This window comes from Nyctereutes procyonoides, unplaced genomic scaffold (assembly GCF_905146905.1).
Source record: "Nyctereutes procyonoides isolate TBG_1078 unplaced genomic scaffold, NYPRO_anot_genome, whole genome shotgun sequence".
In the NCBI taxonomy this organism is placed as follows: Eukaryota; Metazoa; Chordata; class Mammalia; order Carnivora; family Canidae; genus Nyctereutes; species Nyctereutes procyonoides.
Window position 1 is genome coordinate 13,692,006 of NW_026575041.1, and position 144,179 is coordinate 13,836,184.

Below are 144,179 nucleotides of genomic sequence, written 5' to 3' on the forward strand. Positions count from 1 at the left end.
AAAAAAATCAATAAAACCAAAAGCTGGCTTGAAGGGTTAATTAAAGTTGATAACCCCTAATAAGACCAATCAAAAAAGAAAGCAAAAAAAAATGAAAAAGGGAAAATCACTACATATTTGACTAACATTATGAAAAATATCATAAAAGGAAATTAAAGGGAAAAACTTTCTCAATAAAGTCAACAACTTTGATTAAATGGGAACATTTCCTGAAAAACAAGGAAATAAAAATTCTGAATAGTCCTCAATCTATAAAAAGAAGATCTAACCTATACTTAAAATTTCCCCACAAGGAAAATTTCAGACCTAGATGGCTTGCTTTACTGGTGAATTTCTCCAAAGATTTCAAAAATATATAGTAGCAAACATAAACTCAGAGAGTAGAGAAAAAAAGAAATGCAAATCATTCTGTGAGGCCAATATAATCCTACACCCAAACCTGGCAGGTCATTACAAGAGAAGAGAATTGCAGGCCAATATCTCTCATGAATATAGATGCAGAATCCCTCACAAAATATTAGCTTATTGCATCCAGTATTACATGTTTCATGAATAAAGAATGAAAGGTTGGTTTAACATTCAGAAATCAGAGTGGAAACAAACAGAACCAGTGGATTAAATCACTGTGAATATCCTGCCTATGGTATTATACTATAATTTTGAAAAATGGTACTCTTGAGGGAAATTGGATAAAGAGTACATACAATCTGTTCATAGTATCTTGTACAATTGCATATGAATTTATATCTCAAAACTTAAAATCAAAAGTATAATGAATGGAACATTGGTAACTCATATGATCATCTCAATAGGTGCAGCATTTGATAAAATTCAGTACTGTGATAAAAATTCATAAATGTGTGATAAAGCTCTTAGCAAACAAGGAATAGCATTAAATACTATAGCTAACACTGCACTTAATAGTGAAATATTAACATTTTCCCATGTGTCCCAACAAGACACATATGTTCACTACATTTTTTTAATGGAATTTTTTTAATCCCTTTTAAATCCTTTTAAAAATCCCTTTAAAAAGACCTAGGGATCTCCTACTACCATGCTTCTATTCAACTGTGTTTAATGGACCTTGAGGTTGTAGCCAGTTCAATAAAGGCAAGAAAAATAAATTCAAAGCCTAGAGATTTTTTTATTTTTTTATTATTATTTATTTATGATAGTCATACAGAGAGAGAGAGAGAGGCAGAGACATAGGCAGAGGGAGAAGCAGGCTCCATGCACTGGGAGCCTGACGTGGGATTCGATCCCAGGTCTCCAGGATCGCGCCCTGGGCCAAAGGCAGGCGCCAAACCGCCGCGCCACCCAGAGATCCCAAAGTCTAGAGATTTTAAAGGAAGAAGCAAACTCAATTACTTATAGATGTCAAGTTTCTGTATATAGATAATCCAAAATAAATCTACAAACTACTAGAATTTATGAGTGAATTTAGCAAAAGTTACAGAGTACAGATCAATAAAGAGCCATTGTATTTCTTTATACTAGCAGCAAACAATTCTGAAAGATTTAAATCACTTAAAAAAATAAATCACTTATAATAACTTCAAAATTGGGGCAGCCTGGGTGGCTCAGCAGTTTAGCGCCACCTTCAGCCCAGGGTGTGATCCTTGAGACCCGGGATCAAGTCCCATGTCAGACTCCCTGCATAGAGCCTGCTTCTCCCTCTCCCTGTGTCTCTGCCTCTCTCTCTCTCTCTGTGTCTCTCATGAATAAATAAAATCTTTAAAAAAACAAAGCAACAAAACTTGAAAATCAAGAAATTTAGCTAATGAAATATGAGCAAGACTTCTATGTTGAGGACTGCAGAACATTGTTAAGAGAAATTAAAGAAGACCTAAATAAATGGGGAATGGAGACATATACCATCATCATGGATTGGAAGAGTCAAAATACTTAAGATGTGAGTTTTTCCTATATCTGTATATTCAGTGCAATCTCAATAAAAATCACATCAGGCTTTTGTTCATAGAAATAATGTCTAATATTATTATGGAAATCTATAACCTGGGCAAAAAACCTATGATAGCCAAGACAATCTTGAAGAAAAACAACAGAATTAGAGAGCTTATTACCAAATTGCAAGACTTTTAACAGTTCAGTAATTAAGACAGTGTGGTTTTGGCCCAAGGATAGAGAAAAAGTCCAATGGAAAAGAATAGAGTCCAGAAACCAACCCACAAAATCACGTGATTTCTGACAAACATGATATTATAACTTGGGAGGGGGGAGTTTTTATCATTTAAAAAAAATGATTCTGAGTCAACTATATATCTACACTCGGGAAAAAATGAACCTTGACACCTACATCATACCATACACAAAAATCAATTCCAAGGGGATCAGAGACCTAAATATAGTAAAACAATAAAGCTTCAAGTAGGAAATAGAATGTCTTTGTGTTCCCCTTTACATACCCAAAAGATCCTCAAAGCCTATGCTTGAATTAACATCCACATCTGGTAGGTAGGTAAGTGTGGATTTGGCTGTGCTCTGCATGCCCCCTCCCCCCAAATCTACTACTTCCTGTGACACCTATCTCCATGGAGAGGGGGTGGAAATGCCATAAAAATCACTGATCATAAACTGATAAATTGAATTTCATGAAAACTACAGTCTCTTTTCATTAAAAGACACCATAAGAGTCAAAAAGTAGGGCCACATACTGGGAGAATATATTTTCTACACATAGATCTAACAAATATCTAAAATATATAAATAACTTTTACAAATCAATAGGAAAAAAAGACAACCATTTTAGGGAAAAGTGGGCAAAAGATTTGAATTACCACTATGTAAAAGAGTACATCCTAGCGACTAATGAGCATAAAAAGAAGATTGGTATTATTACTCATCAGAGAAAGGCAAATTAAAACCATGAGATACAAGTATACATGCATCAGAATGGCTAAAATTAAAAGTTAAGGACTGCAAATATTGACAAGGATATGGAACAACTTGAACTCTCATATAATTGTTGGTGGGATCATAATTTGGCATATAAGCACTGGAATATGATAGTATTTAGTAAAGCTGAATATGATCCAGCAGTTACACTCTTGGCTTAATATGGAATAAAAATGAGTGCTTACGTTTACCGGAAGACATGATAACAATGTTCCTAACAGCTTTACTGATAGTAGTAAAAAATTTGAAACAACCCTAATGACTGTCAGTAATAGAATGTGTAAATAGTCTATTGACAGTCATTCAACGGAATACTATACAGCAATGAAAAAGAACAACCGTGTCAGATATAGCTACATAGATCAATCTTCTACACATAAGATTGAAAGAAGGCTGATACAAAATAGCACATATGATTCCACTTACACAAAACAGGACAGGCATACTAACCTTAACAACAGAAGTCAGACTAGTATAGTGATTACTTTTGTAGTAGGGAATGACTAAGATGGTACATGAAGGAGTTTTCTAATCATCTTGATCTGAGTGGCAGTTAACATGGATGGTTCACTTTATAAACATTAAGCAGGACACTTAAGATCTGTAAACTTGACTGATATAATCTATACTTAAATATGTTACTCTCCAAAACGTCCCCCAAATACTATCTTCCAATCAATTCCATAAAGTGACAGCATGGAAAAGCCATGTTTATGTCTTGCACCATGAATGACAAGAGTGTTTCCCAATGGGAAGGCACAATACTGTTGGGGTATCTTTCAGAGGTCAACAAAACAGAAATGTCCTAGGAAAAGTTAGTGACAACATGGAGTGAATCTGCCAATTTTCTTTTCTAAGAAAGAGGTAAACATTTTATAGATAAAATTTATCTTTACTTTTGCAGATAGGAAAAAAAAACAAAAACAAAACAAAACAAAACAAAAAAAACAACTTACTGCCTTTCCACTGGGACAAATCAAAGAGCTTCCAGTAAACTACCAAAGAGAGGCCACGTGACAGCCCACTGGTTTCAGCAGGTCAGCAGAAATTGACATTGCTTTTCTCTCACTCTTGAAAAGTTCAGGCCATGAGATTATGAAAATAAGCCAGGCATAACATGGTAGGATTCCAGCATTAATTTGTTAGTTGTGGCAGTTTTACTTCACAATGTGAATTTGAATCGGAAGAAAATATCAAATGGCTAAAAGTCTTATTTGCTGCCAAAAAGATGTCAGAGTAGAAAAGTCATTCTTTGGAAAAGGAAAGGGAAGAATGTTCTTTCCTTCTGTTAATATCATTTCTTGTGTTTAGAATTTGCAGAATGGCACTATCTCTTAAGAAATCTGCAAGGTTTTTTTTATATATATACCAAATTCTAAACAGTGTAGTGTGGAAGCTTTGTGAGATGACATTACAAAGCAAATCTCAATAAACTGCTGTACCACTGTGACCTTCCTATCAGTGCCACTCACTCAAGAAACTGTTGATCAAACAAGTCCTTCTAGACAGGCACTGTGCGTAAGGCAGTAGGGAGGCACAATCAAACTGCCTCTTTCTTCAAGACGCTAATGGCCCAGTAAGGGAACCCAATGGGTCAGGGAGGCCTCCCTGGGCTGGTGTGAAAATTGCTTTCCCTCTTCATACCAGCACCAAAGGAGGAAGCAAGAAAGGGGAGAGAAGGCAGGACAAGATACTCTAGGCATGGTAGGTGACTGTATTTAACCTGAAATATTCTATTTTTAGCAACTTTAGTAATAAATTTAGAAAAGAAATTTAAGATGAGTTTAGGAGGATTTTATGTAGTGGTTTCAGTTTTCAAAATAGCCAAACATTTGAGTTTTTTATGTTGCCCTTTAAGATTTGGGGAGGCGGAAGGGTAGAGACAGAGTGTCAGCAGCTTTAGCCTCAGGCTGGGAAATTGCTTATTTTGGGCCAGGAATTAGATTTGGAGAAATTAAGGAGATGTAAAGAGATAAGGTAAAGTATGGGAAAACACATTTTGTGGAATCAGGCTGGCTACCTCGAATCTTGGCCACTTAACCTCTCTGAAGCCTGGTTACCGCTTCGATATCACATGGACCTAATTCTCATACTGCAGAATTATTTTAAGGATTAAAATAAGGACATGTAACCTGCACATACTAGACATTAAATACATGGCAGTTGAAATAACGACTGGCATTTGACAATAGTCTCTGGCAGTAAGGCCCTAGGCGTCTGGTTGTCTTGGCAGTACCTTTACGTGAAGGTATAGAGAGCGCCTGTCCCACTGGTCACATGCTGTGAGGCGCTGCCCAGATGGCTCTATGAAGGGCTTCATTCTGTCCTGAGCTGGCTGGGGAGAGGCACTGAGCTGCCGCCTGGCCTGGGGGCTCCAAGACGCCATTCCCAGGACCTGCTGATCTCCATCCGGCTGTAGGGACCAGTAGTAAACCCACTTCCAGTATTCTTATGAGCGTGGGGGAGCCAGGCTGGGCGCTGTGGGTCAGTGGTAACATTTTTGTTTCTTTCTGAGTCCCAGAGCCAGACACTAGAGTGATTCAGGGAACAGGGAGGACAGGGGATTTTTGTGGCAATAAAGAGCTGTTTGTTAGAGGCTTGCTTGATCCTTCCTTATTTTACTAGAGCTCAACACAACAGTTCTCTGTATTTTTCTTGGAATAAAACTGGCTCTTGCATTAAATGCAAGGAAATGTGCCCTCAAGCAGCAGAGGCTTTCTAAATGTTAGTGACTTTAACTAGATTAAGTATTTCCATTTCCTATTCCTGTGACTTTATGAGGCTTCAGTTCCCAGAAAGGCTGCTTTTTTTTTTTTCACTATGACTCTTTCGGCTGGTTATGTTTTAAGTCATTCTGTTCTTATGATCTGAGTAAGTGCTAAAAACCTTCAAGATGCTTTGAAAGATTTTTCACGTAGTAATGTTTTCAGGTTTCCAGCAGAGTCCATGAGTCTGAAAGGGACTGCAGATTCAGATACCCTCACAGACACTTGGTAAAAGGTTTTGTCAGCATTTCCTTCCTCAAGCTGGATGCTCAACTCACTGACCTCTTGCCTCCTTGGGTTTGGGCCATCTTTTTGTATAGTCTCAGCTATAAAAATATGCTAGGCCTTGCAACATTTCCCTCCTAAGAGGAATGAAAATGAACTATGCTGGATTCCCTCTCTGTATGACTGAGGTCAGTGAGGCATTTTTACCTTAAAGCCCTCAGACACCAAATCAGAGGGAAGGCTTGCTCTGGCCTCATTTGAGCTTCTGGCCAAGTGTGCAGTTCACTTCAGATCTTTGATGTCCTTTGACTGTTAGAGTTCATTTTTGCATCAGTTATTTTCTCCTAGCCACTTAAAAAGTGACTTCTGTGCTATTTACATAAAACTGTCAATGTGGAATACTGTTGGGCCTAACATCTGGCAGGAAGGTATACATTTCCAACATGTCTTCTAACACATACTGAGCACTTAGCAGTTTGGTTCTTTTTTATTTTTAAGCACTTGGCACATTTTGTATTGAATTTCTTTGAAGTATTTCAATTCTATGAGTATAAACTATAATTCTTTTTTTAGTATATCTCAGATCTCAACTTACAATATGTGACATGGGAAGGTTTTAGTCATTGATCAGAAAAAGGCTCAAGAAATTAGCAATTCCTTTAACAAAAATTGTATGACTGTGACAATGCCTGCCAGAGTTCGTTCAAATCTCTTTTCCCTCTTTCACTCTAATGCATTGATTTAGCTATTTTAGCTGAGTACATGATCACCTTAATTAAAGACTGCTTCCCACCTTCCCTTGCAACCCACATGACCAAGTTCTGGCCAATTTAACATGAGAAGTTGTGCACAATTTCTGTGTCATGTCTTCCTCTCCCTTTCTCCCCACTTCCTCCATCCTGCTGCAGTGGATTAGGAGCTGGAAGGAGCACCGGAAGGACTATGGAACAGCAAGACACCTATACTTGGAAACAGACACCTACAAGTCTCGTGAGCAAAGCTGCTACGCCAGCTCAGGCTTTTATGTGACAGAGAAAATAAACTTGTTTGAATCATTGTTAGTGTGGATTTTGTTATACACAAGCCAAATCTAATGCTAATACAGAGACAAACATGAATATTTATCTCACAGGAAGTCAGTGTTTCCAATAGTAAAACGCAGTCTCTGAGACAGTAAACAAAACTTTGGTATTTATTCTCTGTTAAAAGAAAAAAAGGAGGGGGTGCTCAAATGACTTTAGAAAGTATTCTGCTGGGGTGTCTGGGTCTCTCAGTGTTTGAATGTTTGCCTTTTGCATGGGTGTGATCCCAGGGTCATGAGATTGAGTCCTGGAGCAGGGTCTCCGCAGGGAGCCCACTTCTCCCTATGCTTGTGTCTCTGCCTCTCTCATGAATAAATAAAATGTTAAAAAAAAAAGTATTCTGCTTTATCTGAGTGCATCTAAAGCTGCTGACCTAAGTATACTTAAATGTGTGGGGTTGGCTGTTTTCAAAAATGTGTCACAGCAGACCCTAGAATTACTGCAGCTGCCTTAGAATCAAGGACTCCTGCTTGTGTGAGGACGTGTGGAGTTGGAGGTTCAGGGTTTTGCTTGGGAATCAGCTCGTGCGACCTCCAGCAGAGCACTGGGCTGACAAAGTACAATGTGAACAGGGCAGGGTGAACAGTCCCAAAGACTGACATTTTAAAAGCCTCTTTAGTAACACTAACAATAGCAAACACTTAAATGTGCTTATTATATGCACTTTACGTATGTTAACCTAGTTGATCCTTCTATAATCCTATGTGATGGGTCTACAATTATTCTCACTTTACAGATAAGGAACAGGCAGAGGGAAATTTAGTTAATTTCCCAAAGTCCCCCAGCCAGGAACAGGGTTGGGATTTAAACACAGATTTTTACCTCCAGAATCTAGGCTCTTGGCCAGTTATTCTGTATCCCAGTAAGTGTACTGAGACTTTGTCACGTTAGGATGTTCTAAATACTTCCATTTATTGATTCGTTAGTTACAACAGTCCTATGAGGTAGGCATCATTATGCCATTTTACAGATGAAGAAATTGAGGCGCAGGCACAGTATATAAGTAGTCCAAACAGGGTTTAATCCTAGCATGGCTGCAGAGTCCACTGTTACCACTATGCTGCACTGTCTCATCTAGCAGCAGGGAGGGGCATCACTCCTTGTAGGTAGGAAGGCTCTCAGAAGGGAACGATGCTCTCCAAAGACAAATACCATGCAAACTGTCCTCTGTGTGTGTTCATACGCTAGGCTCTCCCTGTGTTCTTTCTTCACTTATCCATCTCTCTCCAGTCCTAACCACTCAGAATTTCCCTTTCTCCTGCTGATTTTGCAGCCTAGCTCAATGTTACTTAATTTCCTTAACTTCTACTCTAAGTAATTAACATTACTAGGGCATTCTTTTTCATCTTTGAGATATAATTGACAAAATCTAAAGCTATTTAAAGTATACGATGTGATCTGACACACACACACACACACACACACATATATATATAACCATATACATATATAGTGCGTGTGTGTGTGTGTGTGTGTGTGTGTGTGTGTGTGAAGGGATTCCTCTCAAAGTTTTACACACATCCATCACGTCACATATTTACCTTTTTGGAGGTGGCAGGACATTTATGTCCTATTCCCTTAGCAAATTTTGATTATATGAGACAGTTTAATCAACTAAGTCACCATGCTACCCATTAGATCCTCAGACCTTATTCTTCTCATAACTTAAACTTTGCACCTTTTTACCAACCTGTCCTTATTTCCCTCACCTTCCAATTTTCTACTGTTTTCCATTGTTTCTATTATTTTGACTTTTTCCCCTTTTTCGGTTTTGTTTTAAAGAATCCACACGTAGGTGAGACTATGCAGTATTAGTCTGGCTTAATTCACTTAGCATCCATGTTGTCATAAATGACGGAATTATTTTCAACTTTAAGAATAAGTAATATTCCACTGTGTATATATAATTTCTAAATCAATTCATCTGCTGATAGACACTTAGGTTGTTTCCATTCCTTGGCTATAGTGAATAATGCTGTAGTGAGCATGAGAATAAGGTTATTGCTTCAGGATAATGGTTTTGTTCTTTGCAGGTATCTACTCATAAGTGGGATTGCTGGATCCCAGGATAGTTCTATTTTTAATTTCTTGAGAAAACTCCATTGTTTTCCATAGTGACTGAACTAGTTTACATTCCCACTGACAGCACACAAGGGTTCCCTCCTTCTCCACATCCTTACCAGGATATGCCCCAGGAGTCATCATTGAACTTTCCCTTACTTCAGTTATTTATACAGTTGTTTCTTTGGTAATCTCATCACTTACGATACGCATTCTTCCACATATTTTCCATGCTTTAATTTCTTCAGATGTCCAGAAGTGGGATTACAGAGCTAAGTATAAAAGTATTTCTGTGATTCAATGAACAGAGGTGCTAGTTTTCCCTACCCAGAGTGACAGTACTCAGAGGCTCAATAGGTTAAAAAAAAAATGTAGAGGAAAGGGGGCAGGTAACTCGAGAATTTTATCAGGAGACAGTAAAGAGAGAAAGTTAGTTTGAGTCGAAGTTTCAAGAATGGAGGGGTGAGAAAGGTCAGAATTGTTCTAGGCCCTGACTACATGGTGAGCACTGAGCCACAGACATACACGGAAGGGTCCCAGCAAAGTGCAGGGTTGAGGGGGTGGGGCTGCAGCCAACCAGACACACGGAACCCCCATGTGATGGATTCCCCACGTCCTTCACGGAAACTACATTTGGGAAGAAAATTATCAAGTGGGGAAACTTTGTGAACCATGTATATTAAGGCTTGCAATCAAGAAGATAGCTCTGAGAAGCTCCTTGATAAATGTGAAACTAAAAATGTCTCATGGGTCCTCTAGTTCCTCTTAACACAGGACAAGGAAACTAGAGCTCCACTTACCTCCCAAATCTTCTATAACAGAACTCATGTTGAGGAATGTAAAGCCCTCTTCTCTGTTGGGTGACTGGTAGAGAATTTTGTTCTTCTAAGCACCTTGGACCAGTATTTCTCCTGTCTTCAGTGGAAATGCCCTCTCTCCACCTCATCACCAGCCAACCCTCCCGAGGGAGAAAACATCTTTCTACTTTTCGTTGGCCTGGGAATTGGCAGAGCCTGGTTAGTGTTGACTGGCTTTAATCTGGAATGATTGCAATAGAGATCTGCACTGAGTCTCTAATCGTCTATTATCTACTGATGTAAACTGACCCACATTGTTTCAAGATAGTCTCAAGGTATGGCATCCTGCTAATCTGACCTCTTCTTCAATACAAGCAATTCCTGATTTTAAACTTATGTGTTATGCAACAACTCAAGGCAAGTTCCCTGGAAAAGACCTCATCCCCAGGTTATTTCTGCGGGTAAATTTCCTAAAAGTTAATTACTGGATCAGCAGTAAAACTCTTAAGACTTCTGACATCCCTAAGCTAACGTCCATCCAAAAAAGCTGTACTAGCTTATATTCACGTCAGCTGTAAGTTAGCAATCAAACCCCATGCACTCCTGTCTGTGCTGTTATATACATCAATTCTTTTTGATAGGTAACCAACACGGCATCCTCCTATAGCAGCCTGCAGCTAAGCGGTTATGAGCAGAACTATACCCAGACCACCAAGGCTCAGGATTATAGCTCACTTAGTTGATAAAGCTCACACAGTGAGGTACTCTCTCCAGGCTTCAGTCTCATCTATAAAATAGATAAAACAAAAGTTATATGGCACAAAAGTGCCCTCTCCATAGATTTGATTAAATGAATACATACAAAAGCACTCAAAATGTCCTTACACTTGGAAAGTACTATTGTTCCCATTTTAATTTTCTAGTTACTACTATTCATTTTTTTCATTGACCATCAGTTCTTCCTTAACTGCCTTTACCATATCCTTTCCCTCCTGTTATTTTCCTGATAGTCACATATATTCTTCACCTTTCTAATTCCTTACATTGACACTCTTCAACCCATTTGGAATTTATATTGGTATATGTTGGAGGGAATTGTCACCCTTCCCCAGATACACGGTGCCAGTAAAAACCACTTATTAAATAATCCATCTTATCTTTACTCTCCTGAAATGCCATCTCTATCACATAAACACCTGTTATTTTAAGCTCTTTAAATGCAGGAGAAAAACCCTAGAATGTGCCCTAGAATTCAACTTTCATATAACTAGAGTTGGTGCAGACCCCAGAAGTGAAGGGCTCAGTCCTACAAGATTGCCCAAATTTCCCCAATGCCCCAGATGCCAATTTCAAGTCCAGGTTGTCACCCGCACTTCTTATTCACTAGCTATAAATGGGGGTTCCTGTGGGTTTGATAATTTGAATGGCTCACAGAACTCAGGGAAACCTCAAATGTTTGCCAGTATTATTTGGAAACTCCCCAGATCCCTTAATATTTGTATTTTTTATGGAGGCTTCATCACTCCATAGGCATGTTCAATCATTAACTCAAGTCTCCAGTCCCTCTCTCTATCCTGAAGGATGTGGTCAGGCTAAACTGCTAAGCTTCTAATGACACGTTGGTCTTTCTGGTGACCAGCTCTCATCCAGGAGCCATCCAGGAGATCACGAGAGCTGCCGCATTAAAACAAAAGATACCTCTGTCACCCAGGAAATTCCAAGAGATTTAGTAATTTTATCAGGAATCGGGGTCAAAGAACAAAGATGTTCCTAGTGCTCTTAAGAAATTAGAAGGGTCTCAGGAGCTCTGAGCCAGGAACAGGGGACAGAAACTTTCATATATTTTCTATCATTTCATATTATCCTACCGTATTCTTGCTTTTAGGCCAGCATGACGCCAGTTTAACCTCTGTAAGAAGTGTACTGTCATTCTTTCATTTCTACTTTGGACCCACATATGAAATGAATTCTGTCCATCATAAATTACTAAGTTCTGCAAATCAGCATAGTAGTTATAAAAGATTAGCTCCCAGCAATAGGTATTCTGAACACCATACAATGGGCACAGCCATCCTTTTCTCTCTGATGTCTTTCCCTTTGTATTGTACTCCCTCTGCCTGCCTCAACATGCCTCCTCCAGGTCTTTTGAGCCTCCTTCAATGTCATTACTTGGAAGCAAAAAGCTTTTCAGTTTCCACCCTTCTTCAGGACAAAAATGACCAGAAGTTAAGATTTCATTTTGTGCCTTTTAAGATAGCCACTAAACTAGCTGGCAGTCCCAGTGTGGTATGCCTGATGCTTCCATGTAAAGTGCTCCTGAAAGGCTAAGGAAATCAACTGTTAAGTTCTGCACATTAGTTCAGACAGCCTGGAGTCCAAGTGTATGGTGGGGAGTGGGGACTGTCTACTTCTCTGTTGATATTTTCTGCCCTATGGTCCCAGTCAAGGGTCAAGGGGATGATACTGGGAGTACAGTGCAGCTGCCAAGTGCCCAGGCCCAAGGAAGACAGGAAAGGACCTGACTAGAATACTCAGACAGGGTTAGGGTTAGCTCCCTGGGTTATTCTCACACAGCAATTTTTATTTCAAAACCAACCTTAGTATTATTTTTGGGAGCAGCTAAAGGAAGAGCTATTTTAAATAAGAACTGATTAGAAAACGGAACTTCTATAAAACTTTCCTCTCCCTTTCCTCTCCTCGCTGTCTGCCTCCGAGTGTACTCTACTACTATTCTGCCTGAAGACTGTCATACCTGCCCCATCCCCCAATACCACAGAGAAAACCTGACACAACTTTTAACAACGTGGCTCATTTCATCCAGAAAACTATACATGCACACGACATCAGTAACAAATGGGACATTTACTAAGTGTTTACATCAAAATTAGACAGAAATACTAGTAGACTTAGAAAACATTTGATTGGTGACACACAAAAATGGAAGATGATACTGCAGGCTTTCCATTCCGAGCCTATTCAGACAGCAGAATTCCTGGCCAGTCAGACCCCTGGAAGGTAGCAAATATGGCTGAACAAAACTCAGCTATTTGCAGCGGTCACTGACAGAAGCCGTGAAGCCATCTTTTCTGTAGGGTAGGAGTATATTCATCTGGCTGAGTGCTGTGGCCTCTCCAGATAGTCTGTGACCCAGCCTCTGCCCAACACACAGAAGCCACACTTATCCTGAATGTAGAGATGTTTTTCTCTCCATTGAGTATTAAATAAGCATTCCCATCAGTACTCTGAACTCTCAGAATTTGGAAACATGTTTGTTGATGATGATGAACAAGAAAAGAGCCTTGAAATTATTTTAGTTCAAGGAGAAACTTATCCCATAAAAGCCTCTTTTCCAGGGGTGTTTTGTTTGTGGAGAAAAAACTCCTAGTCTAACGTAAGGCCTCCTCTTAAATATGGACTCTCAAGCCACTGGTTAAGAAAAGGGTATTTTTAAGAAAATGTTCAATGATGATAGTAAGATATTAAGTCAAAAGCAAAAAACTAAGTTTGAAAACGATTTGGGACGAGTATAGCTGCCTTCTGCAGCTAATCATCTTATGTCTCTCTGCAACCGCTGCCAACTTGGTAGTTAAGTATTAAGATGGTGTGTGTATGTACAGGTTTATAACCTAATATATTAAGCATTCAACAGCTAATTTACCTCACTGGTTATACTGTGATTAAAGTTAATATGATCATGTGTTTTGTATTTTTTCCTTGCCCATGATTGTCTGGGCATCAGAAAGGGAAGCAGGAAATGTACTTCATGGAAGAAGACCATACAGAAATGAAAAGTGGTCACCAGTCTACAATGCAGAGGGACAGAATTCCCTTTTCAGTTCATACATTGGAATAAACAACAGCAGGTCATAAAAAAGACAATGGGCCAGAAACCAAACACCTGACTCCCCTGTTAGCTTATCGACTTGAGCAAGTTCTTTTCCAGTTCTGGATTCTAATCTACAAAATGAGTAAAATGTAGGTATCACCTACCCAATAATTCTCAAAGTTGTTCCAACAACAGGATGACAATACTTCTAAAGTACCTTCACAAACATACAAAATAATAATAATGTAATTATAAAAGGAATAAACCATAGACCTGCCATTGAAGATCTGTTCAAACATGAGACCAATCAAAATCTGTGATAACATTAGGAAGTTAACTACAAAAGTACAATTTCCCAGTTTATATGAAAAGGGTTTAGAAAGAGTGCAACTTAGAAACTAATAAAATTAACATAGTATATCGGATAAAGATGATTTCTTCCAATCATGCAGACGCTTATCGATGCCATCTTTAATCCCTCCATCATGTACTCTGAATCCTACTTACTACTATGAAACATGATACAGTAAGAGATGTCTCTGGCATCAATATGCCAAATACAAAGCATTTTCTCCCTTAAACTTACCTGACCGAAGGTATCTGATCAAAAGACAAAAATAAACAATTTTAATTAAGTAGTTTAGTTTATCAATGAGAGTCTAGAAGGTAACAAAATGTACAAAGATAAATCTTTTAGGAAATTAAAACAAATAAAATTTACATTTTATTAAATCAGCAAATATAATCACCTGGGTGTATTTTTATTAGCAAAAAATAATGATACTGATGATAAAGAAAAAGGGAGTAAGAAAACAAAATGCACCTCAGACCAGAATACCATAACAAAAGTTTTGTGGAAGCTGCATTTTATTTGAAAATCCACCCATTTTTGCTAACATACATTTTAATATTGTAAACAAAAATAGAATCTGCAGAGACAATGCAACAAGTATGCTTAAACTCATGTACAGAATTGCTTTCCTACAACGAACTGTCCTTCTTAAGGCCCCTCTCAACCAAAACGTTAAGATGTATTTACACAAAGCACCGATCAACAGTGCAGTTTAATTCTTCGTTAACTAAACTCTTGGCTAGACATTAACTTTAAAGATACTATTTCCCCTTATTTAAAAGGTACATGATCATAACATGGCATGAGCCAAATAAAAAGTTTCAAGGATTTGGTTCCCTTCCCTCCCCCCATAACACCTCCTAGAGTTTTACTGAAAAGAAGGAAAGTCTTGAAGTGAAAGCAATTCCTCACATTCATTTTGGAAAGGCCCTAATGTCAAATGGAAAATAATGACATGCCAAGCACAAAGCAGTAAAGTTCCTTCCCAATGCACTAATGCTGAATTTAAAATGTAGTGCTTTTCCTAGTCAGTGAACTGTTCCCTTGCAAAATCCTAGGCACAGAATTGACTATAAGGATTAATGCATTTATAATGCTTCCCTAAATCCCATAGAGACTGAGAATTCTTAAGCGATTCAGACCTATGGACTTGCCTTAAAATATTTAGTGCTCTGTATGTCAGCTGAAAAGCATTCTGAATCAGATTCGCTCTTAATGGATAAAAATCAAACATACTGTATACATCCATACTCATTTTCATAAGGAGGTCTGATACAATATTAATGTTACGTAAATTGATAATCATAAATAAATACAAATACTTAAGGAATGTCTACTGCAAACTGAATATATAATTTTTTTAAAAGAAAAGTTAATTTTAGTTGTTTCTGTATCTGTGAGGACTGGAGAAAAGAAAAATACTGCATAATTAAGAATTATGATTTTGATCCCCTTAAAAGAGTCCTGTTGCATTACAGTAAAGGACACAGCTCTTCTCTCCAGGCAGCTTTTCCAAATACAAATTTCACACTTTCCAAATAAGGGCTTTTCTTGGTAGGTTACTGATTATGGGTATTAATAAGAGTTTAAAGAACTGAAGGGTTAGTCACCAAAAAGACAGATCTTAGTCTGAAATCATGGCAATTCTTGGCTTTATAAACTGTATTGATACGTTCTCCTATAGACTAGTCCCAATTTCCTTCATGGGCCTTCACTGGGTTACTGTAGCATTCTAATGGAAGAAGAGAGTTTAAGAGACAGCAGTTTGGATTTTGCTGGAAGTAAGTATTTGCTGCTTGAGCACTCGTCTTTTTGGAATAATTCCATTCTCTTCCATCTAGTTACATAAACTGTATCTGGAAAAAAAAAAAAAAAAGGAACGTAAGTTCATTCACAAATAAAAATGCTTTGTGGCTTTTCCCATTCAACTGGCCCAGAAATGTTTACTGCATGTTTATCACAACCCTGATTACAAAATTAAGTCAGTATTATCAGCTCACCATGTGCCAGACCTCAATATTTGAAGCCTAGTTAGAGGGACTTCCAAATATATCTTTCTAATTACTAAAAACCAAGAGACAGGGGAAGAAAGAAAATGAACAATTTTTCAATGAGAAGTTCAGAACATCTCTTCATGAACACAAATATTCCGTGTGAAAATTTCATTTAGAAAAGCACAATTTAAAAAAAAAAAAGAAAAAAAAAACGAGGAAAGCACAATTTGACTTATTTCCAATGATATCATAAAATTAGAGATAATTAAGGGAAGAGTAATATACTTACTAAATCATTTCTTTACTAATATAAATAAAAATCTGAAAGATCTACAATGGAATAGTTTTCAATAGGGCATCACTGTTTGCTCAGATACTTCACTCAGGATATCCCTGAAACTGTTCATCCAAAGACATTACTTAAGTAGAAGTGCTAATAAACCTGTCACATCCGAAGAGTACAAACTCTCAAAGATTTAGAAGTTCTATCTACCCTGGGGGGTAGAGCACCAAGAAGAACAAATCTCACTGCCTTCCAGCAAAGAGAGGCAGTACAGATCAAACACAGAATCCTTCTATCAAAAAGGGCAAAAAAGTATTCGCTAGTCCTTAACTTTAAAAAAAAAAAAAAAAAAAGTCTGTTAGGGGAAAATGTTACAATTTTTAAATGAAAAGGCACATATGAATACGACACTTTAAAGAAACTGTTAAAATGAATTCTTCACAACTAATGTTCAGGGGCATTATGTTCAAACTAGAGATGCGCCTAGTCAAGCTCTAATCCAACATGTAGAATTGTGTTGTTCTTTGTACATCTTGTAAGACTGACAAAAACATCCAGTTTTTAAGGGTAGTATCTGATCCCACCCATCTGCTGTGAGCAGTGGATGCTTATATGTAAACATGAGAGATGGTTCTTTGATTTCACACCTAATTATGTTAAAGATATTTTCCAAAGTTGTTTGTCCTTACAGCCTATTTTGATCTATTTTTATTCTTCACCTAAAGAATAGAGGAGAAGGAGGAAGAGTGAGAACCTAGAGTCCTTTAAAGAAACAAAGGAGAAGAGTGAACTGTGTTTAATATTTGATAAAATTTTAAAGTATTTAAGTCCCCATCTCCCCCAACAAGCAGCAATACCTAAAGTGATTTATAAGAAATCCTCCAAAGAGAGCTCTGCAAAAGGGTCCTTTCCTGAAGCTCTGTGAGGACTGTGACTGGAGGGGCTGGATGCTGCCGACAGCTGGGGGAAAAGAAGACAGAGAGAGGGAAAGAAAAAAAGATCTCTGAATGACAGAACATGAAAGCAGAAAATGTAATGAAAGAAGAAGTGGTTTTTGTTTTGTCATCTTTAATAAATATAAAGGCAGCTTTTGTAGAAAATGGAATTATTAAAACAAAAGTTTCAATCACATGTCAATTTAAAGTGTATCCAATGGCATGTGTTTTTCAGAAAACAAATTGTTTCTGAAATTCCAAAGGAATAAAATCTTTTACTCAAAAAGGTTGATACAAGCTGACCCACACTGAAGACTTCTATTGTGGATGGAGGGGAAGAGGGAAAGAAAGTGCATAATTGTGATTTTTTTTTTCTTTATAATTGAGGAAAGATGGCTTCCTGTGTCCAAAGAGCTGTATAGACTCTGACCTCCGTCCAGACCCAACACATCCACCTGTAATATTCTTTCCTTCCTTCCTCGTAAGAGGTCTTGTCTTCTGCTCACGTAAGAGTCTTGTCTTCTGCTCACACTTCTTCCACATGGAATTGTCTCCTGCCTGTTTCTCTGGACACACTGTGGCTGAGGCATATACTCTGGGAGGTGAAAGTGACTTTAGAGGTCCCCTGAATATAGGGAATACTCAAGATCATTGATTCTCTTTTCTACCGGATTACATTTGCTTGATTCTTGGAATTACATGCTATCATTTAATCTGAATATACAGTGAGGCAAATAGTTTATTAAACTCAAAAATGTATCTTTAAGAATTTCCTCAAAGAATGACAGTTCCTGAAGAACGATGTTCACTGATGTTCATTTTCATATGCGTATCTCCTTCATCAAAACTACTTTGAATATTTCAAACCAAACACAAATCCTTTTCATTTGAAACAAACTTTTAATTTCTTTTCTCTCCCCTGCATAAGATTGCAGAGGCATGCAAGCACAGGGCTATTATGAAATGAGTTGTCCTTTTAGGGAAATTCAATTGATTAAATCAAAGTTGACAAAATGGGAATAGTTTCAATTCTTATTTCCAACATTCAAATCCTGTAATGGATTTCAAGCCTCATAATCTGTCTTTGGTGGTTCAAAGTGATTTCATTTCTACCTTTTTTTTTTTTTAAAGTACTGCAGAGAATGAATAGCCAGCCAGTGACGTTAAACAAATACTACATCACAAATATATGTAATTTGTTGTGGATGACAAAATCAACTGAAAGGTTTAGAAATCATCTTCAGTTATTTTAGTGGTTGAGACATTTTCCTATTCCATACCTTGTTCTCAGAAATAAAAATCCAAAGACAACGGAAAGAAACAATGCAAAGGACGATGCACTTACACAGGCAGCTCCAGATGGGAGGATGGAGCAGCAGTCTGGGTTTGGGGATTCAAATAACAGCCAGGCAGAGAGAGATTAAGGTGAAACTTAACTGGAAAGATGTCTCCTCCTCACTTCAGAATCAACCATGGATGAGCATTCAGAAACAGAATGATTTTAAGTAAAGTGATCAACAGTCAGAAAGTTGGAGGAAGTCTAGGATTAACTGTGTTTCTCTCCAAAACAGTATTTTTTCTCTTTCACTTGAAGTTCAAACACAAACACTGAAAATCCCTTATTGTGGATAGACTGCATCCAAAATCTCAAGTCTCCTATGAAAGGCCCATACTAAAATGTCTTAAAGTCCCATGTTTTCATAATGACAGCAGTCTGAAGACCCAAGAGTCCCAGAGGAAAATGCACGAAGAGTATGTCAAAGGAAACACTTCTATTCTCAAAGTGTGAGAGCATACTGCTAGAGAGAAGTCCTACAGACTTACAAATAATGTTAAAGAGGATCAATTTCCTTGGGAAGAAAAAAAGTGCCAGTTTCAAATACTTCCACTCTCTTAAAATTGGTAAAATCCACATACGTTTTACATTTATAAATATGTAGCCAAATTAAAACATGAAAACAAGACCTAATATCCTTATAATAATACTCATCAATACTCATATCAAGCACATGAAACCATGGCCCAGACTGGCTTAGCTGACTGCAGAGTGCTAAAGGCAGGGCCATGAAGCAGTCCTGGACCACTTATACCCACTTCTTCCCTGGCACCTGTACCAAAGCATAGGCACACCATGCACTGGTGAGAAAGGAGTCAGCTCTGAGAATAAAGACAAAGAAAAGGAAACATGCTGCAATAGCCCAATTACTGCTCAAGGAAAGTAGGAAGAACAAAAAGATCATGAAGGAGCAACAGGATCCTGGTGGGTGAGAAGCAGCAAGACTGGAAGAGTCTACAAAAGTCACTTGCAAGTAGAAGAGCTGACCCTCTACTTATCATTCTGTGAGTAAATTAGAGACAATGTAGGGCTGCTAGTACTGGGTCTGTGTGACCCCCTTAAAAAAAAATCCTACTATAAATATGCCATCACAAAAAGACGCAAAACATGGCAGGGGGCAAGGAGGGGGTTGGATTGGTGGGCCTGGGTGTCGGTTAAGCATCCAATTCTTGATATCTGCTCAGGTCTTGATCTCAAGGTGGTGAGTTCAAGCTCCGCATTGGGCTCCCACACTGGGCATGGAGCCTATTTAAAACAAAACCAAAAAAACCCCAGGAGTACTGCGTAGGTCCATCAGTTGAGCCTTGAACTTGATTTCAGCTCAGGTCATTATCTCAGGGTCATGGGATTGAGCCCTGTGCTCAGTGCAGAGTTTGCTGAGGATTCTCTTGCTCTTCTACCCTCTCAGTCTCTCCTCTCACTCGAGCTCTTCCCCACCCCATAAACAAATAATAAAATCTTTAAAAACAAAACAAAAAATGCCCTTTTACCCATTTATTTCAAATATTCTCTATACAAATGCCCACAGAATTAAAAAAAAAATTAGCACAGTTATTGTTCAAATTAAACTGACCTACAGCACAAGTGAATATGCTTTTTAAAGACAGTAGTCAGTTTTACTCTAAGTCTAATACAGACATACTTAGTATTACTTTCTCACTTTATAGGAAAATAAAATATTGAGAAACAGTAGGAAAAGATCAACATATAAATAGAAATACTAAGATTTATAAGTAACTGATGATGGTAACTCTTAGCTGAAATTCCTCCATTCTTTCTCTCCACTCTAATCTTAGGGAAAAAAAATGCTGAAAAATGTCAAGAGAAAGATTTTTTTTGGTGGTAGCATATGTTTAATATACAGAAATCATAAGCTAACTTTAATAAGAGGCAAATATATTTAAAAGAAATTTTAAACAAATAATTCTACTGCTACACCAAATGTTATAAAATAAAAATGGTTTATTCCTTCATTAGACTCCTGTTCAGCACTAAAGAAAGAAAATTTCAGGTCAGAACAAGGAAATAAATACATACATAACAAATACATAAATACACAGCAGTCTCAAAGTGAGATTAGTGTAACTAAAAGCTTATAGAAGAATAAAGAATTGGATATTTTAAGGATAAACTCCTGACCTATCACTGGCTGTGCTTAAAATTCTTGGAGAAGAAGCAACTTGGCCACATCTTTTCTTTCCATTTGAATTTTGCCTGCATAGCAAATATCAATGCTGTAGAGACTCACTTTGTCTTTGTTAGAGAAGCAAGGTCAACATCTTATGAGAAAAATGGATAAACTTCCTTTGTCTGGGTTGACAGAGTCGAGTTTTGTAGAAGGATGGCACTAAATCTATCTAATCATGGCTCGTCTATAAACAGGGCTTATCTAGACTAAAAATTTGTATCTCCTTTTAAGACTGTCTTGAGGATTAAAAATATACATAAAGCATCCTGTACATTGCTTGGCATATATTAGTAGCTCAAATACTAGTTCAAACTTCCCTTATCTCCTACAGTCAAATGTTTATCTACTCTTATATAAGAGGCCCAGCTCAAATGTCATCATATCTGTGGTGCCCTTGCTCTCCACTGTGTTCTCAACATTCTGTGTTTCTCTTATAATGCTTCTTATTCTGCCAGCAACTGGTCACTTGTGTGTCCATATTATACTCATCCTTGGGCTCCTCAGATATAGGACACATATTTTACCTGTCTCTTGGTTCAGAAACTAGCAATGACTTACACATTCTAAGCATTTAGAATGTATAATATACATTCTAATTACATATATATAATATATAATTAAACTAAGCATTCTATAACATGTTAAATTAAAATGCTTTTTGGTGATAAAACAAGCTCTGTATAAAAATAAAAATGATCTCTAACGTAGAACATTAGAAGAAAATATTAGAACTTCTCCCCTCTTCTCCCCTTATTTTTTACTTGTTTAACATTTTTATTTTTGTTTTTAAATACACCTAATAGTAGGAACATATAACTTATAAATATATATTAGCTGTATGTACAAGGATACATGATTAAAAAATATTTTCCTAATAATGCTGTGCAATCAAAACACTTAAGAGACAGAAACATCAGTTATAAACTCAACATAGAGTCACAGAACATCAAAACAGGAAGTTGTTCTTGATGATGTTTAGAACATGGCCAGGATAATAATGGCACAATTAGATCCAGTTGTACGAGGACATAAATACACAGTGTAGATAATGCTACTCCTCAGCTGTCTCTGTGAAGTATGGCTAAAAGAGAGATTTCTGTACTATTATATAAGGTAGCCTGCCCTGTAGGCTTAGTCTAGTGTCTACAACAGCTGCTTGTTGGGTTTGTGTTTGATGTAACCCCATGTTGGGCTTCTCTATCAGTAACATCACAAAGTTATGCCAACATTACTCCCATCACTCTCAAAGCATTATTCATCTTAGGGACATCAGACAACTGCTACAGTCTATGATAACTTAAAACTGTTAACAAAGAAGCTATGAATTATTCCAAAATGGCATCTAAAGTCATCTCACTAGAATTATGGCAACCTAAATTGACGAAGAGTTAAAACCAAATGGAATGAGGGAAATAGATTATAAGATTTCTAAGATTTCTTAAACTGATCAGAGAAAATATTATTAATTGGCCTAGCTAAAAATAAACATCTGTATATCAGAAGTGCTTCCAAGGATAAGAGAAGTCCTCTTCAAGTCCCACTTAATGGGTGGGAATTATGAACACTGACTCAACTTATCTGAAATAAAGTGTTCACTGCTGATTCCAACTACATATCAACTTACTTCCTAAAAGCAAAGGGAATGAAAAGCTAAGACAAAGTAGTAATTAAATATACCAATAATACATCTCTTATTTGCCATTTACTGGAAATATGGCACTTCAGTTTGGTTAAAAAAAATTTTTCCAAACTGTGTTCCATATGAGTTTGAGACTACCTGTTTTTACCTGACTTATATATTGGATTTCTATTAAAAATGTCTAAGGAGAGAATTGTAGACTTAGACATGTCAAGAAAGGCTTACCCCCTCCCCCTAAAACAGATTATTTACTCCAAATAAATATTTTAATTATTATAAACTAAAGTTTTATACTTCTGGCTAACACTACTTTCCACAAAGGTTGAGCCAATTAAAATGGTGCTGATACTATCCTGAAGAATGACGTGGCTTGGTTCCTGTAAATAATGTCCACAGTCTACTGTGTAAATAGATGATTCATGCCCTAAAACAGACCATGATCATCAGGGCTGCCCTGTCACCACCATGGCCTGCATCTATGTATTTACCTGATGTTGTCAGATAACAGAGTCATAATTAAGGTTTCAAAATAATGCAATATGAATTATTTACAAACAAGAATATTTGCAATGCATGGAAAGAAATATAAACTATATTAGATTAGAATAAGTTAAATGAGAATTTGGGAATAGAGATGAGCACCAAAATTAAGGAAACCTTATATAATTTTCTACTAAAAACAAGTAAAAAGTTCCTTAAAATAATCAATAAAGAAAAACAAATCTCCACATTCCTAGGTTAGTTTCAAATATTTGTTATTTGATCCTTATAGCAACCTTATAAAATACACAAGGTAAAATTACCATTAAAAGGGCTCTCATACAATGCCTACTGTCTTTATAAGAGGGAAATGCCACATGAAGACAGACACAGGAGAACACCATGTGATAGAGGCAGAGACTGAAGTGCCAGAGCTGAAGACCAAAAAATGGGGCTACCTCTTTCCCTCCGGGGAAGAAGAAAGGAAGTATCTTCCTCTAGAGGATTTGGAAGGAGCATGGCCCTAGAGACACACTGTTTTCAGATTTCTAGCCTCCTGAACTGTAGAATACATTTCTGTTTTAAGCCAACAAGTTTGTGGTATACTTGTTACAGGCAGCCCCAGCAAACTAACAGGAGACTCTAATGCAGATCTGCTGATTCCAAGACAGGTGCTTTGTTTCCTCTTTAAAATCTATCCCAATTAATTCCAACTCAGCTAGAATTTATGGCTATATTTACATACAGAGAAATGTTAAATTAAGACTAGATATATCATTTTTTAAAACAGACTTCCCTAGTAAATGTTAGAGAGTCAATACACCCCTGTGTTTGCTATCCACACAGTACTGTATATGATCATGGATATTCATCATGAAGGTTTTGAAGAACTTTACAGTCATTCAAGATTTAAGAATATGTTCTGGTATTGTTCAAGACAAGAAATTAGATGTCCTAAGCAAAAACCCACTAAAAAGGCCTTATTCTATAGGTTGTCTTATCAAAACTGTCAGCAGATGGGACTCCTCAAATTTTTGTTTTGACTGATTCAGGTGTCCCCTGGGGACTACAGAACTGTCACCTATGGTACTAAATCCCAATTCCCAAAGTAAATTCCCTCATGGTCTTTTCTATGAGGCAAGGATAAATAAGCATAACACACTGCTGACAAGGCAAAAGGCTTTCATCACAGAAATCCAGCTGGGCAGATCAGCTGATAAAAGAGCATCGCCAACACCCACAACAAACACATCAGGAAAGTGGAAAGGAAAGGGGAAGGGGGAAGGGGGAAGGGGGAAGGGGAAGGGGAAGGGGGAAGGGGGAAGGGGAAGGGGAAGGGGAAGGGAAGGGAAGGGAAGGGAAGGGAAGGGAAGGGAAGGGAAGGGAAGGGAAGGGAAGAAACTGAACAGTAAAAAGAGCCACTAGCTCTGACACACAAGAAAGTCATTAAAAAGGCAATTTTTTTGTAAGACTTGAATTATTCCTATATCCAACAGTGTCCCTATTTAGAAGGGTAAAAGGCCTGCACAACAAGCCATTGTTTCCTTTCACACACTTAACTGATGTCAGACTTACTTAAAATCGGCTGTTATGAACAAAACATAGCAGCCATTTTGCATCTTTAGCCATATCCTCCATAAACAAAACTGGTAACCCTCCATTAAAAAAAAACAAAAACCCAATACCAATCAAGAAACCAACACAACTTCTAACAGCTTATTTTAAAAATTAAATACCCATATGTAAACACTCTGGTTGTCATACTGCTTTTGGGAAAATAGATTGGTATGGGATCAGAGTGAGTTTCTCATATAAGGAAAAGATAAGAACACAACTAACAACACCCACTCCTCCCAAGATCTTCAATATCTAAATTGCCTGGTAAACATCCACTAAAAGAATATTATTTCACATCATAATGACTTCAAAAGAAAACTGAAACTAACTAGGTTTAACTGTCTTCATGCTTTTAATAGCAAAGCTGCAGAATGCCATCCAGAATGAGTTTAACAAATTATTGGTCAGCAATGGACATTTCAATGTATACATCAATAAGTACCAGTAAGATTTATATAAAACACCATTAAGAGAAGGCATAAGAGTCCTTGTTCTCCTCTAGTTAACAAACAAATACACTCATAACAAGCAATCATACAGTGAGCAAAACTGGGAGGAAACATGAAAGATTAAAAAAAAAAATCACTAACCTAGGGATCTAGTATTTTCCATGTAGTCAAACATCTAGGCAGATGCACTAATGTAGAACATAATTTTTTTTAAAGCCACAATATTGGACATGAAACAGAAGAACCTAATCTCCATCTTTTTAAGCAACTGACAGTTACATAAGATACCCTAAAAATACAGAAGGAGCCAGCCCCAGAAACGAGAGAACAGGTTAAGTATATAGGAAGTCATAATTTCAATACTATCCTATAGTCTATTAAAGACAATATCCTAAAGAACAGAGTAGTCTAGTCTGAGCTAACAGCCATCTGGAAAGTACTAGTTAACACTGATGCAGCACTTAGAGCAACCTAGATTTAATGTAGGACACAGAACACAATTGTTTGGAATGCCTCACTAAATGGCAAGAAGATAAACATATCTGGTAGGGCTGAGATACTCTCAAAAATATTAATTTAAAGTAAGTAAGCAAGCAAGAGACCAGAAGATACAAGTTATGCCCTGGGTAATAGATCCCAAAAAGCACAAGAAGCAGGGAAAGATTTTTGGCAAAAGGTGTAGAATTGGGATTTGATTAAAATATTTTATTTTGATGGGATTTCATTTTACATTTAAATTATCATTTACTTCTACGTACAAAGAGATGTTACTCTGTCCTCAAGGACAGAATTCATTTGAATTTCATTTGAATCCAAATGAAAAAAGGGAAGAAAATGAGAGAACTGAAAGGTTATTCTGGTTATAACTAGCATTTGAATGGGCAAAATTAATTCAAGGGACTGGCTCAGAATCCTTAAAAACTAGAGGATGAAAAAAAATCTCACCTACTTCAAAGATAAACAGTTAAATTTTTAATTATTAAAAATATCCAATCAGGATGCCTAGGTGGCTCAGTGGTTGAGCATCTGCCTTTGGCCCAGGGCGTGATCCTGGAGTCCTGGGATAGAGTCCCATATCCAGCTTCCTACCCGGAGCCTGTTTCTCCCTCTGCCTGTGTCTCTGCCTCTGTGTCTCTCATGAATAAATAAAATATTTTTAAAAATCCAATCATGATATTAAATGTATCTTCATTTCTTGGGTGACAGTCATCTAGTATTTCAGCTTATAGTAACTGTTAGCCAACAAATTAAACCAATTTTAAATATGGCTATAAATTATTACAATGGCTACAAGGAAGTGAAAAAGAGATCAATGAGGACAATTGAGTTACACAATAGAAAAGGCAAGTTTTCTTTTCTTTCTTTTTTTTTTTTTTGAAAAGGCAAGTTTTCAACCAGATTCACTTCTCTGACAATGTTCAAAACTATTATGAACCAGGGACACAAAAGTAAACAAGCCACATAGAAGCCTGCCTCTACGAGGCTTATAATACATTCCAGGAGTCTCTTGCTAGATTGGATGAGTGGATGGATAGATGGATAGACAGATGGGACAGATGAACAGGTGTCAGGTAGTCATTAAGTTCTATAAAGAAAAATAATGCAGGATAAGGGAAAAAACTTCAGATCTCACAAGTACTAGAAAAGGATGAGAGATGACTAAAAAATAAATAACGAGCACCAGGTGATATATGGAAGTGCTGAATCACTATATTATACACCTGAAATTAATTTAACACTTCTGTTAACCAACTGGAATTAAAATGAAACCTTAAAAAATTAAAAATATTGGAAAGGAAAGGAAAAAAATAAATAATAAATCTCCTTTATGATAGATGAAGGATTTCTGGCAAAGACAAGCTATAGCAGAATAAGGGTTACTTACTGAGAACTGTAAAGGCGTGGGAACTGAAGAACCTGAATGTTCTATTCACTATTACTCTTACAAATATGGAGACTCTGTGAGGTATAGCTGTTAAGACAGAAGGAAAGCTAAAGGAATGGCTTATATGTTCAGTTATATTTAGATTTACTTCCTTAGGTTTCTAAGTATGGAGGTCTGATGTTAAAAATACTGCCTATGGAGGATTGTTCCAGGATCTACAGAATGGATTAAATTAGAAAGGCAAGAAACACAGGGAGACTATTGTAAAATAAAGCATGAGATAAAGGATTCCAATCTGGGTGAAGGCTGCTGAAAGCAAGAAAGATGGATCTAATGATAGCAGAGAAACAATTAGTGGGGCTTTGTGATGAGACAGCTGGAGAACAAAGGGGAGAAGGAATGAAAAGTAATATTAACAGATTTGAGATTCTGGAGTGCCTGGAGGACTCAGTCATTAAGCACCTGACTCTTTATTTTGGCTCAAGTCATGTTCTCAGGGTCGTGAGAATCTCAGCATGGAGTCTGCTTGAAATTCTCTGCCCCTCCCCCGTTTGTGCATACACCTGCGAGCTCTCTCTTCCTAAAAACAATCGCAATCTTTAAAAACAGATTTGAAAAAAAATAAAAATAAAAAATAAAAACAGATTTGAGATTCTGACTTTCAACTGACTGAAACACTTCAATGCCACTTGATTTCCTTTTTCTAGTTATTCATTTTCTTCATGTACTTTCTTCAATTGTAATATTTAGAGATAAGTACATCAAATTTGATTTCTTAACTTAAAACTTATTACTCTAATGTTCTTATTCTCTTCTGGCATAATTTGATTAGGAAAAGGTATTTCAATATCTCTTTTCATGCTCATTGAAATTCTTGCACTTTTTTGGTGTTTCAGTGAGTTATGTGGGTTTTAGAAGGCAACAGGATATAAAACCTGGAATAAGAGCAGGCGCTGGGGGCAGCACTTTTTATAAAGGCAGATTTTTACTACAATTTATTTAACCATATATATATATATTTTAAGATTTTATTTATTTATTCATAGAGACAGAGAGAGAGGCAGAGACACAGGCAGAGGGAGGAGCAGGCACCATACAGAGAGCCTGATGTGGGACTCGATCCAGGGTCTCCAGGATCACGCCCTGGGCTGCAGGCGGCGCTAAACCACTGCACCACGGGGGCTGCCCCAACCATATATTTTTTAAAAAAGCAAAATTCATATAAAATGTTTCAGTGAGGCTAAAAGTAGTCCCAAAACTACTGAAGACATTCTTGACCTCTATAGAAGTTATATCCTGGAATGTATAAATGTAATTTATAATCTAGCAGGAAACCCAAAGATTTACAGAGTGGTTTACCACTGCCAAAAGGAAAATAGCCCTAGTATAGTAGCCATATAGGCTCAATCCCATTAGTAGAGAGGTAGAGTGGTACAAATGAGCCCTGAACCAGAAATCAGGGATTCCTGGAGATAAACTGCATTTCCCCATTTATTTAATTGAAGAACCTTTCCAAGTCTTAGCTTTCTCTATGAAATGGGATAGTGATAGTAAGCCTATCTACCTTCAAGATTATTCTGAGAGGAAAGTAAGATAATAAATGCTTAGAAAATGTCAAGCAGTATTCAAGCTTAAGGTTATAATGTATTTTGTTTCTGAGACAGGAATCTATAAGACGAGACCCAGACTGAGTATGAAAGGGTTTAGCTACACATCAGGGAAAAAATTATTGTAGTCAGCAGTTTCTGGTAAATTTATAGCACTGAAATATAGCTTTTTCTCTTAAATACATTTAAGGTGCTAATCAGTCTATGCATCAAAAAATAAAATTAATTTTTAAAAATAAATAATAGGGGCCCCTGGGTGGCTCAGTTGGTCAAGCTTGGGTCCAACTTTTGGGTTCAACTCAGGTCATGATCTCAGGGTCATAAGATCAAGCCCTGAGTCAGGCTCCACACTCAGTGGGGAGTCTGCTTCTCTCCCTCTGCCCCTACCCCCAACACCTGATCTTTCTAAAAAAATAGATCTTAAAAGAAATAAATGATACATATCTGAAGTTAAAAGTATAAATAACAAAAAACTGAAGAAAATAATAAAGGACACAAGGAAGACATAATCTCAAGAAAACATCTACATCACTAGAAGTCATCAACATTTTAAAAGATTATCAAGATCTAGTATATTTCTTTAGCAAGTTAAGCCAGTATTTAGGACTACTAGTGGTAAAAGACAGAAGAGAAAGAAAACTACATACATTCATAATCCATTTTATTAAAATGAATACATATAAAACAGCTGACTTATATAAAAGTTATGGCTGCATCAATTACCCTCATTCCTAGCTATCTTCATTGTAAATACTATGACTAAGGAACAAGAAGAAAAGGCTACTTTAACATGGATAACAGGGGAAAAAAGAGGCATCTGGGCAAGTATATAAATTGCAAAGAACATGAATTTTACCTTTTAATCAGAACTAAATTCACTATCCACTCCAAGTTACCAGTTGGTACTCCCTGAGATGGCAATTTATGAAATGAGTTAAATACTCAAAAAGACTGAAAAGCAAAAGGACTGAATGCCTGTTGCCTGTGCTTCATAAGTCTATGAAATAAAGAGACTAGATTAAAAGTGATCAATATAATTAATATTGGTAGGGTAACACTGTATGCATTTGCAAGTGTAATACCACATGTATTCAAGTGGTAAAGGAATAACAAGTCCATTACAAAATGCTCAAACCAATGTCTTCAAATAGGTATTAAACACATGACAGTAACCAATCAGTTGGAATCAGAAGCAGTGTAAGAAAGGAGTACTTTAACAATTGTAATTATTTTTAATTGTTAAATAGGAGCAGAGCCACAAACAAAATGAAAAGCCATTCTATCGCTTCATGAATGTCTCATCTACCATTAGGCCACCAGAGAAGTAAATAACAAAGAAATTGCACATTTCTCCTAACCACGGTGGGGTAAAGCTTAAAAAAAAAAAAAATCCAGATACCCCTAATGCTAACAATAATGAAATGAAAAAGTGTAAATATTTGGGTGAAATTTCAGGAACTGGAAGAGGGGCCTTGAGAAACATCTGAAGAGCAAAGTCTCTCCTTTAAAAGGAATTAGGTTAGCATAGTATTTCAAGGTGTTTTTTTTTTTTATATATTTTATTTATTTGACAGAGAGAGAGAGAGAGAGAGAGTGTGTGGGTATGAGTGGGCACGCACAAGTAGGGGGAGAGGAGAAGCAGCAGGCAGAGGGAGAGGGAGGTGCAGGCTTCTCACTGAGCAGGGGGGCTAATGAGGGGCTTGATCCCAGGACCTTGGGATCATGACCTGGGCCGAAGGGAGATGAAGGGAGATGCTTAACCAACTGAGCCACCCAAGCGCTATTGTGCCCCCACCCTGCTTTGTTTTTAAATACAATCCTCAGTGGTAGGAAGTTACCTAATGAAAAAATAACATTCACAATTTTTTGTAGACTTGTCATGTTTCACAAATATCTTAAGGGCAACACCTTTGTTGTAGCACCATTCAAGCCAATACACTGGAGCTCTGAGTTCAAGGTTCACGAAGGAGAGCAAGCCAGAATCATGAACAGAAAGTAGGTTCCTTAACCTCAGAAAAACCATCCTCTGGATTGACCAACTATACGTTGTCAAGAATTTTCCATTCTTAATGTTTGTAATCTGCTTGTCCATTCCTTCCAAATAATCAATATTCTTAAAAGCTCTTAGCTGATAAAGATAGGAAGAAAACAACATCTACCATCAAGGGTAAAAACACTTATAATTTGTTTGTTTCTAAGTTGTATGAAAGGAATTTTTAGCATTCTATTCTTCCTGCATCAGGCCATTAAGAGAGTTACATGTGGCGCATTAATACCTGTGCTCCTGATACAGGACCAAAGGGGTTTGGTGGTCTCATGACAGGCTGGCTGTATATTAAGGTTGGTTGTGTCATTACAGGTACACTTCCCATCTGAGGAGGCTAAAAAACAGAAAAATATTAATAAGTTAATTAATACTATTATCTTCCTTAAGTAGTAAACAAGAAGGATGACAGGAATGGAAAGTACTAGTACCTTTAACTCAAAGGAAACATTCTTGTAAATACAAATAAAACAACTATAAATTCTTGTGTTTTTTTTTGAAAGTCTTTAATGTGTTCAATTCTAAAATTTGTTAAAAAAAAGGTTTAAATTTAAGCAAAATGTAAACCTTTCTACCGTATAGCAGACAAAATAATTTTAACCAATCCAAAATTTCCAAACTTGCAGTTTTAAACATAGGAAAACTTAAAACTAGGCTAAGATATGGCTTAGATATTTCTAAGATATGGCTAAGATATTTCAAAGCAAACTGCCTTTGTACATCAAACCACGTTCTTATGCCATCATGCAAATGATCTTAAGTGAATACTTTGAAAAGTGTTACTGTCTGTGGTTTTCCTTTTATTTCAGCTATTGTTAGGGGAGTACCAAGAAGAGGCTTAAATAACACTCGAAGAGGTTAGTTCATTGAGTAACTGAAAATAGAATCTCAAGCATCTCTTTAAAAATGACTACTCCACAGTATAAAATTAACACAAATAAGTAACCAAATAGAACATACACAAATCACTCCATTATTTTGGTTAAAACACCATACTCTAAAATCTTATCTTTCTACAAATTCTATTTAACCTTTTAATTAAACTCCTACTTATAGCAAGAGCTTCACTTTAACTTTATGAGATTTTGAGCACATTCCTTTCTTCTATGGTAACCACCAATACAAAAGCTATGAAATTTCTTCATATGTAGGCAAAAAGCTACTCTCACAAGATGTAAATAAAGTAGCACAGCAGCCACAGTAGCAATCCCAAGGGACCTGGTGCTGCCTCCTACCAGCAACAGTTCCTCAAACACATATAGGGGACTGAAGTCATTACCTCCATTTCTTTTCTAAGTGAGTCATATGTTAAGAAAGTTGGGAGAGGAAGGACAGTGTAGAATATGGATTGTGGGCAGCTTAAAGGTAAAATGAGTATTTCTGTATGGTAGCAATCACGGTCATAGGAAAGTTGCTCTGGCCTGTACTGAACTAAATTTGTCCCTACACAATTTGAGAAATGTTAAATCCTCCCTTCCCCTTACAGTATTAAGGTTATACAACTTAAATGGTATTAATGTAAGGTCACACAAGCAAAGGGTTGGAGTTAATATCAATGTTTAAATGAGTCTGTAATACATATAAAATGCTTAGCAAAGTTATGAGAGGAAAAATAAGCCAAGTAATACTGTGAACATTAATAAGTGGTGTATCTGCTGTATAATGACTATTCTAGAAATACTTATGATACCAATGCTCTATGTTTGGCACTAAGGGTACGCACCAAGTTCTTTTTTTTACTTAAGTCTCTATTAAGGCATGTTAACTATGAATCAATCTATTTTCAAAAATTGTGTTTGGAAAAATACTTACGATTCCATATCCTATCATGCCTGTGGGTGTAGTAGCAGGATAGGCCATTACAGGGGGTGCCTGACATGGTGGAGAAAAGATAAACAAGGATGTATAACTCACGTATGTCAACTGAGTTCAAGGAATCAATAGCTGCAGTTCCACTAAAAAGAATTGCTAAGACAGCTGTGATTAAATGGGACATTTGTGATCATTAATAACTGTGTCAGTTAATGCTCAATGAAAAAGAGTGTCTTGAAATTAGCAGAAAAGCAGAATTATTAGAAAAAAATCACTTAAACTTAGATATAACAGTGATCTAAAATTTCAGTGTGCTTTTTTACAGCTTTAAAAATCTTCAAATTTTAAAAAATATTGAAAGTTCTAAAATTTAAAATCTATCACTATCATAAAAAATGTTTACCCAGAAAAAGTAATATTAGTGAATGTTTTCCTAGGTGCTTCATTTTTTTGAGCAAGGAAAAAAATTAAAGATCCCAAATCAATTAATAATCTAATCTTCCAAAAAACTAGTTTCTTAAAGACCTCATTCACTTTTTTCAAAGAACCCCATAGATTTCGAAACACTGAGTATGACTATTTCTAGGACACACACAGTTCTTATACAGAGTACATTTATTAACATTCCTTCTAATTTACTCTAAATTATTTAAACTATCTTCTGCAAAGCACCAATTTGGAGGAGCAATAAATTTTTAAACCTGTTTATGCTTTAATGCTTAAAAGAGCCACCTAGCCCTAAGATCTTTAAAGTCCACTCCTCCTACTCTAACTTATGCTCTATAAATATACAATCTGAGCACAAAATCATTTTAGATATATTTGCTGTCTTAACATTCCCTGTGTGTGTGTTATCTTATAATGAAAACTGAAATTGAATACAGGAGAAAGACCAATAACATTGCTGAAACATAAAAAATAACTGAAAGTATATGGCAATTTGAACATATGCATAGAGAAGTTAAATGAAGCATAACTAAAGTGAATAGTTAAAAGTTTAGTATTTCAGTGAGCATATGTAGGACTTATTGGTCTCTCCCTACTTCAAAACTGAGAGCTGCAAGAGCAGTAGACAAACTGCCAAGTACAGCAGAAGCCTGTAAGATTTCATGCAATTGTTATTCTCAACATTACCACAATCAACATTTCCCTTCATTCAGAAATCATCAAGTGCATAGTGGCAGCACAGATACACACACAGAGACACCCAGCCATCTGACAGCAAATGGCAGAATATTAAGCAAGAAAAAAAAATCTGTATTTCCCATGCCACCATTAGAATCAATTCTGCAACACATCCATGAAATCAGTAGATGCTAGAAAGAATTTTTGGCACATTGAAAATCTGAATGTGAAAACAAGTAATAGCTGGAAGGTTATGAGATTCTGCTATAGCAGTGGTTAATAGCATGCCAATTTATTGCAAAAAGGCTAGTTTTTGGTCACTTACGTATTGTGGAAAATGCATGCCATTCTGTTTTTCCCAGGGAGAACAATTACATAATGCAATAACACTGGATTAGAACAAATACTTACACAACAGAAAATACACAGAGAGCATTTTAGTTCACATGTACATTCACTAACTACCTTAAATCCCTTGTATTTCCAATATCTAACAGAAGAATACCTATACTTAAACACTATCAAGGTTGACAAGGGAAATTTAATCTCCGGCATAATCCCCTTACAAATCTAATAGTTTATTACAAATATCATAAAACATAAGCTCTATCAGTAGTGTCAATACTGCAAAATTTAGTGCATCCCATAAACAGGGCTGCAGCATACATCTACCACTCAGGAAAAAAAGCAAGCAGTAATTAAAATAATTTGTAGTTTATCATTATCATATATATTAATAAAATATCAATGAATTTTTTTACTTAAAAAAGTTCAAAAACCTTGACAGTGTTTATGGATTAATAAAAAGGTTAGAAATGTAAAGAAATGTCATAAGCAGCAGTTTATCTAAGTAGTAAACCACATCACCAACCCTATATGTTAGTCATTAAAAAGAAACTATGAAATACATACATACAAGTATTTTAACAAAATTCTTAAGAGATGACACACATGACACAGTGCCATAAATCTCATTAACTTACATACATATTCTAAATGGTTAAATACCTATTACATTCTAGTAGTCAATCTTAAGTGCTATCTACAAACTTCTAATATTTCATATAGATTAATACTAACTTAATACAAAATAAAATATTCACTGTATTTTCATATCAGTATTTGGATTTGTATCAGTTCTCATGTATTATCAATGTACAATTCACACCCAAGGCTATAAAATCCAGTACCCTAACCTCCTGTCATCCCCTGGTCAGTGAAGTATGTTACAGTGCAGAAAAATAATGGATTGAGAGTCAGAAGGAATGGATTTCAACTAAAATCTGCTTTCTAGATGTTTTGTACTTACAAAAGAAAAACTGCATAACTTTATTCTTATAATTGGGATGCTATCAATTCAAACTTCCTAAGAATGCACTGTTAACAGACTCAAGATAGGGCATATGTATGTGTAAAAACCGGACAGCTAATTAAATGCAAGGATTTATTATTAGTAATGGCAGTGAGCCCTACCAATGAAAAATTACTGACTTAAAAGGTGGCTAAATTAAAAAAGGGGGGGGGTTTAAATTTCATTATTATTTTCCATTTAAGAAGACTAAACCTAACAAAACTCTTTAGATAACATCACAAATTTTATAAGTACACTAATTTTAGATGAGCCCTAGTAATTTTAATGTATGATTAACTCCAGGAAAACAGGGTGGTGCTCTGGAAGTGATTTAATACAAGAAAATGGCTAATATGGTGGTCTTTAACAACAGGAAGGCTACAATGTGTAGCCTACGCAATCAAAATGATGCTATTTCCAGAGTATTGTAAGAAATCATGTTTTAAATTCTTCTATAAGAAGAAATTGGTTTTCTCTGATGCAGGAAAACTTAACTGCACTGGTACAACAGCAGCTGACCAAAGATAGGGGTACAACCAGTTACAAAGCTACCCTAGGACAACCATACCTTAGAATGCTTAAAAGCATTAGTAGAAGTTCTTCAGTACTAGATGCCAACTAGATACTTAGCACATACAATTAATCCTCACTTTTCATGAAACCTGTATTCACAAATTTGCTTACTTGCTAAAATTTGTGATCCTCAAAATCAATGTTTGTGGTGCTTTCAAGGTCAATGACATACATGCACAGAGGGGTAAAAAATGTGTTGCCTAACACGTTCATTCTCAGCTAAGGTTGAGCCAGGTGAGGTCCTGCCTTATTTCAGCTCTGATATAAAGATGATCAGTGGGACTAAGAAGGTAGAGAACAATGTAGTGTTACTACTGCAACAAGTTCTGGCTCTGGAGCCATCTGGATAGGGCTAGAATCTCAAGTCTGGCACCTGTTGGGCAGCAGCCTCAGGTAAGCAATTCATTTAACGTGAACTGCATTTTCTGTTTGAAAAACAAACAAAAAAAGGCATCTACTAGAACAACTTTTTTTTAGGGTTTAAGATTATAATGAATGTAAGGTCAGGGTGTGTGTGTATACATACACATGTAATTGATTCCCCTTGTCTGCTGCACTTATACTGTTAAAGTAACCCAACACTAAATCGGTGAACACTGAACTATTACTAAAGGAAATATGCATGTATATATGTGTGTGAAGCTAGCAATGGTTCAGTGTTCAGAGGGTTTTAAGACTATAACTAGAGAAGGAAAATCAGCACTATGTACTATTTGATAATATCAACAAAAACCAAGCAGTATAGTTTCTTTACCAATGGTGAGATCAGAAAAACACTAGACACTGTATATTCTGGATAAATAAATAATAAATCTGACATCAGCAGTAAAAGGTAATGATTAAAGGAGTTTATGCTCTGAGGTTAGGCTTCCTGGGTTCTAAAACTCCACCCAATCACTTATGAACTCTGGGATCCTAGGCATATCATGTAGTAACTCTGTGAATCGCTTTCATCTGCACAATGGGGGCAGTATAGTTATTACTACATAAGGTTAATTTGAGGATTATAGAAAATAAAGTCACACATTTATTAGAATAATGCGTGGCACAAAGTAACCTTTAAATAAATGTTAGCTACTAAAATTTACCTGACAAATACAGTCAATCAGCTTCCTTAAAAAAATATATATACAAATTACTTATGCATCTAAAACTCAATAAATAATCTTTCCAATTAAGAGCTATCACTTTAAAAACATTTTCATGTTCCACATCCTCCTAAATTATTCATGTTACTGTGAGCTTTTCAACTCACCATTGTTGCAGCATTCCAAGCAGTTGTTGGTGCAACCTTTGGTTGCCAGTTAGATCCTCCAGTTAGCTTCTTTTCACCTGGCTGACTCCAATTTACATCACTTTAAATAAACATAAGTGAGAACATTAAATGTCTGTGATTATACAAAGTTTCTTTACTATTCACTTAGATTGAACAAAAAGCATTTAAGATGCAGATCTGACATCTCTACGCATACTTTTGAGATGAAAGCCAATTTGACTCTAAATGGCACATGGGGAAATAAAACATAGAAAACACTCACTTCTTAGTAGTTCCATTTCCAATGCCAAGATCTAGGACAGGAAAAACAGAAAGCATTTAAAAACGAGACTCGTTTCTATAATACAACTTATTTTAAAGAGGATTAAAAGAATCCAAAGAATACTTACTGCCCACAAGGTTGGCTAAGGATGAATCCAAGTCATCAGATACTAACTTGTTAGGTGGGAGTTTGGCAACAGGAAGACTCTGGTTCTGAGAGGCCACTGTTGGCTTGAGAAGTCCACCTAGTTCATCAAAGCCTTAAAGTTACAAACAGATGAAATAGGATTTGTAAGGGACTTTATGGTGCTACAACTTTCTATAGGAGATCTCTGCCTTTTCTACTTGTTTGCTGGAAAATCCTCCACGACACTGGGCACTAATAATAAATGCCTTTAAATGGAAAAGGGAGAAATTCACCATTTCAAAGTTAACTGATTGAAAAGGCAACTTTGCTTTAAGAAAAATCATGTCCTATTTCACGACAAAATTATATTAAGGTAGACAGGAAAAAAAAAAAAAGGATTTGAGTAAACAATTCTTATTCCAAAGTTGTGAAAAAGAAGGGAATGGAATGTAATTCTCTCCCTCACTGGCAATATTTTCTGAAGATTCACTTATATATACCTAAAGAAATTTAGATTAAAAAATACATCTCTGTATCTTTGAAAAATGATTCTTCTAAGAAATATTTTATAGACCTCTTTATATTCTTCAATTGGAGAATGTAAGGTATATGTATATATATTCCTACATTAGAAGGAAGTGAAAATGAACCATTTGATTACCACTTTTCTTCTGTCTAAAAACACTTAACCTAAATTATACCTAAGAAGTTACTAACCTTATGCTTCAAATTGCATTAAACCATCTAGTAAACTAGGACATTGATTAGAAATGAAAATAAAATCTACCAAAACGAGAAACTAAAGTGAATCCAATCAAACAAACCCACTAAAGGACTCAATAGCATGATAATAATAGAGAATTTGAAAGTCACCAAAAATGATGGTTTACAAAATATTAACAGTTGATCTCTATTTCCTTTATCCTTTTTTCCCAGAAAGACAAACTCAAAAGGAAAAAGTCAAATGCATCAAAAAATATAATAAACTTACTAGCACACAGAAAAAAACTTCTTAGAGTTCATATATACTCTTTATAAGCTTGTTTACTTTTTGTATAACTGATTATATATTATAAAATTTAAAAAAATGCCTCAATATGTTTAAATGGCTTAACTTACTAACCAAAATCAAAGGTCGTCCCATTGTAAGAATAATCAATTTTATGGAAATTCTTAATCTTTATAAACTTCAAATCAACAAGATATTAAATGAAAACAAATGGAAATCTGGCTCTAAAATTTATATAAGTTCTTTTAAGACAAGTGAACAAGCATACTTAGAAAGAACCATCCTTAAAATACTAAAAAGCCCCCACAGCTCTGATATTTAATACATTCTAGCTGTTTAACTCAACAAGTCAGGTACCAAAGGTTTTATTTTCCTACTTTTCAAAAAAGCCAATTTCATTTCAGTAAAGGTAAAAATTGTAATGATTACAAAGCACAACATTCTACACATAGTCATTAGCAACTTACCTATCTGAGTAAGATCTTATTTAGTTCTGGGAGAAACAAAATCCTCCCAGAGTCAAACTGCCACTAAGAAAAGGGTAACAGTTAATAATTCCTTGAAATTCTCATCCAGTGGCTAGGAGAAGAGGAACAACTTCACTGGCTATCCCAGTTTAATCTATTTACACATGCTCAGAAGAGTATTATTATCTGTCCTCACACAGAATCTAAATGAGAATATTATAGTAGTGTTAATAAAACAATTTTTTCTTACCCCCAGAATCTACAATAACATTGGTAGATTTATTTCCAAACACAGACTCAAAGTCAACATTAAGGCCAGCTGAAGGATGTGGCTGTGCAACTGGAGATGGAGTGAATCCTAAGAAAAACCAAAATGGAAAAAGCTCAATTCTTTAATAACTCTACATTTATAGCTCTTAATAATGCTGACAACAGAATGGAAAAAGCAATAAATTCCCCCCAATGAAAAACAAGGTCAATCCTTAAAGCAAAATGTTTCTTAATACTACTGCATCTTTTTGTGGTAATGACATTTTCCACAACAAAATCATCCTACTAACAAAGAAAAGTAACAAAAGAGCAACTGAAGTTGAACTACTGAGTTTGTTTCATTACAAAAGTAAAATCTTTATGTTTTCCCTTAATTTTATATGCAGATGATGTTTTTATAAACTAAAAACACCTAAAATTCCAGGACTTTGCATAAAGCAAAATATATACACAATGCAAACGATCGCTTGGTAATGAAATAAGTTTTCTATGGTGCTTTTAAAAATATGAATCTGGGCAGCCTGGGTGGCTCGGCGGTTTAGTGCCGTCTTCAGCCCGGGACCTGAACCTGGAGACCTGGGATCGAGTCCCATGTTGGGCTCCCTGCATGGAGCCTGTTTCTCCCTCTGCCTGTGTCTCTGCCTCTCTCTCTGTGTGTCTCTCATGAATAAATAAATAAAATCTTTAAAAATAAATAAATAAATAAATAAATATTTAAAAAATAAAGTAAAATAATCTGCTTAGTATCCCCAGGAGTCAGTCTTGTCACCTACTCACCTTCCATTATTTCTCTCACCTTCCTTCCTCCCTTCAATGGTTAATCAAATGCAATATGGTTTAAGTTCATTTGAAAAGTAACAGCATTACAATCCACTAATTAAAGTTACAATCCACTAATCCTCATGACCCCCTTGTGCCCAGGTGCCTTTCGACTATCAAAAAAAATAAGAGATGCCTGGATGGTAAAAGAGGTTAAAGCGTTAGACTCTTGGTTTCAGCTCAGGTCATGATCTCAAGAACCAGTCAGGTTTTTGAGATTGAGCCCATATCAGGCTCTATGCTCACCAGGAGTCTGCTTCTCTGCCCCTGCCCTCCCCTTGCTCATGTGCTCTTGCTCTCTCTCTCAAATAAATAAATAAATCTAAATAAATAAATAAAAGACTATTTTCGACTCCCGATCACCCACCCTCTAACTTCAACTTGTTACTTCAACAGTGAAGTGGACAACTATACAATTAAACATGCTAATTTACCTAACTCTGAAATACCAGAACATAAATAGAAAACTCTTTTCTTTCCTATTACACTGATGCTACTGGTATTAAGCCAACACTCAGCTCCTATCTCTGAAACCAGCCTATCCTGAGGTAACAAATGAAGATTTTTCAATTGTGAGGGGTAGTATTTTTCTGAAGTGAGGTTCTGAATTTCTTGGGTTTGAAAAATTAAAATCATTTAAAATTATTCAGTCACATGATTTGGAAAGCTTTCAACCACTGAGTGTATATCTAAATAGAACTAAATAGTCCAGCAAGGATCACAAAGGAATTTTTTTACTTTGTGGAAAGCTATCATAAATGGCTCCTAAACTCTCTTCACCGCTAAATTCTAGAAAACCCAAATATGTGTGTGTATAAAAACTAGTATTAGAAGATTATCAAATACATTAGGGAGAAGTTCAACTTTTCAGTCCTAAACACAGGCTCTCTTCACTCTCTCAACTTTCTGCTAAAGGACCTTCACAGTCTGTCAGAATCTCACTTTCAATTCTTAATGTACTTAATTACCAGGATATAAAGTATAATGATAATTGTACTAAAAAGACTGATCTTAAAGAAAACTGTAAAAAGTATGATAAGATTTGGTGAGAAGTCCACGAAAATCCTCAAAAACAATGACTTATAATGACTCACACAGCTGGTAAACATCAATAATATTACTTTAAAAATAGCATTTTAGATCTAGCATGAGTATTCTGTAGGACACAAATTCTTAAAAATGTTTTTATTGCAGGGACGCCTGGGTGGCTCAGTTGGTTAAAGGGCTGACTCTTGGTTTCAGCTCAGATCATGATCTCAGACACCTGGGATCAAGCCCCCAGAGTCTGGGCTCTGCCTTCAGCAGAAAATCTGCTTGGGATTTTCTCTCCCTCTGCCTCTGCCCCTCTCCTTGCTTGTGGCTACATACTCTCTCTCAAGTCTTTTTAAAAAAGTTATTTCATAATTACTTAACTCTTTAAACTACCTTAAAAACAATGGCCATACAATGAGAACACAAACACTATCAAAATATAAAATAATTTAGTATGTAAGTATGACGATTCATCAAGAGATTCCCAGATTTTCCAGACTTAACATTTTAAAGTGTACAAGCCTTCTAAGAATTACATCATGGGCTCAGGATTCTTCTCATAATTCCTTACAAAAAGAACTGATGTATCTACTCAAGGAAGACAAAAACCTACTGTGCTTAATTATGTACCCATGCTACCATCATAGGATAAGAAGTACACATATTGTTCTTTGAATGATTCTGGAAACAGTACCTTGGCTAGACCTCCAAAGTTTAGAAAATACAATAATTTATAACTAGGATAGCATATCAAATTCCTGTTTTCTCCTGCTATTTGACTCTAGCTTTCTAGAATCTGGTTAGTATCACAGATAGGCCTATTTTTTATAGTAATCTATTTGTTACTTTCTGTAAAGAGAGGAGACATTTCTTGAGGCCCCTGGGGATATCAATCTGTGGAATTCTTAGACTATTACCTAAAAGTATAAAAGGTTTGAGGGATATAAAGTAATCCAGAGATAGCACTTCAAATTTAAAAAGTCTCTAGGTATACAAAAGGAAAAAGTAAAAAGAAATTTTGAAAAAAATTGTAAAAGCTGATTGGCTATCAGGGAAGCAAGCTATAAATTTCAAACTAACAATCTTTTAAGCAATAAACATCTATAATACCTCTTCAAGGTAAGAGTTCTAAATTATCATTTCAATGAACATTATCAATTTAAGAGTCTTTTATCCCAAGTCATTTTCTGGGAAACTGTTAGGATCTAATTTTTAAAAGTTACTAAAAACAAACTATTGTCACAATTTCAAAAAGGAAAATTTAGGGACAAAAAAAAAAAAAAAAGATGAATAGGCTCTCCGAGTTAAGGTTAACTGTATAAAATAATAATGATAGGGGATCCCCGAGTGGCTCAGCGGTTTAGCGCCTGCCTTTGGCCCAGGGCATGATCCTAGAGTCCCGGGATCAAGTCCCACGTCGGGCTCCTGGCATGGGGCCTGCTTCTCCCTCTGCCTTTCTCTCTGTGTCTATCATAAATAAATAAATAAATAAATAAATAAATAAATAAATAAATGAATGAATGAATGAATGAATGAATCTTTAAAAACAAATCATGATATTGCCTACTCTCATTTCACCAAGGCCCAGTGAAAACTCCACCACTGACCACCATTAATTCATAGATTAATAATTTAGAAACCACTGCCCAGCAGAGCAAATCTCAGAAGGACAATTATAAATTAATTGAAAGGTGTAAGATGAACAAACTTTGGGACTGAAAGGGATTCCAAACACTGTCCAGAAAAATTTACTGTTTTGTTAAGGGATTTTGGTGGTAGTTCCATAATAAATTAGGTCTCATACTTTTTGTGAAAGTAACTTCTACTATTTATTAAACCCTATTAAACACTAAGCAAGAACTTTCTCAACAGTATCTTATTTAAACCTCACAATAACCCTAGGAGACAGTTATTATTATCCTCATTTTACAGATGAGGAAACAAAGAGATTAAACATGGTTACTCAAGGTCAAAGATTAATTAAGTGGCAAAACCAAGACTTAAACCCCAAATTGTGTGATTCCAGAATTGTGTTTCAGGGGTTTTCAGTTTATCTTAAGTATTTAATCTTATATATAAACTAGTAAGTAGAAAAAAGAAAATTCTATTATTACAGCTCTAATAATGAATTATATTTATTCAACTATTAAACTTCTTAAGCTTCTCGTAGTAAATGCTATAGGCCAAAAAGGTCAACAACTTGTGGCAATTTTAAAGTCTAGAAGCATTAAAAAAAGTGTTCAAGGCAGTATCTGAAAATTAAATAGTAATTTAGGTAAAAGCTATATTCCAAATATAAAATGGTTTGCATACACAAGATGGTTTTCAATAGTAGTTTTAATGATAATTCTATGTACCAGGTGTAGTGCTGGACATTACAAAGTCATATATGGAAACCTCATTATTATCATCCCAATTTTCATAGGCTTAGAAAGGTTAAATACTTGTTTCAAGTCACACAGGTAAGGCAGTAGAACTGGAATTCAAATGCAAACTCACTGGATTCTAAACACATACTTTCCATCAAATGTCTTCATAAATTCCATTTTTAAATCCGTTTAATCATGCTCACTTCTGCTGGGTCAAGAATCTCAATTCTTTAGTTGTATCAAACCTACTTTTAATGCCAACTGCACTAAGGTAATCAACTCCTATACACACACACACACACACACACACACACACACACACACAAATTCAGCTGGATTTTGGGGCTTCATTACTACTGCGCTGGCCTATAACATATCTGGAAAGACAGAAGTGAATATAAAATTGGCCATGCCTCTCTGGAAACAGTTCCCCATTTCTACTGCCTTTGCAGTGCTGAACAAGCACATGTTTTCAGGAGATTTCCCCTACATCTGTGCCACAACTGCTCAGATCAAAATTATTCAGTGTTCTATCGCTAACATCTATACAAAGAGCTTCAAGTTCCATAAGCTTGTAATAATAGTAAAACATTATAAGCTCCTCTGAAAATGTGAACCTTTTGAGTATGGATTAAAGTAGGGAGAAGACAAGCATCCATTCACAAAACAATCCTATGTTTAATCAAAGCAAACAAAATTAGGTAAAAAAGGATTTGTTCTTCAAAAGCAAGTATTTTTTATCAAATTTAAAAAATTCATTTTAAAGAAAACAACTCCCTCCTGCATAAATAAATTGATAAACTTTAGAGATACCATTACCTACCTCCGAATAAACCAGCTACAGTAGAAGGCTCATGGCACATAAGCGTAGTATTAGGATAAGCTTGAGTGCCACAAAAAGAATCTGACAAGGCATACACGGGGGGGACCACAGGGGAGAAGGACAGAAAAAAAAAGGAAAAGAGAAAAATGAGGAGGAACAGTTAAGAGTGGAATGGAGTAATTAAAAAAACCAAAACAAAAATAAAAACAGGAAAGTCCAACCTTAGTGTTCTTCAAATTATAACTTACTTAAAAAAGCACTTACGTCTCCATTATGAACATTATAAAGTATATATACAACAAAAATTTAAAAATAACAGGCACTGCATTTCCTTAGAGAAATAAGCAGTAGTTGGCTTTTTTAGTCAATATTAACATGCCTTCTGATGTCTTCTTTTACAGATGAGAAGGCCTACCAAAGTCATAGGCATGGCATAGCTGGGGCCACTACCCACTCTTCTTAACTTATGATTGTTTTAATGAGGACAAGCTACTTAGTACACTGAGGTTTACATCATTAGATCAACGTCCTCTTCTGAAAGGGTTAGAGGGGATCTATGTAGCTGTCCTGATTTTTCTGGGTTGTTCTTAATCCTAAAAAGCAGAGGCTTATTTTTATATGGCCACATGAGCTAAAAAGGTTTTTTACACTTTCAAAGGGTTGTTTTAAAACATGAAAGAAAATAAAAAAATATATAACACAAATCTTATGTATTCTGTAAAGCCTGAAATATTTACTGTCTGGCTCTTTACATAGAAAGTTTGCTGACCACTGTTCTAGAGAAGCACTATCCAAAAAAATTTCTAGTAACAGAAATGTTTTACAAATCTGCTGTCCAATATGGTAGCCACTAGTCATTTGTGCCACTGAGCAATAGAAATGTGGCTAGTACAACTAAGGACCTAAAAATTTTATTAAAAATTAACTGTAATTAATTACAGTCTAAATGATAATGGCTAGTGGCTAATGAGACAACGCAGCTCTAGGAATGACATACCTTGGGTGGTCCTTTCATGCTCTTACTACACTGAGCATGAAACTGCTGGAATTTTTATCATACAACCCTACTTCTCAGGAACTTTTAACGTGGATTAAAAGGTTTCTTATTATAAAGCCTCTTCTTAGGATAGACATAAGTAAACTACAGCTGCAAGTCTTCATAAATAAAATTTTATTGGAACACGGCCAAATGTATGTTTCTGTATTGTCTATGGCTATCTTCAGGCTATAGTGCCAAAGCTAGTAGCTGCAACAGAGACTATGTAGTGGCTCATGAACCAAAAAATATTTAAAATCTGACCCTTTAATTAAACGTTTTATGATCCTTGTTCTAAACTAATGCCTCGTTTGACATGAGTGGTTTTCATTTTCCATTCTGTACTCATTTTTACAAATATGTAAGTACTGAACAATAAGTTTTTGCTATTAACAAAACTTGACAGATGTGATTTTTTAAAAAAAAGTATACTCTGTAATTTTATTTGTACTATTTTGCACTCAAAGAATAGAAGAGTTTAAATAAAGTCTGTATTTCCATAAGGAAAGGGCACTACAGAGCAAAGCTGTAAATCTCCTGCTTCAAGCTTCTGCTCCTACTAGCTGGGTTGTCTCAGTACATTAACTTTTTGGAACTCAGGTGATTGACTGATCCATCCATAAAATGGTAGTAATTCTCTTACCAATATGAGTTGAGAACTTGAACAAACATTCTCTGGAGGTTCTCGTAAGCCCCAAATCACCAATTCTATGATTTTAATCTTCAAATGCACCTACTTACTTTGGCATATACAGCCATCAACCTTACTAACTTTCTGTGCTTTCTGATCTTCCTCTTGCCCCAACCCACAGGCCTTAAACTTAAGAAACATTAGGAAAATGACAATTCTAGTATACTTTTGTCACAGGCTTTCCCTGAAAAGCTGAAATAATAAGCCTCTCACAATGCTTTTTTTAGATTTTTAATCACTTCTTCTGTTTCAATGTGAAATAACAGCTATGGCTTTTATCATTTAAGGTTATTGCCTTATATTCTGTCCATTTTGGGTGAACAGAAGATTGACATACTGAAGCACATGCTCTACTCTGACCTAAAGGATGGAAATTATAAGCCCCAAAGTAAAGACATATCTGTTTCACATCCCAAATTACAGCAAATGACTTTAAAAGACACAAGAAGCTATACTTACTAAATATATACTAGTTCATATGCAATAAGTATTAAAAAAATATAAAATTATTAGAAAACTGAATTCCAAGGATAGCTTAAGTAACCCTTTATTAAGTAAACAAGGTACAGCATTTCACAAATTTCCTAAAGAGTAATAAAATACGAAATTTAGTTTCACTTTTTATTTAAATCTGTAATTATTACAATGACACAAAGGAATAATTGCAATCAATTATTACAATTTGGAGCTATGAGACTAGTTATATATAATGACAACACCTGCCTTGGAACTTTCTCAAATCTCCAACTACTCTTTTCTAGTCACCTCTCTTCTGCTCCCTCAGATGTATCAAATAGAATGTTCAGAATGTGGCCACATGATTTATTTAGGGTACACAGAAGACCTTCTGCATGTCACATTAAACAAAGATTTAAATTTGCATCACCTTAAAAGCTGTTTCTCTGAATTGAATAAAAGTTTCACCATCTTTTAAGGGGTGTTTAGCATCTTTCCAGCAGGGTTCAAAAATGTTAATTTCACGTTAGTAGATACTCAAAAACGTACATTTCCTAGTGTAACTCTGGAGTGAAATTTTACCTTTTTATGGATTTTTATACCACAATTAAAGCAAACTTAGTTGTTTTTCATTTTCTACTTGTCATTTATCTCCAGACTAACAATGAAGTAAAACCGTTAAGAATGGGATACAGTGGGAATGCCTGGGTGGCTCAGCAGTTGAGCATCTGCCTTTGGCTCAGGGTCTGATCCCAGGGTCCCGGGATCAAGTCCCGCATCAGGCTCCCGCATCAGGCTCCCTGTGAGAAGCCTCCTTCTCCCCTCTGCCTGTGTGTCTCTGCCTCTCTCTCGCTCATGAATAAAATCTTTAAAAAAAAAAAAAAAAAGGATATAGTGTATGTATGGAACTTGAGACCATCTAAAATTGTACCATTCACAGTTTAAAAATAAAAAAAAAAATTAAGATTGCTACTAAGAATGATAATCACCCTCTCTTCCAAACACAGAGGGAAAGATATATGCATGCATAAACATGTCAGTAAGTTTAAGAGATGTTACCCTATAACCAACTCTGAATTAATAAACAAAATGTGTGTGTGTGGGGGAAATGTGGCAATGATGTTGAACAGCTTGAATATCACATTACGATAGAGAACAAAACACTAAAAAAAAAGCCCAACTTCAAAGGAAATTTTCTTTCCTAAAAACTTGGATTAAAAAATAAATTAATTAAATAAATAAATAAATAAATAAATAAATAAATAAATAATAAAATAAAAAAAACTTGGATTAAATAAAATTAGGGATATTCATTTTAAAAGTCACTACATTACTGCTGTTTATTTTAAAATTTGATATTAAAATCCAAAATAATTATTGCAGTGCCTTAAAAATAATTAATGAATACGTAAAAAATATTTAGGCAGTATAAACATTAATTGGAAAGAAAGGTTAAATGGTACTTTACCAACAAACATTTCATGAGTAGGTGTCCTAGTAGTGAAAGTGGATACATCTGAAGAAATGGGAAGGTGAACATCACCACTACTTTTTGTGAGGAAGGGATTTAAGCTTGGAATGGCATCATCAACAGCATCTACAGTAGCAGAGAAAGGATCTGTGCAGTCCAAGTGCATTACAGCAAAATGAAGAAAGGAAGTAAATTAATTAGTATTGTAATTAGTCAAAAGATGCAAAGTGAAAAGTAGCAGCTATACTATTGCTTATTAAAGTAAATTAATTAGTATTGTAATTAGTCAAAAGATGCAAAGTGAAAAGTAGCAGCTATATTATTGCTTATTAATCTTAAGTGCAAAATACTAATCATCATGAAGATGGAAGAACTACATTTTACATATTTTAAAATGAATCCTCAGAAGAAAACATTTATGTGTCCAATTAACATCTGCAGCATACTAAGGATAGATCTGCTCTCCAACACCAGGAAGCCGATAGTCAAATAATCAAAAAAGAGAATAACCAAAACGCATCTATAAAAGAGCCACCAATCCTGGACCATGTTCCCCACCGTAGGTGGGAATGTACTGGCTTTCATGGCATAGCTATGTTTATTCAAGTAACATATAAACAACCAATATGTGTGTGGTATATGTAAAATTTCAAAAAACAGAGAATTAGGGGTAAAGGGCTATTTCTAACGTGCAGGTATTATATAGGTTCAGAGGTAGGAAATAAAAAAAAAAAGAGGAAGAAACGGTCTAATGATCTAGAAACAGGAAAAGGAATTTTAGAAAAAGTAAGAACAGACACAAAAGCCTGGTGGCCATTTAGTAGACTGGGAACTACTCTGAAGAGCCAGTTAAGAGTTCTAAAGCCAAATCATTATGGCTTTAAATGATTTGCTAAAGGAATAACAAAAGTAATGTGCCATATTAGGATGGCCAAATATGTATTATTATTAGATCCCACTTTTAAAGTTATTTTAGAATCAGATATTTATTGTTATCTATACTTCATTCAAGATAATCATCATTCCAATGACTGAAAGCCATTCATCATTAGAAGTAAAACACTTTTAACCTGTAAGTTCTGTACTTTTAACCAGCAGTCTGTTCTTGCCTACTCTAGTTTATGATTCTCACTTAACAATATAGTATTAAGCCCTGTATCTTACTCTAAACTGTATGATGAAACAGTAAGAGGAAAGAAATAGCCTCAGGACCAGCTAATTCACTACAAGCACACTTCCCCCTAAAGTCAATAAATTTAAAGCCAATGCTCCACAAATCCTACAACTGTTTAAAAAAGGGAAGCATCAAGAAAATATTGAGGTCACTGACTTATATAGAATCTTTTTTAAAAAACTTTCATTTTTATATCACACAGGACCTTTTTTAGGAATTAAGCATTCCTATGGAACATCAATTCATACCCCAAAATAAAGTCCTACAAATGTACCAAAACTTACTGATATAATATTCAAACTCAAATGATCATGTTTAAAATCTTTCCCATCCCTCTGCTTCAATAAATGGAATGGGGAAAAAAAATCCAAGAAAGTAACTGAGAAATAAGAAGCAGAAAACAGATATAAGAAATTGGTTTTTTATACTAAAATAAAAATGTAAAAAAAAATGTAATGATGACCACTCTAAACTCCTTTTTGCATAAGAACATGTTAGAGTTGATCAATTCATTGAAAGTACATATTAAGATACTGAATCGTGGCATGAAGTTTTTAAAGTACATTGTAATTGCTGCACCCAAAACATCTCTTGTTTTTCATGCAAAAGAAGCCATGAGAAAAGTCATCCAAAAAAAAAAAAAAAAACCACATTTTTTTTTTTTTAACTAAAGATCTAGTAGTTTATGAGAAAAAACATGTTTGGGAAAGGTCATTAGTTATCTGCTACTCTGATGAATGATTAAAGTTTTATCTAAGTACTTAGTATCAATCATTTTCCATTATATGAAACAGCCCAGAGAAGAATATGCAGAAACATGCAAGCGCATCTGTACTTAGGTCCATCAGACACTAAGAAAAAACAGTTCTTAATCTACTTGACAAAATATTACAGATTAATACAGATGTTATTCTGTTAGTGGATACTATACCTATCAAGAATAAAAACAAATTCATTAAGATAAAAAAAATAATAATATTCCAGCTATTCCAACTTAAACTTTATTCACTAGATTGGTAACTACTCTAACTTCCTTAACCTTTTTTAAAAATTGGTTTCTTCCATTATTTTTATCATTATTCATTTGAAAGTTTAATTTTATGTTACAATAGTAAAAAAAAAAAATAATCCAAAACAACTGAAGATTAAAACAGTTATATTATAGTGCTGAGGTCCTAAATACTGGGTACCTACATTTACTCAGAGACAATAGAGTTTTTCACTAAAGTGCTACATGTTTCATGCCAGCTGAAAGCAAAGCAGCTTAAACTTCAGAATGAATTAATTCTTTTGTGCCTGAATTAAATTTTGAAATCTTGCTTAAGATATATATCAGTGTACTGAGCTGATAATATTGTACATTTTTAGATTTGCTACAACACAAAGTTTTAAAGGTGATATAAACTTAAATCTTCGTACATCTTAGTATTCAACATGAACTGCTTATTCAGACTCCAGACCATTTCTTAAAAAATCAAAGGCTCATTAATAATGCAATGCAGGGAACAGAAGAGCTTGTGTTCTCTATTTCACGTTCATTTTTAGGTGGTATCTTAAATGCCTTTTACATAAACATGCAAACCTTACTTCACTTTAACTCAACATCGATTTATCTGTGACTGGGAATACACATTATCTGTAGTGCTTATGGTAAGAACTAAAATAACACAAAATCTGTTTTAAAAAAGATGAACTCTGCTATTAAAAACCATTTTAGCATATGAAAGCAAGACAAACATAAAAAGATATTAGGATTACCAAAAACTCATACCTTTGGGGCGCCACATGCTATAAAAGCAGCGTGACATAAAATGTTTTTTTAAATGTTTAGGAAAATGGTTAATTCCCAAAACAAAACAAAACAAAACCCGAAAACAACAAAACACTTTAACACTTTATTATCATCAAAACTTTCTATTTATATGATTTATTTATCTTAGCCTAACTTTAATTTCAAAAATAAAGTAAAAAATCTTAATCTGAATGTCCTAGATATAAAAAATATACTGATTGAATTAGGAAGTACTCAAAGTTCTTGACTTAAAACACTCTTCAGCTTTCCAATTAGGCAGAAGTCAAAACTGAAATTATCACCAGCTCAGAAACCAAATAGCTTTATACGGAAGATAAGATTTAATTCTTAAATTGAGAGGTTCATAGTAAACATTACTCTCTCTTCCTCATATAAAATGATAAGCTTTTAGGAAAATAATAGTCAACTGCTACAGCCTCTGCTCCTACTGTTACTTGACCTGTATTTTTAATACTTTTAACAGTCTCACTTGTACACAGCACGCCTGAATGTTAAAATATGAAGGGAATTTTGATGGAAATAGTACAAAGAGCAAAATAACCTAAAACAGAAAAATAAGACATGATTAAGTATATTCCAACATACTGTATTATCACACAGACTGCTATGAGAGGAGTTCTTCTAACAGGACATTAAACAACTCTTACAGGCTGAAATTATTCTTCCACAATATAGTCTATCTGCTTCATCTGAGTTCAATAATCCTATGTCTAAACTTTAATTTGTCATTATTAGAACTAGATATGGTGTCCAAACAAAACAACCTCACAGTTCAGTTTCTTTGAAATGTATTAGTTCTAAGTCTTCTGTAAAATTTCTCATTCATTTAGAAAAACAACTACATTGTAATCTATTTTTTTTTTGAGGGAAGCAAGCTAAAACTGCTTAAATGGTCATGTCAATTCTACTAAGCTTTTCTAAAACAGTTCACAATAAGCAGAAAATAACTATGTAAATTTTGACAGATTAAAAATCCTAAAATTAGAACTCATCATTAGGATCTTTAAAAAAATTACTTTCTTAACCTTAATTTGGTATCTACATTGCATTCAGATCATTCTAAAATATTTACTAAAAACTAGCTTACCATTTTTTAGAAATCAACTCTGAGATTTTAAGATTTAGCTAAATTAAACTAACCTTCTAAGTCAGTTTTTAAATGAAGTCATGGCTCACAAAATTAGTCTAGAAATCTAGTGTTCTAGTGTCTCACTATTCCTTTTCCCTGTCGTATCTTGAACCAGAAATAACCTGTCCAGGAAAAAAGAAAGTATCTACTCATTCAACAAACTTATTAAAAGTCAAAATGTCCTAGGCAATGATAATATAGGATTGAACAAAATATTTTAAAACTCCTGCCTTCACAGAGATTACATTCTATTATACTAAATAGAGCCTCAACAAGTAACTATAAAAAATAATGAAAAAATGTTCTTAAAATTTGAATCATTAAAATATAGATGAAACAAGTTTAATTCATATTAACATAAACATTCACTAGAACAATTAATTTATCTTGCTATGAGAGGTAAGCAGATCGATTCAAATTTTACATGTGAGCCAATAAAAATTTTAAGGTAGCTTGCCATTCTCTATTGTTCTGTAGACGGTATCCTTACTCAGAATATCTCCCCTTTTACTCCCAAATAATTTTTGAGCATTTGTAAAATACATATATAAAAACGGAAGCACCAAAAACAACCAAATGAAATAACTTGAAAACATACTATATGTATGTCTAAGCCAAACTGGTTAAAAATTGACAGGGACTAGGTTCAATCCCTCAAAGATACCATGTCAATGATCATGATATTGTCACATTAAGATCAAAGAACTACTCCAGGCAGCAAACACTCCTGGTTGCTATTTGGCGAAAATTATTTGAATATGAAAATCCTACAGGTCCGAACTAAACACAAGTTTTGAATACAAGTAGCATAAAGATTGTCATGACATTCCTGGTTAGAACATAGTTCACGGCTTGGTAATACCATATGAGTTTTATTAGAACCTCATCATATATTTACCTGACAGGGGTTTTCTTTCTCCTTAAGTCACTTGTTTTCTATACCAAAAGCAAAATAACCCTTAGGCATTTTCTGATTATGCAACAGAGATTTAACATTGAAAAAATGATTTCACACTTCAGCATACACTGACTGGGTCCTTCCTCTTCACCTTCATTAAAACTTCATTTCATAATTGAACAGAAAATTCTAAAATTACATTTACAAACACATGAAAATGTCTTCAGGAACAAAGTGACCTTATTGCCATTTTAGTAATTTTCAAGTTCTCATGTATCAAGTGTGACCAAAAAACACAAATAAATGAAGCACTACAGAAAGGGAAGGGGAAAGGCCTATACAACATATAAGACAGAATTCATTAATGCTTACCTCCCCATGTACTTGCTACCTGAGAAGCAGTTGACATAGGAAGTACAGACGGGTGAAAAGTTGGCTGTTGCAAATCAAGCAGATCATTTGGTAGTTTTGATGTGCTAGGAAAATATTTTGAAAAGATGACTGATTTATTAGGTAAATATTGCTATATCAGCCATTTCCTTTCTCCTGCCCACTGAATCAAAACATTAAAAGTGAGAAAAGGCCCCAATAATGTAAACCTCAAAAGGAGGAACAGTTTCAGCAAAATAACAGTTGCATACCCTTTATATTTACACAATAGTATTTTTTATTTATAACAGCATATTTCTAAGGAGGGTTGGAAAAAATATTCAAGTACTATATTTTAAGTTTATACAGGATTCAAGTAATTATAGCCCTTCTGGAAAGATTAGTGAGTCCCCCAGGAAAATACTGATTTCCTTACTGAAATGAACTGAAATATAAATCATCATGGTAATTTTAATTTTTTTAAGGAAATTTGTTTTCTTACTTTTCATCTTCAAAAAAAGTCAATTACATTTGTAATATTAATGCCCCTAATAAAGTAAAATATCTGTCAAACTCACTTCTTTTCTTCAATATCCAAACATACCAACAAAACAGGAAAAAGATACACATATATGTATGATATAAACTTATAACAGAGCCACCATCCCCCTTACACAACGGGGTGGGGGGGGCACCACTTATACCTTTTATGTGATCAAGGAATAACAATTCAAAAAAAGATCCCAGAGTTTCCATGATTGAAGCATTGTGTGTACTATAGCACAGATATTTTTAACTTACTCAAAAACAAAATGTCTTTTAGATGTAAAAAAAAGTTTTAATAGATAAATAAGAATACAAACGCTTTTAGTGCTGAGGAAAAAAAAAAACAGAATAGGCAAGAAATATTTTATAATAGGCTGTAAGATTTGTCCTCAATTACAATTAAAAAGGTAAATACTTTGAGGTCATGTATTAAGTGAAATGAAACACAAAGTAGTTCTTTATCTAATAACTTGTTCCATTCTCAAACATCTTTTCCATTTCTCTCTCCTAAGATAGACTTCTTTACAAGGTCCCGAAGTAGGGACATTTCACTGGTTCAGTGTTCTAAAAGGTAGTATACAAAAAAAAAAACAAACAAAATAAACAAGAAAAAAAATTATACAGCTGAAGGAAAAACTATTAAGTTCAACAAACATCTACTAAAGACTTTAGGGAAGAGGTAGCGACTGAGTAAAAGTTACACTGAGCTGTGACAGGACTCAGTAGGTGGGAGGGAAGACCTTGTAAGGAGGAGTTAATACAATAAACAGCAACAACAAAATCAAAGAAAACTCTATCTTTCTCTATGGACCATTTACCATGTGCTAATTTAATTAAGCATGGTATTAAAATCCTATACTAGCAATCTGGGAATTCACTGGAAATGAAAAATCTTGGGCCTTGCCCTATACCTACTGAATCAGAAACTCTGGGAGTGAGGCTCAGAAATCTATGGCTTCAGATACTCTCCAGGTGATTCTGATGCTTAATAAAGATTGAGAACCACTCAATTTGTGCCATACTATACATCTTATTTGGAAACAGGTTTTTTTTTTTTTTAAATTAAGAAATAACAGAGCCAAGATTCAAACCAGAATCTGACTTCCAAACTTAGCCTTTAACTACTCTGAGGTAAAAGGACAAATTTAGAAAAAGTCAATTAATCTAATTTGCCTGGAAATAGTAAGTTCCATTGATAAGTAGCTTCAATTATGCAACAAAATTATTGAAGTTGGTCTGGTAGGCTTTAATGCCACAGAAACCTGGCAACTATCTAACTATGCTCCAGATTACTGAGTTTTAACAGCTGGAAACTGACAAGTAAGACATTTAATATCCAATGAAAGGATACTATGAAACAGATTATATATCCACATACATAAATGAAACTACATTCCAAATAGTATAAATTTGTAATTCAGCCATCTTTGGTTTCCTAAATATGCAAAATATAAACTCTTAATTATACCACTATCATCACTTCCTTTGTGTGAATTGATGAATAAAAATCATACACTAAATCTGAAAAGCTGTGTAACATTTCTGAGAAATCTTTAGAGCTATGTATGTAAGGTAATCTTTATCTCCTCTACCTACCTGTTAGAAGAACTAGGGGTAGAAAAGATGTCAATGGCTGGTGCAGTCATTATACCCCCTGCTGAGGTGGACACAGGAGAGGCTGCAGTTGTTAAAGAGGTATGAGGTTTCTTTGCAAGTTCTTTTAGGCGCTGTTCCTGTTGAGAAAGGGGACTAGCTTAAGAAATCCAGAAAGCACATTTGTTGTAAGACCTTGAAAAAAAGCACGTTCCAATTTTATTCTGATAGCAGAAAGCTATTCACTGTTTCATCAGTCATTCAATGTCAGGATGAAAAATCAGACTATTACTGAGCTTCAACTCCATTTGGATTACTAAACATTCAATTCTGTTAGTCTATTAAGAGGCCCCAATTACTTGATGAACATCTATATTTGTTGTTTTTCCCAGTAAGGAGAATGCAAACAAACACCTACCTTTAAAGCTTTTAAACGAGCCTGTTCTTCCTCTAATGCTGCCTGCTTTTCCCTTTCATCCACTTTGGTTAGAGACAGGCCAGTGCTTGCCAGGGAAGAGACTGCATTGGAAAGTGTTGTCGCCCTAGGTAATTGGACAAAGGTAATTTGGCTTTTGCAACCCCGTTATGAAATGGTCTGGCAACATGGCCAAAGATAAGCACTACAATTATGAACTTACCTTACAGAGCAAAAATCAGTACTTCAGACGAAATATTCTACCCAAGGACACAGGATTATTAGCCATTAGCTAATTTATACATTCACTGCTTTCTAAACTATTAGACTTTGGAAAGGGTTCACAATAATGGTAAGGGACACTCCTTCTTCCAAGTCCCAAGGGAGGGAACCAATCCAATTAGAAAAGACCTCATGTGCTCCTAAAAAATCCCTACTGGATAAAATGTATTGAGTTTCTCACAGTAAATTACTCTGCCAATTTACAGTCTAGGTTTTGGCAGTTACTACTACAGGAACATTAAAACATGAGAACTAGTAATAATTAATATGTCTAGATATGTTTCCCTTATAAGAACACCCAAAGACGTGTTGTTCCCAGAGGACCATGGGTTCCTTCAAAGGAAGATCAAGTTTATTTCAGTCATTAGTCCACCTGACATACCTCCTTTCTATCGCTACCCTTTTGCCAAGCTAGAATTTCCTTTTCAAACATATAACACATATGCACAATGCATCATCTCACTGGCAGATTAACAGCAAATCACCTCCTTTCCCTTATACATCAAAACCTTATCCATTAAATTCCCAAATGTCAATTCTAAGCAACATAAACACATGCAGTAAAGAATTCTAACCGGAAGAACTACTCCTCATGACCTTTATTCATTTTCCTTTTATCATATGCCAAACATCATTAATTTCTACCGTAAGTATAAAAGTGGCAAAACTATTCAAATTTTATGTAAAATCAATTTTATAAACATACAACTCAGAAGACAAAGGAAGAGTAATATAGTTGTGATAGAAATGCAAGAAACCCAGTATTTTATGAAAAAGTATGAAGTTATTAAACCAATGTACCTGAACTACTTGGCTATATTTTTCATTACTTTCTCAAATAAGCCATATAATTTGGCTTATGCTTCTAAAAATCTACTAGAAAGTTCAAAGAACAAATTTGGAATTAAAAAGTACTAAAATCCAGTAATAACATTTTCCTTTAAAAATTACTTAAATTTTGTTGCCACAAAAAAAAAATTCTGAAACAATCAAAAAGTCTAAAGAAAAGTTAAGTTCTCAAAAAAAAAGTTAAGTTCTCATTATAAGTATTTTATACAAAACTTTTTCATACTGTTAAAATAGAGAAAATCTTCATAAAAACCATGAGAATTACTCAAGTCACCACCCAACACAAAACTCATGTTCCAAAGTCAATATGAGATGAGCTGTGCTATTTTCAATTTGCTAGGTTAACTGGTTTTTAGTCTTGCAGATCAGCTCAAAGCCAAGCAGACTGATTAAATAAAATACATCAATAATTAACCCATGTGAATTAGATTTTGAAAAAGATGATGAAATTTGATGTCAGACATTGTAGGCTTGAGTCTCAGAATTACTACTGTCTACATGTCACTGGGCTATAGTGAGGGTCAGTTTGTAAAAAGGTATAAGAGAGGATGTGAATTAATGCATTACCACCTTTAAAAGAAATACTGACACTATGAATACAATTGCAAACCAAAGAGTCAGTGTTATTATTTTAAGAGATGCTGACATCTATTGGAAGACCAGAAACTATTCCAAGAATTTACATGTGTTAACCCCATTTAATCCTTGACAGCAACTTTATGAGGCAGATGCTATTAAGCCCATTCTATAAATGATTAAATCAAGATAAGGGGAAGTTAAATAACTTGGAATTAAAGCTGGATTCAACAACTCTCTCAGAAACATCACTCCTGCTCTTTGCCCCACAAAGAATAATGTACCTGCTTGCAGCTGTAGAATCTTTGATTTTCTTTCCTTCCAAGGAAGCTAAATGTTGTTCCAAAGCATCAAGAAGACTGCTGGGGGCCTAAAATTGTACAAACAGTTAAGATTTTCACAATAATTAGATAACTCGTCAAAAAAATACTGTCATCTAACATATGAGAGTAACAAAAATAGGTATATTCCTCATGAACTAATTAACAGTGGAGTTTTAGCTACCAAAGAATAACAGTATTTTTATTACATAAGCATCACCAGGTAAGGGGCATTAATAAACATAAAAATATATATAAAAATTGAGACTACCTGGGTGATGGGGTAACTGGGTGGCAGAAACTAAGGAGGACACTTGACGGATGAGCACTGAGTGTTATACTGTATGTTGGCAAACTGAATTTAAATTAAAAATTTAATTTAAAAAAACTGACACTAGAGAAACATGAAATATTAAGAGGCTCCTGCAAGTAATTTTTTAAATATTTAACTTATTGGAATTTTAAATAAAAACATACTCCTAAAAGCTAGACATATGGCAATTAATAAATACTTGCTGAGTAACTGAAAGTATGCAAACATTATTTCTGAATAGTGATGGATAATTAAAACTACAGACCAGCATCAAGAAAATGCAAATGAGATAGAATTTCTTACCCACTAGAACTGCTAAAGTTAAATAGACTAGCAACATCAAACATTGATGAGGATATGAACAAATGGAATTCATACAATGCTGGTCAAAATTCATCCACCTTGAAAAAGGATCTGAATTTTCAGATCTTGAAAAAGGAACTAAATTTTCTTTTTATGAAGTTAAAAATATATCTGGTTTAACTATCCAATTCCATTCTGAATTATTTACCAAGAGACATAAAAACCTATCTCTACAAGAAAAGACTTGTTTAAGAATGTTTTAAGCAGCTTTACTTACAATAGTAAGAAACTACAAATAATCCCAAAGTCTAACATATGGGAATGGATAAACAAAACTGTAGTGAAGTCACAAAATGGAATACTATTTAACAATAAGGAAGGATGAATTAACAATACATTCAATAGATGGACAGAGCTCAAAACACAATTTAATTATTAATTAATAATTATCTTTATTAATTAAAGAAGCCAGATTAAAAAAATACTTGCATGACTTATAATATAGATATTACATTCACGATCTGATAAAATTATGCCATTAGAAATCAAAACAGTGATTTATGGAGAGGACTAGGGAGTGACCAGAGGAGACTTGAGAATTGGCATGATGGAACTGATCTATATACTGAATGGTGTGCTGATTAACACAAATGTTTACAGTTACCAAATTCTATTGAAATAGATATTTAGCTCAGTTTTGTTTTAAAAAACAAAGACTGGACTGTGAAGGCTGTATATCAAATCTTATCTAATTACTTTCAAAAGGCAACCATTTCAGGGAGCTGAAAAGGAATTGTTCATTATCTTTGAGTGAAGCAAATGCATCAGTGGCATTTACTTGCCCCATGTTATCTACAGGATTTGAAATAAAGAGTTATTGGATTATAGGAATCTAAATCTTTCTACCAATTAGGACTTAAACAATATCCTTCATTTTGTATTTTCTCTCTATATACAAGACTTTAGTATAAGAAAGATACATAAAAACCAATTAAAGCCAGAAATATTAGATTATAACATTAACTTCTATGTTGAACTGAGAACACATGTGCACCACTCCCTAATCTCAACAAAATGCCTAAGACTTCCAAGAGCTCTTGTCAGAGATGATGAGGAGAATGTTGTTGAAGTGATTAACATTTAAAAATGTATTATGGCACAACAGGCACCTTGCTAGCTACCTTGTATGTAATTACTGAGTCTATGAGGAAGACACTAATATTATATATTCATTTTATAAATGAACAACCTGAGAGTGAAAATTTAATAATTTGCCTAAGATCACATATCTGATATATATCAGGAGCCAACATAGGGTCTAATGTATATCTGACCTGAAAGTCTAGATATTTAACTACCATGAATTAAAATTGGGCTTTGAACTGGAGAGACTAAAGGAAAGAAACTAAAGGAATGCTCTAGTAGTGGCTAGGTCTACCAACCTAAGAGATGAAGAGATCATAATGTTAGAAAAGTCAGCAATAATCATGTTAAAATCTGTCACGAAAAATTACTGATCTCGACAGTAGAAGCTGGGGATTATTCATCTTTGGTACCCTTCACACCTAGCAATACAGTGAAAGATAGCAGCCAGTGAATTGATAGAATAGCAATATGCTTACCTGTGAAAGGTCTGGTATATCACCTCTGTCAATTCCAACTTGCTGTAAGAAGCAGCAGCATTGTATTTAATGAACAAAATTATAATAAAGCATTATAAATAAAATTTAGAAAATGAAACTTATGGCTAGTACTCTGAATAATATTCTAGATATCTTTAAAAGGAGAAGAATATTTAATCTCCAGAGGTATCATTCAGTATTTCCAAGGGCTGTTCTTTAATGGCTCTAAAAGTCATAAAAGGAAAAGAACTAGAGTTAGGAAATTCAATAAGAACTATTAAGTTACCATCTCTACATCTTCTAAGCACCTTTTTAAGCTACCTTGTTACAATCTGAAAAATTCATCACTTTTATGTTTTACAAAAACAGTATGACAAGAAAAAGAAAGGCTGACCACAAACAAGTTCTCTGAGGCATTAAAAGAAGTTAAGGAACAAACCTGATGACAATGACTTTGTCTTTCTCCATAAAGAATGCTTTTCCTGGCAATCACCACAGATAACAATTTTTAAAACCTATGTTACACGAGTAGGCCAGGTTTTATACAAACACCAAATGATCTCCAACCAAGATATATCTATCAACACAAGACAATTCCAGCACACTCTCATGATGTTCAGGCACTAGGCAAAATGATAAAAACCATTCTTACTTTTTCTAGCACCCAAATTAAAAAAAATATTTCCCCTCACTGTAGCTATGTTTCACTTTCTTTTCTTTTAAGATTTTATTTATTTATCCATGAAAGACACACAGAGAGGCAGAGACACAGGCAGAGGGAGAAGCAGATTCCTCACAGGGAGCCCAATGCAGGACCTGATCCCTAGCTCCTGGGATCACGACCTAAGCTAAAGGCAGATGCTCAATCACTGAGGTACCCAGGTGCCATGCTATGTTTCATTTTCTATCTATTCTTATTCTCTCTTCCTTTTCTCAATCTCTCAAGGGCCAGTCCCAGAATGGTATCAGAAAATTTGATAAAACAATTCATGCTAAGATCTTAATAGCTAATCACTAAGTGATACATGAGTCCCCTCCAAACACATTTGAAACGTTACTTGTGCCTTTAATCCAAGGACTAAGGTCTCATAATGAAATTGCAAGCCCAAAAACAGTCTCATGAAATAATATTTTATTTCTCACATCATATGAAGCAGAGGTCTATTTCATCTCAGACTAGAAGAACTGGAGGTAAATAAAGGCTTAAAACTTAAGTCAGGAACTATTAAATGTAAAGAACGTAAGAAGCTAAGGTGAAAAGTCAACAAATTAAGACATTTAAATAATTTACTGGAAACATAGCATAAACACTACCTTCTGGTTTTAGTATATGACTGATGCAAAAGAAACGGGGGGCGGGGGGGGGACATTGATTTCTCCTTGAGAGATACTTTAAATCCAATATAAACTCCAGTAGACTTCATAAAATAGCTAACGTAAAGTTATTTTCTTCAAAGTTCTCACCATCCTGTTAGAATGAAATATCACTATGGTAATAGAGCTACAATCACCAACTTGCTGGCCAAATTAACTACTTTGATATAATTGATCAATTATAGCCTAGTCAGAATTATCCTAGCTAGACATCTCTACTGGTGATGAGTAGAGGGGAGAGAAAGAGAAAACAAAGAAAAACACTTTTGAGAGTTGCCTCTGTGGAAGCAAGATAATATCTGCAAGCATTATCACAATGTAAGTGCCTTCTATGACAATGTCAGAAAATAATTTTTTAAACAGATTTATAAAATTATCCTATAACTTACATTCATGGTTTTCATAATCAATGATAATAAATACACTAAATACACCTCTGTAGGGAAACAAAGCATGGTGAACCACGTGACTCTAGTTGCAAGTCTCACTGGAGGAAAAAGATAAGTACTCACTGAATATTCTCTACCACATAAAAGGATAAATATGCTAAAATATATGGCTAACACCAAACATAAAAATCTCTGCCACCATTATATGCCACCTACCCGATTTTATAGAGAAATAAGCTATTTAAAAATAGATTACCTTTCAATATTCAATATTGAATTAAATATACAGGACATATCTTATTCAATATCACATCATACTCATACCATAACAAAGAATTCAATACAACATGGATATATATGTCTGAATATATACTTCATTATATTTACGATGTTTCTTTCATTTGGATGATGCCATATTTCTTTAACAAGTTAGAAGACAAAAATAAATAAATAAACAAAAAATAAATAAATAAATAAATAAATAAATAAATGAATAAATAAATAAAAACAAGTCAGAAGACAAATCTACTTAAACGCAGCTTACCTCTGCAACTTTGAGAAACTCTGAGATTCTTGTCATCCTAGTCAGGAACTTCTTATAGATGTCAAGACCTTCTTTGCACTGGTTCTTTTTCATATCAAAATATTTTTCTGCCAAAGTAAATGTAAAAATACTTTTATTCACATCAAAACAGAACACTCAAAAGGGAAAAGGTTTAAATAACAGCTCCAAAGAAATCACATAGAGGTGTCTCAGAGAACACACTCACCCTACAGGAAAAATAGCAGTGTTCAAATAGCTTAAGACATTTAAAGCAAATTAAAACAGAAATGCTATTATATTAAAATAGAAAAATTATTTGACATTCATATTACTAGTTTGTTCTATATTTCTTCAGCCTCATCAATTCCCTAAGTATAATTTGCATTTTTGTTAACATATACTTCTCTCCATTTAAAACAGCAGTAACTTCTACTTCCAGATATTCTTACTAATAATATATTAACAAAGATGGCAACTTTAACATGTCCAACTGTCACTTGGAAAACTCACTTAAACTTACATAAATAGCTAAAGAGCTTTATTTATACTAATCATAGGGCATTAAGACTGACTTCGAAAACTGTGTAGAAAACCTTCTTTTACTTATGCAAAAAATAAGCCAAATTTCCCTATCTTCACACATTAAAGCATTCCTAACAAGCCTATTAAATGGGGAGACAAGGGAGAACAAGCACACTGGAGTGAACACATTTGATATCTGATACTTGACACTTAGGCACCCTTTCCAGACTATTATTTGTCTACTATATCTAAGTCCCACAGGAAAAAAAAGATCATTTCTAGGCAAAATTAACTGCATTTTATAAATAATAAATACACACAATTTTAAAATGCCTCAAAAATAAAGGGCATACCAAAAACTAAATATTTAATGAATTTAAAACAATTATCAATTTTAAAATTAGGCTTAGAAAAAAATCTATTTATAATTAAAATTCTTCATGGCGTAAATTGCGAGGAAGTAAGATTCTTCTGGGAGAGAAAAAACTCCAACTTAATTTTAAAGGATTTTTATATTTCTTTCACTTTTTTTTTTTTAAAGATTTTTATTTATTTGATAGGGGGAGGGGGGAGAGAAAAGTGAGCACAAGCAGGGGGAGTGTCAGGGAGAGGGAGAAACAGGCTGTAGGAGCCTGATGCGGAACTCAATTCCAGCACCCTGGGATCATGACCTGAGCTGAAAGCAGATGCTTAATTAACTAACTGAGCCACCGGGGTGCCCAGATTTTTATTTTTTTTTTAAGATTTTATTTATTCATGAGAGACACAGAGAGGCAGAGACATAGGAAGAGAGAGATGTAGGCTCCCTGTGGGAAGCCTGATTGTGGGACTTGATCACAGGACCCTGGGATCACAACCTGAGCCAAAGGTAGATGCAGCCCAGGAGGCTCAGCGGTTTAGCGCCACCTTCAGCCCAGGGCGTGATCCTGGAGACCCAGGATCAAGTCCCGCGTCAGGTTCCCTGCATGGAGCCTGCTTCTCCCTCTGCCTGTATCTCTGACCCCCCCCCCTCCGTCTCTCATGAATAAATAAAATCTTAAAAAAAAAAAAAAAGGTAGATGCTCAACCACTGAGACACCCAGGAGCCCATATATTTTTTTCCATATTTCTAAAAATAATAAAACTGACAAGGAAAAAAACACAGATATATCTAAAAACAAACTTCATCTAAGGGTGCCTGGATGGCTCATTCGGTTGAGCAGCAGGGCCTTGGCTTCAGCCCAGGTCATGAAGTCAGGGCCCTGGGATGGAGCCCAGCATAGGGCTTCCTATTCAGTGGGCAGTCAGCTTGGGGATTCTTTCTCTCTCTCCTTTGTCCTTGGCCCCTCCTCCCGCTTATATGCTCGTTCTCTCCAAAATGAATGAGTAAATCTTTAAAAAAAAATTAAAAACACAAAGTTCATTCAGCTGAACATTCTAGTTATAAAAAATATGTATTTAATCACTTAACATAGATAACCAGGTATAAAAATTTCTTCTCCAAATAAATTATTATAATTTATTGACATATAATATCAATGAATATCCCAATGAGTGATTACACAGCTCTAAGTAACAAGTCAGACAATATTATTTATCCATAGAACACAAGATAAAAAAAATAAAATGTTGGGATGTCTGGGTGGGTCAGCAGTTAAGCATCTGCCTTCAGCACAGGGCGTGATCCTGGAGTCCCAGGATCGAGTCCCACATCAGGCTCCCTGTATGGAGCCTGCTTCTCCCTCTGCCTATGTCTCTGCCTTTCTCTCTGTGTCTCGAATGAATGAATGAATGAATGAATGAATGAATAAAATGTTCTTGAACTACAGCAATACTGGGGCGCCTGGTTGGCTCAGTCAGTTATGCATCTACCTTCCACTCAGGTCATGATGCCAGGGTCCTAGAATCAAGCTCCACATCCGGCTCCCTGTGCAGAGGGGAGTCTGCTTCTCCCTCTCCGTCTGCCCTCCCCCTGGCCTATGCTCACTTGCTTGCTCTCTCTCAAAGAAATATTAAAAAAAAAAACAAATAAACAAATAAACTATAGCAATATTTACCCAAGAGGTTAATAATTCCTTCATTATATGCTGCAAACAGTCTAATGGCATCTTTGAACAGGAGCATGAAGGCAGCATTTATTACCCCATTTGTAAGTTCATTACTATTAACCTGGGGAAAAATGAGAAAAAAAAAAAAAAAAAGATGAGCTAATCTTATGTTTTAAATGACAATGACTTCCCTCAAATGAAAATACAGTAATTCAAATATTTAGGTGTATTAGAGAAAAAGATATTTATTCCTTGCAACCAGAGTTACATCCATATAGTATTAAAAAATCTGAAGAGTTTAGATTTATGTAAAAGGCACAAACAAAAATTCTGTAACATTCAATTTAATTCAGAAATAGTTCACAAAGAACAGAAATATCCTTTAACTTCTGAGATTCCTAGGCAATCACCTTAGCACAAAGCTAAGCTAGGTAGAAGAAACGTATTTTTTTTTTAAATACACCTTTTCCCAATATTATAAACAAACTCACCTTCAAAATGGTTATGGTAATATTTCTATTTCATATGATTATGGGAGAACTGATGATATAGTAATTATAAATAGCACAGTACCTTACACATAAAGAATATTATTACTGAATTATGCTGTAACAAAAAAAAATAGCACCTATCAAGAATATAAGAAATACCTTTAGTTTTATTTCAAGAAATGAATCAAAAGGATGAGCCAATTAACTTGTTTTTAGGTATAGAAAAAGATAAGCACAAAACTGAATGGTAAATATCAAAACTGGTAAATATTTGCAAAATATCTAACAAGGCTGATTTCCATTGTAGGGAATCCCAATAATAAACTAAATGACAGACAATTAGCAAAATAAATACTTATGATTAATAACATGTTGAAAAGACTTCACTTATCAGGAAAATTAACATATAATAAATTATTGAACTATCCTTTCTAGAGTACTAGACTAGTAGGTACAGAATAATCAAAACCAAGCTATTATTCAATGCCAAAAGGAGGAAGAAAAACAGGCACCATTTGACAAGTGACTGGGCTTAATCCTTTTGTAATGTAAGCAGGCAATATTTACTAAAAATTTAAATGTCTGATCCACCAAATTATTTTTCTAGGCATTAACTTTATAGAATTAGGTTTACAAATGTGTATATAAACATTAACACACAAATAGCATTTAGTATCTCCCCCTTCTGTTTTTTTCTCATTCGTTTTCTGAATTTAAAAAATCAAAAAAACTCTAAATCTGTCAATTGGAAGATCAGGTAAATTGTTACATGTAATTAAGGACAATAAAGACACAAAAAAAACACACAGTTTTATAAAAGTATTCATAACATATTAGGTGAAAAAGTTTCATGGTTGGACCCTCTCTCTAATAATAACCAAAATAAAGCTCAGTAGTTACATCAGTCCCCTATGTTTTCCACACTAGGCATCAGCAAACATTTTTTGTAAAGGACTTGAATGTAAGTATTTCAGATTTTGCAAGCTACATGGTCTCTGTCACAACTACTCAACTCCGTTATTACATGGGAAAAGCATCCATTGACAATATGTAAACCAACAAGACTGGCTATATTCTAAAAATATTACCACAGAAATTGAATTGAAATTTCATATAATTTTCACCTGTCAAAAATATTCCTTTTTTAAAATTGTTTTCAACCATTTAAAAATGTAAAAATCATTCTTAGCTCACAAGCCATATAAAAACAGGCGGGAGAGACCATAGTTTAATAACCTGTTCTAGTCTATGAAGCATCTATAGAATTCATTTACTGAATGTTTGCTGAACATGCATTCTATGTGCCACACACTCGTGACAATGAAGACACAGCAGAGAAAAAGCAAACCTGGTCCCTGTCCTCAAGTAATTTAAAGACTATCAGTTAATAGTATAAGTTAAAGAAAAAAATCTATTTGAGCATGAAATTGTCAGTTTTATTACTAACTTGTACTAATAAACTCTAAAATAAAATAGCTAAAAATAGATGCCCCCCAAAAGAATAGACTTGAAAATGCTGTAACACCTAACATATTACAAATGACAAAGTTAGCAATTAGGTTTAAATAATGGTCATTAAAACAAAAATTCCAGGGAACACAATGCTCTTCAGCAATACACACACACACACACACACACATGTGTGTATATATACATATATATAGCAGGGTGTACAAGTGTACTTGAACTTCCCTGTATCTGTTAATAACTGACATGCTTTGAGTCCTACAATGCAGACAGAAGTGTAATATTAAATTGGCTATTCATGAAGAAAATCTGTATACATTTTTAAAACCTAAAAACCATTACCAAAGAAAGATTTTCAGAAAAATCCCTTCACCTCTCTATCACTTTCTTTAGCTTGTATACCCTTATAATTCTAGAGCTCAAGAAACACTAGCAAAGAAATGAGAGAAAATCTAAAAAAAAAAAAAAAAAGAATCATAAAAATACCAAGTAATCTGATTGGGGAATCACATTTATAGAAAATTCTGAGCCAAACAGAATATTAACATGAAAAAATTAGAGTTTATGAAAACTTGAGAATAAAGACTCTGACCAATTATATTTTTTAAATATTAAATTTTTATAAAAGCATTTGTACAATCAACTTACATTAAAATCAAGAAGGGCATCCATTTGATTTTGAATAATTGGTACAGTTTTTAGGAGTTTTTCTGTGTTCATTGTTCTCATAACACCATCAGCCCTGTTTTTTTAAAAAAAGAAATAATTGTTATTATATCTACATTTTAAGCTCTCATCTGGTTCTCTATTTAAAGAGAACAAGCTGCTATGAAACATCACATTTTTGTCATTACTGAACCTGACACCTCAAGCAAAAGTCATACAGAAAAGACAAAAACAGGAAACGCTTTATATCCAACATCAAGGAGCTAAAAAAAAAAAGTGTAAAAACATGAGACATAAAAATGAAAGTGAGACTTATAGCATATTCTTCACATGAGGAAATAATCTGATCCTCATACATGTAAGGGGTAGTTCTACAGATTTTTTTTAATTGAAAAAAAAGAAGAAATCATTGGCCTCAAATCACTAAACAGGACATGATGGCGGCTGAACTCAAGTCATGTCAGCACTGCTTTATTTAAAGTATTTTATTTAATGACTCAAACAGCAATGACTTGTAAGCCATTAAAATATGTGATACTTAAAAGACATGTTTTTAAATAAAATATTGTTAAAATTTCCAAAAAGAATATTGCCTTAGATATTTCTAAAGATACAAGAAATAAATTAGCAGTATCAAAATAAACCAGGATTTTACAAAAGTGGTACCAAAAACACTAGGTAAGAGGTACACAATGAACATCAGGCTCCATATTAAGGGTTTGATATATGTTTTTCAAATCCTCACAAAAAATCATATAGATACTTTTCCCATTTTATAGATGATGAAGTTCTAGGTTCATTGAGATTATATATGACTGTCTATGGTCAGAGAACTAATAGGTGGTAGGGCCATTATGTAAACCCAGGTGTATTAGACTCCAAAACAGTATTGTTCGTAACCTTTTGTTGTAATCACTTCCAACAGGTGTAGATTTTCTCTACCTACACTTAATTATAAATAGCCACTGTACCCTGGGCTACTACCCCTTCAATCACAACTCCAGATGCCAGAAAAACAACTAAGCTACGATAATCAACAATACTGATTTTGCAAGACAAAAATGAGTTTAAAGAACACACACTGGGCAACTATTACCATCTTTAGTTCAATAACTCTCTCCAGTAAGAAGTATTAACCCATGGACAACAGTTTCCCCACACGTCCTATTCCACTGGCTGCTGCAGTTTGGCATGAGGACACCACTTCCTTTCTACCATCATTTTTTTATTCTCATACACCTCATTCTCATTTTATCAGTCATCATTAGTCTTTTATTTCTCCTTCCTCTCCTTGCTGAAATCATTTCTGACCTGCTGATCCTTTCCTCTTTATCAGTTTTTCCTGGCTGAATCCTGACTCAGTTTTTCTTGGTTAATTTCAACACCTTCATGGTGTTGAAACATCTTGATCTCAAAGTCCCTGACCAGAGTCCCTATTCCTATGGTCAAATCATGACCTTATTGCCCCCAGAAACCACATTATTCCTACCCCCCAACCACCAGTAAGAGAAATAGATAAAATTTAGACACTTTATCCTATGACAATAACCCTTTAACCTTCCAGTTGCTTTGGTCAAGTATCCCCATCACAAAAACTATTTGACTTCATCATAAACTTCATTGTATCAACCCCACCACTACTCTTCTCATTGACCCTTTTCATTTTTACTTCCTTCATCTAGCTTAACGTTCCACATTATCATTATTGTAATCACTGCCGTGCAAATACTCTCAACTCTCTTGCAGTAACTTGGCAATTTCACAATCCTGGCTAAGCAGTTAAGTGCTGGTAAAGAAAACCACACAACAGAGCAAGCTAGTAAAACTCTAAAATTTCATTATCATCAACCCCAAATGAGGATTTGTCATTGCCAGCAATCTTCTTAGCCTTCTCCAGTGAATTCCTCTAAGTACTTTCAAACCTAATTCTCTCATCTGTCCTTCCTTGCCTCCCTACGCCCAACACACAAACTCTCAGGTCCTAACTCCCAAATATTTCATTCAGAAATAGAAAATGACAAAGAGAGGTTGTCTGGTCATCTCACCAACAAAGCTACATCTATCTGGACTGGTCCTATTGAATGGAGGAAATCTCTCTCTCTCTCTCTGTGAAATATAAATACTAGTCACAAAGGTCCTCTGGATCCTACTCTGTAATAATCCTTTAGTTGTCCTCTTTTTCTCTAACACAGAACTGTCCAACAGAAGTATCTGCAATAGTGGAAATGTTCAATATATGCACCATTCAATATGGTCGCCACTAGCCACATGGGGCTATTGAGTATCCAAAATATGGCTGATGCAACTGAAGAAATGAATTTTGTATTTTACTTCACTTCAATCCATTTAAATTTAACTAGCCACGTATGGTTAATAGCTACTGTATTGGACAGTGCAGCTCATTAATCTCTTCTTTTATACTATACCATTCCCACAAACATGCTGGCAAATGCACTATGATCTTTAAACATACACAATCCACTAGAGCATATTCCCATTCAGCTACCATTTGTCTTTCAGAGCCAAGCATACTTCTCAAAAAAAGTTCCACACTCACTTTTCATTCACTATTTAATTCTTTCCAATAAAAAACCCTTTCCAATCAACTCCAGTTAAAGTGCTCATGTTTAGATCGTGCAGAATTTCCATAGTGCTTCTCCAATGGGAACTTGTCTAACATTATCTGATCAGACTTCTCAGTATTTTCTTCACTATCACTTTTTCAGTCTCTTGTTGGCTCCTTGATCTCTAAAATACACATTTTGTATCTCAAGGTGTTCCTCTCGTTCTATACTTAACTCATTCCCAAGACAGAAATCCCCAAGATGCCAAAGACATACTTATACTCTTAGACCAGAACTCTCAAGTCCCAAGTTAGTATCTCACCTTGTACAAATCGCAGACATGTCAAACTATTATTTCCAAAACTAAATCCTCAATTTTTTTTTTACCACTATGCCCAACCCTATTCCACTCCAAAATCTTCCCAATAAAAGGTACCCATCTCCCCAGTGACTCATACCAGGAACCGTCAGGACAATTTTGATTCCTCCTTCTCCCACTAGCCCCTACTTAATTTCTTTCCAAAGAACTTCAAATTTCTCAATTAAGAAAAATTGTAAGTTACCAAATTCTTATATTAGATTTTAAAAGACTTGAGTAATTGACAAACCCAAGTGCTTGAATATGATTCAGACTAAATACATGACAATTCATATTCCATGGAGAACACAAGTTTTATGACTTTTAAATACATTATAATTAAATTCAGATACTCCCTTCTCAAATATGAAAACAATGGAATAAAGGCTGGTCATCCATATCCTTATTTACAGAAAATATCTGGATTATTCAGTCTTTTGCTTATTATATAACAGTATCTTGATACTTTGAACCAAACCAAGTTAGAATTGAAGATAATTCAAAATAAATTAATACTATCAAGAAGTGAAATGGTAAACAAAAAGAAAATGTAGAGACTGATGTTTAACAACCAACTGAAAAGATAAGTCTACAGGCAATTTACTGAATTCATTTTTCATAGAACCGTTTAACATACTGTTTACAAATGATGTAGTTACCTTTTCAAAAACAGTTAAGCACCTACCATCTATGTTCAGACACTGTCATAAGTCCTGAAGATATAACTAAGGTTATATTGCCTTGTGTTATAGAAAATCTAACAACAGAAATAAAATTTCCTCAAAGAAATAATGTTTGAGTGAATGCTTTAAGAATGATTAAGTATTTACCAAAATAACAAAAAAGAAGCTTTATAAAAGAAGGCAGTATATAGAAGTCATTTAACCATTACGGGGCAATAATTCATTTTAATTTCTTAATATCATTTATTTCTATTAAAAATTACAGTTGATCTCCACCCCCCTTTTATACCAAGATATATATTCCAAATGAATCAAAGACTTAGACATGAAATACTGAATCCATAAATATATACAACGAAAACACGAATAGGTAATTGATCATTTGGGGTGTAGAAAAGCTCATCCTGAGCATCCTTAAAAAGAGAAAAGTCATAAAAATACTTACAATTTTTATCATGTAAGATTTTAAAACTTTTAATAATGTTTTAAAAAGAGAGAAAAATATTTGTAACTCATGACAATTTATTTTCCTAATACACAAAAAGCTTGTGTTTGCCATGTGTTAAGCACTACATACAATATTTAATTCCCTCTACGATCCTTATAGACAAGTGCTAATAACATCACCATTTTACATTTTACAGATGAAATGATTTAGAGCTTAAGTCAAGGCTTCCCAATTGTGCCAGAGGAAACAGTACAGATGGGTTATATATGAACCAAGAAGACATTAATCCCTAACCCTTCAGCCTCAAGAAGTGTTCTTAATTTAACCCACTGACCTGTACAAACAGTATCAGTTTATGTGCCACGATGTGGAAAAAATTAGCAAGCTAATGGACATGTAAATAAAGGATCCTTGTTCTTAGAAATATACACTGAAGTATTATGGGATATAAAACTATAAAAAGGCATGAGGTATGTAATCCACTCTCAAATGGTTCAGGAACAAAAAGTATATGCACATGCTAAGAATAATTAAGCAAATGTGAGAAAATATTAAAATCTGATGAATCTGACTAAAGTATAAACAAGTTATCTATATTATTCCTACAGCATTTCTGGAAGTGAAATTATTTCAAAATAATGTTATTTTTAAAAAGTCAGCAAGCTGGCTGAAGTATGTTACTAAAATTCCTCAGCTAACTGGAGTGAAGCTAAAATTTAAACCTAGATTTATCTGACTAAACAACTTGTGACCTCTTAACATTCAACATAATAGGAAAGAATAAAATACCCAATAGGGAAGGGAGCAAAAAAATATTGTAAAGCAATGAACAAAGCATGAATGGCATTTTAAGAGAGAAAGAGGTTCAATATCACCATTTATTGAATTAATTGCTCAATGTAAAATGAATACTCGAGATACCTTTCCGTAAGGATGAAAGAGTACAGTGAAGAGGTATTTATAACTGTATTTAAGTCAAAATTTATTCTACAGGACACTTCACTTAAGAGTATGACAATATGTAAACAAATGGTCAATGCATTGCTTTTATAAGAAATGAAAATAAATCAAAGGTACACCAAGAACATAATCCCATAGCCTTTCAAAAAAATGAAACAGATCTACAAGAACAGATTGAATAACGCAATCCGGCTTGTTACATGATTTTCTGTGTATATTCATACATATATTTACTTCTGTTATAGATTGCATATATCCGGTTACATACACCAAAATATTAACATTTCCTACAAATTACAACATAGGTTGCTATACTGCCTCAATTTTAAAGCTTTTTAGTTTTGTAAACATAAAATTACTCTAATAAATAAAACTTTACTATTTACCACACAAATGCTCTCCAAAACTGAAAGAGTTCACTGAGGTTTAACTATGATATATAATAAATTTTAGTGCTGTCACACTCTCAACTGACACCCTAATGCCCTATATTTTTTTCTTTCTTATGTATACAATCTGATACATATATATGTATGTATGTGTATCTGTGTGAACTTGTCAATTTTGTGCTTCTTGGTTCACTCAGTTATGATTCCTTTGATTCATTTTCTTCTCCCTTTCAGAATAACTTCCTTTAAGTCAATAGTAAATATATTGTGCATAATCAACAGCTGTTCTCTGCCAAATAGTTTGCTCTATTAAGTACAGAGTGCAGCAACTTGCCTTAATCTCAAAAGTAGCCTTTAGGATTAGGAAAAAAGTTATTATTTTAAAAATCTATTAATCTGAAATCTACAAATACGCTGAAGATTAGTTTTACTGATCACACTTTACAGTGAAATATTAATATAGGCCCAAATGGAAAATGGTTCATTGGACAGAATACTGGAATTAAAAACCAGATTTGTAAGATGAACTCTTCAACTATCATCTTACAAACAACAAAATACTTAAATAAAGGAAACAAAATCTGTGAAATTTAGTTTTGCTAAGTTCCAAACTAATCACCTATTTATTTGGAATGGTGACATAGAATATTTAGGTTCAGTTTTAAAATGCTTAGGGACGCCTGGGTGACTCAGTAGGTTACACATCTGACCCTTTGTTTCAGCTCAGGTCAAGACAGTCTCTGCATGGGATCAAGCCCCGTGTTAGGCTTCACGCTCAGCCTGGCTTCTGTTTGGGATTCTCTCCTTCTGTTCTCCCTCCCCCTCCACCCCTGCGTGGGTATAGGCACACTCTCTCCCTCTCTCAAATAAAATCTTAAAAAAATAAAAAAGCTTAAATAACTAAGGGGTTATTTCTACATGCACTAAATCTTCCATTACAGTCTAGTAATTTAACATTTCAAGGGAACAATGTAAAGAAAACATTAACTGCTTAGATATCTGAGCAGCAGAGAAATTCAGAAAGGCATTCACCAAAATATTTCTGCAGAAGCCAAATTCCCCTCAGGGCAGTCCTTCAGAACTTTAAGGGTCACCAATGTCCCTTACGAATGTCTCTAGTGCCTTTTTCCCGAGGTCTTCTCATATATCCTAAGAAAAACCTGGATACCAGACTGTATCAGGTAGCAATCCACACTACAAGAATGCTACAACTTGAATACATTTTGCTACGTGACAAAGGCCAGACTCAAAAGGCCACATAACGCAGGATTTCATTTATATAAAATATCCAGAAGAGGCAAATCCATAGAGACAGAGTGTAGATTTGTAGCTGCCAGGGTCTGAAGGAAAAAAGAAATGGGAAATGACCACTAATGGGTATGAGGTTTCTTATAGGAATGATGAAAGAGTCTGGAATTAAACAGTGATGTGGCACAATTTTGTAAATATACTAAAACCCACTTATATAACTTTAAAAGGGTGAATTTTATGTCATGTGAATTTTATCTCAATAAAACTATTATAAAATTAAAAAGAACTTTAAGAAAAATCCTAGCACAAAAAGCATATTATATACTTCAAAGAAAAATAAAATTCATCTTTTAAAACTGGCCTGACATTCCATAATTCAATCTACTAATTTCTATGGCTTACATTTTAAAATAGTCAAATCCATCAGATACCCAAAAAAAGGGGAAAGCTTAACTCACCCTCTTTTCACTTTTGTGAAATCAAATGCAACTTGTCTGTATGAAACTGCTTTTTCATTAAGATATCTACTATACCGCCTAATAAATGTAGACATGTCATATCCTGCAAGAAAAGAAACAGAAAATGTTTTCACAAATTATTAAAATACCAATTCATTTAGAAAACCAACTCATTTCATCCAATAGCCATAATATCTTGGCATCTCAGCTCAATCCAATGCTATAAATTAAGTGACTAATAATGAACAGTATCACATTAAAATCTGTAAAACCTCACATGTTTTAAGTCAGGTAGTCATATGCGACTTTGAAAACCTCCCCCCTTAGAATTTCACTAAAATATTTCTATTCTACTTCTGATTAACATTCTTACTGGAATTAAAAACCATGTTCTCTTAAACACTACTTGCTAAACCTCATAACCTCTTAATTCAAATTTAACTTCCTATGGAACCATATGCCCCTCTTCAAATCATTAAGCAATTTTATAACTTTCATATTTATGAAATCTTCAGTTGTCTTTTATTTGAACCAAACTTACATATGCCAACCTTATAAAAAGTCCACAAAATTACTGTACAACGAAAAATGGCAATATGCGAGTTTAAGGTGCAACAAGAAACAACTATATTGGTATTTTCAATAAAACTTTCTCTAAGACTTTCTTTCATTATCATATTTGAAAACTTCAGCAACATAAGATCTAATCAATGTTATTTAAAAAGCAACCTATTTTAATTATTGCCTTGCTCAAGGAAGTCTATAAATTTTTACTACTCATTAAAAAGCAGGCCCATTTTATTTTAGCTCATCTTCATCTAACAAATTTCATTTATTTGATAATCTCTACAACTCTAAAAAGAAAATACCAAAAAAGAATAACAAAAATGTAAAGTGACTGGTTTTAACATCATTACCAATTCATTTATTCAGCAAATACTTTAAGTGTCTACAAAGTACTGCTGGAGAAAAATCAAAGGACAAAATAGAAAAAAAAATGATTGCCCTCATATAACCTCATAACTACTACTATATTTTATAAGGTGTTACATACTCATATTCCCTAGCTCTTTTAGTTTATACTGTTTCCTTTAATCAACTCTACTCTATCCTCCTTCCTAGAGGAATACCTGCCATCTTTCAATCTCTGACACTTCCCCTGAACTGTTTCCACATTATTCTTATTCCATATTCAGTTTCTAGCTATTTGATGTACATAGTCCTAACTCACTAGACTAGAAGCTTATTTATATACACCCTGTATAATAACCCGTATATATACACATATATATAATACACAGACTCCAACAAAATACATGATCAAAATTACTTGTCAAAACCATTGAATTACATGCTTTTAATTACTGAGTTTTCTCCTTTATAATATCTACAGAGTATGAGCTTCAAATAAAAGGCCTAAAAAATATTCTCTACATGAAAGGAATAAATGTCCTAAAACCTTATTACTAAAAGTGCTTAATTTGGGATGCCTGGGTGGCTCAGGTCATGGTCCTGCAGGGACCTCTGCCTGTGTCTCTACCTCTCTGTGTCTCTCATGAATAAATAAATAAAAATCTTAAAAAAAAAAAAAGTGCTTAATTTCCATCTTAAGAAAGTAGAAAATCAGTAGCTAGTAAAAGACACCAAAAAAATCCTCATTTGGGCAAACGCATATACTCTGCTTTAGAGTAGTTTGTAAATCATTTCCCATAGACTCTTAACATTCAAGTGAAGTAAGAGGAAGCAAAAATAAAAATACAAGTAAGTAGAGTTTCTCCCACATCCAGTTTTATCTATTACATATTACTGTTTTCTATTTAAGGTTATTTTTTTGTTGTTGTTAAAGATTTTATTTATTTATTCATTCATGAGAGAGAGAGAGAGAGGCAGAGACACAGGCAGAGGGAGAAGCAGGCTCCATACAGGGAGCCCGACATGGGACTCCATCCAGGGTCTCCAGGATCACGCCCTGGGCTAAAGGCAGTGCTAAACCGCTGGGCCACTGGGGCTGCCCTCTATTTAAGGTTTTATGTGAAAAAAAAATAAAAAATAAAAGAATAATAAGGTTTTACTTGGGAAAAAAAAGTTTTATTTGAAAAAGGTATTCCATTGCCTAATTTATTTTTAACTTCTTAGAGAACTACTTCTCTTACGAAAGTAAAATCAATCTTCTCACACTTGGCCCCGTATTTTAAAGGACAGAGTTCAACTCTGCACTAATTATCATACAGGGTTGATTTTCTATAATGAGTAAGTTGTCTTTACCTTGTAATCCACTTTTATCCAAAAAATTGCTTAAGTTAAACAACGTGTTTCTTGAAGCCAAATACTGAATAAAACGCTGGAAAACAAACAAATAATTATGTCAAATTAAGGTAATGCCATCCAACAAACTCTAACTTGAGAATTGGGGGCGGGGAGTGTTTAACACATTAAGCTTATCTAGCTTAAATTTCTCATCCTGAGTCCCACTAACTACGTTAAACAGAAATAGAAGCATAATCCATATATTTCACAACACACAGGAATTTATTAAAGCCTAATGCGCATGGCTTTGGAATCAGAATCAAAATAAAAGGAAACAGGCATTTTTACCCTGGAATAGTAATTTTGGCTTTACTACAGCATATTAGGGCTATAGTTAATCACGCTAAAGTGGCATCTTTACTTTGAACAGCTACCTGGTGACCCAAATTTTTATGACCTTTTTGAAAACAAAATACTTATAAACATACAAGAGAACAGTATTATAGACCTCCACTTACCGAGTGTCCAGATTAAGGAGACTGCCATATTTACTTTAGAACTTCTTATAGAAACAAAAGATTAAAAACTCTATTGAAACACACCTTCGATCTCATTCCTTCCCTCTTCAAAGGCAATCACTTTCCTGAAGTGTGTATCTATCATTCACACATTTTTACAACTTCTCTCTCTCTCTCTCTCTCTATATATATATATATATAACCTATAAACTGTACAAATTTTGTTTCCCATTTTAAATTTGCAGAAAAATTATACTATATTCTTTTCCAATGTACTTTTTAACTTTTTCCCAAGAATTATCCATTTAGTACACACAAATCTAATTCATTCATTTAAAATTATGTTCTAGTATTTCAATGACCTACTATATCATTATGTATCCATTTCTTTAAGGATGTTTAAGCTCCTTCCAATCTCACTATTATTAACAATGTTTCACAGGCATCTTTGTACTTGGTCTTCCTGGGCAAACACAGGAGAGTTTCTCATTATACAGACTTAGGGTTGAATTGTTTGATCAGCATGTATGCAAAGGTCATCTTCTCAAAATAACTGTCAAAATTCTCTCCAAAGTGCTTACCATAGAATACTACCTTAACTTCCCTTTACATACACTCTCTAAAATTGAGAGCTAATTTCTTTCAATTTCATTTCTCCTTAAGATTTCCTTTTTTTTTTTTTTTAACGTGTGCAGAGGCTTACTATCAATTAGGGTATACACCATGAATCCTCTAATTCAATCTTGTTCACCTGCATTCACCCCAAACAAGCCAGGATTTTGAAAAACAGTTTGTAAACTGAAGACTCACCTTTCATCACTTATCCTTAAACAACTGATTTATAAAAAGTGTTAAAGTATCCTAAGACAATATTAGACTCCATAATTTTCATAAGCTGTGATAATTCTTTATTGTAAGAAGCCTGCCCTGTGCATTATTATATGTTTAGAAGCATCCCTGGCCTCTATCTAGGGATGCCAAGAGTATCCTCATCATTTTTGACAAATGTCCCCGACAGAGGCGGGACAGGGGATCACTTTCGTCCCTGTCCTATGATATTCTCATCACCACAGCATAGTAAAATCCTATGCATACTATCTCACAGACTAATAAACCTGCCAGTAAGAAAACCATCACATTTGTCTTAGCTTAAGGGAAATTAAACATATGTTTATCTAAAAACCACACAGAAGTGCTATCAAACTTTCTCCTCCTGTCAGTCAAACGTAAGGAATGACAGTCAACTTTCCATTTCTTTTCCTTTATCGAGGTTTTGCTTCTAATATTATCATCTTATATACAGTCTCTAAAAGCCACTGCTAACAGTTTTCCTCTTTATCTGGCATTCCAATTGGCTATATATGCGGCTTTTTCTTTTTAAAGAATAAACTATACTTTCTTTTTAAAAAGTGAAAAATACTTTAAACCTGAAATTCTTCAGAATGATCATGATCTTACATAAACACAGTCCCAATAAAAGCAGAAACTATTACCCTAGTAAGATCAAAATGCTTCACATTAAAGCTAGTATATGCAAATATTCCTGACTCTATACATTGGTTATAATAAATTAGAAAGCAATTGAGTAAAAAATGCAATTTCTAATAAATTGCACAATAAATAAATTGCATAACAAATAAACTATTTATTTATTAATAAATAATAAATAAATTTCTAATAAATTTTCTAATAAATTAGAAAGCAATTGAGTAAAAAAACTATATCCTAAAAATGGTCATGTCTGTTGACTAAGCAATCATATTTCAGGTAACACTTCTAGAAATAACTTATAAAACTTAAATACTACCAATAAAGTCCCAAAATACCAATGTGGTGCTGCTATAACAATGAATAATCAGAAAGCTGAATTTCTAGGAAAGGGGCAGTTAAAAAATTATGGAATATACAATCCAGTAGAGATTGTCATTAAAAATGATAAATACAAAAAATATCAACCATGGAAAACCTTATGGTGTGATGTTATATAAAAAAGCTAAATATAGGGGATCCCTGGGTGGCTCAGTGGTTGAGCGTCAGCCTTGGGCCCAGGGCCTGATCCTGGAGACCCAGGATCAAGTCCCACATCAGGCTCCCTGCATGGAGCCTGCTTCTCCCTCTGCCTCTCTCTCTGTCTCTCTCTCTCATGAATAAATAAAATATTAAAAAAAAAACTATAATATCTTCTCTAAATTATGATTGTAGCCATGAAAAAAAAAATCACTCCTGGACAAGGATCAGAAGGCAACACCAAAATATGCACGTAGTAATAAGATCTACTGCAATGAAAGAGTTGTAGGAGAATTCTTGCTTTAATTCTGAACTCCAATGATGCTCTATGGATATTTGCCAAAGATGACAGCAGAGCTTTATCACTGAGAAGTCCAAAATGAGGAAAGTGATTGATGTCAGAAAGTCATGCTCTGAAGTCTATTATCAATAAAAGTCCTTCCCCATCTCTCCGGGAGTCATCTCTCAGCAATCAGTGGGGCTGCATTTTTCTAAGGTGCGCACTAAACATGGATTTATTTAGTTGCATTCAACTATTAACACAATTTTGCATGTTCCTTTTAACTCAATTTTGGAAGCATATAATTATACTGGGCTAATAAAACCATTTAAGGTAAGAACTCAAAAATCAGCTGCTAGGCTATCATGTTAAACATGTTATCTCTAAACATTAAAATGGAAAAGCTTATGCATCTTTTTGCCACCCTTTCTGGCAATGAAAACTTCAATGAAAGCTTCAAACACACCTCTCTGCTTAAGAAGGCACTCTTCCAACAGTCCCTCTTAGCAAATGTCATCTTAGCCTTCAATATAACAGTTTTTAAGTATGCAAAGTAGTTCCAGAGACAACTACATGAAATCAGACAGAAATCTGATGGAGTCATAATAAAGCAAAAGACAAACATGCAGTTTATACACAAGGCCTACAAAGACCAGTGCTGCTTACAGAACATACCTCTAGACATTAAACCCTGCTTCTTGATCCCATTATTATAAGTCCTCTGTGCTCTGACCCACTTTCTGCTTCCCAACTTATAGACCATCCTTTCTCAAATTGTAAAATCTACAATTTTATTTCTGCCTATTCACCTGTTCTTTTAACCTTTATTATTTGGTTATTGAAGCCATTCCTGAAATTTCAGCAGGAGAATCAAGCTCAATCATCAAACCAGTATGCTTGTTAATTAAAAATTTGGCTTACCTCATTTCCATATACCATCAAATGATGAGTTGTAATGAGCGATTTGAAGACCACCACCCAACTACTGTTAGTAGTTCTTTCAAATAAACTGTCTGCCAACTGTGGGATGTTCACATTCATCTCATTCGTGCACTGAATTAAGTCTATAATTAAAAAAAAAAAAGATTTACTATCTTTAATTTACTATTAAAGACAGACATGCATGCTGACAGTGGATCAACAGTAGTCTAAAGTTATTAAAAATCTATTAGGAGAACAACTGAGATCACTATAATCTACTGAGATCACTATAATCTACTGAGAAATAAACAAGATGTTAATTAGGATCACATAAATGATCAACAACAGAAAGTAAATCAAACTTCCTCAAAGAGTAATTCAATCAATAAAAAAGTATTTTATTTATCTCAAAAGCCTTGAAGAACTTTCAGTTCTCATTACTCATAAACCTTCAGAGCTACAATGCTAGGATTATTCATTCCTACCATTCAAAAGAAAACTTAAAAAAAAAAATCATACATATGGAAGGAAGCACGAACAAGCTGAAGGTAAACTACCTTTATTTTTTTTTTTCAAACTACCTTTATCAATATTTTCCCTAAGCTGCTGTCTTTGCACTATTAAGAAGACAGAGCAGATATGTGGTTTGTGAGTGGGTAGGATCTCAGTTTGTTTATACAAAATTTTCATTCTTCTCTCCTTCAGTTTTACTGAGTTAAGCTCACTTAGTTGGTATCAACTAGCTTAAACTAACAAACACAACTGGAAACAAACTGAAGTTTCTTGTTGCATACATTTCTAAATAAGAAAGGACCCAGAAACTCTATATGCTATTACTCCAAAAACAGTTAAAACAATGTAAGTTCCAATTTTATATTTTAAGTGGGAAAGCACTACTATAAATGGTCTAATGTACAATTGTTTCAGCACCTAAATGGGGTTTGGGGGGGCTCTTAAATAGACCCCAGAGTATTACCTCCAATCGCTTAAGAGATATTATTGGCAAATTCAATGAAGAAATACAAATCCAAATTAGAGAATACAATCCAATTTTGAGAATAGAGAAGAAATGCAATCCTATTTAGAGAATAGAGAAATACGATCTAATTTAGAGAATAGAGAAGGCCTAGAAAATGGGTTTGATTTACTATTTAAAGTATGTATAAAAAATATCTCAGCTGTAACTACCATAAAGGGAAAAAAATAAAGTTATTCACGACTCATAAACAGTTTGTCTTTTAATCTTCAGCATGTAATAATTAAATAAAAATTCATATGACCTAACCTGGCTTTGATCCCAAGAAAACACCAATGTAACTATGACCATTTATATGCTTAAAATCTTTCAAAAATATCTGTTCTAATAGGTTCAATTATTATACAAAGTAACATCTGATAAGCAAATGAATTTTAGATAAGCAGTTATCCTAGCCAGAGTACTCATGGAACGGGGAATGATAGATACAAGGCTTTCAAGATTCATACTTGCAACAAAAACTGGATAGTACTTCCAATTTGCTGTGTATGGTTCAATTCCTGAGAGTAAAAAACAGAACTTGATTTCTGCCTTCTCTGTTCCTAAATAGTACTTCATACCTGTCCTACAGCACTAAATACATTATGTACATCTTATACCCGAAGTTAAAAGCTTTCTCAAAAAGTAACGTCTTGCTCCTTTTAAATCCTTTAAAACTTCAAACACATTGGTCAAGTTCTGAACTCAGAGGATGTTATATTCTTAGTTTCTTTTCTTCTCTATCTTGATATACTACATTTTTCTGTATCCTTCCAGAAATGGTTTTGATAAGCTATTCCATTGTTAAATAGTTACTTCCCCTTGATGGCATCAAGTCATTTTACTCTCCTCAGAATCTTACTTTTTTTTTAGTTTTCAAAACTGAACACGTCATAAAATTTGTCACAATATTGCCCCAAAGGTGCTCCTACATCTCTGCATTCATATACACTCCCTAGGTTCCATCAGTAACCAAGTCTCCTAAATCTCCAACAATTTTACCTGTTCCTCTCTATCCCATATCACTGCCAAAGCCAGAGTTTAAATTCTATTTATTTCTTAACTAGAGGGTGCCACTTATCCTGGAAGTATTTAGAAATTGGGGAGGGAGATTAACACAATGAGAGATTTTACTGGCATTTAATACCAAGGATAAGGGAGATTCATTGTCTTGCAATGCAAAATCAGCACTTCACAATTTAAAACTGCTCTATCAGGGAGTCTGGCTGGCTCAGTTGATAGAGCACGTGACTCTTGATCTCAGGGTTTTAAGTTCAAGCCCCATGCTGGACGTAGAGCCTACTTTAAATAATTAATAAATAAACACACAAACCTGCTCCACCCAAAACTGCTGGACTGACCGGTTGCTTCTTATCTGATGATACCAGATTTAGGGTCTCACCCACCTCATATCCCCAAACATTCTCTAAACCGACCACAGAATGATTTACAACATTTTCAGTGCTTAACCTCAATGAAGTTCCTACTACTTAGATAACGTCCATTTCGTCCTTGTCAATATCCTCCCTTCTTCAATCTTAGCTTCCAACACAGAACCACTTTCCATTGTTCTGACGTACCTTGCTGTTTCACACCTGCATCTTTACATTCTTGCTCATTCTTCAAAATGAATCAAATCTTCTCTTCACATACTAAGGTACCCTCCAGTCACTAAAGCTAGCACATAACTCTACATAATAGAACTATTCTACACTATAATTTTTTCACTTCTAAATCATTAGCTTCTAACTAGTTAGACCCTAAAGGAGACTGCAAACATTTTTGTGAATAATTTCCATATTCTTCATCACAGAGGAAGTAAACTACTACACCAGTCAGAAAGAGCTTGATCTTAAATGAAGCAAAAGGTATAGATTTTAGTTTCAACTACTGTAGAGTATTTTATGTTATATAAACCCTTTGTGATCAGTTCTCTCTGCATCACTTTACTTCAGTTACACTGACATCTCCTTTGTAATGCCTCCCACAAGCCAAGAACTCTTAACCCCAGGTTAACAGCACTTGCTGTTCTTTCTGCCTAGAATACTCTTTTCCCAGATACCTACATTTTTTGCTCCCACACTTTAATCTTATACTTTGCTCAAATGTCACCTTATCAGATGAATTCTTCTGAATAATTATACTAAGTAACAAAGCCTCAGGGCACTTGCCTGCCTCCAAACTCTCACTATCCATCCTTACTCACTTTGTCTGCAGAGCATTTACTACCTAACTCATCTTAAGCTGTTTCATGTTTTTCTCTCTCAATTAAAATGTAAGTTTCACCCACTCCTGACACCCAAAAAAAAAGTAAGTTCCATGTGGGCAAGGCTCTGTTTTGTTCTCTATTGTATCACCAAAGGCCCAGATACTGCCTTGTGTACAGTGGTCACTTACACTTTTTGAATAAATACATTTTAATAAGCATATGGACAGCCCCAATGTGACTTTTTAAATAAGCATCCAAAATGGTATTTTTTACATAGACTAAAACCAACAATTTCTATTTGCACAATCTTCTATTCCCAAAAGAAAAAACAAATCTGAGCCCATTACACGTGAAAATTTTCAAATTTCAAGTTAGAGAGGATGTAACAAATAAAGGTTTTTATTATAATGCTTATGAAAACTATACTATACTCTAGAAATGACCACATAAAAAGTGAAAGTAATTCCAAAAACGAAAATACAGCACTTGACATTAAACAGGAAGAAATAAGAATTCATGCTGAGATTATGAATCCACAGTAGACCAAATGCAAAACCAAAATTATATAAATATTCCTGGGAGAAGAAACACTGAATTGTTACACCAAATCTACAGAATATACTTCCCCTATAGTATTTTGCTCAAGCAGTACTCCAGGCAGTAATTTTTCCTCCGTACAACGTCTCTACTACAATAGTTTGAAAATGCTTCCAAGTCTGAATTTCAACAAAACTGAGGAAGGAAAAGCTTTTCCCACCTCTGACTAACCAAAAGCAAATCATTCCAAATAAGAATCATGCATATCATGGGAATCATGATAGCTACTGCTTTTCCCATTCCCAGTACAAAAGACTTCAGTTCTTAAAAACCACCAACTTGGTATTAAATTTCTCTTACTAACCAAAAGGGTTCCAAATGGAAACACATATTTTCTTTTAGTTATTTACCTTAAGAATATAAAACGTAAAATACCTTCTTAAATATTACACTATTAATAAATCCTAAACTCCATACTTTTTAATTTTTAGTACAATTACTAAATTTTTTTGTAGTACAAATTACTGCATGGAATGTAGGTTTTTGCTTTAAGTATAGATGAGAATTCATGAAGATTCTAGTACTTAAAGGTAGGAAGAAACAAGCCTACCACGGAAATACAAGAGCATTTTTCCAGAGACAGATGAAGGAACCAATCTCTACTATACAAACAAAATACTCTCATTTTTGTTATCAAATATGCACCTCCAAAAATGCCTGAGATCGATAAAGTAGACATGACCTGTATGAACACAGGTTAAGACTTTCCCAAAGGTAAGTCACAGTAACTCACTACTATAGTAGTGACAGATTTATGAACAGAATTACATTTTTGTAAAAGATAAGGTGCTTAGAAACAGATATACTAAGTGAATAGCCATTTAGTGCAAATCTTAAATCTCTGTTCAATTTAAAACAAAAATGCAAATTAGAATTTTTGTATTCAGGGAAAATGTTCATCAAAGTATCAAAACTTTAGTAGTAACCAATTACTAGATGGCTTCACTAATCTTGCAGCCATATTTCTAGTGCAGGCCACAAGCTTATTTACATCTCTCAAGGCAGAGGTCACCAACTTTAGAAACTTAAGCCACTTAGGGTTAACTTCCACAGCAATTCAGGCATGCACCATTAGCAGAATGTTGGGGGTCTCATGTTCCCAACTATACAGGCATTCACTAGGCTATATATACATTATATATATAATTATATGATTACATTATATATATATATAAAATCATAACTATGTGGATACCCAAGTAGATTTTCTAATAAACTTGGCTAAGAACAGTATTAGTAAGAAACAAATAAACAAAAAAACCCACAATGTATCATAATCATTTAGCCAAATGCTACACTATCTCTTTCAAAAGGATCACTATGAAACTTTTTTTTTTTTTTTTGGTGTATATGTGTATCTACCTCATAAGATTGTTTTGAGGATTAGCTCTTGCTGCTGGAACTATAAAACACTAATAATTAAATACTATTTTTTTTCAGTGCTCTTATATACATTACATATAATATACCTGTGTCACATATAGTTACATAAACATATAAATATTTTAAATGATTCAAAATTTGTTTTATATCACTTGCACTTTATTTTTTTTTTAATTTATTTATTTATGATAGTCACAGAGAGAGAGAGAGAGAGGGAGAGACACAGGCAGAGGGAGAAGCAGGCTCCATGCACCGGGAGCCCGATGTGGGATTCGATCCCGGGTCTCCAGGATCACGCCCTGGGCCAAAGGCAGGCGCCAAACCGCTGTGCCACCCAGGGATCCCACTTGCACTTTACTTTTAAGCCAATAACCCATTTCTCCCACTCTCATTCCCCACCTCTTGCAACCACCAATCTGTCCCCTTTATCAGCTTTTTTTTAGACTCCTCATGTAAGAGATAACATGGTACCTGTCATTCTCTGACTTCTTTTAACTTAGCTTAATGCTTTGGAGGTCCATCCATGTTGTTGCAAATGGAATGATTTCATTCTTTTTTATGGCTGAATAATATTCCATTGTGCAAACATACCACAATTTCTTTTCCATTCATCCATCAATGGACACTTAGGATGTTTCCATATCTTGAGATCGCACATAATACTGAAGTGAACATAAGGGTGCATTATCTTTTCAAGTTAGTTTTCCTTTTCCTCAAATACCTAAAAGTGGAACTGCTGGATCATACAGTAGTTCTTTTTCAATTTGATGAACCTCCATACTGTTTTCCATAGTAGGAACACCAATTTACATTCCCACCAATAGTGCACAAGGATTCCCTCTTCTCCACTTGGTATTTGTCTTTTTGATAAGAGGCAGAAGGTGATATCCCATTATGGTTTTGACTTTCATTTCCCTAATGATGTTGAGCAGCTTTTTACATTCCTGTTAGCTATATGTTTTCCTTGAAAAAAAAAAAACTATTCAGATCTTCAAACATTTTTTAATTGAACTGCTTTTTGCTATTGAGTTGTATGCATTTTTATATATTTTAAATATTATCCCCTTATCAGGTATATGATTTGCAAATATTTTCTTCCATTCTTAGGGTGCCTTTTCACTTTGCTGATGGTTTCAATTGCTGTACAGAAGCTTTTCAGTATGATATAATTCCACTTATTTTTGCTTTTGTTGCTTCTGTTTTTTTGTCGGGTTCAAAATAATCCAACACTGTGCTCATTTCAGCAGCACATATGCAAAAAACCATCACCAAAACTAATGTCAGGGAGCTTAACACCTGTTTTCTTCTAGGAGTTTTATGGTTTCAGGTCTTACATTCAAGTTTTTAATCCATTTTGAGTTCATTTTTGGGTATGGTGTAAGATAGTGGTTGAGTTTCATTATTCTGCATGTGGCTGCCCAGTTTTCCCAGCACCATTTGTTGAAGAGATTATCCTTTCCCAATAGTATATTCTTGGCTACCTTGTCATAACTTAATTGACCATATATGCACAGGTTTATTCATGGGCTCTCTATTCTACGCCTGCTTTTATGACAATACCATCCATTTTAATTACTGTATCTTTGTAATAGAGTTTAAAATCAGGGAGAGTGTGTGAGGCCTCCAGTTTTGTTCTTCTTTCTCAAGAAAACAACTGTTTTTGGCTATTTGTGTAGTGTGTGTGTGGGTGTGTGTGTGCATGCACACGCATGGGCTGTGTGGTTGTTTTTTATAAATTTTAGATTTGTTCTATTTCTCTGAAAATAAAAATCCCACTGGAATTTTCATAGTATCTGCACTGAATCTATAGATTGCTTTGGATAGTACGGATACTTTAACAATATTAATTCTTCCAATCCATAAGAGCACAGAATATCTTTACATTTGTGTCTTCTTCAATTTCTTTTATTAAACCCTGTGGATTTCAACATATAGGTCTTTCAGGTCCTTTGTTAAGTTTATTCCTAAGTATTTTCTTTTTTTTTTTATGCAAGTATAACTAGGGTTGTTTTATTTTCCCAGTAATTCATTATCAGTACACAGAAATACAACAGACCTTTTTTGTGTGTTGATTTTTTTATCCTGCAACTTGACTTAATTTGTTTTTTAGTTAATATTTTTTTGTTGGGAGTCTTCGGGTTTTCTATATAATATCACGTCATCTGCAAAGAGTGACTGTTCTACTTCTTCCTTTCCAATGTTGATGCCTTTTATTTCTTTTTCTTGCCTAGCTCCTCTGGGTAAGACATCCAGTACCATGTTGAATAGAAGTGGCATAGAAATAGCATCCCTGTCTCACTCCTGGTCTTAAGAGAAAAGGTTTTGAACTTTTTACTCCTGAGTATGATGTCTGCTGTGGACTGATGAAATATACTCTTTTTGCAATTGCTTTCAGGATCGATTTTAGTAACAGGACTGATTTCTTCAATTATATAGAAAATGAGAGGTACACTCATCTTGAAGGCAAATTAAGCGGATCATCAAATGTTGCTTCACTAATCAGACCTTTGAAATCTTTCCTGGGTAGGAGTACAAATGGTAGGAACCACTATTTACCAAGAAACAGCAATAAAAACAGTAGTCAAGAAACAGTAGAGGACAAGAAAAGTTTTTTTGCTTTTTAAAAAGTAGCAGCAACATTTTCCTCATTCAGCAAAAATCTGAAAGTATAAAACATGCAAAGTTGAAATCAGACTTATGCCAAAAGAATTATATACACAGAGGCACATCTGCCCTTATTATAATATCAAATGTCTGGGAAATGGAATGAACAGTCTTGAATCTTAATTCTACTCAATTTTTTGTGTATCTATAGCCCAAATTAAGATGTGTTATCATTTGATCTTTATAGTTTGCGGGGTCCTCCATGTGAAACACAATGCTATCCTTGTATTAATTCCCAAAAGAATTAATTCAGAAATATGGTCTTCATAGACTAGCTTGTATCTTAAGAAATAAATCTAACCAACTTATTAATGGGATGTAAAGGTAAAAGCTGGAGAAAGATTTATATACTACAGAATGTTCAGTAATAAGGATTGAATTAATCTGAAAAGAGAAGGGTGCATTTCAAAGTATTAAAAAGAAACAAAGATATCCAAATGGCTTTGATAAAAGTACTATGAAGCTAAAGGAGCTAAGTCACAATATAAGAGGACACGTTCAGCTCAGCGATTTAGCGCTGCCTTCCGCCCAGGGCCTGATCCTGGAGATCCGGGATCGAGTCCCACGTCAGGCTCTCTGCATGGAGCCTGCTTCTCCCTCTGCCTGTGTCTCTGCCCCTCTCTCTCTGTGTCTCATGAATAAATAAATAAAATCTTAAAAAAAAAAAGGACATATTCAATAATAGAGGAATAGCTCATTAAAAGACAGCAGTCTGGCAATGAAATACTATGAAGCTAACAAACACAGGGCAAAAAAAGCTGATGGAGAAAATGGTCAAAGTACATTAAATCAAAGCCAAGTTAAAGAATACAGAGTATGACACCATTTTTAAAAATTGTAGACATACAATATTTTCTGATATATACTGATGTGCCTCAATAGGTTGATTCAAAAAGAACTGAACACTTTCAAAATTATTCAGCAACTAAGTCATATATGAACAGGTAGTCAAAATCAATATGTAAAAGAATTATACCATTAATCTCTATAATTTTGCAAATTTCAATAAGCACCTCTCATGTCACAAAGCAAATACCAATCATATACCAATTTATTAACTGGATGTGAAGATAAAAACTGGGGAGATTCACATATCACAGGATGTTTGGTACAAGAAACAAGGATTGGAAAAAAATATATAAGTATTGAGTTAATTTGAAAAGAGAGAAGGGTGCATTTCAAAGTATTAAAAAGAAGAAGAGTACACGATGAGATGAGCACTAGGTGTTCTACTATATGTTGGCAAATTGAATTTAAATAAAATATTAAAAAAAAAGAAATGAAGATATCCAAACGGCTTTGATTAAAATACCAAGAAGCTAAAGTAGCTAAGTCACAATATATAAGGACATTCCTTCCAGACCCTTTGGGGCATATCATGATCAATGGCAGAAAAGGACAGCCATGATATGTTATTTCTTCAGGCATGTGAGGAAGAAGTGGTACATGAACAAGAGTTGCATGGTTTAACAGCTGAAAATTTGGTAGTCACTATTCCAGAGGGCCAATACTGTGAATACAAGTTCATTCTCTCACAATGATAGATGAACCTTAAATTACCTCCAGAACCCACAAAGAAAGGCAAAGGCCCATCTTACTTAAAAAAAAAAAAATTAGTTGCAGCTGCAGGAAAAACCAATCTGTTAGCACAACTAGATATGCTATTTCTGTTGCTGGGTTCTCTGCAAAATGAACGAACAAAAGACTCACACATGTGAAAACTAACATATGTAAAGTAACTCTTTGATAATAGCACATGTTATATTTAACCTGTTTATTCCATAGTAATTTTTCTTTCCCTTTTTAAGTTAGGTTAATTCAAGTAATTTCTATACACATGGTGGGGCTCAAATTCATGACCCCAAGATCAAGAGCCACATGCTCTACTGAGTCAGCCAGATACCCTAGTTTTTCTTTCCTTTCAACTGATTTATTTAATCGCCATATAAAACAAGAGGTTTTCTTCCCTTAAAAACAATTCAACAGAAAATTGAAGCAAGCCATTACAAATTCTCTCATTATCTGGCAATCTCTATTTATTTTAAACAAAGGTATTTTTTGAAGACACATTAACCCAAAAAGACTTCCCTCAGTGCTAATTTCAGATGCTTATGGAGGCCATCCAAAGGAATCCATTTTCTTAAAAGAGGAATACAAAACTTTAACAGATTTAGGAAGTAATTTTAGTGGGATAGACCACGTGTCAAGTGTTGAGTGTTTTCAGAACACTTTAGGGAGTAGCAAAAAAGAAAGGATTGATTTCTTTCATATCTGTAGAAGAAAGAAGTTGGAATGACACAAAGAATACCTAAGAAAACAAAGAACTCAGATGGAGCTAGGTAAACAAAGCCAACCCCTAAGACACTGTCAACAGCTAGCTAGCTGAAATTCAGCCTCTTAAGTCATAGCTGAACACAAGCCAAATCTGCTGAATCGTTCGCACTTTAATTTTTAAAATGCAAAATAAATTGTTTTAGTTAATGGAATCATTATGTAGTTGCTCTAAAATTTTAATCAATATACAAGTATCTTTTTCAAATTAGTCCAACCTACTGTCTCTTAAAATCATCTATCATTATTTATGCATTTGCCTCTTCACCAACAAATCTGTTATAAATATATAAATCTTACAAGAGCAGAAAGTTTGTCATAAAAATGCTCTACAGAAAAACACATATTCTTTGAATACTCTCAGAATTCACTACTACTGATTTATATCTTCAAGTGAAAAGGTCATCCTTTTTTCCCCCATTATCAAAATATTTTAGCCTGCCATGTCAGCTTTCTTAATATTAAAAAAAATCTGAAAACCTACAGCTTCTCCTTAGTGTTCTGGTGTATTCTGCATTCCTACCACTAGATGGCAGGCTGTACAGAGAAACAATAAGACTAGCAAAAACAAGGATTCAGGTCTCCAAAATTTTGAGGCTGTTTAGGATTCCATTCTAGTACTCCTAAGTGGTGATTTCCAAACTTTGACACCCTATTCCCAACCCAGATTCCAAATAAGGATCTTAAAGGTGAGGAGATACATATGTTATTAAATGCTACTCCAAAGACAACTATTACTTCTGTTCATTTTTACCAGAAAGTAAATGATAGTTATTTAACAGAATAAAAACACATCACTTGATATAAGAATAAAAAAGATTTATTTATATGAAAAGAAAATGAAAGCATTACAGTGCTCCAACATAAAAAAAGCAATATATCCATGATATAAACACAAAGTGTTTTCCTTCCCTTCTTTGAAGATCTGAAGTTTCAGAATTACCAATCCCACCTGTAGGAAAGGAAACATGTAAGTATCAAGTAATTTAAGAGTAAATGCAAAATTACAACTTCACTCCTTTTGTATTACATTCTAAGAATTTACTAATCAGCCCAGTTAAAGAGATATAACCAGGATTCTTAATAATCTAATACTGGATCAGAAACACGCAAAATATAATCTCCTAAGTAAAATAAAGTCAATGAACAACTCAACCTAGTATTATTTATCACCACCAAACAGTTCAAGGGAACAGAAAAAATTAAAAGAATTCTTTCATTCCAACAAGACCAAGAAGCAGGAATCAAAGCTTAAGAACCTTCTCAAGGGACACCTGGGTGGCTGAGCAGTTGGGCGCCTGCCTTTGGCTCAGGTCGTGATCCCGGGATCCAGGATCGAGTCCCTCATCAGGCTCCCTGCTTCTCCCTCTGCCTATGTCTCTGTCTCTTTCAGCCTGTGTCTCATGAATAAATAAAATCTTTAAAAAAAAAAAAAAAACAGCTCCTCAAATGCAGATCAGAGTACTGTATAGGAAAAAAAAAATTATCTGGAGTCCAAGGAACTAGCACTAAGTCTGGAGAAAAGTATGTTATTAATAGGGAGTGATCAAGTGTCCTGGTTTTCCTGAAACAGTTCTGGTTTACACGTGTTGTCCCAGTGTCCCATTCAGATAGCACATCCTTTCATTCTCAAGTGACCCAGTTTGGAATATAAATTCTATGTCACCCTAGTTTAAGTGACCTAATAAAAGTCTACATGTAGCTAAAGGATTAATATACTACCACCATGTACTCCTGGCATATTTGCATTTTTCTTTCTGGAGTGCTGTATTCTCATTCTTCCCTAGCCTTCCCAAAACACAAACGAACTTCCATTCCATTCATTTTGTCCTCTGATCCCCCAACCCAAGGGCATTTTCCTAACATTAATCTCTGATTCTAATTTTTTCACCTTGACAAAACCATCTTTTAACTTGAACAAAAAACCACTATCCAAATGATAGTGATTCTCAAATGATTCTCAATTTTCTTCTCTGAAAATCAGTCTAAGGTCTTCTGGGGAGTTGGAGATTTTCACCTCTAGAAATTTTCACCTCTATATCCAAAAACATCAGGAATATAATCTCAATTTACCCCAAGCATTCCTTTTCTGTTTTTAGAAATCAAGACTCATTCTTTGGGCAGCCCCAGTGGCGCAGCGGTTTAGCGCCGCCTGCAGCCTGGGGTGTGATCCTGGAGACCCGGGATCGAGTCCCACATCGGGCTCCCTGCATGGGAGCCTGCTTCTCCCTCCGCCTGTGTCTCTGCCTCTCTCTTCACTCTCTCTGAATGAATGAATAAATAAATCTTAAAAAAAAAAAAAGACTCATTCTTTACTTTGTTAAAATGAACTCATGAGTCTTTTGTTTTCTTATATCCTCCACAATGTGTGACATGATGCTATAAATATTTATAGGTGAAACAAAAGCCCATTTCTCCAATCAAAAAATCAGTGAGGGCAGAGGGAGAGTAACAGGCAAAAAGTTGTCTTCACAGCTAAGTTATACTTAACAGTCCAGCCTATCTCTAAAACTTAAGTAAACAGGAATCCAGGAGTGGGGGGTGACTGGGTGACAGGCACTGAGGTGGGCACTTGACAGGATGAGCACTGGGTGTTATATGTTGGCAAACTGAACACCAATAAAAAATAAATTTAGATATATAAAAAAAGGAATCCAGAAGATTTTCATGGCATTTTGTAACAGTTCAAATTCTGCCTAGTCAGAGTGAACAATGAATTGGAGTCAGACTCTCTGCCACAGTCTACCTCATTCAGAAAACACAAGTTCATGTCCCAGATGCGATGAGAACAATAGAATCTTTATGTTTCATCTTCCTATAGCCTTGTAGACCTTAGTATGAACAAGTTGAAATTCCATATATTTTACAATATTTATCACATACTACAATATGCCAAATAGTCTTAGGCCTTGGAAATAGGCAACAGAGGACAAAGCTGCTGCCTTCAGGGAGGTTATAACAATAGTTGAGGAGAGGATCCCTGGGTGGCGCAGCGGTTTGGCGCCTGCCTTTGGCCCAGGGCGCGATCCTGGAGACCCGGGATCGAGTCCCACATCGGGCTCCCGGTGCATGGAGCCTGCTTCTCCCTCTGCCTCTCTCTCTCTGTGACTATCATAAATAAATAAAAATTAAAAAAAAAAAAAAACAATAGTTGAGGAGAAACTAGTTGGGGAGAAATAATCAGTAAACAAATGAAAAATATATGTCAGATGGTGATAACTGCTAAAGATTTCTTAGCACCTAAGAAGGATGGGACGTGTTGTGGGAGGCTGCTAATTACACATGATAATCAGGAGTCTTTGGATAAAGAGACTTGAAAATTACAGTAACAACGGTAGTGTGTCATCAGTGGCCTCTAGGCCTATGGAACTGACTACCATGATCAACTCCCATTTTCCAGAGAGTGGAGAAGTATGGAGGTATCCTATTCATTCTACATCACACATGTCTGCTTCACCGTTGCTAAATCAAAGCCTTATTGAACACAATCTTCTCTTGTTGATTCTACAAAGCCTATAGTTTTATGTAGATAATAAGCAGGGTCTGGGAATCTCTAATTTATTTATTTGTACACTTCACAATTAAACCAAAACAACCTTGAGTCAAATTACACCAGCCATTTACTAGGTATCAAAAGACCCTTCTAAACCATTAACAAATGAAGGCCACTTCTAAAAAAATTTTTTCAAACTGCTGTAAACATTCTGATATAGCCAGAAATAGATAAGCACAAAATAATTAAGCTATCTACACAGCTTTAAGTTTTTAAATAACGCTAAGTGGAAAATATGAGTAATTAATTATTAAGTCACCATAAAGTAAAGAAGTTATTTTTCCTAAAAAGTTGAAATTTAAGCCTTTGAGTTTCTACAAGGAATAATCACTGAGTGTTTCAACAAAAAATATCTCCACCCTCACACATTTTGTAACTATACAACCGTTCTTATAAAATTCCATTATGATCCATGTTTGCCTATTTCTCAGCATTAAAAAAGCCTGATAATTTCATCCTCTGACAAATGCCTTTTTAAAAGGCATTATCTTCTGAGGTAAAAATCTGCTGTATTAGCTGTCAAAATTAAGATTGAAAATGCTACTTTTATAACTTATTCCATGTAAATTATGCCTCAATAATGTTAAAGGGGAAAAAGCTCCCACTAGTTTGAATCTGTAAGTCTAGGCTTTTGCCATAACTGTTTGCTGATCTAAGAAAGATTTTTTCAAGAACTATGTATGAGTATAGGAAATTTGGCATGTTTTATTTAAATTCCAAAATAAAGCTACTATTTGATTAAATCTATGTTTAAAAGTCATCGACCTAAGTATATTACAGAAAATATTTAAGAGTTAATATTTAATTAGTATTTTGAGGATTATCTCTTCTATTAAAAGTTGACATGATCACAATGTATTCTACACACTGCGCAATTATGTATTTATTCCTTCTAAATATAGGTTTTAAGTATTTCTCAATACAAGGTACTCTGACCTCTGCTGCTAGGGAATTTAGAAACAATGAATTTAACACTCAACATATGTCATACGTAATGCTTACAATGGGTTTTTATTTAGCAGTTCTGCTTCTATGTACCAGTGATAATAATGCTAATAATAAAAGGCTAAGGAAAGTCTTAGTTGATGCTTTCATATAAGTAGCTATTTCTATTTATTTTAATAGATAATACATATATTTTCAAAATCTATATATTCTAACTGTAGATAAATATCTAAAAAGTCTCCTAAATTTCTGAGATAATATATATTTCTCTTGGTTTGTTATGAGAAGGCAATATAAATCTTAAATGGTCTAGTCAAGCAGCAAAGAAAAATTCAACCTTTCTCCCCTTTTCTAGAGTATCAACCTTTCACCAATTTTCCTTTTGCTATGATGATAAAGGCTCCCCCAAACAGGCCTTCTACCCAACTAAAAGACTACTACTTTGAATAGTACTACTTTTCAAAGTATGATCTCCCCCTAAACTTGACAAATACTGGAGAACATTAACTACACCTTCCAGAATGAACAGATTGGCAGATTGGGAAAAGGGGTGTTTTTAGTTTTTTCGATTCTTTTTTAAGTTCATTTCTCCCTGTGAGAGCTCTTATCTGACTTACATTCATTTGATAGTCTATCCTAAGTATTATTCATTTCCAATGTCTGCTTCAAACAGTTATGATGAAGACACTAATCTACCACTAAAGCTCTACTCTAGGCTCTCCCATTTCTTTGCATGGTGCCTGCCATCCATATCCATTTTGATGTGCTAAGACTATACAATAACAAGATGAAGTGACATCAGAATAAGCAAAGGATCTAGAATCAAATTACAGATTCACTATTTATAATTACAACCTCATGCACGTTAATTAGCCATTGAGTTTCAATATCTCTATTTTAAAAATAGGATTATCACAATAGTACAAAAACATACTTAGAATATTTTATAAACTTTAAAACAGTATTATAAATATTAGTTTTATTTAGCATCTTATTTTATTGATGAGTTTTCCCTCATCACTTTTCCAATACAGTATTACGAAACCACCTCAAATTCAATGACTTCTGTATAACCTTCTTTAGAAGGTTTATAAAATTCAGTTTCTTCAACTGAGAAGTGTAACTATAGATACATGCATACATGGCAAAATCTTTATATATGCAGATCTCTCTATACAAAGTTCTTTCATACCCTTAGTCTTCTGATTATTACAATAGCCTTGTGACAAGGCAAGAGATGCTCTATTATCTTCACTGTAAAGATTTAAACACTTGCCTATCTAAAGTAACACAATACGTGCTCGCTTCGGCAGCACATATACTAAAATTGGAACGATACAGAGAAGATTAGCATGGCCCCTGTGCAAGGATGACACGCAAATTCCTAAAGTAACACAATACAATGGCTGTGCTGGAACTACATTCTGTACAACAGTAATCTTTCCACTAGAGGGATGAAGATACATATTTTCTCTCCATTCTCTCTCTTCATTCCAAGTAGTCCGAGTCTTGTCTTCATTTTCACTATTTTAAAATTCATTCACCTCTCTTTTTCTCTCTCACCATCTAATCCCCAGTACAGACAAGAACTACTTGTTTGGCATAGTATTTTCTGCTCATTGGCACCATCTTCATTCTGGCTACCATCAACTGAAGTTGACAAGGAAGGTCATATCATTCAAACCAATTTCACTAGGAACAGGTTTTAAGAGTTTTGGACAGCCCTATCTCGAAGTGTCACAGAAACTGTAAGCTTTAATTTACAAACAAGCTTTAAAAACTAACAATGTTATGAAACAAAGTTAATTCACCAGATTTCAGGTGAGGAGGGCTTACATGATTTCCCATGAGAGGAACACGCAAACAATTTTCCAGTCATCTAACCCAGAGATGTAATCATTCCCAATTCTTAAAAAACAACAAAACAAAACAGCCTCAAAAGCTACAGGTTGGTCACCATGTTAGGAAGACACAACTCTGATGAAGAAACTCAAAGAAAAAAGCATTCCTAGGTTAGTTCTACAAGCCCAAAGACAGGAAACTACTTACAAGTTTTCCATCTCCTGATAAATGATCTTCACCTCGTACAGCACCTTCAGCAGTCACAGAATGTCTCAGCCTTCTGAGCGGCTCTATAAAGAGCTTTCTAACTTAGCTGTCAGTTGCAACTCTATAACTAATTCTTAATTCAGTACCTGCTATTGTTCTTTATTGCCACTCAGGTGTGTTGTGGGATGTTTCCGGATGTGTTAGAAATCTGAAAATAAGGCCTTAATCCCCTCTAGGTCACCAACTCAAAACAATATTTTGCAAGAATATGAAGAACAAAAACAAATGAATGTTTATACTGTACCAAGTCTAAAATTTTATACTGAATGAATACCTAACACAAATTCCAAACCTCATAAAATACACAAGTTTGTCAAAAATAATACACACATTAGCTTACAAAAGCTAATTCTGAGAAAAGAAAACAACGGAGAAATACTGTTAGCTAAGCCTTAATTTCTCGGTCATCAAACAGCAGGTTTTACTTCTAAAAGTACAAATAGGTATAAGGATAATGTGGTTACATCTTCCAGATCTGAAAAAGTGATCACATAAAAAACAAACTCGATCTTTCCTCCTGTTTCATACCAAAAGTTCAAATGCAGCTATCTTATACATATCTTTTTTTTTAAAGATTTATTTATTTACTCATGACAGATACACACACACACACACACAGAGAGAGAGAGAGAGAGAGAGAGAGAGAGAGAGAGAGAGGCAGAAACACAGGCAGAGGGTGAAGCAGGCTCCATGCCGAGAGCCCCACACGGGAGGCACTCAATCCCGGGACTCCAGGACCGCGCCCGGGGTCAAAGGCAAGTGCTAAACCGCTGAGCCACCCAGGGATCCCCTCTTATTCATATCTTATATCTTTCCTCTTGAATATGCAGTTTTTAAAAACAAATTAACTGTAGAGCAACACTCAATTTTGTATTCATCAACAAATACTCATACGGGCCTTATAAAATCAAAATTAGACCAATTCCCCCATGACAGCTGACCTGAAATAAAGCTAACAATCAAAATTAGTGAAATCAGTTTTATCTGCTACTCACCGTAAATGCTACACCTTTCGAAAATCCTGCCCCTTTTTCCAAAGATGCTATCTGCAGATTAACTTAGCAGTTAGAAAAGGTATAAGCAACTATTAAAAACAAGTTTCGTACATATAATTATGAATTGAATACAACTAAAGATCATTCTAAACTATACCAATAAGTTGCTTATTTAATTTTATGACACAAAAGGTAAAAAGATGACCAAAGAGAAAGATAGCTCACATTATATTTGACAAGTATTTGAAAGTCAACCCAAAACTTGCTACATGTATGTACAAGTACTGCAAGTAAAAACATTGAGACCAAAAATGAGTAAGCAGCTAATCAGAAAAACTGATGCAACTCTGGGCCTATTCTAAAGTTCTAGTATTAATAAGTAGATATATCCAACCCCCATCCACTATATATATATATATATATATATATATATATATATATATATGCAGTATACATATAGTTCAGAAACAAAGTCCTTCCAACAAGCAAATAATTAACAATCTTAAAACAATAATGCTTAGATTTCTATGGTTCTATGAAATTAGAATAAGGAATAAAAATAAGGTTTGAGAAATATTCACAAATTTATTACTAAACCAAATAATTTTATGATATTGCAAAAACATGAGCACACGATGATAGACTAGTGATGCTTCATTATATACCCACAACAGATCTCCCATCATGACCAACAGTCATCAAATCCAAGACATTAACCAGTGTAAATCATGCAGTCTATGGCAATAGTTAAGTGACCACCATCCTCACCCTTTTTCAGGTATCAATTTATAATCCCAGCATGAATACTATAACCTGATCAAGTGATCCAGCTAGCTTAAGATCAAGACCATATCTGAATATTTTCAATATAAAGATTAATTCTATCCAAGAAGTACTTCATATTTAAAAAACAAAAAACTGTTGACTACACTAAGTCCATTATCTTCATTAAAGATTTAAGTATGCACTAGGCATTACATTCTGGATATTGGGGATACCAGGATATATAATGCAGAGTCCCTGTTTTCAGGAGAGATAATAAACATTTACAGGATGCTATGAGAGGGAAGGAAAGCAGGCAGGCAAAGAAAGAGCAAGTGAGCAGCCTCTGCAGAAGCAGAGAGGTGCAATTCAATTACAAGTGCTATCCAGGTTTGGCTCATTTGGCAGGGGGCAGAGGGGACAAAAGTGTACAGTCATCCTTCACTTAACAGTACTATCCAACGCAAATATACTTGCCCAAAGGGGGCAAACCTGAAAGAAAGATAAACACCCTGTGGTCAACATGACCAACTGAAATTAAAAAAATCACAAAAAGCAAGCACTTGATACATGGTTTGAAAGAAGGCTCCTATTATTAAATTATCTTTATATTTTATTATTTATGTTTTAAACAAGGCTACAAAAAAATTCACATTTTTGTTGGAAATTTCCTCTTAGGGATCCCTGGGTGGCGCAGTGGTTTGGCGCCTGCCTTTGGCCCAGGGCGTGATCCTGGAGACCCGGGATCGAGTCCCACGTCGGGCTCCCGGTGCATGGAGCCTGCTTCTCCCTCTGCCTGTGTCTCTGCCTCTCTCTCTCTGTGTGTGACTATCATAAATAAATAAAAAAAAAATTTAAAAAAAAATAAATTAAAAAAAAAGGAAATTTCCTCTTAAAGACACTTAAAACAATGCTGCCCCTCCCTCCTAATGACAGTAAGATGCACAAGTTCAAATTATTTTTCAAGTAATGATGATATAGTAGTAGGTGGGACACTCCAATGGAAAATGAAGCAAAAGCTCATGTAGAAACTGTCCATAATCTTAGCTGCCAAAGCACGAAACCAAGAACACAAAAGCTAGAGGAGCACAAATATATAACATCACACAACAGCAGAGCAGGGAGGCAATTTAGAAAATAAGCAATTTAAACAAGTAATGGAGGGATCCCTGGGTGGCGCAGCGGTTTGGCGCCTGCCTTTGGCCCAGGGCGCGATCCTGGAGACCCGGGATCGAATCCCACGTCGGGCTCTCGGTGCATGGAGCCTGCTTCTCCCTCTGCCTGTGTCTCTGCCTCTCTCTCTCTCTCTCTGTGACTATCATAAAAAAAAAAAAAAAAAAAAGTAATGGATATCCTTAAGGTCAAATGGAGCTGGGACAGCCTCCCATATATCAGTTCAGGGATTATTCCTCTTGAAGCATATTAATAATTTACTCCAAAAAGTACAGGAAGCTACTATTTCCAAATGTAATCTTACATATTTATGAAATTATATTTCTGGAAAAAAAGATTTTTTTCCTAACAATATCCTGTTCCCTAAAAGTCCTCTATGAGCTAAGAAGTCCTTTAAACTGCCTGGCATCCACTTAAAGTTCTTTGTTGCATTTTAATGCTCAGTCTCTATATCCTTCTACTAGTAGTATCTCAATTTATGCATTTGTACAACACAGCCATATATACTCAATAGGTTTTATAAGGATTATGTTATGCTTCAAAACAGAAAGGATTCTTTAAATCTTATTAGCTATTATCCCTATAATGCAGATTATATCCTAATTAAACTGATTTGATCAGATTTTTGTATAACACCAAGTCTGAAAAGTCTCCTTAACCTTTTATAAACTCTCTATGTCCAGGGCAAAATTAGGTATGTAACATCTCTGTTCAGAAGACTTTTTCAATAATTCCTGCACAATCTATGGACTCAGAAATCCCAAGAATCTCAGATATTGCCATTGTTAATGCAGTCTATAGTAATCAAGCTAATATAAAAAGCACGAAGCAGCAAAATCTCATTTTCAAGATCAGCAAAACTCTTTTTATCTACCGTATTTTTACACTAGCAACAGAAAAGAAAGATCTAGTATAATCTCGAAAATCAGCTCTCTGGTCCAACTTCACCCACAGTAGTCAAAAGCTACATAGAGGTGAGATATATCTAAAGTTTATGATTGAAACCCATACGTCATCCACAATCTAGCTTAATTAATTACTCCCAAACCTATCCCTCCGGAAGCCCCAAAGGACCCCATTCACCCTCTACAATTAGACTCCTTTGTTCCCCAAACACACTTCCAGCCTTCCTACCTGCAAATGTTTGCTCATGCTGTTTCCTCCACTTCAAATACCTATTGCTCCTAACTATGTATCATGTAAGGTCCAGTTATCCTCCCTATCAAAAGCAGTATCTTTCTCTCCTCTGATTTTCAATGACATTTGACGTGAACTTTATCTCACATTGCCTGGTAATACAGCTATCTATATACGTCATCTTCCCTTCTAGACTGAGGACATGATCAGAAATCTTACTTTTGGATCTCTCAATAATCTCTACACAGTAACTTAGATACAATATGCAATTGCTAATGAGTGTATTAATTTCCACAAGATTGAGAGTCTTGTTTGGTAGAGATCAAGCTTTAAAAACCTATGCATGCAGAATAAAAAAACCTATGCAAGACTAGGATGATTAGGTGACCCAGTCAGTTAAACATCTGCCTTCAGCTCAGATCATGATTCCAGGGTCTTGGGATGGAGCCCTACATCAGGTTCCCTGCTCAGTAGGGAGTCTGCTTCTCCCTTTCCATGTGCTCATGCGCATGTGCTCTCTCTTGCTCTCAAATAAATCTTTAAAAAAACAAAACAAAACCTATGACTTACTAATAATGTATCATTTGCAGATAAATACATGTTAGTAGTTAAATCCCATAAATCAAACATGCCCCAAGAATCTCACTTTAACTGGTTTATCAAACCTTTTGTATTCATAATGACCATATTTTGTGTTTAAGTTCATTCATAAATTAGGAACTCAGAAAACTCAATTTCCAGACAAACCCACAAAAGCCATGAGATCAGTGTAGCTGATTTTATTTAGCAACCCAAGCCACCATCTATAACAATATTCAGAAATCCAATTTCATATACCAAGCTTATCTAATCCTTTGAACAAATGGTCAACAGGACTGTGCATGTCTTTCTTCCTATCCCTTTCAATAACCCTACCACAAATTACTTCGGAAAAGGAAAGAATACTTCCCCAGTTCCACAGCACTGACACTGAAAGTAGGAAAGCAGCTAATAAGCAGGAGGAAAGGGGACTCTAAAATAAGAGTCTGGAGAAGAGCACTGAAGAGATCAAATCTACCAAGATAACTCTTGCCTCTATAAGATCTTAATTACTCCTTCTCCAGCCTCATCTCCCTCTTTTATTAACACTTTGCATTCCACCATACAGAACTACTAAGAGTTGTCCCCAAACACATCATAATGTTCTTTTTTGCCTCCATGTCACTGCATGTGTTAATCTACTTAGAAGAAACTTCTTTGTCCATCTGGCAAATAACTATTCATCCTTAAAATCCTTGCTTATCTCCTCTAAGAAGCTGTGACTAACCTTCAAACTCCCTTAGTCCAGCCCTTACTTTGAAACTTTATGTAAAAAGTACTATGCATTTATCTCAATGTATTACAATTATTTGTTCACATCTTCACTATTTGATGTCATGTTCCTTTTAAGGTAAGGACCAAGTGTCATTCATCTTTACATTCTTTTCTCTATTTTCATCACTTTCTCTCAGCACCCCACTAACTGCTTCTATTTTTTTTTAATTTTTATTTATTTATGATAGTCACACGGGGGGGGGGGGGGCAGAGACATAGGCAGAGGGAGAAGCAAGGCTCCATGCACTGGGACCCCGACGTGGGATTCGATCCCGGTTCTCCAGGATCATGCCCTGGGCCAAAGGCAGGCGCTAAACCGGGGCGCCACCCAGGGATCCCCCACTAACTGTTTCTTACTCTTACTAGTGTCTTTGTTGGTATTCCTCAATGTTAAACAGAACTCTTAGAACTTCTGCCCCATAGTCTTACCTCATAAACCAAGTAAAAGATTTTGATAGTTTCCTAGAGAATTTTAGTAACACCAATTTAAAAAATATATATTTGCTCTTACAATTCTCCCTTTTCTACTCAGACCTTCTCCAAGAAAAAAAAGTCACACAAAATGATTAACTCTCAGGTCATTAGGTTCACAAATGAATTAAGACTTACCTACATTTCACTTTCAAAAGAAAATTAATTTGGATTTTCACAAGCAATTCACCACAGAGTCCTAGAACTAGGAAAGGGAATAGCTTAAGGGGGTAGTAGGAAGAAACTAATCAAGGTCAAAGCTTGGCTCATTCAATAGAGCCTATTAGTCATATACTTCATTTCTGAGTTTCTTTATTCACACTTCAAAAGTTCTGCCAATGTTTTATAACAAACCACACAATGCTTAGCAAACAAGGCCTTATGGCATTCTGCTATCAGATGTGGACTGCTGCAGATAAAACTAAGTTTAAAATCAAAGATTGGGGGATCCCTGGGTGGCTCAGCAGTTTGATGCCTGCCTTCGCCCCAGGGCGTGGTCCTGGGATTGAGCCCCACATCTGGCTCCCTGCATTGAGCCTGCTTCTCCCTCTGCTTGTGTCTCTGCCTCTCTCTCTCTGTGTCTCTCATGAATAAATAAATAAAAATATTTTTAAAAATAAAAAAATAAAATAAAATCAAGGATTGCTTAGGAATTCACTTTTAACAATCACACATAAGCAAACAATAATAATAATAATAATAATAATAATAATAATGGAAAGAAAGATAAGGAAAGAAGAAAACTCAAGATTTGACTAACTTGAACTCATCTGTTTGAAGTTAAATATACCAATAATAGGTTCTGCAAAGAGTAACATTTTACTGTGTAGCTCTAGTTATACATAATCCAACTTTGGAAGTTTATTTCCTAACTTCCAGAATTTCTCACATCTTCAACCAATAAAGAATTTACTTGGTCATGGAAATGGAAGTTTAAACAACCACTACTCAGAGCAGACTATTACTTCTACAGCAATCATATTCTTCCTTAAGAAACCCTAAAACACTGTTTGAAAGCACATTAGAAACCCCCCCATGAAAATTTCATTCCTCCTTTATTCTTTCAGCATCGTTTTACTGCACACTTGCTATATGCTGTTTGTAGCACAGTAGACACTTAAGGGCTCTTTGAAAAAATTCTAATTATAAAAGCTATAAAAAATTACAACATAGTGCTTACAGGAAAGTACAAGGCTCTTTGGAAATGTACACACTATTTTATGGGGACAAAAGTACTGCTTATTGATACGCAACTAAGTATTATCTCTCCACACATTTAAAAGATTATATGAGAACCTAAAAAACAAAATAAAATAAAATAGTGTATCGCATTAGATTAAGTGACCTATCCAGTTGAAAAAAGTTTGACTCAAATATTTTCATTTATCAATGAACTATGTAACTTAGTACCAACAAGGAAATCTTTTTTTCTCCCTCACTAATGTCTATATTCGTATTACACAGGGCCATAGTAGGGTTATACCATATGACAACTTTAAAAGAAGGCAAGAAGAATCCTTAATTTTCCTTAATATCACCTTGCCCTCAAACCATATACAAAAATTAATTCAAAATTGGGACGCCTGGAGTGGCTCAGTGGTTGAGCATCTGCCTTCAGCTCAGAGCATGATCCCTGGGGTCGAGGGATCCAGTCCCTGTGGGGATCAGGCTCTCTGTGGGGGTCTGCTTCTCCCTCTGCCTGTGTATCTCATGAATAAATAAACTCTTAAAAAAATTAATTCAAAATTGATCAAACCTAAAAATAAGAGCTAAAAACTGTAAAACTCTTTAAGAGTAGTTTAGGTATAAATCTGATTAACTGTATATCAGCCAAAGGTTTTTTAGTTATTATACCAAAAGCACAAACTAAAAAACAAAAATTGCAACTTCAAAATTAAAAATGTTTGTGCATCAAAGGGCAACACCAAAAACAGTGGAAAGACAAACAACAGGATGGGGAAGGAAAAAGATCTGCAAATTATATGAAGATCAAGCATCCAGAAAATGTAAAGAACTCTTCTAGTATTGAAATATATAAAGAATCAAATTTAAAAATGAACAAAGGACCTGAACAGACATTTTTTTCAAAGATATACAAAGGTCAATAAGCACATAAAAAGATGTTCAACATCATTAGTCATTAGAGAAACACAAACCAAAATCACAAATTATCACTTAACACCCATTTATAGAATGGGTACAATATAAATTTTTTTGATTTTTAAAAGTAACAAGTGCTGGGATCCCTGGGTGGCGCAGCGGTTTGGCGCCTGCCTTTGGCCCAGGGCGCGATCCTGGAGACCCAGGATCGAATCCCACGTCGGGCTCCCGGTGCATGGAGCCTGCTTCTCCCTCTGCCTGTGTTTCTGCCTCTCTCTCTCTCTCTCTGTGACTATCATAAATAAATAAAAATTAAAAAAATATATATATATAAAAAAAAAAGTAACAAGTGCTGGAAAAATGTAGAAAAACTGAAACATTTATACACTGGTGTTGGGAATGTAAATGGTGCAGTGGCTGTGGGAAAATCTGGTCATTTCGCACAAAGTTTAATATTTCTGTATGATCCAGTAATTATTCTCCTAGGTATATACTCAAAACTAAAAACATGTTCACACAAGCACTCATATAGGAATGTTCTTAAATGAGTTTTAAGAGGTAACCAACCCAAATATCCATCAATGGACATTGATAATGGAATGGATAAACAGAATGTGGCATATCCACCCAAGGGAATATTATTAGGTTATGAGAAAGAATCAAGTACTGTTATATGCTACAACATAAACCTTGAAAACATTAAGCTGGGACGCCTGGGTGGCTCAGCAGTTGAGCATCTGCCTTTGGCCCAGGGCGTGATCCTGGAGTTCCGGGATTGAGTCCCACATTGGGCTCCCTGCATTGGAGCCTGCTTCTCCCTCTGCCTGCGTCTCTGCCTATCTCTCTGTGTCTCTCATAAAGAAATAAAATCTTAAAAAAAAAAAAAAAATTAAGCTAAGTGAAAGATATCATACATAAAAGGCCACATATGCATGATTCCATTAACATGAAATGTCCAGAAGAGGAAAATCCATAAAAGTAAATTAATGGTTATCAGAGAATGAACGTAGGGAAAATAGAAGTGATTGCTAAATTTGATTTCTTTTGGGGCCAATGGAAAATATTCTAGAATTAGATAGCGGTGATGGTTGCATACAGCACTATACAGATACTAAAACCCACTGAATTGTATACTTTAATGAATTTTATGTTGTGTGAATTATCTCTATGTAAAAATGTTAAAAAAAAACCACTTTGCTTCATAACCCTTTCTCACATTAGATTTGGATTAAATAATATTTCAAATTACTCAATATCCTGCATGAATCAGATTCCTGCAAACTGTTTCAAGTATGTTAAAAAAGTCTGCTGGGGCGCCTGGGTGGCTCAGCTGGTTAGGCATCCACCCAACTCTTGGTTTTGGCTCAGGTCATGATCTCATGATTGTGAAATACCCGGAGTCTATTTGAGATTCTTTCCCCTCCCTCTCTCTCCTCTTCTGCTCCTCTCCCTGCCCATGCGCTCATGAACACACATGCCCACCTGTGTCACTCTCTCATAAATAAGTTAAGTAAGTAAGTAAGTAAATAAATAAATAAATAAATAAAATCTTTTAGAAGGGGGAGGGGTATGCCAATCCTCTGTGAATGATGTGAATACCATCTTGCTACTTAGTTTTTGGTATATACTTGAATTACAGTAAGACTTTCACACGTTAACTGTATTCAAAATATGGTATATTTATGTTTCTTAAGCATCCACAAGATAGCTATTATAACATGTAATATTTTTAACTTCACATATACACACCACAACCGTTGTTCAGAGTTTACAGTCACATGAAGAGATCTATAACCAATAGAAACATGTTCATTAAGTATAAATATGAAGTCACTTGTACAATATGTCTACAATCTTTAGTGAGAAAAGGAATTTGGAAAGCAATGCTAGCTGCTTCGACCACCAACTAGAAGTGTCCCTGAGTAAAATTAGAGCCCCTAAGGATGCTTTCAAATAGTAAGTTTATCACTGTAAGTATCAGCACCATTTTGGAAATTACTGCTAGAATTCCAAATGTTCAAACGTTCAGTAATCCCCACTAGACCCTAGACCCACTAGACTTCTCGAGATTTAGTGATCCTACTATCACAATCATCACTACTAACACCTGCCTCCTATTCCATAAAGCTTCATTTTAAAACAATCATTTCTTTCCTTTTGCCTTTTGACATTATTAAGTGTACTTTATCCTTCCTTACATCTAAAATGAATCTGCCATACAGTTAGTACTCTCGAGGGCACCTGCACACAGACTACAATGTGATTACCACCTCCTAGAGTTGTTCAAGGAAGCAACTCTGAAAAAACATTTCAAATCTATATCTGGTCCCCTCCTTAATTCTTAAAGTTAATTTCTACTTTTAAGAACATATCCTCAAAAACATGTCTCAATACAGTTTTCAAACTGAGCAATGCTACCCCCAGTTTTTTTTTCTGGGACACTGTTTTGAAAACATTACCTACTATTTCAACAAAACTAGCCCTTTTAATGCTAGGTTCCATGAAACACATAGCCATTTGTTACATTTTTTATCAGTGCTACATTTTTATATTTATATTTATAAATATATTTTATATTTTTACATTTAATTTTGAAACCAGGTAATTGCCATTCAGGCCACTAAGAAAATCACCATAAAATTTTTAATTAGGGCAGCCCAGGTAGCTCAGCTGTTTAGCGCCGCCTTCAGCCAAGGGCCTAATCCTGGAGACTCGGGATCGAGTCCCACGTCGGGTTCCCTGCATGAAGTCTGCTTCTCCCTCTACCTGTGTCTCTGCCTCTCCCTCTCTCTCTGTGTGTGTGTGTCTCTCATGAATAAATGAATAAAATATTTAAAAAAATTTTTTTTAATTAAACGCTTATTGGAATAGATCTCTATACTGTGTCCCATAGTTGTTCATGTAACAGTCTGAGCTGTGAAGGGAGATTAGGTGTAATCATCCAATATTTACTGAACGCCCACAGAGTTCCTGATTAGGTACTTTGAGATGAGATATAAAACAGTACAGAAAGGTACAGTTCCTATTCTACAGAGAAAACACAGGTGAACCCAAAACATATATAAAAGCATGATACTAACTACAGTGTAACAAAATTATAAATTTTAAAGGGTGAAGACAAGGTTGGAGAGACAGGATCAGGGGAAGTTGTTCAGTAATGTCTTTAGGAAAGAGGCTACTTTAACTGTGAGCCTTAAGGAAAGCAAGTTTTTAAAAGGTTTAAAAGGAGGGAGGTATCTGTTTTGACACAGAAAAAACTATTTTGTGTCCAAAGAATGGTATGTGCAGTTACTAAAAGTTTGAGAGTCAAGAACTTATTTTGGCACAACAGGTTAACTGAAGTGCTTGGCTGAAAAGAAATCGCTTAGATGTTAAAAAAAAAAAAAAAAAAAAAAAACGAGGAAAAATGGATCGAGTCCCAATTAATGATGAACTTTTATTAAGGCCTTTTAGGAAAAGAATTAGGTATTATTGTTGGATTGTTTTTGCTTCCAGCGGTCTCCTTTCCAAGTCACACCGCACTTTCCTTCCAATCTACTTAGCAGTATGTCATAAATTATGCCACATCTCTTGCTCAAAGTCCTCCAAAGGTTGGGTCACTATTAACTACCAAATTACTCCGAGTTTAAAGGATCTCTTAAATCTACTTCCTGAGTATCCTTTTCTCCTGATACACACTCTTCCTTAGTGTTCCATTTTCCAGTCTCAGAACTTTTCCAATCTTAAAAACTGGAAATGCCCAATGAGATTCTATTTATGTGGGTTTTCTCAATCAATATTTACTATATTAGGAATTAAAACAGAATTTTAAATACATCTACTAATTCTTTTTAAAATAACAAATCTCATTCCATGTTAATAACTTCCATGAAAAATAACTATTTTCCAAAACTAAAATTTAGAATAGGATAGGAATATTGTTTTTACCTTTTTACAAAACTTTTTACTATCTGGCTTAAGAAAAAACTGTTGGATTAATCGTATCTGTTACTACAGTCAATCTTGCTGCAATATCATACCTCTCATAGCCCCCAGAAAATTCTACTGTACATTAGTGAAAGAAGAAAAATGAAAAAGGCAAATAATGTCTTAGTATAGGAATATAGTTTTGACCGCACAAATAAGCTGAAAGAGTCTTGGGAACTTCCAGAAGTGCCAGAACCACACTTTTAAGAACCACTGCCATGAATAAATGAATATGGCATTATGTAAAATGTCACACTGAGATGAAAACACAAACCTGATGCTAGACTTCTTGGGTTCAAATCCCAGTTCTCCTCTTTCTGGTTATGACTAAAATTACTGAACTTCTCAGCACCTTAGCTTCTTCAGTAAAACAGTGATAATAAAACCTTTCTCACAAAGTTGTTGGAAGGAATAAAGTTTAAAGTTAATAAATGTAAAGTGTTTAGTACAGTGAGTGCCTAGCACAAAACAAAAACAAATAAATAATAGTTAAATAAATATAAAATCAAACAATGCATAAATACAAAGAATATGTGTTGCCGTACTGCCACTACGTTCCAGTATAACTTAAAAAATCCTTAATACTGTATTCCGATAACCTAGCCAATTACAACTCTGAACATATCAATACAACAGTTAGGTTCATCAGAATTCCCTTTAAAGAGTATCATTAGGAAAATCGGACTACCTGGAAATGTTTCTCCATTAACCATATACACAATGAACATGTAAAATTCTAAAAGGTCAAGTCCAAAAATTTCAATTCTCTAGAGAAATGTATAAAGCAGTTTAACAGGGAACATACTGAGACAGAACACAAAGTAACGGAAATGCCACTTCAGCCACCAAAAGAACAGGAAGAGCAAATACTAAGACTGTACTTTGAAAATCTAACCCTATTTCTTCTTGGTAGGGCTCTAACGTCTTGCCAAGAAGCCTTTAAGTTTATTTTTCTTACTTCTTTGATTTTAAAGGGGAAATCATGAAACTAAGCAGTTTGGAAATAAAACAGAAGAGAAGCACTTTTATGTGCATCATGGTAAACTTTTACATCAAATATTCTAAATGATAATCAGGGTCAAAATAAACAGTTTTATTAAAAATAATGCAATTCCGATGATTAAAATAGGTATTTTAACTATTAATGTACTTTTAACACATCTAATTGAATATTTCAAATAAGTGTTTCACAAATCAAATAAGGGGAAAAAAATCCTAGTCACCTCTAATGAAGTGTTACTTATCTCCCACTCTAAATTAAATCTGAAAACACCTCTAAAAATATATTCAGATATATAAAATATAGGGTAAACATAAAAAGCTTTGCTATAAGTATTTTAAAAAAAGATGCCTAGAGTCCAACATTATTTTTAAAAATAACAAGTCCACTAGTGAAGCCTAAGTACTTTTCAAAGGTATTTTAAGAATTCATTTGCTAATTACAAGTAAGGCAGCTACCAAAATGGTTATATATCAAGTTCTCTTCTGAGTTTCTCTTTTAAAATGCATACGATTCAGAGGTATAACTATATATCAAGGAGGAAAAACCTCCATTTGTGTCATTCTACTACATACCTAAGGCATTTGACATACTTGACTCCACTACCATTTTCCGTATTCCAGAACTATTAAAGACTAAATAGTAAGAGACAGAATAGGTTAAATAATGAAAAGTGAAAATATAAATCATATGGTTAACTTTTATGACAAAGAATAGCAACTCCATACATTAACCACAAAGCAACTGCCTCTTTAAAACAAGATCCATTTGGAAAGCCTCTTATTACTTTATTTCTAAACAAGACACACCTTAGGGCAGATTTCCCACTTAGTATCTTCCTCACATGCATCTTCTTGCAAATCCGATCCCAGTTACTAGATACCCTCCCAATAATACACAAACAAAGCACCCACTGGATGTCACAAATCAAAATATTTGATTAAAAAGGTAATTACTTCAGGTACTTTTTGATATTTTACATACATTTTCAATGGTTATACAACCACTAATCCAAAATACCTTCTACATATTCAATACATGCAAATTATTACTTAAAAAAAATGGTTTCCACAATTAAATTAGGCAAGGTAAAGATCCAGTATACAACAGGCAAATCCCCACTATAGCTACACAGAGATACACTTAAAATCAGTGCTTAATAAGAGCAAGATCTTGATTTGTTGTCAAGACCTTAAGGCAGATGATAGATGGAATGAAGTGTCCCTGGAAATTAACCGGGGAAAAAAACAGAGATAAAAAAGTGAAACCATTATTGCCATTAATATAAATATTATATTTCAGTGCAGCATGTAAATGCCCAAGGACAGTAAATTAAACAAGCATAGGAAAAAGAAAATTAAGCATTCATATAAAAAAAACAAGATAAGACTAAAGGTTATGAAGTCAGATAATAATGGTTTTTGAATTAAGAATTTATAAATTTAAAAAATTGTGTCTGGGGCACCTGGGTAGCTCAGTTAAGCTCCAGACTCTTGATTTCTTCTCAGGTCATGGTCTCAGAGTCTTAGGATTGAGCCCCACACTGGGCTCAGTGCTGGGGGTGGAACCTGCTTAAGATTCTCTCTTCTCCAACCCCTCTCTTTAAAAAATTAATAGAAAGTAAAAATTGTGTTTTGTTTATACTTTATTACGGATGTTTGAAGCATTCTATATCCTCTTTAAATGGAGTTAGAAACTACTTCCTAGGCATATGGCTTGCCTCTCCCACAGTCAAAAGGGAAGATTAAATTAGATCATGGTTAGTCCCCAGCAAACTGAAGTCCTTCCATTTAAGGTTTGCTATTCTTCTACTTTGATTATGACCATTAGAGGCCTGAAACTAAACGGCAGATTGTATTTATTTTTACATATGTTTCAAGTTGGACAACTCTTCATAGTAGGGACCCTAGTTAACACTATTATCTATAGACATCTATAAGCAAAGCAAAAGATCTTTCTTAAACAAGTATACAATGTAGTATAAATTAAACTATAATTCATAGATTATAATAATCACTTCCTAATACGGAAAGACCTTGGCGAAATACATAGAAACCACCTCCACAGTGTAAAGGCCTATAGGGAAAAGAACAGTCCTAAGCATATTTTTGTTAGATAGTATTTTAAAAATGAAATTGCTTTCACTAAGTTCAACTAAGGCAAAAGTTACTCAAGATATTAGAAGGTGCAAAAGAACTAACGCTAGGAAGAAAAATGCCTAAAAAAGAATTATCTCTACATTAAAGCCTGAAGTTCACGGTGTCAAGACACAGAACTGTCTGTGAAAGCCTTTTTAATTTTCTGGAAGCATATTAAAGTGTGTGGGGGAGGGAAGGTGTTCAGAAAAACCACTCATTGGCCAGGCTTAGTATAAAGTTACATCATTACTGAAAACTTGCTATATGGGCATTTAAAACAATATGGGGGAAAAGAGTATTTTAAAACCTCACTGAAAGGAACTCCAGTAGTGGCAACTTACATGGTTTTAAAGAAAAAAAAAAAATCACACATTATCAGGAATATTCAAGTTCTGAAGTGGAAGTTTATAAACACAACAGTGGTAGAGAACTACAAACATGAGTTTACCCTCCAAACCTAATCCCAACTGGCATGTACAGTAGCTGCTATTACATGAGAAAAAGGCTAGCACTAATAAAACCACAAGAAAATATCACTCTCCTAACCCTATTTAACCTATTTTCTACCCTTCTTGACATGTGTTAAAATGACTACTGCTACATTTAAAATACTGCAAAAACCTTTATAAAAACTTATAAAAGCCATACACTTTTAAAAACTGTATCATTTTCAAGTGAGCAGAGAGGAAACTAGTTCTTACAGTAACAAGTAGTTTCTTCACCTACCCCCAACACCAAAAAAGAAAAATAAAAAACAACTAACAAAAACTGACAGTCTCAGGGCAAACCATAAGATCAGTTACAGCAAGCCAAGTAGTCACTTGAAAGGAAGTAAACTATAAAGCTGTCTACTCCAAATATCAGATAATCAAAAAATCACATTTGGCTTCACAATTCATTTTAAAGAAGTTTCCATTTACAAAAGTGTCATCATTTAAATATATTCCACATTTTCTAAACAGTCAAGGACTGACAGTTAAAAAGTAGCCTGTATGATCAGCGCATTAGAGAAAAACCAAGCAGTAAGGATTTTTTTTTTCCCACTTTCCCACAGAGAAGGAACAAGTCACAATGAATAATGGGTTTGTCTGTAGCAATAACTTGTTCTAACAGAACTTCATGAGCAAAGTATCTTGAAAGAATTCACATTTTGTACATTTTTTTTTTTTTAAATGCAGACCTTACGGCCAAAGTCCAAAATGAGAAATCAAAACAGGACTCCTGTCAGTGAATTCCCTTTCAGGACATGCTCACTCTTGCTTCAAACACTAAAGCACAGTTAACTTTGATGTAGAATAAAATCCAGGCTAGTGTGTCCAGTTAACATTTTAAAAAGGAATTTATTATTGTGCCTATTTCCCTGTTTTTTTCCTGAAAAGTTTTAGGTTACTCCACTGAGTCAAAGCTTGAGTAACCATCCACCGAGCTTTGTACCTCGAGGTAAAGAAAAGAAAAATGAGGATATTACAAGTGGCTTCCAGGTTTGGAAAAAGTTGGGAGGAGTCAGCTATGGTAATCGTATGTAAGTTAGTGAATGGAGTAATATTATGCCGGTTAAGAGAAAATGGTCCCCAAAAAAGCAGTCTGAACTCGAGCATCGTCAATCACCTTTTTAGCATTTTTAAAGAGAACGTATGTTATCTGTAGGTTTGATGTTAATCCATCTTGAATTCCAATAACCTACACTTCATCCTAAACCTTCTAAACTCAAACCGCCAGGGTTAACAGTTCCCGAAAATGATACCACTATCAGCCAATCCTTCTGCAGATTCCCATTAGAAAAAGAAACACGGGGGGCGGAGGGGGGGGGGCTGACATTCACAACTACCTAAAAAGCGTGAAAATAGAATAATCAAAATCCACCAGAGGCGATTGAACGCTCCCCACAAAGCGCTCCCAACACCCAAACGGAAAACCTTTACTTTCACTGTCACAAAGAAAGTAATTTGGGATAAAAGTCCTATTGAATAGGATACATCTGACATAAAAGGAGACGAAGCGACCTAACTGAACCTACGGATGCAAAGAAATGTCAACCCCAAAATGCGAGAGGCCAGAAGAGGCCAGAGGAGAGCTAAGGAAGTGGGAATCACTTGAGCGCAGGCCGCCCCCAGGACTGCGGAGAAGCAGGGGGGACCCAGGTCCGCGGAACCGGGCGTTTACGGAACGCGAAGGCTAACGGGGAAACAATGGGGGCGGAGAGGCCGGGAGCGAGCGGAGACGTGGAGGAGAGGGCGACGAGGGAGCGCGGGCCCGGGCACCGCAGAGCCGGCGGCTGCACAGGCAGAGGCGGCAGCGCGGAGAGAAGCTGGGTGGAGAGGAGGCAAGTCGGCCGGGGTGACGGGGCTCCGCGGCGCCCCGGGCGGGAGAGCCAGGGTCCCCCAGGCACCTGGGCGGGGAGTGGCTTATCCGGGAACGGAGGCCGTGAAGGCAGGTGTGATGGAAGCAAGAAAGAATACACCTCGGGGCGGCACAGGACCCGCCGCGCCAGGCGAGGCGCAGGCAAGGGAGAGGCGGCACACGGGGGTAAGAAAACGCAAGGAAAGAACGCGGGCGGCGGGGTCGCGGGCCGCGGGCCGCGGGCGGCTTCACTCACAGTCCAGGTGCTTTTTCTTGGGCCCCATGATCTCGTGGGTCGTGGCCTTGCATACTGTCTTGGAGACGGCGGAGCCGGTGACACTGTGCTGGGCGGCGGTGATTCGGTCCGTCAGGCTCTGGCCGGACATCTCTGCGGCTCCTCCGCCACCCCTCCCGCTCGGCAGCCGGCGGGGACAGGGACCCCCAAGCGCCGGAGGACCCCCACCCCCCACCGCACCCCCTACCCCCACCGGCTCCTTCTCCGCCTGCCGGCCTGGGGCGGGGCTCAGGGCCGCGCGCTGCCACCCAGCCCAGAAGGAACCGGCTCGTGTCACCCGCGGGGTCAGGCACGGTGTCGGGCACTCCCCTGCCCCCGCCTCAGCTCAGCCCACCCCTTCCCTGGTCAGCTGGAGCCCGGCAGGGCAGGAGGGACAGGCAGCTGCAGGAAAATGGCGGCGCCAGGCTCCTCCTCGGAGCTTTCCGGGCTGTCCCGGGTCACGTGACTCGGGCGCCGCCCCTCCGCCTCCTTCTCCCGCCCCTTTTCCCTTCCCTTTCCTCTTCGACGCCCGCCCTCCCTCGCTCTGCGAGGGAAGAGCGGGGCGGCGCCCGCGCGTTACGTGATGGAACCCGCCCGGCGGGCGCAACAGGAGGCCCGCCCCGGGGCAGCGCGCGGCCGGCCGCGTCACGTGACGCTCGCTGCCAACAGGTCGCCCGAGGCGGGCCGCGGGGGTCACAGAGGGCAGGTGGGGCGGGGGAGGGGCGGGAGGGGCGCGGCGGGCCGGGAGCTGGCCGGGGGGGGGGGGGGGGGGGCGCGGGGGCGGGGCGGCCGCCTCGGCCGCGGCTCCCCTCTCCCGCCCCGAGGGTCTCCTGGCGCCGGTGGTTGAAACCAACTGCCTGACAAAGAGGAGGTGCGGCTGCCTTCGCAGCCCCGCCTGGGCCAGGGTCGGGCAAGGGCTCCGGATCCCGGGACTTCAGTGGCCGAGGCAAGATTTTGCCGAGGGACTCCCCCAAAGCCGTCCGCCTGGTTTTAAGGAAAAGGAAGACGCTTCATTCGGCCCGTTTCCTGAGCCTGCCAGCAGGCCTCTCCCTACCGTGGAATTGTTGCCGCTCTCCCTGCTTCCTTACTCCAGAAGGGATGGGGCTCCCCCCGCCCCATTTTCTTGAAAGGCTTGGAAATGTCACCCGTTTCTGTTTATTTCTCCTCTGAAGACTCAGACACGTTGCTGCCGGACTAAATTTAGAGACTCACCGGCCTGTATGCCTTCTGTAGGGTGTCAAATAGGACAGGAAACACATAACTTCCCTGGAATTTGAAAAGGGAAGTAGTAGGATGATGTCAACAAATTAGCTTGACCCTACAAGGCTGAGTGCCTTCGTGACTTAGGTCCAGACCATAGAAGGAAGTGAGAGGGCTGGCAAATGGAGAAGTCCCATTCAAAGAAGTGAGACATCACTACCTGCCATCACCCCCTGCTTTAGTCTTTCTTCCCTTTGGCCTTTTTTTCTCTTGGGGAAACCGGGTTTTCAGAGGAGACACGGACACTGACCTGTAGACATTTTAGAGAAATGAACTGTCCTGTGAATCTGTTCCATGAGATCCATATCTTTAGCAGAGCCTTTTAAAATGTCATTAGGGCCACATTTATCTCAAGTTTAGGGATAAATTTTAAAATCTCCATGAATGCTAAATTACCGTGGTAGTCCTACGTAATCTTGCTAGTTTCAAATGAAATGCTAACATACTCCAAAAGTCTGTGTACACCATCTGCCAGCCAAATCCAAAATTCGTGCTTCAATCTGGTGACTCTCAGAAGATGCAAAGCTAATAGTTAACATTTTATGTATCATATCACAGGTTTTGTGGTCTTCTCCCATTCCCTTCCCCCACTTTTTTCACTATGGCTGGTGAAATTCTGCAGCACCATGCTTTGCCAAGAACATACAGTCTTAAACTAGCGGCTTCATCTTTGTCAAGCCAGTCCCAAATTTCACAAAACGGCAATGACTTCCTTCAGTGCATCTGCAACCCATCTGCAGTGTGGTGCTGCCCCATGTCCATCCAGCAGTACAGTTACCCAATCCTCAAGACATGTTGTCCATCATCCTTGCTACCTTTCTGTGGGTTCCACTGAGTGAATTACCAGGTCACCGGAGCCTCTATACTAATAAACCCCTGCTGAAGTCAGTCAACATGAGCATGGCATTTAGCTGTCAATAGCTAAATATTTCAACCTTAGGAAAAATGTAGACATTGTTCCTAATTACACAGCAGGAAACTCGTCTTTTTTGCACTACTATGAATGATATTATAGGCTAATATTTCACTGTTACCTTTACCAAAGAGGTTCTTACAAACCACCTTTATTCAAATTGTGGTCATATTCACTTTAGTATTAAACTAGCTTCTGTTAGGAATATCACTGTACTTTCAAGGATGCATTTTACAAGTTTCTAATTAAGTAAATAATCAGTGATCACCGTAGAAATTTATGTACAATGGTGAACTGAAAGATATGAAGAAATTTAGAAGATAGTGGGGAATTATTCTAAGGATACGAGTTACTGACCTGCCTGTCCTGTCTCATATACTTCAAGTTTTCTCTGTGTTCTGCTTTCCTTGGTATGTTCAAGAAATATCTTTACTTGTCCCACAGATACTTCAAGCTCACTATAGCCAAAAATGACTTTTCTTATCCTTGCGCATTCCATATCCTTAATCCATAACGGACCTTCTTTTTTTTGTTCCTTATTCCAGGAAGGCCTTACCACCTGCCCAGAAGTCCAAATCGGAAAACCGTGACTCATTTTTGGCTCTCCTTCTCTCTTACTTCTCTTACTTCGTCTAATCTAGTTATATCCTTCAAGCCTATTTTCTTTCTAATGCCACTTGTATTGCCTTAGTTCCAGCCTTTATGATTTATGATCTCTTCCCCATGTAGATTTTCCTAATAACTTCTTAGCTGATTTCTCTGTCATACCTCAACTCTCCAGCCAAATCTTTCTGAACCCAAAATGTGTTTATATTTTCTTTGCATTAAAACCCTTCAGTAACACCCCAAGCACTACTCTAGAGGATAAAATTTAGGACTCTCAGCTTAGCATACAAAGCCTAACATGATCTAGAGTCTACCTAACTATAGTTTGTTGAGCCTTATCTCTCTCCAATCTTCTGTGTGCACTCCAGCCATTGTCACAGTACTGGGTATGCCATGCTGTTTCACACTCCCATAAGTAGTCCGTGGTTTCCTACTGTTACTTATATAGTATCTTACACATCTTCCAATTAATTATTTTTGTAATTGTTTTATTGTGCTAGCATGAGGCACAGAGATATCTTCTTGCTAATATTGTGGCTGATCCATAGAAGACATACACTAGAATGCTAATTGAATGAATGAATGAATGAATGAATATACTTTGAAGTCACTCATTTGGAAACACTACTCCAGACCTCTCACTTGATAAAACCTGCCCCCTTTTTCACACTTAGAGCGTGTCCATTCCATAATTATCCATCTGGAAGATCATTTTTATTTCAGAATTTTATTAATTGATTCACAAAAATATATGTATTGAATACCCAGACTCTTTCACCTAAAATTTGAAGCAACTACCAATGCAGATTACATTTATTCAACAAATTCTCTTGCCTACATACTATATGCTAGGTATTGCTAGATGCTAAGATATAATAATGTGTGAGACAAATGTGGTCTCTGTTCTTAGAGTCTTCGAATATTTTAAATGGTTGGGATGCCTGGGTGGCTCAGGGGTTGAGCACCTGCCTTTGGCCCAGGGCATGATCCTGGAGACCTGGGTTTGAGTCCCACATTAGGCTCCCTGCATGGAGCCTGCTTCTCTCTCTGCCTATGTCTTTGCCTCTCTCTCTCTCTCTCTGTGTCTCTCATGAATAAATAAAATCTTTAAAAAAAGAGAATATTTTAAATGGCAACAGAGGGGAAAATAAGTGGGGTGAAGAAAACTTCTTGCACCTGAAGAATCTTGAAGGTGTCTAAGGTTAAAAGCAAGATAGTAAGAGAGGAAAGAAATTTTTTTTTTAAGATTTTATTTATTTATTCATGAGAGACACAGAGACACAGGCAGAGGGAGAAGCAGGCTCCATGCCAGGGGCCCGACATGGGACTCGATCGCAGGTCCCCAGGATCACGCCCCAGGCTGAAGGCAGTACTAAACTGCTGAGCCACCCAGGCTGCCCTGGAAAAGAATTTAAGAGAATTGACCAGAATTTTTACCCATTATTTCTTAAGTTCATTTCCAAAGCCAAAGAATCTACTAGTTTACCCTATTCCCATTCTTCTTGGACATTAGAGTTACCAAAATTACAATGTTTTGACATTCTTTTAGCTGAGCTGATATGAACACCTTAGCATTCCCTTCCTTTCTCACCTTTCTATGTTTATATCTTCTGATACTGCCAAATGAATTAAAAATCATAATCTTTGAAAGGTCAGAACTTTTTTTTTTTTTTCGTATTTATTTATGATAGTCACACATTGAGAGAGAGAGGCGGAGACATAGGCAGAGGGAGAAGCAGGCTCCATGCACCGGGAGCACGATGTGGGATTCCATCCCAGGTCTCCAGGATCACGCCCTGGGCCAAAGGCAGGTGCTAAACCGCTGTGCCACCCAGGGATCCCACTTTTCTTTGAATGTATCTGAGTTCTCTTACTAGAACCTCCAAGCAAGTACTCTACTTCCCACTGCAGGACACATATTCAGGATATCTGCATACATATTTGTGATGATAATAGGAACATGTAACTTCATTGGTGATTTGCCCTGTACTAAACACATTACATGCATTATTTCAGTGAAATCCTAAAATAACCTCATGACTTTAAGTGGCAGAGAAAGCTTTGTGTTCACCAAAATCTGTTTCTGTTTCTCCACGGCGCACACACCTTGTATTTCCCAGCCTCCTTTGTTATTGCTTGGGGTCATGTGACTGATTTCTGTCCAGTGGAATAAGAATAGAAATGATGAGAGCCATGTAAAGGTTAGCCCATAAAACCTCTAGAACATCCTGTACATGCCCCATATTGTCTTTCTTTCTATACTTACCAATTGAATGAAAACTTGAAAGAATTTAGAGGAGGTCAAAACCTTAAAATTCGAGAAGCCTGGGGCCCCAAATTAATCTTTGAAGAATGTTGTCCAAGCGTGGTAAGGAACACCTGTGTTAGATTTTACTTGTTTTATTAAATTATGCCCCTAAAATTATGATGCTGTATTTTACAGTAATCAGCTACCCTGCCTAATATACTTCTTTTCATTTTACTGGTGAAGAGATTGAGGCTTAGGAAAAGTTAAGTAACTTGATTAAATTTGCTCAGCTATTAGATGGCGGAACTAGGATTAGATCTCAGGTCTGACTGACTTTAGAGTTTGAGGTCTCACTGCTTAAGTTTCTCATGATACTATTTTTGTACTTTTAAAAATTTCATAAAAGGGGACATACCTGGGTGGTTCAGCGGTTGAGCGCCTGTCTTCATGCTCAGGGCATGATCCCAGAGTCCTGGAATCAAGTCCCACATCAACCTCCTTGCATGAAGCCTGCTTCTCCCTCTGCCTGTGTCTCTGACTCTGTCTGTCATGAATAAATAAATAAAATCTTAAAAAAATGTCATAAAAGTTTCATATGGCCTTTAATATCCACTGTTCCACCTAGCATGCTGAAAAAGGAAATAATCAGGGTGACCTCCAGGTTCTCTCAGATATAAGATATATTTATATTAATTTTACAATTTCAATATGATTTACAGTGTATTTGGACCTTATATACCTGTTGAAAAATGATGTGTAGATTAGTTTTTATGTATCATCCTTCCCTTAAAAAGGAAGATTAACCAAACTTTGACCCTGAATCACCATCAAAAACCGTCTAATTATGAAGTAGAATAAAAATAGGATACCTGAGCTGTTAAGATATCTAAGGTCTATTCATCTTAGTAATCTAAAAAGCCTGGATCAAGTACAAGTACAAATGTATTAGAACATGCAACACTGAACTAAAATAAGAACAAAGTTTTAATGTTAATGTTAAAATTAGGATATTGAATTTTGGTTGAAATATATCAATAAGAAGGAGACTTAGTAATTCATTTGAGGCAATGGGGAAAGTACTGGATTTGGAGATAGACACACAGGTTCAAAAACTCTGGACAAGTTATTCAGTTTCCTCATATATAAAACAGGAATAACAGTACCTATTTTATAGATTTCTTATAAGAATTAAAATGACATACATAAAAAGGCTAACATAGTGTTTGACTCAATATATAAAATCATGCAACATTTATTCAAAATTCACTGTGGGCAAAGCACTCTGCTAGATCCCCAGGATACAGTGGTCAATTAGACAAAATATTAACAGAATATATTAAGTAATGTGATAGAGATATGAATAGAGTACTATAAAAATGGAGGAAAAGGACATCTAGTTCTTCCTGGAGGGATCAATGAAGGTTTCTCAGGGGCATTGATAACATAAACTGAGTCTTAAAGAATGATTAGGAATTGTGAGCCAGTCAGAAAGAAGTTAATCCTAGGCAGAGGAAAATTGCATATGCAAAAGAAAGAATCATTTGAGGACTGCAAATAGTCTGTTGTTGTTGTTTTTAGGTAGGCTCCACACCCAGCATGGATCCCAATGCAGGGATTGAACTCGGGACTCTGAGATCAAGACCTGAGCTGAAAATCAAGAGTTGGACTGGATGCTTAACCGACTGAGCTACCCACACGCCCGACTGCAGAAAGTTTTCTATGACTGAAACATGTTATGTATGAGGTTTTTATTTATTCATTTGATCAGCAAGTAATTATTGAGCACCTATATATACCAGATAGTGTGCTGGGTCCTAAAAACACATCGGTGAACAAACAGAAAAATCTTCTGCCTTCTGAAATGGTGGGTACATTCAAGAGGGGCATATAACAAACAGATAAATATGAAACAAATGCAGAGAGTGAAGAGGGCTATGAAGAAAATTTAAGCAGGGTAAAAGAATCAAGAATGACAGAGGACTTTAAATTGGATGACAAGGGAAAGCTTTTCTGAGGAGATGACATGTGACTTGAGTGGATTGTGGGAGTCAGCAGTGCAAATATTGGGGAGAATATAATTTTGCAGAAAAGGAACAATAAGTACAATGGCTGTCAGGCAGGAACAAGATTAAGTTGTTTTCAGAACAGCAAGGCCAGTGTAGCCAGAGATGGAGTGAAGAAAAGAAAGAGAATTAGGAGATGATCTCAGAGATATGGCCAGATCATGAAGGGCATGTTGAGGATTCTAGATAATATTTAGAGGTAGACGTCCCATGAGAATGGACAGCTAGGCCTAGATCCTTAGAACAGGATCCAATAGGCTGTTTCCAATCAACACCGCTGGAACGAGAACCCTCTGATTCCCATGTTCTTCCACGTATGCATATCCCCTTGGCTCTCATCTTTATTCTTTTGGTTATTTTCTTCCCCCTCTTTTTTTTTTTTAAGGTTTATTTATTTATTTATGATAGACATAGAGAGAGAGAGAGAGGCAGAGACATGGGAGTAGGGAGAAGCAGACTCCATGCTGGGAGCCTGACGTGGGACTCCATCCCCGGGACACCAGGATCGCGCCCTGGGCCAAAGGCAGGCGCTAAACCGCTGAGCCACCCAGGGATCCCCTCTTCCCCCTCTTCTGGATTAAGGTCCTACCTAGATTATTGTCAGACATCCTCTTCCTTTACTAAATACATAGTATTCCCAAGACTTGTATCCTTGAAAATTATTGGATATAGGACTAATTCTTCATTTATTGGTAAAGTTGAACAAACCCCACCTAAATTAAAGGAAAAATGAAACTTAATTATTTTAGGAAGAGTATGTCACAGGTCCAGCTTTTTTTTTTTATTTCCAGTATAGTTAATGTATAGTGTTATATTAGTTTCAGCTGTAACAATATAGTAATATGATAATTCTATATCCATTGTCCAATTTTTAAAATCTAGGAATGTAGCTTTGAAATGCCTTGCAAACTCTAATCATTTTTGTCTTAGTGTCTGTCTGCATTGCAGTTACTAGATTTATGATCTTTAGAGTCTTAAATGCTGCTGCACAGCCTCTGCTACAATAGATGATTTACAAATGATTATTCGACAAAAAGAACAAGAAAGCCTGATACTTCTAGAGGTTAATAGGACTACCATGAAAAACTCAATACATAACTGCAACTTGTTAAATAGCAGTGCAGATCTGAATTGATCATGTTTCCCAAAAAATAATGGTCTTTCTTCCAGCTTAGGCTAAAGAATGACCAAAAGAAGAGGGACTGAGAAATGAAGCTAAAACTAAAACGATCAACAGTACTATTTATTGATAAGCAACACAAAAAAAATTCAAGTTTTAACTTACTGTAAGTTTTAACACCAGCTTTAGACTCGTGTTACAAGATGATAAACTGATCTAACTGTAACTCTGCACACTCATATATTCTAGTAATTCACTTACTTTACAAATTCTTATCAGATCCCTGCCCAAGCTAATAGCATCCGCTTACAAAGGCACCCTATGACTAATACTAGTCCCCTCCCAAATCCTTTAAGTATCTTTCCCTAACTACCTACTTTTGAGACCTTATTAAGACTGTGTTACTGTGATGCTTCCCCTTATCAGCAACTTTAACATATCTAGAGTTTTATGATCAATAGGTTTTCAATAGTGCTATGTTTCGGTTTGCCTTTGGGTCAGCTTGTGCCCATGGATTGTGCAATTTACCAGTATTTCTCAAATATTTTTGTATTTTATTGAAGTGTAGCTGGCACGTAATGTTACTTTAGTTACTATGTACTATGTGTACAACATAGTGATCCTACCACTCTATTTTTATACTATGCTCACCACAAGTATAGCTACCATCCTACCATCTGTCACCATACCATGCTATTACATTACCATTGACTATATTCCCTATGCTATACCTTTCATCCCTGTAAGTTGTACATTCCATAACTGGAAATCATATATCTCCCATTACCCTTCACCCACCTTGCCCATCCTCCCCCCACTTCTCCCCTCTGGCAACCACCAGTTCTCTGTATTTAGAGAGGGTCCTTTTAGTTTCTTCATTTGCTTTGCTTTTTTGATTCCACATTTAAGTGGAATCATGGTATTTGTCTTTCTCTGTCTGGTTTATTTCAGTTAACATAATGCCCTCTAGGTCCATCTATGTTGTCAACAAATGGCGCGACATCATTCTTTTTTATGGCTAATATTCTATTGTGTATATATACCCTGTCTTTATTCATTTGTTGATGGACATTTTGATTGTTTCTATATCTTGGCTATTGTAAATGATTCTGCAGTAAATATAGGAGTGCATATATCTTTTTGAAATAGTATATTCATTTTCACCCAGTAGTGAAAATATTGGATTGTGTGGTATTTCTAATTTTAATTTTGGGGGGAACCTCCTACTGTTTTCCACAGTGGCTGCACCAGTTTACACCCCCACCAATAGTGCATGAGGGTTCCTTTTCTCTACATCCTTATTAACATTTGTTATTTTTGTCTTTTTGATACTAGCCATTCTGACTAGCCATTCACTGCAAGATGATATCTTGTGGTTTTGATAGGCATTTCCCTGATGATTCCTGATGTTGAGCACCTTTTCATGTGTCTGTTAGCCATCTGTGTGTCTTCTTTGGAAAAATGTCTTTTCAGGTACTCTGCCCATCTTTTAATCAGATTATTTGTTTAGTTGGTATTAAATTGTACAAGTTCCTTATATATTAGATTTTAATCCCTTATCAGATATATCATTTGCAAATATCTTTTCCTGTTCAGTAGGGAAAAGGGGTTTCTCCTTAGTTGTTGTTGTTGTTTTCTTGCTTATGTGGGACAGGGTAGACAGAGGGGGCTGGTGTTGTCTCTTTTTTTTTTTTTTTTTCCTCCCAGGTACTTTAGCCCCTGATAATGTCACAGCAGAATAGACTAGGTAGTTTCTCCTGAGGGTAGAACTCCTTCTCCTTAAGAAGAGAATGCTCTGGCATGTATTGAAATGGTTCCTTTCCCCTCCTCCTGCTGGAAACACTAGGGGAATTTTCTCTGGTATTCACTAAGAGGGCATGGTAGAGCTCTCAGAGGTAGAACTAACAAAAGTGTGGGAACCGCCCCCATACCTTGTCCACATTGAGCCTCCAGCAATTTGTCAAATACAGTTTAGGTCTCCAAACCCAGGACTGGTTCCTGTGCTGGCTTCTGCTTGTGGGTCCTGCCCTTGTAAATTGTGATTCTCTGTGTTCACCTGTCTGTCTCTCCAGTTCGTGGGGGGAGCAATGATTTGTCCTGTGACCTCACTTCTCAGATCTAAAAAGAGTTGATTTTTCAGTTTACTCAGCTTTCTCCTTGTACATTGGAGTGGTGCTATGGGATAAGAAACCAGAAGACTGGACATACTGTGCTCAGGAGACACACAAATGGATCTATCCAGTATACCAAAGGATATTAATATGGATTTTGGTAAGCTAGAGGTACAGATCCAAACAATATGAGTATATAAGTAGTTGGTGAATCATGGAGTATATGAAGTTAACCTGGGAGTAAGTTCGCAGGAGTGAGACAGATTCCCGGGGAATTCCAGCATTAAAGAGGCAGCATACAATTTTGAAGGAGCACTAAAGATACAGCCACTCTCTGATAAAAATAAGTTTTCACAGGTCTTATTATTGCTCATATAAATTTATCAAAGTTCATTACCTTTTATTCTTTTACACCCACACCTCCCACACCCCAATTAACTAAAGCAATTATATTACATAATCTGCTCATCCTGGGGCAATTGTTAACATGGAGACTTTTCAAAAGCAGAATAAAATATTTCAAACTACCTTTTAAATAAGGTTCTATAGAGTGTTCTGTAAATCTCCTGTTTAAAAATATCACTTTAAAGCAAAGATATTTTATTCCAATTGGCAGTCCAGAGAAAGTTTTGAGTACCAAATTCTAAACCTCCAAAAGTAGAATTAAAATTTTAGATACTGAAAGATTCCAGGAAATGGCTGCATTTCTGCATGCTACAGTAGAATGAAGGCAGGAGAGACACATATGCCAAACTTTATATTATAATTAAATCACTTTGTACTGACATAGCTTTATTTTAGAGGAGAATGTTTGTGGAGATTTTTAATCAGATAAAAATAGGGCTGCTGTTTTCTCTATACCAATTAACATAGTTGACATTTAGCCAGATCTGCCCTGGACACAGCAGGGGATGTGCAGTTTGTCCTGATTCTGTGGGAAATGAAAAATGCAGTACTTGGCACAAGAAAAAATATGTGAACCCAAAAAATGTTGTCAAATATAGCAAGTCAAATTAAGAAAATTGATTTACTAAAGGGCAGTCTATGCTTTCTAGAGAACAAAGGAGAAAGGAAGACTCTCTGGACTACTCAAAAACATGATAGACGTTGAGTTTAACTATAAATACTATATGCTAATGAATAAGCATATTTAGTTAAAGACATTTTTCTACAACTCAATTAGATATGCAATTTTTCTTGCCATGAGTTGGAAGAAACTACTAGTGGCTCACACAGAGAGTATAAAGACATTAAAGAATTTTGCACAGTAAGTCTGCTTAGATGACATCTAATCAAATTCTTTCATTTATGGATGAGGAAAATTGGTCCCAGAGATGTTAAATTACTTTCATAAAATCACACTGATACATTGCCCTCACAGATCCTTTGGTTCTCAGACTTTATGGGAACACCAAAGCCATGGTAACATTTCAAATAACCAGAGTTCTTGAAGAAGAGTTTCTGCTAGTTCATTGAAACTTATGATTAACTAATGATATGAAAGGAATGTGGTTTTTTATTTATAATTTCTTAAAAACTGACCTAAGGTATTTTACTTCATCATCCTACCTTCATAAGTAGTAGGTTGAAACTATAAAATTGCTGATATTGGATAGTTATTTACTCACAAAAAACAGCAAATTTCATATGGCTCAGCCTAAAATATGAAAGTAAACTGAACTGAATATTTGAACAACTTGTGATAACTCAAATTCATCACTGCAAAGAGCATTTTATACAATTGAGCATTACGGCTCCAAGTATAGATGGTTCTGGTGACTATGTAGAAAATATTCTGGCTCTTTATATACCCTGAAAAAGTTGTGACCTGTGCTAGTCAACTTCCAAGATGGACTTCAGTGATCCTCACTTCCTGGTTTTTGTGACTTTGTATAATCTCCCCTCGTAATGAATAGGAATGACCTGTATAACTAATAGACTCTTGGGGAAATGATAGTCTGTGATTTCTCAGACTAAATCATAAAAAATACTGAAGCTTCCACTTTACTCTGTCTCAGCTCTCTCACACTGGCAGAAGTCAGCCACCAGGTTATGAAAACACTCAGACTCCAGTGAAGAGGTCCACGTGGCAAAGAACTTAGGCCTTCTGCCACCAGCCTGCATTAACTTGCCAGCCTTGTGAGTGGGCCATCTTGGAAGCAGATCCTCTGTCTGGCACCACAGCCAAGCCTTGAGAAGCCCTGACCAACATCTTGATTTCAACCTCAGGAAAGAACCTGAGCCAGAACTATCTAGCTAATCTGTTCCCAAATTCTGACCCACAGAAACTGCGTGAGATGTTATTTTAAAGCTTCTACATTTTGAGATGTAGATAACTAATACATGGCTTTTAAAAAAATACATATGCCATATGTATTAGTTTTCGTAGGGCTGCTCTAACAAATTACTATAAATACAATTATAGTATTGTAGGAATTTATTCCTTAACACAATAGGAATTTATTCTCTCACAGTTCTGGAGGCCAGGAGTCTGAAATGAAGGTGTTGGCAGGACTGTACTCCCTCAAAGGCTCTAAGGGAGAATACTCCCTTGTTTCTTTAAGCCTCTGGTGGCTTACAACAGTAGGAATTCTTTCTCTCACAGTTCTGGAGGCCAGGGGTCTGAAATCAAGGTGTTGGCAGGACTGTACTCCCTCCAAAGGCTCTAAGGGAGAATCCTCCCTTGCCTCTCATTCAACTTCTGGTGACTGCAAGTGTTCCTTGGCTTGTGACTGCATAACTTCATTCTCTGCCTCCATTTTCACATGACCTTCTCTTTTCTGTGTGTCTCTCCTTTGTGTGTCTCTTACAAGGACATTTATCTGGATTTAGAACTTACGCACATAGTCAAGGATGATCTCATGTCCAGATCTTTAATAAAATTACAACTGCGAAGGGATTTTTTTCCCAAATAAGATCACATTCATAGGTTCCAAGATATGGACATATCTTTTTTGCGGGGAGGGGGGTCACCACTCATTCTCCTACAACACTATATGAGTTTATATATGTAGTTTAAATATATAATTTACTTAAGTTACCTAGAAGAGTCATGAAGGCAAAATAATGATAAGATGATAATAATAGTCATAATAAAAGAGTGCTCTACTGGACAGGTTTGATTACTCAAAGCTGCACCATATCATCTTTTTTTATAAACAGAAATTAGGAATCCTGGGATCTAGCCTCCACCGGTTGTATGGTCCTGTCAAAAAACTTTACTTCCATGACCTTTTCTAGACGGAGGATCCTTTCCTTTAGCCTCTATGTGCAAAGATACCTACTAGAGTAACACATCTGGCTTCCCTTTGCCTCCATATTCACTCTCCTTAGTGACTTCAGGAAAAAAGAAATGAATGTGCTTGGCCAGGGCCTGGACTAGTGTGAGATCAGAGAAGAACTCGGGGCACAAGATTTAAGAAGTCTCTCACTTTTATGGTCAAGAGGCAGACATTTTTCAGGAATTATATTATGGGCCTTATTCCATTGCCACTCTATGAAGCCCTCTCTGCCAAAGGATTCAAGATCACATCAGTCTTTCTCTACTTTCTCTACTTTGATGCTCCATAATAATTGTTTGTAGCTCACAGTTCACAGTTTTTATGATCTATTCTCTAACTGTTCCAAGTAGACATCATTTATCTCTTCATTAGACTATAATGTTGTCTGACCATGTTGGGGCATATTACATGAGCATCACTACACATTTATTGACTGATCAAATTAATAGAAACACTTCCTTAAGAAAACCTATTTAACATGCTTTTGCTCCTTGAAGATAATTTTGTCTCAGAAATCATTATTTATTTTCCAACATAGTACATTTTCCACATTGACTGTTTTCCCCATGGATATCATGTAATATTTAAAACACCTAAATCCATCATGTAATCTTCTTCAAGTTATTCGATTTCAGAAATGTGCTCAATTTCTTGGTATTAATTTGCTTTCCCAATTTCTTAATTTATGAGTCTATTTGTGAAGATACTCATCTAATTGTTATTTTAGACAGACTAAAATACCAGGTAGGTCAAAAAGAGCTTGCTTTGGCAACTGTGTGTAAACTCTGCCTAAAGTCCCACCCCTAACGCTGTGGAGATGGAACCAGACCATACGTAGAGACTCCCGTATCATGTGTCTACATATTTAAAAGTTACATATCAAGCTCTCAAACTTTTTTTAAAAAAGATTTATTTATTTATTCATTCGTGATAGACATAGAAGAGAGAGAGAGGCAGAGACACAGGCAGAGGGAGAAGCAGGCTTCATGCTGGGAGACCCACGCGGGACATCATCCCGGGACTCCAGGATCGCACTGTGGGCCAAAGGCAGGCGCCAAACTGCTGAGCCACCCAAGGATCCCCTCAAACTTTTTTTTTTTAAGATTTTATTTATTTATTCATGACAGACACACACAGCGAGACGCAGAGACACAGGCAGAGGGAGAAACAGGCTCCATACAAGGAGCCCAACGCGATACTCAATCCCAGGTCTCCTGGATCACACCCCGGGCCAAAGGCGGCACTAAACCACTGGGCCACCAGGGCTGCCCAAGCTCTCAAACTTTTGATGAAAAAGTTCTATCCTCTACCTTGACAAATATATTTTTCTTTTCTGAATTTTACTTTCATATTTTCCATTTCTGTCTTGGCCTTATACTCACTCTTAATGCCCTAAAAGATTAAAAAACAAATGTAATTATGCTCAAAGTATTCAAATTGTGAATATATTTTCCATCAAAAACTATAAAGTGAATATAAAAAACTGAAAAGTTACAATTATTTTTGGATGAAGGCAATCCAAAGTACAAACTTCTAGTTATAAGATATGTAAGTTCTGGGGATATCATGTATAGCATGGTAACTATAGTTAATGATACTGTATTGTATATTTGAAAGTTTGTGGGTTTTTTTAAAGATTTTATTTATTTATTCACGAGAGAAGCAGAGACACAGGCAGAGGGAGAAGCAGGCCCCATGCAGGGAGCCCGATGTGGGACTCCATCCTGGAACCCCAGGACCACGCCCTGGGCCAAAGGCAGGCGCTAAACCCCTGAGCCACCCAGGGATCCCCGTATATTTGAAAGTAGCTAAGAGTAGATCTTAAAAGTTCTTATCACAAGAAAAATAAATATGTAACTCTGTGAGGTAATGGATGTTAACTAAATTTATTGTGGTAATCATTCCACAATATATACATATATCAGATCATTATGTTGTATACCTTAAACTTATGCAATGTTAAATAGCAGTGTATATATCTCAATACAACTGAAGTAAAATTATAATTATTTTATATGTTTAAAAATGACTTCTGTAAATAATCCAAAATAATATCTTTTAAAATTAAAAAGGAGGGCAGCCTGGGTGGCTCAGTGGTTTAGCGCCACCTTCGGCCCAGGGCCTGATCCTGGAGACCTGGAATCGAGTCCCGCATCAGGCTCCCTGCGTGGAGCCTGCTTCTCCCTCTGCCTGTGTCTCTGCCTCTCTCTTGCTCTCTATGTCTCTCATGTATAAATAAATAAAATATCTTATAAATAAATAAATAAATAAATAAATATTGAAAAGGAAAAAATAAATTATAATTATTCAATATCAAAATTTTAACTCAAAATTATAGGAAAAAAATTTAAATTTATTTGCATCTATTTAAATTTTTAAAAATATTTTATTTATTTTAGAGAGAGAGTGTGCAAATGGGCGAGAAGGGCAGGGAGAGAGAGAGAGAATCTCAAGCAGACTCCACACTGAGAACAGAGCTTGACACAGGGCTCAGTCTCATGACTCTGAGATCATGACCTGAGCTAAAATCAAGAGTCAGATGATTAACCGACTGAGCCACTCAAGTAACCCTCTTTTTAAATATTTTTATAAAATTAAAGCTATTCTTTTTTTAAAAAGTATTTTATTTATTTATTCATGAGAGACAGAGAGGCAGAGACACAGGCAGAGGGAGAAGCAGGCTCCATGCAGGGAGCCCAATGTGGGACTTGATCCTGGGACTCCAGGATCAAAGGCAAGCGTTAAACCCCTGAGCCACCCAGGGATCCCCGATAAAACTATTCTTGATCTTGCATTGACCGTCTAGTGGCGAAAGGGAAGAATTGATAGCATGTTTCATGCATATTATGTTATGTCTAGCCTACCTATGCACATATTGAAGGGTATGAATTGTTTTATATTGCAGAATATCCCTCAGCAATCATGTTTAATTGTTGCAGATAATATACTAACTCATGAGTACTTCTGGAAACACAAAACATAAAGAAAAGCAAGAAAATGGATGCTGCTGCAATGAAAAATGACACTGCACTATGTAAAAATCTCTTGCACTCATGCTCTTTAAGAGGAAGGAAATGAAAAGTTAATATTTTCTCCCCTTTAGATGCTTCGGCTATTCAGATCTACCCAAACTGCTGGGGTTCATCTCCAAAGTTGGTGTTAGTACTATCAACAAAACTTCACAGCATTTAGACACAGTTGCCTTTTCACTCAAGGACATAGGACAAGAGATGTAAAGAAGCCTTTCCCTGAGGCCTGAATGCAGTTAAGCATGAAAGTGGATATTTAAAGACGTATGTGCCAATGCTGAGCACCAGATCTCAAGTCCCAGAGGTGCCCATGTGCTACATTTAATAGATTTGTTTTTTATGTTTGTGATACAGGTGGCCTTCTATAACACAGGGCTTAAAGCAGGGCCATCTTGCCTGGGTGGCAGAGTTGATTGTACTACTGTACCAAAAGTCAATCACTAAATGTTAGAAAGTTCTTTCTAGACTCGTATAGGACTTATGGGTTAAATAATTAAATAATTTGTAATGATACAGTATAATAGTGAGAACACAGACTCAGGAGACATAGTGATTGGGTTCACATCCCAATATTGCTACTTAGTTGTAAGTAATCTTGGGCAAGTTACTTAACCTTTCTGTGCCTCAGTTTCCTCATCTGTAAAATAAGGATAATAATGATACTACTTTGAAGGATAGTTGCAATGTTTAAAAAACACCCATCTCTCCAAAAAAAAAAAAAATCTCACTGAATAAAGTGAGTGAATATATAAGTGAGAGAATATATAGTGAATATATTTTCCATCAAAAAATGTAAAGTAGGGCACCTAGGTGGCTCAGTTGGTTAAGATCTGCCTTTGGCTCAGGTCATGATCCCAGAGTCCTAGGATCGAGTTCTGCATCTGGCTCCCTGCTTGGTGGGAGGATCTTCTCCATCTGCCCTTTCCCCACTCATGCTCACACACTCACTCTCTTGCTCTCACTGTCTCTTTCTCGAATAAAAAAAATATTTTTTTAAAAAAAAGTAAATATAAAAGATATTTTGCAATATAAAACAACTCATGTTACTCTTAAATGTGTGCATATGTAGGCTAGACAAAGATATATATATATCTTTATGTATATGTAAAATTATGTGCATCCTCCAAAGCATTTTGTAGAACCAATTCACTCTTGGAAATAGTGCAATAAATAATAATAATTACAATAATTACATCCAGCTTTTGAGTGCCTTTTATGGCCAAGCACAACGTTTACATTATATCATTTAATCCTCAAAACAATCCTGAAAGATCCTCAGTCTTCAAAGAAACAAAAATTAAGAAAGTTTAAGTGATCTTCTCAAAGGGCAAAGGTAATAAGTGACAGGGCTGAACTTCAAATGAATGTTTTCTGAGTACTAAACCTAAGCTCTTTTCAATTTGTTCTTGGTGAACCAACCATGTCTCTTAATCCCAAATTCTTAATTCTAAGATCATAAAGTACAATGGTACTGTTATTGGTAAGGATGAAAATTATAAATAACTTGCCACCACCAAACTTTGAGGTCTTTGAGGACACAGGTTGTTTTATTCAACTCTTAGCACAATGCCTGGAACATTGTAAACACTCAATAAATGTTTGTCAAACCAATAATGATTAATCTGGGGCCAAAAACAGGCTAGAGAAGTTAATACACTATCTTATTAATTAACAGCGTAAACTAGATTCATTGATATAACTACAGGACTCCTTCTACTTCATGTAACAAAATTTTGTATGATTAATATTTTTTAAAGTTTAGTCATCTCAATACCCTTAGATCTTGTTTTGACATTCTTGACCATGGCCTATGGAGCATAATTTGACTTTTCTGTGAATCTTTTTGAAATGAAGACTCAGTTTATTCAAATTTATCTAGCTTCCACTATTATTCCCATGGTCTTTGCCAGAAAAAAATTACAGAATGTTTGAAGATAATTTCCTTGTTTAGATTTCAACTACATGGGGCATTTTTCTCAGAAAAATCTCATGGGAAACACAGGTTCATACCAGCCTAGAATATGGTTATTTGGCCCATCTGCCATTTTCAATAACACTTAAATTCAGGTTTGTGTATTTAGGGACATAATGATGATGCTATAGAGTTTTATCCTGAGTTTCAGTTCTTTTGGAGTTCCACAAGGAACAATCTGCGTCTAGTACTGAACCACGTCTTAAGATCATGCATTTCCCAGAAAATGGTAGGGGAGAAAAATGAACTCCCTTAAGTTCACCTCTCTTCTACTGGATGAGAAGCACCAGCTATTTTATAATTTAGTCCAGATAGGGAAGATAAGGAATTTCAGACAAAGTCATGTAGCCTAAGCCCTAGAGGTTAGCAATAGTGGCGGAGAAGGAAGACTTGTGTCAGACACAATCCCAAATATCCATTCTGTCATCTTTGTTTGGTGAAGGAACATTCATTTTAGCTTGGTTTATAGCTACCCCAAAAGAAAACCAAAAATAAAAAACTTTCCCTTGCAGTGGATTGTGTCCATGTGACTAAATTTCATCAGTGAGATGTTAGCAGTATTGTCCTTTGAGATCTCCTTAAAGGGAGATTATGCAGCCTTCTTCATCTCTATCTCCTTCATTTGGGCTGAAAATGAAATGTGACAGCTGAAGCTCCAGCAATAATTCTGGGCCACTAGGTAGAAGCCACATACTGAGGGTAGCAAAGCAACAAGGTAAAAAGATGTCCTTGATGATTATAAATCTGCCTTACCAACCCTGGACCGTTTACTTCTAGATTTCACTTATGAAAGACAGAAATGAATTTATGTCTCATTTAAGCCACTATTATTTGTAGATTTCTGTCTTCCTCACTTCTACCTAATTCCAAGAGAGAGCATCTATTAAAGTCCACAGAGGTTGTCCTCTCTTGGGCAAAGAAAAGAGAAGAATCTGACTTCATCTCCATGATCATCTTCTTTTTCTACTGCCAACACCAAATATCATCTTATTTCCATTTGGCCTGTAGAAGCCAAAGGCATTTAAACAACTTCCATAAGAAGAGACAACTTGTTAATTAAGCCTAGCATATGAATACAGTAGCAGTTACTCAGATCATATGCTCATATTCTCCAAGATGAACTAATTAAACACACCAAGTTATGTTCTGTGAAATTGGTTTAAATGATTATCCTGATTTTACACACTTCATGAATTATATACCTTTAAGGGCTCTAGAACCTTTTCCTAGAGTACTAAGAAAGGTAAGCTAGCCAAATGTGACTTCCTTTTTTTAAAGATTTTATTTATTTATTCATGAGAGACACAGAGAGAGGCAGAGAGAAGGCAGAGGGAGAAGCAGGCCCCCACTTGATCCCATGACCTGGAGATCATGCCCTGAGCTGAAGGCAGATGCTCAACCACTGAGCCACCTAACCACTGAGCGTCCCCAACCCAATGTGACTTTTAACCTCAAACTTCAGACTGCTCTATATATTACACTGAAAAGTACTGCAGAGCTGGTTTCCTGGAAAGCCTAGGTTATTTTTTTTTTCAAATCTTCCCTCATTTTTATTTATTTATTTATTTTTTATAATCTAATCTCTAACATGTTTCAATCTATTGTTATATATTGAGTTCTGTGTTGTAAGATTTAAATTAATTTCCTTTTAAGTTTTCTTTTTACCCTTGAAAAGATATTTTATATTTTCAATAGTGAATAATTATTAGTGAGGTAAGAGTAGAGTAGAAGATGGGAGGAGAAAATAAAATGAAGAAAACAATTAGAATTTAACACAGAAGAAAACGTATCTAAGCGCACATTAAACTTTTGGCTAAGTAAGTTCTTATAAGGAATACCAAAAGATTTTTAACTGGCAGGAACAAAGGCTTGACAAAACCAAAAGGCAGGTTTCCTTATGATCTAATAAGATAATTTTGTCTTCATAATTAGCAAATTGATGTTGCTAAAATAGCACATGGAAAAGTATGCTCAAATGTTCCCCCAATGGGAACAATGTGCATGATTCAGACTGTGAGCAATGACAGCATAGGACGACTTTGGGGAAATGCACACAGTTGCTAAATCATATCCTCAGGCACCAGAATGTGTGAGTTCTCTACCCACTACTGGTTCCTGTCTCTTAAATATGTTGACATATTTATTTGTCATGCGTCTTTCTTCAGTCTGCATGGTGGTGTAATACAAAAAGTACTATGTTCAAGGTCAGAAGACTTGAGCTGTAGGCCACCCTCTCACACTTATGCCCTTGTGCATGCCACTTGACCTTCCCCAATGTCAGTTTCCTCACCAGTAAATTAGGGTTAATAATACCTGCACTGCTTGCCTCCCAAATCTGTTGTGAAAATCAAATGACATGTATGTATTGGTGCTTTGTAAACTATAAAAAGTAAGCATTCTCCTACTGCAGGTTTTTCCACCTATACCTTCTACTTATATTTCTTTTCCTGAATTTTTTTTTTAAAATTAAGGGCCAATCTAGATCTTCTAGTGGCCTCTCTCAAGAGCAAATCCCTTCTCTTCTTGAGCCTCTTTATCTGTAAATGAGGAGTTGGATAGGTCAAAATTTTATTTAGCAGCAGAACATTTTTTAAAAGAAACTTATTCAAAAGATCAGCATGTAAAATTAACAAAATCAAGTTTGCTCTTAGTCAAGATGGTTGAAGCTGGAATGAGGGTATTCAGAGTCTTGCCTAATTAGACATCCACCCAAACACACACACTCTACCCCACTTGGGCAGCCCCTAAAGTCACTTACAACAAGCCTTAGATCCTCCCACTCTAACCTGTAATGTGGATGTTATGGTTCCAGGCTTATGTTTCTGTGATTTTTCAAGCAAAGTTACTATATTATAAAGGAGTAGAGAAATGCTATAGTATATTATGGATGGATAGATACCCCAACATCTGAACTCTTGTTAACAGACCAACAAATTTGTTGAAATGTAGCCAAGTCAGTCTAATCATTTAAGTACCAAATTCCTTGAGATGGAAGATGTCTTTAAGAAACTATGTAAAATATCTCAACAGTCCTCATGGAGCAGAGAACTCTGCCGAAACTATAAAAGTAAATATTGAATGGGCAATTCTCCAATTTGTTCTTCACTAAATATACAGCAACACTGCGTCTCTTTGAAACTGTTTTCAGTAAGAATGACTCAGAGATGAAGAAGCCACTTATACAAAGCAAGTAATGCAATGGCATTTCTCAATGCCCCCAAACAAGTGAGATTGCATATGGAGGTTGACTTTGGTATACACAAATCATATAATCACAGAATGTCAAACCTGGAAATAATGTTAGAGAACAACTGATCTATTTTACAAATGACAGATGTGAAATCCAGAAAGACTGTGAGCTGCCCAAGTTTAGGAATTCATTCAAGCTTCATTAAATCAACATTAGCTGAGTACTAACCATGTGCCAGGTGGTATGGATAGGAAGACAAATAAAACATGATCTCTGTCCAAGTAGTGGGAGAAGTCAGACAAATAAATCTGTAATTGCAGTTAGATTGTTGCAGAACCAGGACGCAAAACTCCATGTCCAAGTTCTTAAGCCAGTGTCTCTCCTATCATCTCATACTGCCTCTCAAAAAACGTGAGAAATTAGTAGTGAGGAACTATGGCCAAACTGATCCAAAGATATATTAATGTCAACTAAGCTTAGGTTTTAGGAGTGCACAAGTTCTTATTCACATCTCTTGAGGACAGAGAAGTAATTAAGAGAGTTCTATCCTTGTATGAAAAAAAAATACTTGTAAGGACTTCCTAGAACACTGAGGAAATCATGAATGGAAAAGCCCTGCAAACTAAGCATATATAACATGGCCTTCCTCCCGCTTTTGAAGAAGTTGCCATCAAGGTCAAAGTTATGAAAAATTCCATTAGCTACTGGCATACTTTTCAACCTACTTAATCAAGAAAAGGAAGTTTTAATTAGCTGTCTTCATGGGCTTATTATTTTTCTTTAGTATATAAAATACAGAAGAAATATACAAAATTTCAAAGATCTATGCCATCATCCAAAAAGAAAAACAAAAACAGAAACAAACAAAAAACCCATGACCATACCTTACAAAATTTCGTTTCTTCATTCTTAATAAGATTCTAACACGAATTATTTTGAATTCCTGCTTATTGTCTTTTCTAAACTGCTTTGTGGTTTTCAACTACAACAAAGTAAAATCAGGGGGATCCCTGGGTGGCCTAGTGGTTTAGCGCCTGCCTTCGGCCCAGGGCGTGATCCTGGAGTCCTGGGGGCAAGTCCCACATCGGGCTCCCTGCATGGAGCCTGCTTCTCCCTCTGCCTGTGTCTCTGCCTCTCTCTCTCTCTCTCTCTCTCTCTCTGTCTATCATGAATAAATAAATAAAATCTTAAAAAAAAAGTAAAATCACAAATACCTAACGAGAAAATTTTAGGGTACAATATCAATCAACCTACATTTATTTGACAAAAGTCTAACGCTAGAAGATCTGAGGTCAGGCGTCCTTACAAAAAAATCCATCATTTAACCATCCGTTTATCCATTCATTCATCTAGGATACATTTAAGTACCTTCTACATGAATACCACGATATGAGGCTATGTAGAATACTAAAAAAAATAGAGCAGTGTTTCTCAAAGTGTAGTTTGAGGACCCACATGCATCAGAATCATCTGGAGAAATTGCTAAAAGTGTAAGTTACTAGACCCTACTAGTGTAGATTTTCTTTATTGGTTTAGTTCCCCTTGCAAACTACAGATTCTAATTCATGCTCCCTTAGACAAAGAAGGAACTGACTGGAAGGATGTCAGGGATTCACAAAATTGACCAGAGATTGGAACTGAGGAAGCTTTAGAGGAACCACAACAAAAATCAAAACATGGGGATAATGTGGTCTTCATGAGGACTCTATAATGATTTGCAGTTCCAACTTTGTTGTTGTCTTACTACTCTAGACTAAAATTTCCAGAATAGAGACTTCAAATGATGGAACCTCAGGCCCAGGCCCAGGTGACACTTCCTAAAACTGTATACAAAGGGAGATTCTTCTCAAGGGAAATTAGGATGAAAATGGAAAGTGGAGTTAAAAATAACAAATGCCTAGTTATCTATTAAATCAGAATATCTGGGGGTGAGGCTCGAAGGGGGGAGGGTTACATTTTTTAAACAAGCTCTCAGATAATTATGAAGTATTCTGAAGTCTGACAAACACTGATGTAAAAGATATGGTCTATATCCCAAAATAGATTTAAATTAAAGTGAAAAGCAAAAACACCTTATTTATGAAACTGAAGCATAATTCCAAGTTCCTGATCAAATGTTGTCTCCCTGTGTATACTGCCCCCATCTCCACCCCTTGCCCTCAACAGTGATCCATTCAATCAACAATGAGCATCTTTATAACAAGAGAAGGTATGGGGCAGCCCTAGTGGCTCAGCAGTTTAGCGCTTCCTTCAGCCTCGGGTGTGATCCTGGAGACCCAGGTGCAAGTTCCATGTCAGGCTCCCTCCACGGAACCTGCTTCTCCCTCTACCTGTGTCTGTGCCTCTCTCTCTCTCTCTGTCTCTCATGAATAAATAAATAAAATCTTAAAAAAAAAAGGATGGTGTGTTTATCATAATAGAAAGTAAGTATACACCTGTTTTTATGGAAAAAATAGGTGCATAAAAAGCAAGTTTGGAAGGCTACATACCAAAATGTAAATAATGAAAAAGAAAATAATTCCAAAGAAAATATAAACAAATTCATGACAGTTATATAGAATAGATGTACTTGATATACATATAAAATAAAGATAAATGTAACTGAAATCTTTTATTTCAAATTCTTATGTTTACTTTCTGTATTTTCCTAATTTGACTCATTGGGAGTATAATTGATCATTGTTAGTGACCATGTCCAGACTTTCACATGGCTGGTAGTTTCAGCCATGTGAAATACTGCATGTCAGATTTTCTTAAATTATAGAAATTTTCATCATTATCACTTACTGTTAAGTCAAATGAAGGGAAGTGGTCATCAATAAGCTCCTGTAGTACAGCTAATGAAGTAATATGTTTATTTACATTTACTCATTCCAAATAACATTTGAGGACCTTTCACACATATAATTTTATCATAGGAACTATGTTGTAGGAAGAAAAATGTAGAAGGGTACTAGCTAAAGAAAAAAGATAATTCTAATAGAAATAAGTAAAGAATCATGTGAAAGAAACTTATAAATAAATACATGATGGTAGAATCTAGATTCCAGACAGTGTCTAATGTCTGGTTTCACTGCTGTAAAGCATGTTCATCTCAAACTAACCGGTGCACGAAAACAAGATAAACCAGCCGCATTTTTTGTTTTGTATTCATATGCGATAGACATAGACATAAAAGACTTACAGGCAGTTCTGAAGTAGGGTATCAACCACTGTGTGGTAGCTGTGACCCAAGACAACCAAGAACAGCCTGGCTCTTCTTAACAGGAAAGTGTCTACCAGTTACACCAGTTGCTGAGCCCCATCATGGGGCTCAGAGGCAAAACTGGGAACAGTGAACCAACACAGCACTTTGTAGCTACGTTCAGGAATTAAGATGGTAGCTGGCCCCTAATAGGAGCTCAGAAACCATTCCTTGTTAAATAGTCCATTTGGAAAGAGCTGCCACTGTTAACACTGATTTATCCAACCCTTACTCACCGTTTCCTCCTCATTTTCTCCCTCTTCTGAGTTCCTGCCACATACAATACAAGGAGAGAATAATCACTATCCTCAGTGTCATCTTTTTTTTAAATTTTTTTTCTCAATGTCATCTTTAAATGAAATATTTAATGTATACCCAGATGCCAAATACTTAAAAATACATTGCAAAACATAACCTAAAATGTGCATTTAGATAGAGGCCCATCTAAAAAAAGAAAGAAAGAATAAAAAGTAAGTTGGGTTCAAGGAAGAAGGGATATTTATGCTGTTTCTATGCATAATATTTTAAGCTTTGCCTCTATGAACCTTAGAGTTGCTAAAAGCATATTAAAACACAGCTAGCTGGTTAACTCTCAAGTCAAGTCTTCTAGGTATAGACCATTATTTTATAATTAGAACACTTATTAATATTATAGTAAACATTTATGTAGTGTTGTACATCACCAAAATGCTTAAAATTAGTTAAAGCCAAAAGCAGTATCATTTTTATTCACTAATGAAAATGAAGTTTGACTGTTTTGTGGAACCTACAGAGAAAAAGACAGATGGACTAGAAGTTTAAATATTTGATGTAAATATCAGTTAAAATACTCAGCTGTGTAATTTAACTAGAGCATAAAAGGCTCCACCCATTAAAAAATCAAATTATTAAAATAATGTTATCTTATTTCAAATGTTGCTCATAATTACAGAACATAACAGACACTGATAGTCTATATCAGTGTTTCCATAACATTTCTGATAATATGAATCACAAGGAATGTTTGTAAAAAGTACAATTCCTTAGCTCCAGGGCTTAGAGTTTCTGATTCATCAGGTCTGGAATGAGACCAGACAAATTGTATTTTTAACCAATACCATAAGAAATTCTTATTATCAGGGAAAATCAGGAAACAGTAGTTTCTATGAACTAGTATCCAACTCCAAGATCCCATAGAAACTTGGAAAATATAAACTTTATAATCAATCAAACTTTACTTGAATAATCAATCCATCAAGTAGTGGGCTTAAGATAATCTGCATCTCTTTTGATCTTCATAACATTCCATAAGATATTATTGTCCGGGATCAAATTCTGAAAAGCTGAGTAATTAGATGAAAAGAAAAATTGAATAATTAGATCAAAATAAAAACGCCAGGTCTACCTGGCTCCCTTGCCTATGCCCAATCTGTGTGTATTTTCTTTTGCATATTGCCAAATCCTGCATCTCAGGAAATACAAGAAGGGAGAAGGGAAAAAAAAGTAAAAGAAATGCCAGGAAGTGCACTCAAGCTTTCCAAGAGATTATTGAATATACATAGTAAATTAAAGAGTTAAACCTGCCTTAAATTCTCCAGTTGAAATATAAAATTATTAAAAATTGTTAAAATTTGTTTAAAAATTGTTAAAATTAGGGCAGCCCTGGTGGCTCAGCGGTTTAGCGCTGCCTTCAGCCCAGGGCGTCATCCTAGAGACCCGGGATCAAATCCCACGTCAGGCTCCCTGCATGGAGCCTGCTTCTCCCTCTGCCTCTCTCTCTCTCTCTCTCTCTGTTCTCATGAATAAATAAATAAAATCTTTTTTAAAAATTGTTAAAATTGTTAAAAATAGTTATAAATTGTTAAAAATTGTTTAAAACTACACTCTCCAGTTGAAATGTAAAATTGTTAAAAAGAATCATGTCCCAGGAGACCAAAGGTAATAAGATGATCATAAAATAAATGAAAGATTATAGTTGATTTACATATTAGGGTTAAGATAGATGTTATTTTATTAGGAAGTGTACAGCCTCTTTTGGTTGAGGAAGTAGAAGTAAGTAGGTCATGATACATAAGGTGATATGGTATATTATTTCTCTGAAGTTGGCAATTTATAAGGAGAACATTCTTTTCTGATGAGTGCAACTCTTAATCTTGACTAAAGGAATTAAGGTGTACGGTCTATACCTTTGTTTTGCAATAGTGATGCTGAGAAGGGAGATTCTCCAAAGTCTTTCAATAAGCAAGTCTAGTTGTAAGAATCAGGTTATCTTGTACAAGTGCAAGAAATAATTGACCTGAGTTGAACTAACTTTTTCAGAGAACACAAGCTGAGTTGAGCTAGTTTTTGTGCAGAACACAGTTCTAATGTTACCTTGAAAGGCCCAGCAAACAAAACCTTCAGGCCTTTGATGTAGAAATGGGACAGATAGCTCATGACAAGAAAGGGTAAACTCCGTCAGTAAATTGTTATTGAAATTAATGCTCCTCCCATTTTTAGTTTATGGCATTGGTCTGAATGTAGACAATGGTGATTGTTTTTCAGTGTTGTTATAGGATGTGACTACTTCCTTGGCTTTCAAAAATTCTACTTCTTTGGTTCCTTCATTTCAGTATAGCACAGTATTTCTGCTTTAGGGCTAGGGGAGGTGACCTTGGAAATAGACTTAGTCAGGGAGGGTATTTATAGCTTAGAGGAGAACACAGTGTGGATGAGCTTAGCTCAGGAGAGCTTCCAAAAAGGTAACAGATCCATCAACCAGTAAGAAGACAAGTATAGGAATGAGTCTGTATAATGAAGCGGGCATTATAGAAGAATCTGAAAAACTGAAAAGGCCTGGCATAAAGCAACATCAAAAAGCATATTAATTCTGGTATTTCTTATATAGATGGGATAGGTCAGAAATTAACAACTTTGTGTTAGAAAAGCAAAATGATAGGGGTGCCTGAGTGACTTAGTCACTTAAGCATCCAACTCTTGATTTCTACTCAGGCATGATCTCAGGGTCGTGAAATTGAGCCCTGCCTCAGGCTTGGGGTTCAGCATGTAGTCTGTTTGGGATTCTCTTCCTTTACCTCTCCTTTTGCCCCTCCCCCCCACTCACAAATGCGTATGTACACACTCTGTCTCATAAATAAATAAATAAATAAATAAATAAATAAATAAATAAAATCTTTAAAAATAAAGAAAAGCAAAAATGATATCCCAGGGGAGATGTTTAAACACTAGGGCTGGGACCCCTGGGTGGCGCAGCGGTTTGGCGCCTGCCTTTGGCCCAGGGCGCGATCCTGGAGACCCGGGATCGAATCCCACATCGGGCTTTCGGTGCATGGAGCCTGCTTCTCCCTCTGCCTGTGTCTCTGCCTCTCTCTCTCTCTGTGACTATCATAAATAAATAAAAATTAAAAAAAATAATAAAAAATAAACACTAGGGCTTAGGGAGTGATGGTTTTCTCCTCCAAAGCACACTTTGCATATAAGGAAGCATCCTAGTGATTATAAATTATTTTAATGTTTTGTCTCTCTTGAATTTATTTTATTTACACTTAATTTTTTAGCTGAAAATAGATTTTGAAGACCTGAATGTGAAAGTAAAAATGATGAAGAAAAGGCCTACTTCTCAAAGGCAGAAAGCTCTATTACAAAAATAGACTGATGATTAATAAAACACTACTGAATTTAATAGTGATAATAATAGAGTGAATAATAGTGATTCTTCTAGGAAGTGACTACCTTAATATTTTGTGTGTCTGAGATCAGGGGCTACATCCCTTGCTCTTTAAATCCTCCCAATTCTAAGAACTATAAATTTATGAACCAGAATCTGAAAGAGAAGTAAAATAAACCCTTTTCTCTTTAGTATGTCTATGCCTAAGAATCATTTTCAAACCAGGTTGTATTATTTCTTCATGCCATGCCATATTCTATCTACATGCCAAGTGGAAAACGTAGTTGGAAATGTTTTTTTGGCCAAATATAACTCTGTTCTGGGAAACTGCTTCCTTTACCAACCACAGCTATTCAGACACATCTTACGTAGTATAGGTATCCAAGGAATACCCACCATGGTCCCTCAAGCCCCTGATTTAACTCTTAGGAAAAATTGAAAATTGATTACAAAGGCATCTGGGACTGGCATGGGGGTCTTTTTTCTTGCTTACTTCAAACATAGCCAACAAGTTGGTTGTGCATTGTGAGAGAGGACAATGGAAGCATCTTGTAATAGCCAAGCAAGTCATCCTTTTAGACATTTCCATATGACTGTCTCAAAGGTAGGTCTATCATCAAATCAAAACCAATTCCCCAAAAAATGTTCTACTTGTGATCTTTCCTTTCTCAGTAAATGGCACCACCATAACCCAAAAATTGAAATCCAAACCTAGGACTTCTTCTAGTTTCTGCTTTTCCTCACTCCCCAAATCCAATTTACC

General features: G+C 35.7%; 1 protein-coding gene and 1 non-coding gene across 9 annotated transcripts; one reads left to right on the forward strand and one right to left on the reverse strand.

Moving 5' to 3' along the window:
• Window positions 1-14,510: 14,510 nt before the first annotated feature.
• On the reverse strand, window positions 14,511-115,163 carry PICALM (phosphatidylinositol binding clathrin assembly protein). Of its 8 annotated transcripts, none has more exons than XM_055320333.1 (21): window positions 114,716-115,163; window positions 80,219-80,361; window positions 76,511-76,586; window positions 74,246-74,348; window positions 67,117-67,210; window positions 64,520-64,631; window positions 61,962-62,068; window positions 59,655-59,696; window positions 57,381-57,466; window positions 55,393-55,516; window positions 54,978-55,114; window positions 52,839-52,942; window positions 47,450-47,599; window positions 38,736-38,843; window positions 37,011-37,127; window positions 36,884-36,914; window positions 36,601-36,700; window positions 33,747-33,770; window positions 32,297-32,356; window positions 30,717-30,821; window positions 14,511-15,883 (listed from the first exon to the last, which is right to left on the reverse strand). In XM_055320333.1, the coding sequence occupies exons 1-21, from the start codon at window positions 114,843-114,845 to the stop codon at window positions 15,869-15,871; spliced, it is 1,968 nt and encodes a 655-aa protein (XP_055176308.1). In that variant the 5' UTR covers window positions 114,846-115,163; the 3' UTR covers window positions 14,511-15,868. The 8 variants fall into 8 exon arrangements, with proteins under 8 accessions (XP_055176308.1, XP_055176307.1, XP_055176310.1 ...); XM_055320332.1 differs by having other exon boundaries at window positions 37,011-37,142; window positions 114,716-115,162; XM_055320335.1 differs by lacking the exon at window positions 33,747-33,770.
• On the forward strand, window positions 96,213-96,319 carry LOC129506835 (U6 spliceosomal RNA). The gene has a single exon (XR_008663869.1). It is a non-coding gene; the product is annotated as a U6 spliceosomal RNA (small nuclear RNA).
• Window positions 115,164-144,179: the final 29,016 nt, after the last annotated feature.

Coding starts and splice junctions, on each gene's coding strand:
- PICALM (XM_055320332.1), bottom strand. CDS start 114,845: ATGTCCGGCCAGAGCCTGACGGACCGAATCACCGCCGCCCAGCACAGT. Junction 80,362..114,715: donor CAAGAAAAAGCACCTGGACT/GTGAGTGAAGCC, acceptor TTTTAATTATAG/ACTTAATTCAGTGCACGAAT. Junction 47,600..52,838: donor GGTAGCAAGTACATGGGGAG/GTAAGCATTAAT, acceptor TGGACTGCACAG/ATCCTTTCTCTGCTACTGTA.